This window comes from Dipodomys spectabilis, unplaced genomic scaffold (genome assembly GCF_019054845.1).
Source record: "Dipodomys spectabilis isolate Male_0828 unplaced genomic scaffold, ASM1905484v1 ptg000257l, whole genome shotgun sequence".
Taxonomy (NCBI): Eukaryota; Metazoa; Chordata; class Mammalia; order Rodentia; family Heteromyidae; genus Dipodomys; species Dipodomys spectabilis.
Window position 1 is genome coordinate 1672501 of NW_024870934.1, and position 115980 is coordinate 1788480.

At 53.7% G+C, this 115980-nt stretch overlaps 4 protein-coding genes across 10 annotated transcripts in view; 2 read left to right on the forward strand and 2 right to left on the reverse strand.

Moving 5' to 3' along the window:
• Col9a3 (collagen type IX alpha 3 chain) overlaps nt 1-10263 on the forward strand; it is an 18764-nt gene extending 8501 nt beyond the window's left edge. The window contains exons 13-31 of the mRNA XM_042699553.1: nt 215-268; nt 453-506; nt 1489-1542; nt 1859-1912; nt 2315-2368; nt 2992-3045; nt 3410-3454; nt 3531-3584; nt 3659-3712; nt 4121-4174; nt 4301-4372; nt 5757-5792; nt 6201-6245; nt 7074-7106; nt 7263-7409; nt 7513-7567; nt 7821-8003; nt 9347-9424; nt 9993-10263. Coding sequence (XP_042555487.1) covers nt 215-268; nt 453-506; nt 1489-1542; nt 1859-1912; nt 2315-2368; nt 2992-3045; nt 3410-3454; nt 3531-3584; nt 3659-3712; nt 4121-4174; nt 4301-4372; nt 5757-5792; nt 6201-6245; nt 7074-7106; nt 7263-7409; nt 7513-7567; nt 7821-8003; nt 9347-9424; nt 9993-10183 — 1371 coding nt within the window. The 3' untranslated portion in view covers nt 10184-10263. The remainder of the gene's footprint in view (nt 1-214; nt 269-452; nt 507-1488; nt 1543-1858; nt 1913-2314; nt 2369-2991; nt 3046-3409; nt 3455-3530; nt 3585-3658; nt 3713-4120; nt 4175-4300; nt 4373-5756; nt 5793-6200; nt 6246-7073; nt 7107-7262; nt 7410-7512; nt 7568-7820; nt 8004-9346; nt 9425-9992) is intronic.
• Nucleotides 10264-10763: 500 nt separating this feature from the next.
• Tcfl5 (transcription factor like 5) lies at nt 10764-29804 on the reverse strand. 2 transcript variants are annotated; one of them, XM_042699534.1, is made up of 6 exons: nt 29105-29804; nt 26991-27174; nt 26369-26531; nt 24676-24919; nt 21571-21712; nt 10764-11527 (listed from the first exon to the last, which is right to left on the reverse strand). In XM_042699534.1, exons 1-6 carry the CDS (start codon nt 29719-29721, stop codon nt 11405-11407), a joined length of 1473 nt encoding a protein of 490 aa, XP_042555468.1. In that variant the 5' UTR covers nt 29722-29804; the 3' UTR covers nt 10764-11404. The 2 variants fall into 2 exon arrangements, with proteins under 2 accessions (XP_042555468.1, XP_042555467.1); XM_042699533.1 differs by having other exon boundaries at nt 24676-24922.
• A 5009-nt stretch (nt 29805-34813) lies between these two features.
• Nucleotides 34814-90899, reverse strand: Dido1 (death inducer-obliterator 1). Of its 6 annotated transcripts, none has more exons than XM_042699517.1 (17): nt 90841-90899; nt 69437-69578; nt 67939-68051; nt 66166-66985; nt 65284-65605; nt 62152-62364; nt 60955-61168; nt 52104-52560; nt 51822-51981; nt 51178-51294; nt 50981-51085; nt 50473-50608; nt 49387-49915; nt 48984-49137; nt 48439-48528; nt 47429-47624; nt 34814-39327 (listed from the first exon to the last, which is right to left on the reverse strand). In XM_042699517.1, exons 4-17 carry the CDS (start codon nt 66981-66983, stop codon nt 36176-36178), a joined length of 6663 nt encoding a protein of 2220 aa, XP_042555451.1. In that variant the 5' UTR covers nt 66984-66985; nt 67939-68051; nt 69437-69578; nt 90841-90899; the 3' UTR covers nt 34814-36175. The 6 variants fall into 6 exon arrangements, with proteins under 6 accessions (XP_042555451.1, XP_042555449.1, XP_042555450.1 ...); XM_042699515.1 differs by having other exon boundaries at nt 90788-90889; XM_042699516.1 differs by lacking the exon at nt 90841-90899 and adding an exon at nt 80781-80856.
• Nucleotides 90900-91137: 238 nt separating this feature from the next.
• Nucleotides 91138-101317, forward strand: Gid8 (GID complex subunit 8 homolog). The gene is made up of 5 exons (XM_042699545.1): nt 91138-91217; nt 96173-96302; nt 98151-98347; nt 98788-98985; nt 100384-101317. The coding sequence occupies exons 2-5, from the start codon at nt 96185-96187 to the stop codon at nt 100555-100557; spliced, it is 687 nt and encodes a 228-aa protein (XP_042555479.1). The 5' UTR covers nt 91138-91217; nt 96173-96184; the 3' UTR covers nt 100558-101317.
• Nucleotides 101318-115980: the final 14663 nt, after the last annotated feature.

Here is a 115980-nt window from a genome sequence, read left to right on the forward strand (position 1 = left end):
CTGCCCGGGCGGGCTGGCGCTCGCTCCTGGCCAGCAGCCAGGACTTGGGATGGAGTCGCCCTGGGTGGATCCCAAGGCAGGCATGCTGCCCCAGGGCCGCGGCTGAGCGCCGGCTCCCCTGGAAAGACACCTGGGTGCAGGGAGCCCGGAGGCAGGCTCCGCGGGGCGTTGGGACAGGCAGACCCTCTCCTGCATCTCCCGCTTCTCCCCACAGGGACCCCGAGGATCGCGAGGACTGCCCGGGCCCCTCGGACCCCCTGGTGACCGGGTGAGTCCTGCAGCCCCTGGGCGGTGTGGCCGGGTGAGATGGGCCCAGGCAGTAGGGCACGGGCTCATTTCCACCCCAGGCTTCACATGGGCTCAGCAACGGGCTGCCTCCTCCGGACTCTTCCCATAGCTTCCCTCGCTCTCTCTCTCTGAGAAGGGCCTCAAATGCCTTCTCTCCTTTGCAGGGTCCCATTGGTTTCCGAGGGCCCCCCGGGGTCCCAGGAGCACCTGGGAAAGTGGTACGTGTGTGTGCAGTGCGGAGGGTGGGCCGGGGCAGCCCTCGCCCCATCCCGCACGGCGTCACAGTGATGACTGCCCAGCCTCATGAGATGGCAGCTGCCTGCCGCGAGCGGGCTGCCCAGCACAGGGCTCAGGGCACGGGGGGGGGGGCCTGTGGGACGTGGGGTGGCCCGGGCTCCCGTGGCATGCTGGGGGGGCGTGCGGTGGTCACAGGAGAGCCGCCTCCCAGCCCGCTGGACGGGAGCAGCAGTGCCTGCCCCTTGGGCCTGGGTGAGCACCACTGCAGCAGCGTGGCTGACCACCGGAGGCTGCGTGGGGCTCTGCCCCGTCTGTTAGAGGCTGCTTCAGGCCTCTGCCCCCCTGTTAGAGGCTGTGTCGGGCCTTTACTCTGTCTGTTAGAGGCTGCGTCGGGCCTCTACTCTGTCTATTAGAGGCTGCATCGGGCCTCTGCCCCCCTGTTAGAGGCTGTGTCGGACCTCTGCCCGTCTGTTAGAGACTGCGTCGGGCCTCTGCCCGTCTGTTAGAGGCTGTGTCCGGCCTCTACTCTGTCTATTAGAGGCTGCATCAGGCCTCTACTCTGTCTGTTAGAGGCTGTGTCCGGCCTCGACTCTGTCTATTAGAGGCTGCATCGGGCCTCTGCCCCCCTGTTAGAGGCTGTGTCAGGACTCTACTCTGTCTATTAGAGGCTGCATCAGGCCTCTACTCTGTCTGTTAGAGGCTGTGTCGGGCCTCTACTCTGTCTGTTAGAGGCTGTGTCGGGCCTCTACTCTGTCTGTTAGAGGCTGTGTCCGGCCTCTACTCTATTAGAGGCTGCATCGGGCCTCTGCCCCCCTGTTAGAGGCTGTGTCAGGCCTCTACTCTGTCTATTAGAGGCTGTGTCAGGCCTCTACTCTGTCTGTTAGAGGCTGCTTCGGGCCTCTGCTCTGTTTGTCTGACATCCTCTGTGTCAACACTGTGGCTCTCTCCCCCTTGTAATCACAGGGTGACAGAGGTGAGCGAGGCCCAGAAGGTTTCCGTGGCCCCAAGGGTGACCTTGTAAGTGAGAAGTCATCTTGTGGGGTCCCTCTGGGGTAGGGAGTGGGGAACATGAGGGGGCTGCCAAGGAACTTTGGGGCTGCTGATGGGAGATACTGTCCTTGGGGTGCACGGGGGTGAGCTGTCAGATGCATGAAGGCCTGGAGAGGCCCCCAGTCCCCTCCTCCCCCCGCCTTCTTCACATAGCCACGTGGGGGCCCTCAGCTCCTGCAGCGTGGCCGCAGAGGCCGGGTCAGGGCTCAGGCCGCGGCTGGGCAGGTTGGAGAGCAAGGCAGACGCAAGGTCCCAGCTGCTGCTTCGCTCGTGTGTCCCTTAGGGCAGACCTGGTCCCAAAGGACTTCCCGGCGTGGCCGGGCCGGGCGGAGAGCCGGTGAGTACTTGGGCACCATCTGGGTGCCCCCGCCCCCGTCCGCAGCCACCCGCCATAGAATGCTTCCCCCACCACGGCCACGGGCGTGTGGCCACAGCTGGACGGAGGCCCTCACACGGGTCGTCCGCACCGAGTGGGTTGCTTTTTGATACATCCGCTGTAGAGCGGCTCCCTCAAGCGGCTTGTGGTGCAGCAGCCGCAGACGAGGCAGCCTGGGGTTAGACTTCTACACACTGTGCGTACCTGAGAATGGAGGGGGCGAGGGGCACCGTGGGTATCCTCACCAGCCCGCGGTGCCTGCTCCCCTTCCCCGTGTGGTCTATGCCAACCTTGAGCGGGGGAGAAGCCCGGCTTGGGTTGTGAGGCAAAGGCTAAAGGTCCAGTGCTGTCCCTTGTCCCCAGGGCATGCCAGGCAAGGATGGCCGGGACGGCGTGCCAGGACTGGACGGCGGGAAGGTTGGTGCCCGGCGGGCCTGGGGCGGGGTGAGCTGCCCAGCCTCCGCGGGCTCAGCATGGGGCGAGGCTGCGCCCAGCCTCCGCGGGCTCAGCATGGGGCGAGGCCGCTCAGCCTCCGCGGGCTCAGCATGGGGCGAGGCTGCGCCCAGCCTCCGCGGGCTCAGCATGGGGCGAGGCTGCGCCCAGCCTCCGCGGGCTCAGCATGGGGCGAGGCTGCGCCCAGCCTCCGCGGGCTCAGCATGGGGCGAGGCTGCGCCCAGCCTCCTTGGGCTCAGCATGGGGCGAGGCCGCTCAGCCTCCGTGGGCTCAGCATGGGGCGAGGCCGCTCAGCCTCCGCGGGCTCAGCATGGGGCGAGGCCGCTCAGCCTCCGCGGGCTCAGCATGGGGCGAGGCTGCGCCCAGCCTCCGCGGGCTCAGCATGGGGCGAGGCCGCTCAGCCTCCGTGGGCTCAGCATGGGGCGAGGCTGCGCCCAGCCTCCGCGGGCTCAGCATGGGGCGAGCCGCCCAGCCTCCGCGGGCTCAGCATGGGGCGAGGCTGCGCCCAGCCTCCGCGGGCTCAGCATGGGGCGAGGCCGCTCAGCCTCCACGGGCTCAGCCCGCGTGTTCTCTCTCACTGTCCTCAGGGAGAGGCCGGGCGCAACGGTGCCCCGGGAGAGAAGGGTCCCAACGGGTTGCCGGTGAGTGCCCAGACAAGCGGGGCAGTGCGCAGGGCAGGGGCTGGCCGCTTCAGGACCAGCTGGTCCTGGGAACGGTGCCCCCGGGCCCCGCCCGGCGCTGCCCGGATGCCCAGCGGGTGCCTGTGGGCGGGCCTCTGGTGCTCACGCCTGTGCGCTCGGGTCCATTGTGGGTGCGCAGCGTGGTCTCTCGCGGGGCTGCCCGGGGCTTTCCCAGCTGCGCTGCCTCTCAGGCAAGGAAGCTGGGGCGCTCTCCCGGGGGAAGCCCGCTCCATGGGGGGCGCCGGCCAGGCCCACCGCCGGGCGCACACCCTGTGGCGTGCTGTGCAGATTTGGCAGCGGTGGCCCCGACTCTGCCTCCCCACAGGGCCTTCCTGGACGAGCAGGCTCCAAAGGGGAGAAGGGCGAGCTGGTGAGTGGTGGCTTTCTCCCCAGCCCGGTCCTCCACAGCGGGGACCCCGCGCTCAGGGCTCTCCCCATTTCCGCAGGGCAGAGCCGGAGAGCTGGGTGAAGCTGGCCCTTCCGGAGAGCCAGGCATCCCCGTGAGTGCCCACAGCCCCCCACCCCACCCCTGTCTGCGCGAGAACCCTGCCCAATGCCCTTTCCCTCCCCACAGGGGGACATGGGCGTGCCCGGGCAGCGAGGCGAGGCTGGCCACAGGGGCTCCGCGGTGAGTAGATGGCCAGCGGGCGGCGGGCTCTGGGAGGCGTGTCAGAGCGTCAGTGGGCTGAACCCCTCCCCCAGGACAGGGGGCAGCCTGGGCCCCCTTGGGGTCTCAGACCACGGGGCCCACGGGCCAGCATGCCCGGGGAGGGGATGGGCAGCGACTCCAGGGCCTGGTGCCGAGCCGGCCTGACTGAGGCATGAGCACGCGTGGGCCCAGAGCCTCTCTGCCACCCCCAGGCCCCACAGCCCAGGAGCTCCCTGGCCTCGGTCCCCAGCAGCTCAGCCAGAGGGCTCAGGACCACCCTCCCCACGCCCCTGTGGAAGCAACACGGGTCTCCCCGGGCTGCAGACGCCGGAAGGCGCCAGGCCCCCCTCGAGCCCAGGCCCATCCGGTCACACCCCTTTCTTTCAGGGGGTCCTTGGCCCACAAGGCCCTCCGGGAGCCCCTGGCGTCCGCGGCTTCCAGGTGGGTAAAGTTGGGCCTGGGGTCGTGGTCACCTCGCCCAGCCGGGGCAGTGAGCCCCTGGGGGGTTCAAGAGGAAAGGGGTCCCGGCGGGGTTCCTGCGGGCACTGACCAGGACTGTGTCCACAGGGCCGCAAGGGCAGTGTGGGCGATCCCGGCCTTCCTGGCCCCCAGGGCCTCCGTGGTGATGTGGGTGACCGGGTAAGTGGCCGTCATGGCACAGGGGCCTCTGCTCTGTGCCCAACCCCGCCCTCCCCACCCGGCCGTCCAGTCCCACCCCAGCTCGCTCCTGCCAGCCCCGCCACCCCTCGCTCACGCTACCTGCCATCCCTGTGGACCAGAAGCGCTGGCGTCCGCTCGGCTCCGCTTCTAGACCCTGGCGGGGGCCTCCAGAGCCAACACCAGCCCTCTGACCAGTTCGGAGGAAGGGCATGACCCGCTGTGCGTGAGCTGGGCTTGATTGGGCAGAGGGTCTCATGGCTGTAAGGCAAGCGGGGACACCCAGTGCCGGAAACCAGCGCTCTTCCCTGCCATCTTACGACCACCAATCACGTCGGCTCTGTGCCAGGGGCTGGTGACTCTCAATGCCACTCCTGGCCACTCAAGAGGCTGAGAGCTGAGGACTGAGGCTCAAAGCCAGAGTGGTAGATACATGTGAGAGACTCATCCCCAATTAACCAGCAAAAAGCTGGACGTGGAGGTGTGGTTCAAGTGGTAGAGCACCAGCCTTGAGTGGAAAAGCTAAGGGAGAGTGTGAGGCTCTGACTTCAGCAGAGGGAAAAACTAGTCAGCTTTCTGGGGGCCTGGGGCCCAGGGCCCAGGGGTTATGTGGCTGTCGGGGAGCCGTCCCTGGGAGAGGCCGGAGGCCTGGTCTGACCCTAGGCCACGTGCCCGGGAGGCTCCAGGCTTCCTGCAGATGGGGGCGGGCGCAGTGGACAGCGGGCCCTTTATTAGCCTCCAGACAGGAAATTCCAGACTGGGGGACATACCAATAACCGCGGGCCTCCCGCCAGCGGAGGCCCAGGGGCGGCAGGAGGTGGTGAGCGCGGCGCTGGCTCCTCTGCCAGGGACATCCTGGCTTTTCCCCCTAAGGTCTGAGCGAAGTCTCACTTGAAAAGTAGACATTTTCATGCTTCTTTTTCTTTGTGGGACTGGGGATCGAGCCCAGGGCCTGGCCATGTTACGCAAGTGTTCCGCCACTCAACTACATCCAGCCTCAGACAGACGGCTTTTAGGATTTAACAGTTCCCAGCTAGGTCCCCACGTGGGTCCCATGGGATGAGCCACTGGGTGAAACCGTTCGGGGCCTGTGTGTCAGGGAAACCCACGGCGCTCACACGCACACCTCCGTGAGGACGTCGGTGTGCACACAGGGACTGAGGATTGTTTTGGGGAAAACTGACACACGGGACCAGGGCGCAGAGCAGGCGGGGGCAGGGGGCCTGTCCTCTGTGAGTGTAGGCTTGGCTTCTGGGCCCTCTCCTGCAGTTTGGTGCCATGTCTGGTCTGGTCCGAGTGGTCTTCCTGCCTCCACCACAAGGTGGCAGCCGTGGAAATTCCTCTAACCCCCAGCCTTCTCTGCCAGGGCCCCGGAGGAGCCTCAGGTGCTAAAGGAGACCAGGTGAGGGGCCAGCAGCAGGGGTGGTGTCGTGTGTGTCTGGGTCTCTGCCACCTGCCCAGCTTTCTCGAGGCTGCTGGGCCATCTGCTGGGGGTCTGCTTTCAGAGCTCTTGCCCCCGCCACTCAACACCAGCCGCAGAGCAGAGTAGGGACAGAAGCGGCTGGAAACCTCCCGCCATCCTGTTTGTGCTGTGTAATGGGGTGGATGGCCTGAGCAGATGGGAGGGTCGGGGGGAGGGCTGCACCCCTCCCACCCCATCCAATCCCACATCCCATCCCATGCAGCCACACGGAAGGCCCGCGTGGCAGGGAGCGGGCTCCGGCCTGGGTCTCAGGCATGAATGTCACTGAGCTGAGGCCGGCAGCTTGTGGCAGGCCCCAGCGCGTTAATGCTGACCGGTTGTTTCCAGGGCTTCGCAGGTGCTGACGGGCTCCCTGGGGACAAAGGAGAGCTGGTGAGTGTGGCTGAGCACCAGCAGGTCCCTTTGGATGGGTCTGGTCCCCTCCAGCAAGTGCGCCACGCCAGAAACCACGTGCGGGCCAGGGCGGCTCCCGCTGAGCGCGAGCACTCTGCCTGCCAGTGGACGTCCCCTGGGGTGATGCGGGTCTGATGGAGACGCATCTTCAGAGGGCTAAGAAAACACCAGCTCTGTGAGTGACGCGCACACCCCCACCTTCCCAGAGCTGGTGAAAATGGAGCGGTTTCTCCTGAGGTTCGAGGAGAGAAAAGCTCTTTCTGGCTTTCAGGGGCCAGAGATTTTTATTTACTTTTTATTATCTTGTACAAAAGGGTTGTGCAAGGCGGTTTCAACATGTCAGTTTAGGAGTCCAAAGCACCTTGGTGATATCATCTCTTCTGGATTTTATTTCTATCACCAGCTCTTCCCTTTGTGTCTGTGAAACACAGCCAGGCAGGTCCCAGAGATCCTGGCGACACACCTTTTGGCCTGTGAACGTCTTGTGCCTCTAGCCAGAATAATCTCAGAGCCTGTGAACTTCCTCAGCAGGCTTGACGGGGACGGGGAGGGGCGCAGCGGCCGTGGGAGGCGCTGGCCCGATCCTGCTGCCCACGGTGAGCTGGGCACCCGCCTCCTGCCCTGTCCAGTTTCGAGGCGGGCCGCTGGCTCGTGGTGTGAACCAGAGACTGGAGCCCAGCCGGTCGGTCATCTTGCATGGGTCTGTGTTTGGGTGTGGCCAGTGGCTGGCGTACCTAGCGTACGGGAGCCGCTCCCGCCCCGGCTCTTGTGGAGACCTAAGTCACAAACGCGCCTTTCCTCCCGCAGGGTCCCAGTGGCCCCATGGGACAGAAAGGAGAGGTGAGTGCCCGCAGAGGCTCTGCCTAGTCCAGGACCCCAGGGCTTTCCAACCGAGCCTGTGGGGCACTGCCAGACCCAAGACCTCCGGAGAGCGCCCCGAGGGGTGGCCCTGGCCCTGGGCCAGGCCCCCTGACCCCCCTTCCTGTCTCTCTGCAGTCTGGCATTCGGGGGGAGCTGGGCCCCAAAGGCCTTCAAGGACCCAATGGCACTGGTGGCGTGCAGGGAGTCCCCGGCCCCCCGGGGCCCCTGGGTTTGCAGGGCCTGCAGGGCGTCCCCGGCCCCACCGGGAAAGCCGGCGTTCCGGTAGGTGGCTCATGCCCCGCGGGGCTGGCACTGAACACTCGGCGGCTTGGGGGTGGAGGTCCTGGGCTCGGCTTCCCCGCGCTGACCAGCCCGGGGATTGCAGGGCAAGGAGGCCAGTGAGCAGCGGGTCCGGGAGCTGTGCGGAGGCATGATCAGCGGTGAGTGCTGCCCTCCCCCCCCCACGCCCGCCCATCGCGCCTGCGCCTCTGTCTGGCCCGTGCTTGGTGGGCATGCGCGCCGTGCTCCGCGTGTCTTGGCGTGTCTGAGAACAGCAGTTCCCACGGCAGCCCGTCATGGCCCCCGGGCTTGGAGGAAGGGCACCAGGCACGGGGTGCCCTTTGCCCTCTGCCCCCACGCCATCAGTCACCACGGTCATCCTCTGAGCAAGGCCCTCTCCCTGTTTCCCCAAAGAGCAAATCGCGCAGCTGGCTGCACACCTGAGGAAGCCGTTAGCACCCGGCGCCATCGGCCGGCCCGGCCCCGCCGGCCCCCCCGGCCCCCAGGGCCCCCCGGGCTCCACCGGCCACCCTGGCGCTCGGGGGCCCCCTGGGTATCGTGGTCCCACCGGGGAGCTGGGAGACCCTGGACCCAGAGGTGAGAGGCTGGCCCCAGGTGGGACCTCGGTCCTGGGGAAACCCGCCCTGCCCCCCACACTGAGCGCCCTGGGGGGGGAGGGGCGGGGCTGGGAGCAGCCACAAAGGCATCAGCACATCCGCGCTGACACGCTGACACCGGCGTGGGCTGCGCGGCGCCCAGCCCCATGCTGCCCCCGCGGGCCCTGCCTCCTCTAGCGGCCTCCCGAGGCTGAGCCTCAGAGCTTTGGCCCCACACAGTTCCCTCATCACCGGTCTGTGAGGACGGCAGCATTCTGACTTTAACAGTCCTGCCTAGGAGGGTTTGAACCGAATCCTCAGATCTCGGCTTCTGAACAGCTAGCTGTGAGTTAGCGGCCCAACTACAGCCATCTTTCGATGTGATTTTTCCTCCAAATACCACCAAAATGCAATTTGGAGGGGAGGGAGTGATAAAAAGACAAGGGATGAGCCATGTGCCGGCGGTCACACCTGTAATGCCAGTTCCTCAGGAGGCTGAGGTCAAAAGCAGCCCAGACAGGAACGTCCATGAGACGCTTACCTCCAATTAGCCATCGGACAAAGAAATGGAGCTGTGGCTTAAGTGGTAGAGAGCTAGCCTTCAGGAAAAGAAAAAGGAGCTCAGGGACAGGCCCATGCCCCGAGTTTATACCCCAGGAGCTTCCCCCTCCCCCCACCCCCCACCCCTAAACACACACAAAGGGCAAGGAATGAATAACAGGAGCCGAACCTGCTGACGCTCAGTGCAAACACCTAAACCAACAGAGCCGCATCTCCAGCAGCAGAGCTGGCACCAGGTGCCAGAGGTGATGGTTGGAATAGAAATGAGGCCTCCCACGCAGGCCTCTGTCACTGCTGGGAAGGCTGACTGGACCTCTAGCCGGGGCACCAGGGGCACCACAGCCAGCAGCGGATCCCAGCGACTAGCGAGCGGGGGAAGGGGAAGGCCCCGGGGTAGGCCGTCCCCACACAGCTGGCCAACTGCAGCCTCGGCTGACAAAGGCAAATAGTCCTCAATCCCTGACACACACCAACGTGTCAGCAAGCCTCAGAACCCCAAAGCCAGCATAAGAATGCCTTCCGACCGCAGCCCTGCAAGACCAAGACATAGACCCAAGGTGGCAAAAGGCAGCTGGGGGACATTTTTACTGCCCCGCAGGCACAGCCGCCCGCCAGCCCTGAGCCACACCCACGGGGTCTGCTGGGGTCAGGGAGGCGGCTGCAGGCCGCAGGTGGCGCAGGGCTCACCCTGTGGGACTGGGTCGGCCCGGCCGCGCGGCGAGCGCGTGCGCAGGGAGGCGGGCCTGCAGCGGCCGCTCTGCCCACCCTGTGCTCTCGCTGCAGGAAGCCGAGGCGACCGAGGAGACAAGGGCACGGCCGGCGCGGGGCAGGACGGACCCGCGGGGGACCAGGGGCTCCAAGGTGGGCAGCCGCCGGCGCTGGTGGCGTGTGTGGGGAGGGGGCTGGGTCTGAGCACCGTCAGGAACAGGAAGCGGCTGCTTAAGCACCAACACCTAAAAGTAGTCAGTTCACATTGTGCTCCCCCTCTTTTGGGGTGCCAGGCCTCGGCAGGCAGACACCCACATCCTCTGAGGTGTCCCCTCCATCTGGGTGGTCCTAGCTGCCCCTCTGTGGCCCTTCCAGTAGGCGGCGGCCGGCCCATGCCAGTGAATGGCCCTCGGCTTCCACTTGGGAGCTGACCGCCCCCTGCCCACCCCCAGCCCACCCCATTCCTCACAGCTCCCTCCCGACCCCGGCTGCCTGCTTCCCCTTCCCCACACAAATCCACTCTTTGCCCACCAAATGCTTCTGAAACCAGAGAGCAGGGCACCCTCGAAACCATCGAGCCTGCTCTGTGGCCTCCAGGGCCTCGCCTGCCCTGCCTCTGCCTCCGCCCTGCGGCCCTGGCCTCCTCCAGAGCTCACAAACTAGCCAGGGAAAGGAGGGGTAGCTGCTTCGTGGCCTCTGACCTCACCTTCCCGGTCTGCAGGGCCCCCAGGTGTGCCAGGCACCAGCAAAGATGGCAGAGACGGCGCTCCGGGGGAGCCGGGGCTTCCTGGGGACTCTGGCCTTCCGGGCGCTGTCGGGGCTCAAGGCACGCCAGGAATCTGCGACACTTCCGCTTGCCAAGGCGCCGTCCTGGGAGGGGGCGGGGAGAAGTCCGGTCCTCGGAGCTCCTGAAGGACGGCTGTCAGGAAGCGGGAAGCCAGCGTGGACGTCGGGGGCAGCGCACAGCAGCCCTGCCCAGGGGGCCGCTCGCAGCCCGGCGTAGTCAATCCGGAGGCTTACCGGGCCGCCTGCCACGGCCCCCAGCTGGTGGCTTGTGGCACACTGCCCGCGCCGCTCGTGGCCAGCCTGCAACGCCTATGCCGTCCATCCACTCATCCAGGACCCTGTGCCTCAGACACAGGCCCAGAGAAGGACACTGGGAGCCCAGCATCCGCGAGGGACGAGGGTGCAGCTAGAGAATCTTGTACAATTCCATAAACACACTCAGTGACTTGTTTACATAGCATCTGCGTAAAGTCTGTGACACATCCCAATAAAATGATACATTCAAGTTCCAGATTAGTAACTGACTATAGTGTAACACAAAAAATGGAGTGCACTGTGCCCCTCCGACACAGCAGTCTAGTCTGCTTCACCTGCTTTGCGTGCACACACAGAGCGTCCCTACCAGACAGTAGTTATTGACGGCAGCTCCTGCACGGTGTGCTGAAGTACCTGTTGTAATAAATAAAGCCACTCACTGGGAAACTCAGTTCCAAACACAGTTTATTTCACATAAAGTAATGAATCACAATATGAAAATATGAGCATGTAAGCATCTATTGAGAAAATATTTATGGACAAAAGTACCTTTAAAGAAGTATCTGGAAAATTTTTTGCAAAATGTTTCAGAAGAGTGCTGTACTTTTTAGTACCATGAGACGGGGAGCGTTACCGCGGGAAGGGATACAACACATGAAATAAAATCTCCAAACTACTAGTTAACAATTTACATTTCCAATCGCTAAAGGGGCATATTTAAAATATAAATAAAATAAGTAAAAAGAAATGTTTTCTCTAGTCTTGTTAAGACTAAAAAAAAATGGCAAAGGATGTTAATTTCTTAAGCTATCATGTTAAGAACACATGATGGAAATCAGACAGATAATTGAAAAATTACTTACAAATTATCAAGATGTCTTTATCCTCAAATGGTCATTAGGACATTCATGGGTACGTATTTTGCTTTAGATACATACTTTCACAAAATGTGCTCTCAACGTCCCTGCTGGAGTCCCATCGCCCGAGCATGTCCCTTTTCGAGGTGGGCCGTCAGAGAGGGGCTCCAGGAACGAAGAACATGGGCGCGGTCCCGCAGGAGTGCCGTTCACCCCGCGTCCCGGTTCAGTCCAGTCACTTGAGCTCCATCGCGGGGCTGCTCTGCAGACTCCCCTGGGCCGGGCAGGTCACCAAGGAGTCCGGTCTGGTCAGCTTTAGCCTTCTGCCAGTTTTACCGCAAAACACGCTCTCAAATTCCTAAAGTCAAGAAGTGATCATTAATGTACTGAATTCAGAGATGTGGAATGCTGATTTCTTCAGAAGCACCAAAGGTTGAGGTGGGCATGGCGGCTCATACCTGTGATCTCAGAGGTCAGGAGGACTGTGGTTCGAAGCCAACCCTGGTAAAATGTTAATGAAACCCCACATCAACCAATAAGTCAGGCATGGTGGTGCACAGGTAGGAAGATCTCCGTAGATGCTTCTAAAGGTGTCACAACTGAAGTCATGCAAGGAGGTGTATACGATGAAAACAATAGGAATGTGCCCAGTAGCAGTTGCATTGTGCGTGCGTGTGTGTGTGTGTGTGTGTGTGTGTGTGTGTGTGTGTGTGTGCGCGCGCGTGCAGCTTTTCCGGTACATTGTCAGTGTCTGAGCATGTTGTCATAGAAGGCAGATGACTATTGTGGCAAAAGTTACATAACAAATATGCTACTTCTGCCGCTCGTATGTGTCTGGATTGGAGGCTGCCCCCCACCAACACTGGGGGGGCCTGGGGGGGTCTTTTGTTCAGGCAGCTGTGGGCTCCTGTTCTTGTTACTCTACCCCTCTCCTTTTTTTTTTTTCTGGCCATGGGGCCTGAACTCTGGGCCTGGGCGCTGTCCCTGAGCTCTTTAGCTCAAGGCGAGTGCTCTACCACTTGAGCCACAGCGCCACTTCCATCCCTCTACTTTTTAGAAGGCCTTAGTTCTGGGGCCAGGTCAGCTCTGATGACCACCTGAAGCATGAGATGCAGGACAGAGCATGGAGGTGAGAGCCACAAGGAGGACCAAAGTTCCGGCTTGCTACCACCTGGTGGCCTTGAGAACAGGGTGTGCAAAGACGAGTCAGACTCAGCAGCAGAGTTGTGAAAAAGGTTTGGAAGAAGCTAGTGGTGATGGTTGCACACTGCTGCCAGAGAACTCAACGCCAAGCACATTTACAAATGGTTAAATGGCAACTGTTGTTGTTGCTGCTGCTGCTGCTGGTCGTGGGGCTTGAACTCTGGGCCTGGGCGCTGTCCCTCAGCTCTTCAGCTCAAGGCAAAGCACTCTACTGCTTGAGCCACAGCGCCACTTCCGGTTTTCTAGTGGTTTATTAGAGATAAGAGTCTCACAGACTTTCCTGCCCGGGCTGGCTTTGAACCGTGATCCTCAGTCTCAGCCTCCTGAGTAGCTAGGATGATAGGTGTGAGCCACAAGCGCCTGGCTTCTAAATGGCAAATTTTATGTGTTTTACTAGAATAAAATCATATAAACCTAGATTGGCTTGTATAGAATGGCATATTTTTAAAACAGCTAACAGAAGGGGCTGGGAAGGAGGCTCAGTGGTAGAGCGCTTGCCTTGCATGCATGAGGCCCTGGGTTCGATTCCTCAGCACCACATAAACAGAAAAAAGCCAGAAGTGGCTCTGTGGCTCAAGTGGTAGAGCGCTAGCCTTGAGCTGAAGAGCTGAGGGACAGCGCCCAGGCCCAGAGTTCAGGCCCCATGACCGGACCCTAAAAAAACAAAAACAAAACAAAAAAGCTAACAGAAATGTCTAAAGATGTTAAAAAATAACAGAGAGAATGAACTCTATGTCTCTGCACTCGGCCTCCCCTTTCTCCTCTGGGTTATCTTAAAGCAGCTCCTGATGTCTCGGCTGTTTGAAGACCGCACTGCAGCGCAGTTACGGTGGGGCTTGGCTACTCCTGTAGCAGCTCCCCGACCCCCATGTACAAACGGCTTATGTGAGCTGGCATCCAAACGTTGCCTTAGGCACTTAAATATCTTTCAATCTATCATAGGTCTCCTTTCTTTTCTTTTTTTTTTTGTCGGTCATGGGGCTTGAACTCTGGGCCTGGGCACTGTCCCTGCGCTCTTCAGCTCAAAGCAAGCGCTCTACCACTTGAGCCACAGACCCACTTCCGGTGGGGGAGGGTGTTAACTGGTGATAAGAGTCTCACCAGTGTTCCTGCCTCGCCTGGCTTTGAATAGCACTGAGATCCTCAGATCCCAGCTTTCTGAGCAGCTAGGATTACAGGCGTGAGCCACCAGCCACTGGCTTCCCTTTTGCTTTTTCCTGTGTCTTTTTTTCCCTTTTTTGCTGGTTGTGGGACTTGAACTCTGGGCCTGGGCACTGTCCCTGAGCTGCTTTTTGTTCAAGGCTAGCACTCCACTACTTGAGCCACAGTGCCACTTCCAGCTTTTTTGAATAGTTTATTGGAGATAAGTCTCACAGAGTTTCCTGCCTGGGCTGATTTCAAACCGTGATCCTCAGATCTCAGCCTCCTGAGTAGCTAGGATGACAGGTGTGAGCCACCAGCGCACGGCTCCTGTGGCATTGATTTATTGAAGAAATGGAATCGTTTGTCCACATTGAGGTTCACATATCCATGGCAGTGTTTAACGTTTTGTTCCCTGAAGTTCCTAGCAGCCGTGACTTCGGGCGAGTTCTGGCAGGCAGTGTGTCTACCTGTTGACACCACCTTTCAACCAGTGTGACCAATGCTTCTGTGCGTATTCAGAGTGGCTCCCTGTTTCTTTTGGGTTTACACCCAGAAATGGAGCCGCTGGGTCTATAGCAATTCCGTTTAACATTGTAAAATGCTGCCACACTCCTCCACGGAGCTGCCAACACGGCACCGGGCTCAGACCGCGCTTCCAACATGGGCTATTTTCAGACTTCTCTTCAAGAGTCATCCCCGGATAGACAATTTGCTCCAGGAAAGTTAGAATGTGTTAGTGTCTTTAACTGAGCATCACTATCCCACAATAATGTGAATTTGGGAAATTATGTAACCACTTAATCACAATAAAAAATTTGAAAAAAAAAAAAAAGTCATCCCCGGAGGATGCTCGCTGCTTCATGACTAACGCTGCGTCCGAGTCTCCTTTCAGGTTCTTACTGACATTCACAGACGTCTCTGGAGAAATGGCTATTCTTGCTCTCCCCCGCCCCCACTGCCTTTCTTTCCAGGTAGTATTTATTTATTTGTGCTGGTCCTGGGACGTTCAGGTCAGGGACTTAAGCTCTTGCTCGCTTGTTCACAGCAGGTGCTCCACCACCTGAGCCACGCCCCCCAGTTTCATCTTTTGGCCATTTTTCAATTTTGTTTTGTTATTTGTCACTGAGTAAAAGCTTTGATTCAATTCAGGAAGGGAAAGAGAAAGATACGTACTTGGACTGTTGATTTAAATTCTGTATCATCTGCACTGACTGTAATAGTCTACCTATCCATATCAAAATTATGTTCAACCAAAGCCATCTGCCACTTCCAACTGCTACCGACACCCAGAGCTCTATCTGCATCCTATAGCCTCTGTGTATTGATGCAGTCTGAGCATGATGGTACATGCCCATGATCCCAGAAGTAGAGGTAGGAGGACTCAAGTCTGAGTCCTGCCCAGGAAAAAGCACAAGGCCCTATCTGAAAAACAAACTCAAACTGGGGCATGGCTCAGTGACAGGGCATGGCCGGAAGGCCCTGATTTCAGGCCCCAGTAGCAAAGGAATGCTGGTTTAGGATGCAATATAAAACAAAGCATTTAAAGTTTTTTTATACAGCTGGGCACTGGTGGCTCACACCCGTAATCCTAGCTACTCAGGAGGCTGAGATCTGAGGATCACTGCTCAAAGCCAGCCCCAGCAGGAAAGTCCCCTTGAGATTCTTACCTTCAATTAGCCAACCAGAAATGGTGCTGTGGCTCAAGTGGTAGAGTGCTTGCCTTGAACTGAAGAGCTCAGGGACAGCGCCCAGGCCCAGAATTTAAGCCCCACAACAACAACAACAACAAAATAAATAAATAAAAATAAAGATTATTTTATATAACATATGGTTATAGTTTGGTGTTAATGCTTCAGCAATGGCTGCACCATGCTGGCCGACTCCGGTCTGCACGTGTGCACAGACCCTCCCCTTCACAACTTCTACTTCAGGTCAACGTGGTTTTTCACTTCCACCTATGCGAGAACATGGCGTATTTGATTGTTCCATGCATTTTGCTGCAGATGACGAGATCTGTCCTGCATTCCTTCTGTTCCCCTGGGCACCTAGGCAGACTCCCACTTTCGGCCATTGTGAACAGGGCCATGAGGGCCGTGAGCATGCTGCCTCTCTGGAGGCTGGTTTCACTGCTTTCGCTCGTACCCTGAAGCAGTGGTAGATCCGTCTTTAGTTCGGTACTGTTCTGTTTTCACCTGCTATGATGAGGCTCGTTTTCCCCCACATCCAGCCTTCTTTTAAAAACAGCCATTCTAACTGGGCAGAGATGGTATTTCATTGTAGTTCTGGTTTGCATTTCCCTAGCAGCTCATGAAATTGTATTTCCTTTTTCCAGAAGGGTCTATTTAGATAATTTGCTCACTCTTAAACTGACTCACTTTTTTTTTTTTTTAGCTCCTCATAATATCTGGAAATTAATCCTCTCAGATGGGTATCTTTTCCCATTCTGTAGAATCCCTCTACTTCGGTGTATAGCCGTTTAGCTCAATATAATCCCAGTTTCCATTTCTTTGCCTTTCCCCTGTGTTTTGGGAGTCCTTTGGAAGTATTTCTTGTTCTCAGGTCTTTCCGTTTCTGTGGAGCTGGGGTCTGCAGCCTGACATTTGTGCTGTTCGTCACTTGGAGCTGATGTCTGTCCAGTGAGAGCTCAATGTCCTGAGCCCCATGTGGGGCTCTCTTTTCCCAGCAGCATGTGGCGGAGGCCACCCTTCCTCCACTATAAGGTCTTGGAACCTTTGTCCAGGATCCCTTGGCTCTGAAGCCTCTGATCGGTGCTGTTGGCCTGAGTCTGTCTCTGTGCCTGACCAATGCTGCTTTGGTGACTGTCACTATGTAGTATGTCTTGAAATCAGGCTTCCAATGTACCACACTGTGATACGGAAAAAAATCGCCTATATTTGACAAGGTAGAATTTATCTTTTAGGATAACAAAAGTCAAAAAGGAGAAAATGTCTCAGACATACGCAAGCACCTTGTTTCCTTACCTATCTTCACACATGACCAGGCCAGTCCGGGCACCTGTCTCGGTGAGGGGCAGGCCGGGGTTGCCCAGCTCAGCCCAGAGAACGGGGTGGGGAACGCCTGTGTAACCTCTAAGGTACTACCATCGCGCTTTCACTTAGCACCTATTTTCAACAAAACATGAGAAACAGGTGCTTGTTGTTGCTGTTGTTTAAGGAGGTATTTTTGCTTCGCTAGGCTGGTGTACCGCCGCTCAAGCCATGCCGCCAGCCCTTTTAGGCACTGCATAATTTTAAGGCAGGGCCTCGCTTTACACTCCAACTGGCCTGGGGCGGGGGGGGGGGGGGGGGAGGGAAGGGGCGGGGGGGGGGGAGGGAAGGGGCGGGGGGGGGGGGAGAACGCCACTGTGCCCAGCCATCAAGCGAGTTCGAGTCTTGTGAGCTTCTTTGTTCCTCTGGCCTCAAATGGCAATTCCTGATTTCAGATCTCTGCCTCCCAAGAATTCAGATCACAGACTGCAGAATTCTTACAAGTAATCAAAACATTTCAAGATGGCATTTGACCAAAGTAATTGTTTTATTAGGTTTATAACTATGACAATCATTTCAATAATAAGGCTATATTTTTTTTCTTTTTCTTTTCTTTTTTGCCAGTCTTTGGGCTTGAACTCAGGGTCTGGGTTCTGTCCCTGAGCCTCTCTGTGCTCAAAACTAGCACTCTACCACTTCTGGCCTGTTCTGTATATGTGGTACTGAGGAACTGAACCCAGGGCTTCATGCATGCTAGGCAAGCACTCAACCACTGAGCCACCTTCCCAGCCCAAGGCTATACTTCTTAGAAGAGAAACAAAGATGGCTCTACTTATATTCAGAAAACATGTCAGGAAGTCGTGAGGAAGAAAACTGTGTAATATTTCCAGGGTTAAAGGCGAAGTTAGGAGAAACAAGGAAAGAAACTTCAAACTGACTAAAGAAAGCATTCAGAGGGTATCAGACAGGTGGGCAACAGTACGTAGCTAACGAAGGTGCCAAGTATGTAAAACAAACACTCAGAACACCAAGATCTAACCAGAGCACAGATCCACACAGGCCTGACGGAGGAAAGGGAAGGGGTGGTTCGAATCTCAACAATCTCAGCCTAATCAATGCAGACTCTCTACACGAAGGAGGCACATTATTTCCAAATATTCATGAACTTCCTTAGTTGACCACATGAAAGGTCAGAGTGCCAAGACTCCAGAAATTGTTTAAACTTTATTACACAGAGCATCTTCATTGACCACAGTGTAACAAAACAATAAGGAACAGGTAAGTAGCTTTTTCTAGAATGATAAAAACTTGGGACTGGAGGCGCAGTTTAGCAGTGGCGCATTTGCCTAGCATGTGCAAGGCCCTGGGCTGATTCCCAGCATTGAACAAGACACAGAAACATACACAGAGAATCCCCCTGCTGAAGAAGTAAGACAAAACTTGCTCAGAGTAAGTGAAAGCATTATATTTCATCCTGCAGGATATTTTTGAGACAGTAGCAAGACAGAAATTTGCTTTAAGTGCATTCACTAGGAAGCAAGATGAAAAACTAACAGGCAACTCCCACGCTCCCTCCCCCTCACAAAAAACCCTTATACAAGGGAAGTAACAAATATGAGTGTGTGTGTGTTGGTCCTGGGGCTTGAGGGCTTTGGTGCTGTCCCTGAGCTTTTTTGCTAAAGGCTAGCACTCTACCACTTGAGCCACAGCTTCACCACTTCAGTTAAATGAAACTAAGAGTCTCACAGACATTCCTGCCAAGGCTGGCTTTGAACCATGATCCTCAGATCTCGGCCTCCGCATATCTGGGATGACAGCTGTGAGCCACTGGTACCTGGCAAATGTAAGATCTTATGCATTCAAAGTAAAAGGGGATGATGAAAGACTACTCCTGCCGGGCTGGTGGCAGGGCAGGGCTGTGGGTAGGGGCGGGGCTGGCCTCCAGAATACCCAAAGCCGGCCCTCCCTCGACCAGAAGGCCAGGACCTCGACAAGGAGGTGCCGGGCAGCAGCTCAGGACGATGAGGGCCAGGCAGCCCAGACCTGGGGGGACGGAGGACGCAGGGGCCTCTTCCCACGCGCGTCTCTGGGGAGGACCCAGCACTGCGGCACACGCTGCGGGAGCTGGGGGCACGCTTCATGCACGTGCCCACACGAGTAAAACTCCATGGGACACAAGCACCACAGCCATCTCCACATGAGCCCCGGGGCCACCTCCTGGCATCTACACTGTTGTATCTGTGTCAGTCGTATCCCGTCAGCGGCATTCCCAGACTGTGTAATGAAACCAAGAGGGCCACCCCCGAGCCCTGCTCCGCACGTGCCAACGGCCGCAGACACACGCAGCAGCAGCTGGGCTGAAACACCACTGCTGGTCACTTTGGCCACCTTCCCTCCAGCACAGAGCCGCGGTGGGGCGCCCTTCCGGGCTCGCCGCGGGGCTCCGCGCCGGCCTCTGGGTCTGTGGAAGGCAGCAGTCGCAGTGGCACCTTCAGCGGCTGCCCCACACAGGCGGCTGCCACGCAGTGCTCAGCGCTCCACCGGCACGGAGCCTCGCACGCTAGTGACACCACTTACCTGGCCTGAGTCCCTACTGCAGTCGGGGCTTTACTTGTGCAAGACCGTGAAGAACGCAATTAAACGAGCAGATTCCATCACCCTAACACGCAGGCTTTCCATGCAGATGACACTCAAGGCACCAAGGGCTCGCATGCTCACGGACCAGAGTGACACCGCAGTGCCGCCGGCGGCAAGGGCAGCGGCAGCTGCCAGCGCGGCAGGGGCAGACCCTCCTGGGCTTGGGGTGAGGGCAGGAGGGTCTGCAGGGGCAAGATGGTGCTCCACCCTGCAAAGAGGGTCTCCCCACCCTCGCCCACGCCAGGCCAGTGACTCGTGCTTCCTGCGTGGTGCAGGGACAGAGGCGGACGAGGAAGAAGAGACTGTGGAGGGGCGGGGCAGAGGCGGCCTCAGCTCCTCGAGCTTCACTGAAGCTGGGTCCCGGTGGCTCACATCTGTCATCCTAGCTCCTCTGGAGACTGAGATCTGAAGATCTCTGAAGCCAACACAGACAGACAAATCTTTTGAACTCTTAATTCCAATTTACTGGTAAAATGCCAGAAATGGAATTGTGACCCATGCAACAGACTTGAGTAAAAAAGTCAAGAGCCAGCATGAGGTCCCGAGTTCAAGCCCCAGTACCAGCGCACACGCGCACACGCACACACACAAATTATCACAAAAATCCAGATCTTGAAGCAGGAATTCTACAGACAACTGCTGTGCCGCCACTGGGACCGAGCGCCAGAGTCAGATGCAGAACACAACCTATGGCCACGTGTCAGGGAGAAGTCAGTCCCGCTGTGGAGGTCGTTTTAGGAGCGCTGTGGATGCACGCGATGGGGTGGCGCCAGGGGGCGCTGGCGCCGGCTCTGTGGGTGGGGGTGGCGCAGGGTCACGTGGGTGGAGCACCTGCAGAAATACTTTGAGATGAAGGCTCATGTCTGTGGTCATCGCTGAAGTGTGTGCATGAAGGGAGCGTGCAGGAACGGTAGAGGTCAAGTGCTGGGCACACAGGCACACACAGCACTGCATATGCTCAGCAGAACACTAACTGAAGCCAGTTGTGGTAGCAAACAACCGTAACGCCAGCTGTGTGGGAGACACGGGGAGGAGGACTGCAGTCCAAAGCCAGTTCTGGGCCAAACACAAGGCCTGTCTGAAAATGCAGCCCAAGAAGGGCTGGTGGCGTGGCTCAAGTGTAGCGCCCTTGCCTTGCGAGTTCAAACCCCTGTGCTATCTCCTCCAAAAGAGAACAAAAGCATGCACGCAATGACTATACGATTCACCACGCACAAGAAGGACAAGTGTGTTCAGGCCAACAACATGCCACGCCCCAGATTTCTAGCCAGCTTTACTTCCTGATGGGTCTGATAAGCCGACCCAGAAACCATCTACAAGATCAATATAATAAAATTTCAGAACCATCCAAGAAATAGTCTAGAGTATTATGTCCAGAGTTTTAAGTCTATTTAATCATCTTGGAGTATAGTTGACAAACACTTCAAAACCTACAACTCTCATTGTATTTAATTGAAGCATATCAATAGTTTACTACAAATAGATACACAAATCCAAACTTAAGCCTTTTAACAAATAGTAAAGCTTTATTTTATTAAAACAAACCAACAGTCTACCATTAACAAATGATATTCAAGGACAACGTTATAAGTAACTACAATAGAATAAACTCAACATAATACGGCTTTGACCTGTGATTCACTGGAGAATGGAGGTAAGAGAGCAGGCCACAGGATGAGACCGGCCTGTGGACAGGCCCTGGAGAGTGGCCAGCTGGGGCCCCTCTGAGTCCCCAGGGAGCTGTGCCATCTGAGCCCATCCTGCAGGCGGAGTGCTGGCCTCCACACTGCCAGCAGCTCGGGCACAACACAAAATCAGGACCCAACGGGCCTGCTCTATCCGCGAAGGCACCATCACGCCCGGAGGGACAAAGCTGCATGCCCTGACTCGGAGCCAGCTGGGCACTGAAGCCCCAATCACAGCGCACAACCCTCCACTGCCAGGGCCAAGTCAACCCCCACGCAGCCCAGGCCTGGCTGGAGCAGAACTGGGCGGCTTCACAGCCCCGCCCACAGAAATGTGGCTTGTTTGCCTTCTGAACACACCTGAGAACCCAGACTACCTACTGGGCACCTGTCTACCTTTTTCCTCTATTTGCTTTCTTCATTTTCAGTTTTCCGGAGGGCAAAACTCATGTCCTCCGCATTCTGCAGGCCCCAGTACACTACACTGTACACAGTAAGTTGTCCAGTTTGTTACCTGACAATTCAGATTCGACTGCCACTTACATAGTGCACTTTCATAAGCAAGTATGGGCTGTGACTTTGACTTGAACAAGTGACAGCATTAATGGGCGAGTGTCCGTCACACCTTCCCTAGCATTTGGTGTTAAGATTCCTGGAAACCCAGGGCAGCCTGAGTGACACTTAGCAAAGAAGCGCATAAAGAACACTGATGAACCAGCGCCTGCCTGGCCTACTTACATACTGACCTTTTTAAGAGAATCCCCGTGTCTTTCCTGAATATACTTCAGGAAGGCCGTGGTCCACTGAAGGGTTGTTGCCTTATCTGTCTCTGCGTTGCAGAACGGAACTAAAAGATTCAGCTCGTCACAGCAAATTCGGATTCTGCGCCTGCAGTCAAAACCCAGAGTAATCACACAGGGCAGCTGGTGAAGAAAAGAGCAACAGGAGGTTCACTATTTTACTCAAAGGAAACAGAGCTCCTGGAGCTGACCGCGTGCTCGCTTGGGAAACACCCTCCCGGGAAGCTCTGACCCACGAGCACTTCACTACTGCGCTCCCACTGGTCTGGAGACCAGTAATGAAACTCAGGTCAAAATTCTGCGTGTACTTTTTCTGGGAAGTCCCTCCCCACCTGCAACCTCTTTATGATGCAGGGGATGAAACCCAGGGCCTTGCCCACCTGGAAAAGCAGTTGACCACTGAGTGCCCATAGCCCCATTCTTCCAGGGTAGCCCACACACAATCAGACAAGCTTGGGAACAGCCTGCTGGGGACGCTTCAGGAATCCTGACTCAGTGAGGACCAAACCGACCTCCAACCACCACCAACCACAGCTCTGCCTAATCCTGAGACCTGGCTTCCTAACTCAGTCCAAGCACCCTGGCTTTTACCATTAGCACTGAAAACAAAACAGAGCTCTAAAGAGAAGTGACATTACAACCTAAGTCTTGCATTTGGCAAAGCAATACAAAAACGTCTACAATGTGGCTCTTGTGATGCATCTGTACATTTACACATAAAAAAATGGAATCAGGCAGGGTGCCAGTGGCTCACACCTGTAATCCTAGCTACTCAGGAGGCTGAGATCTGGGGATCGCAGTTCAAAGCCAGCCCAGGGCAGGAAAATCTGGGCGACTCATCTCCAATTAGCCACCAGAAAACCAGAAGTAGTGCTGTGGCTCAAGTGGTAGAGCGCTCGCCTTGAGCTGAAGAGGTCAGGGACAGCGCCCAGGCCTAGAGTTCAAGCCCTATGACTGACCAAAAAAAAAAAAAAAGAAGAAGAAAATCCAACGTTGGCATGGTGGCAACAAGATGCACCCTAGCTTCTAGACACCCTGCCCAAACTCTACCTATTAGCTCATTTAGTTCTGAGCTTCGCAAATTAAGTCTATGCAGTAGATAATATTGCTATTTTATAGATGAGAAAAGCTTGACATAAGATGCAAAGATGTTAGGGTAAAAATTTACACTTCCAAACATCGACATGTGGTATGAGATGACTCACAGAGCAGGTATTTAATACATCAATTGGCAGAATGACCTCTGCTATCCAGTGAGTTCAGAGAAGTCCCTCAGAAGGTATGAACAAGTATTGTAAGAAAGGCAAGAGCCGGGCGCTGGTGGCTCACACCTGTAATCCTAGCTACTCAGGAGGCTGAGATCTGAGGATCGCGGTTCAAAGCCAGCCCAGGCAGGAGAGACCGTGAGACTCCTATCTCCAATGAACCACCAGAAAACCGGAAGTGGCGCTGTAGCTCAAGTGGTAGAGCGCTCGCCTTGAGCTGAAGAGCTGAGGGACAGCGCCCAGGCCCAGAGTTCAAGCCCCACAACCGACAAAAAGAAAAAAAAAAAAAGAAAGGCAAGAGCTGGGCACTGGTGGCTCACACCTGTAATCCTAGCTACTCAGAAGGCTGAGATCTGAGTTAGAGGTTCAAAGCAAAGTCTGTGAGACTCTTATCTCCAATTAACCAGCAAAAATAATGGAAGTAGAGGTGTGGCCCAAGCGGTAGAGCGCCAGTCTCGAGTGAAAAAGCCAAGCAAGAGCATGAGGCCCTGAGTCCAAGTTCCACAAGAAGGAAGGAAGGAGGGAGGGAAGGAAGGAAGGAGGGAAGGGAGAGAGGGAGGAAAGGGAGGAAAGGGAGGAACGGAGGGAAGGAAAGAAGGAAGGAGGGAGGGAGGGAAGGAAGGAGGGAAGGAAGAGAGGGAAGGGAGGAACGGAGGGAAGGAAAGAAGGAAGGAGGGAGGGAGGGAAGGAAGGAGGGAAGGAAGAGAGGGAGGAAAGGGAGGAAAGGGAGGAACGGAGGGAAGGAAAGAAGGAAGGAGGGAGGGAGGGAAGGAAGGAGGGAAGGAAGAGAGGGAGGAAAGGGAGGAAAGGGAGGGAAGGAAAGAAGGAAGGAGGGAGGGAGGGAAGGAGGGAAGGGAGAGAAGAGAAGAAGAAAGAAAAGGGAGGGAGGGAAGGACAGACGGAGGGAGGGAGGGAGAGAAAGATCTAGTTCGCTTTAACATAGCCTTTTAAAAAGAACAAATTGTCCGGCTCAATATTCAATATTGGAATTTCAAAGGTATTTGTTTCACTCAGTGCTACTTATTCCCTGAGCTGAAAACAAACCGACACATAATACTCAGTAAATGACTAAGTGAATTACCAGGAAAACTATGTAAAAACCCAACTGTAACAACAACAACAAAAAATTAGGCACCTTTGCTTTTATACAGAAAAGGACAAATAAAATTCCCAGGTAAGACCTGTAGGTTCTAATCTCCTCTTCTCCAGCATTCTTAAAGAACTGGGCGGGGACCTTGCCCACTGTGCAGGACTAACCTGCCAGCCTGAGGCTCCTCAGCTGAGAGCCTGCATCAGGCTGGCCAGCCTCAGTGTGGGGGAGAGTTACAAGTGGCCCAAAGAGCTACTCTGCCAAGGACAGAGCACCCTCTTTCATCTGGCCACGAGGCAGTCAGGTACTGACAGGATGGACTGTGACCTAATCTGAAGGTGATGAGCACTCCTGCATGCAGTCCCTCCCCGCCGTGTGGCCAGGGTGGCCTGTGTGCTACCGGAAGAGGAATCCTGGCAGTAAGTGTGTGTGTGTGTGTGTGTGTGTGTGTGTGTGTGTGTGTGTGTGTGTGTGTCTGCCCTGGACTCCCCCGCTGGACCTCTGCTGATTAGTCGCAGAACTAAGTCATAGCTTAGAGTCCACCAGTGACTGCTGAACTTGGGTGGTCTTGTGGACTCCTGGCCCAATGAGCAGAGCAAAGTGGAGGTTATTCTTTCCTCCCATGTCTCAACCATGTGGCCCACTGTACAAATCTGTGCATCTAAGATAACTGCACAAACCCATCACATGCATTACCTTCTATCTCTTTCCATTCGGTTATGCCTCTCCCGACGCTGAGACCTTCCTCCCTGGGGGCCGCTCTGCGTCGGCTCCCCCAGGGTAGACTGGGAGGATTCTGAGCACTGCCAGGCACCCTGTGCCGCCGTGGAGCCTTCACCCACATTCTGGATCTCTCCCAGGGCTCTCCGTTCTATACTTGTGTCCAGCTGACGGATCCTACTCCGATTCCTCTTATTTATGGCTTGTTTACATAGCGCTTCTTCTTTGCAAAAGAAGGAAAAAGAGGTCATTTAATTTTTTATTCTTATTTAATAAGTTAATATTAACTTGCTGGTGTTGATTTTTTTTTTTTGGCATTTTCAATCCAAGATACAGACGGTGCTGGGTGTGCCGGAAAGCGACCAAAGTGAGGAGCTGCGATGCCAGTGCGGGCACTGCAAACCCAGCCGGGACTGGGCCCAAATTCACATGCAGCGCTGAGCCAGCACGGCTGCCTTGTCAAAGTCCTTCTCGCTAGTCAACATGCATTATTACCCACGACACAGAACCAAGGCGGTTTCTTTTTCTGCAATTCAGAATGAAAAACGCTCAAACTATTTTCTCCAAAAAGGTTTCTTTAGATCCAATTATTCTAATGTGCAATGGATATTTTAACTGTGGTGCTCACAAGAAGGCAAATTTTAAGTGCCTGATACGCAACACCTGCTTGCCTCACAGTGGGAGCTACAAAGAGCACACAGCACTCCCGCCCCGCTGCGTGCTGCGGCACAGCGCGCCGCGCTGCTGGGCATAGGATGTACATCTGCACCCAGGCGCCACAAAAGCCAGCACTCCCTAACATCAGCTTCAGAAAGTTCTGGTGTTTTATTCCTTAGCTGGGGGCCACACACTGAAGCTCATCTGCACTCCTCACAAATGGTGCCAAACACTTCACCTAAAATGTCAGGGGGAGGAGAAGAGAGAGGAAAGGGCTGGGGGCAGGGATAAACTATACCCCATGCAGTTTATCAGCTCCCAAAACCTTGGCTTAACAGTCTTACAGTGTCGCTTAAAAACCATCTTTTCACGGGGCACTGGTGGCTTCTGCCTGTCATCTTAGTTACTCAGGAGGCTGAGAGCTGAGGATTGCAGTTCAAAACCAGCCCAGGCAGGAAAGTCTATGAGATTCCTATCTCCAATTAATCACCCCAAAAAGCCAGAAGTGGAGCTGTGGCTCAAGTGGTAGAGCACCAGCCTTTCTGTGAAAAGCGCTCATGGACAATGCCTAGACCCGAGTTTAAGCCCCAGAATGGCACAAAAAGAAAACAACAACAAATTTTTTTTGCCAGGGAAAACAGTGAGAACTTTCACCATCAGCAAAGTTCTCCACAGCAGCTTCTCTGATTCCCACACTTCTAATTACTGTATGGCCTCTGCTCCTGCTCCCTGCCCTCCACCTGCAGGGTCTTACCCCTTTGCCACATACCCTAGCTTCCATAAGAGTCCAGACTGCCACTTCACTCAGAGAGTAGGGAAAAAAAACCAACAAACTAATAGCACTAAAGCACTTCCAGTAACTATGATCGCTGAACACTGAGTCTGTCATTTTGTTGTTAAAAAGCATCAGGGCCCTGAGACATTCTTCTATGTCTAAACCACCTCCAGCCCCATATGCTCCCAAAGGGTCAGCCAGTCAGTCAGAGGAGGCCCTGCCGCTTCCATCGCTTACCTCCCACTTTAATCCAAACCTGCTCGGGCAAAGCTTTGTTCCTGCTACCTAAAGTCTGTTTAGAGGACTCAATCTCTTGCTGGTAACAGAACGAAAATGCTCTAGGCAGTCCAATATCCTGATGCTTGGCAGCTTCCAGTATAGAACATGAATTACTAGAACTCTGGAAAAAAATGAAGCAACAGGAGTTTTTATCAATATGTGACTTAATTTGTTCTGTTTTGTCTTTAAGAAGCAGGGTTCCACTGTGTAGCCTGGCTTGGAACGGGGGCTGGCTTGGAACTGACTATGTCTTCCAGGCTGCCCGTGAGCTCATGGTCCTCCTGCCTCAGTCTCCAGAGTGCTGGGGTTACAGACTGCTGGGACTACAGGTACCAACTACCATGCCTAGCTCCTCCATCTGCTCTTCACTGCACAAATAAAATGCACTTAGCACATGAATCATTGAACCTATCGATCAACCAACTTGAAAAACTTTCCCTTCACTATTTCTAAATAGCCCTGCACAACATAAACGTTCCCACTTTTTAAGAAGTTGCCTATTCATGAAAGAAAAAAGTCCTTGGGATCTAACTACAGTAAGTTACAATCTAGCAACACAATACCGAGGAGCAAGCTTCACCTGTGTCTGGGCAAGGCTGGAGTTCCCGCCGGTGGAGCACGCGCTTGTGAACAGTGGATAGGTGAACTGCAAAGCAGTAGTGGCAGCAGCAGTTTTGTTTTTCACTAACGTTGTACATTTGTTTTGTTGCTGATGAAGCGGAACATTCATTAATTCTGATGGATGCCGAATAAGAGTCACCAAACTGCCAAGACAAAAGAAAACCCAGAAACCTCAGAAATACGTGGCAGACCCCAAACCAGCGCCCAGCTGCTGCCCCACTAGCAGGCCTCGTCAGCCTGGGCCAGAGCTCATTTTGTCCACAGCTGCCCTGGGTGTGGCCGCATAGGGACGGGGAGTGCCCTCTCCTCCAGGGGTGTGGGGGGGGAGGGGCTCCTTCCTACCCTGAGCATACCCCAACACCCATCTCTTTTGTCATCCTCCAAACTCTGGAGAGGATGGATAAGCCTTGGACACCCATGGCCCAGGCATGAATGGAAAACCCAAGGTGTCGGTGTCCCCCAAAGCCACACTGGAGGCCACTATGTGGGAGGAGGCTGTGCTGGCTGCGGCTCTGTCTGACAGCTCCAACCTCTAAAGATAGGGTCCTTCCTATGCTTGCACTGCCTTGGGTCAGCTGGGGGGCAACAGGGAGACGACAAAAGCAGCTTTTCCCACCCTCGCGGCAAAGAATGAAAGCGTCCTCCAGCACAGCGGAGCCCTGCCCCGTCAGACAAGGCTCGGTGCACATTCCTCTTGGGGCTGTGGGCCACTGTGTGCAGTGTGCTGTCCAAGCCACCGGTCCTGGTCAGCTCCCTGTGCTACCCAGGGTCTGACCAGTGCCTCCTTGAGCCCATGGGACCTAGCCAGAGACCCAGCCGACTCCCTCATCTCTTATCCTGCCTGCCAGTGCTGAGGCAAAGCCTCTCCTGTATCCAGATCCTGCAGAAGCCTTGCCAACCCTGGGACCCTGGCTGACCCTGCAGGAGGCCTGACTGACCCCAGTCCTCCCTTGCACCCACGCCCCACAGGAGGCCCTGTGACCTCTCAGGAGGCCTGGCTGACCCCCAGCCCTCCGTCCCACTCAGACACCACCCTCCCCCCCCCCCACCAGGCCCAGCTGCCTCTGGCCCTCCCAGACACTGCAGGAGGCCCTGCTAATCTCTCAGGAGGCCTGGCTGGCCCCTGACCCTCCCTTCGGCTCAGACCCCACAGGAGGCCTTGCTGACCTCTCAGGAGGCCCAGCGGCCCCTGACTGACCCCAGCCCTCCCTTCTGCCCAGACCCTGTAGGAGGCCCTGCTGACCTCTCGGGAGGCCCATCTGATCCTGGCTGACCCCAGCCCTCCCTTCTGCCTCGACCCCACAGGAGGCCCTGCTGACCTCTCAAAGCCTTACACCCAGACCCCGCAGGAGGCCCCGCTGACCTCTCGGGAGGCCCTGCTGACCCCCGGTCCTCCCTTGCACCCACGCCCCGCAGGAGACCCTGCTGACCTCTCGGGAGGCCCCGCTGACCCCCGGCCCTCCCTTGCACCTCTCGGGAGGCCCCGCTGACCCCCGGCCCTCCCTTGCACCCACGCCCTGCTGACCTCTCGAAGCCTTGCACCCAGACCCCGCAGGAGGCCCTGCTGACCCCCGGTCCTCCCTTGCACCCACGCCCCGCAGGAGGCCCAGCTGACCTCTCGGGAGGCCCCGCTGACCCCCGGTCCTCCCTTGCACCCACGCCCCGCAGGAGGCCCCGCTGACCTCTCGGGAGGCCCCGCTGACCTCTCGGGAGGCCCCGCTGACCCCCGGGCCTCCCTTGCACCTCTCGGGAGACCCCGCTGACCCCCGGTCCTCCCTTGCACCCACGCCCCGCAGGAGGCCCCGCTGACCTCTCGGGAGGCCCCGCTGACCCCCGGGCCTCCCTTGCACCTCTCGGGAGGCCCTGCTGACCCCTGGTCCTCCCTTGCACCCACGCCCCGCAGGAGGCCCCGCTGACCTCTCGGGAGGCCCGCTGACCCCCGGTCCTCCCTTGCACCCACGCCCCGCAGGAGGCCCCGCTGACCTCTCGGGAGGCCCGGCGGGCCCCGGCTGCGCCCCCCCCCCCCCGCCGCCCCAGGCTCCCGCCCCGCCGCCCCAGGCCCCTTGCACGCACTTGTTGAGCGCCACGCCGGGCTCGGGGGGCTCGGGGCCGCGCGGCGCCGGCGGGGGCTCGGCCGGGATGCTGTTGAAGCGGTCCTCCAGGCGGACGCGCACGGCGGGCTTGGCCCGGGCCTCGGGCGCGCCCTCAGGCCCCGCGGCGCCCGCGCCCTCCTTGGCCGCGCCGTCGGCCCGCGCCCGCGCCGCGTCCGTCCCGCCCGGGGTCTTCTCGGCCGCGCCCGCCTCGCCCAGCAGCATCATGCGCAGCTCCTGGAAGTCGACGTGGCCCAGGCAGGGCGCGTCGGCCGCCAGCGGCGGGCACAGCACCGGGTAGACCGGCGGCGCCGGGGCCAGCGCGCCCGCCGCGCCCGCGCCCGCGCCGGGCCCGGCCAGCAGCGCGGAGCCGAGGCGCGCCTCGAGCTCGCCGTCCGCCGCCTCCATGTGCGAGTAGAGGATGTGCTGCAGCTGCGTGTACTCCACCTCCGTCATCTCCACCAGGCTCAGGTCCGTGGTCGTGAAGCTCAGCCCCGGCTCGCCCAGCGCCGCGTCCCCGCCGCCCGCGCCCTCGGGGCCCGCCTCGCCGCCCGCCGCGCCCGCCTCAGGCGGCGGCTCCCGCGGCCCGGGGCCCGACATGCCGGCGCGGCGCGGCCCAACGGCGGGGCGCGGGCGCGGACGGGCGGCGAGGCGGGGACGCGGCCCGAGCAGGACCCAGCGCCGGCCACCGCGGACGCGCCGTTGGGGGGGAGGGGGCGGAACAGCTGAGGCCGCGGCCGCGGTGCGCCTGCGCCGCCCCGCCCCGCCCGGCAACGGTAACCCCACCTCCCGTGCGGCCCCGCCCCTCCGTTACCTGCCGCTCCGCCCCCGCCCCCGGCCAACCGCCCGCCCGCTGCCACCCCGCCGCGGTCCCGCCTCCCGACGGCCGGCCGCTGCGCGCGCACCTCTCCCCTGCCTGGTCTCGACGGCCGGCCGCTGCGCGCGCACCGCCCACCATTCGCGCGGCGCACGAGGTACCACGGTGGCCCCGCCCCGTGCCCGGCCCCGCCCCCGCGTCTGGCCCCTCCTCGGTGTCTGGCCACCCTTTCCCCCACCCCCACCTCTGTATTTGGCCCCGGGTCGTCTGGCCCCGCCCCAGTGCCTGGCTCCACCCTTGTGTTCTGGCCCCGCCCCAGGGCTGGCTCCGCCCATGCGGCATGGCTCCCTCTCATGTGGTCTGGCTCCGCCCCCACGTCCTGCCTCCGCCCATGTGGTCTGGGGCCGCCCCCTGCCTGGGCTCCGTCAAGGGGTGTGGCTCCGCCCCCTGTCCTGGCTCCGCCTATGTAGTCTGGCCCCGCCCTGAGCCTGGCCCCGCCCCCGTGTCCTGCCTCCGCACGTCCCTCCCGACTCGGTCCTGTCCCTACTCGGTCCTGTCCCGCCTGCCTCCCTCCCCCTCCGGGATCCATCCCTTTCCTGATCGGCCCCGCATAGCCCGGCCTGTCGGAGGCCGGACCAAGGCCCGGTATCAGATCACACCCTCTTGGCCCTGCCGTGTGTCATACCCGGCCCCACCCCGCAGTTCCTTTTTTCTTTTTATACTGGTCCTGGACTTGAACTCAGGGCCTGAACGCTGTCCCATAAGCTTTTTTGCGCAAGTCTGGCACTTTACCACTTGAGCCACAGCGCCACTTCCGGTTTTCTAGTGGTTTATTGGAGATAAGAGTCTCACACTTTCCTGCCCGGGCTGGCTTTGAACCGCGATCCTCAGATCTCAGCCTCCTGAGTAGCTAGGATGACAGGTGTGAGCCACCGGCGCCCGGCCTTTTTGGTATTTACTGGAGATAAATGTCTCACGGACTTTCTTCCCTGGGCTGGCATCAAACCTCGATCCTCAGATCTCAGTTTCCTGAGTAGCTTTTGACTAGCAGACCCCTGTCTGGTACCCAGCCACACACCCCATGGCTGATCCAAGGCCAGGTCACTCCTTTGACTCAGGACCACAGCCTGCACTGGCACAAAAGGGGGACCAGCCCCTTGAGGGTCACTCACTCTGAAGACTCATTTTTGCAAGCTCAAAACAATCACTCCCTGTCTCACATTGGGAGCTCATGCATGGAAGTCTTTTTTCCATTTAGAAGGGAGGGCATTTAAAGGCCTTGAATTTAGGCATAGTTTTCCTTTGGGTACCATTTATCTTTGGAGTGCACTCTTACTTTTCTGCAGTCTCTTTTTTCAATAAATAGTAATATTATACCAGAGTCTTATATGTTTTTCTTTTTCCATCTAACAATAACATCCTCAGTGGGTAAAGATGGCTTTTGACAGAGGATATCAAGACCGCTGAGTACTCATTTTGAAAAAATATTAGCGCACTTATTTTACACAATACGAAAGGTTTCAGATGATTGCAATGGTCAAAATTTAAAAATCAAAATTATAAAGCCACTAACTATATAATCATTAAGTTTATAGCATGCTGTAGACCCTGAGTGAGAAGACCCTAAACGTGACACTGGCACAGGTTATAACATGACTCACTCAAGTCACGACAGATCTAGAACATCCGATGCTGGCCAGCTGCAAGCAAAGCTGTTTTCAAGGAAGCCCAGGAGCAGAGGGGCCTGCTCTCAGGGGTTCCCTCAGGCCACAAGTAAGTCAAGTTGTTCTCAAGAAATTTAATTACAGTTGGCTGGAGCAAGTACACCTTGTTAAAAAAAAAAAAGTAGGGGTACTTACAAAAAGCACAATATAAATTTGCTATAATACAGAAATATAGTGAACACACTAGGAAAGATTTAATTTTCTGTTGGTTTCTGTTTTATGCTGAATTATAAAAATTCCAAAACCTCTATAAAGGAGAACTACGTTGGAGCCATCATGATGACAGGTATCATCCCAAGGTTAGGAGAAGCAAAAGGCAACACATGGCAAGAACAGTGGTGAAGAGGCACTGATAAGATGGGAAATCCCGCAAGTGGGCCGGCCCTGAACTTGAGCCTGATGCACGCAAAGCCCAAAGCAGGATCACCAGTGCTGTCCACACTGAGTCAGCCAGTGACAAGACAGCTAACATGACAGCTTGAACGTGGACCTCTTGGCTTGTAGGCCTTGTTAGCCAGTTAATGAGATATTTACCACTTATAAAAATGTCTGGTAAAACCAACCGCCAGCAGGGCAGCCCGCGGTGACAGGAAGCTGTGTCCCCATAGGGGTGGGGGCTGTCTGAATGCACACACAGAGTTATGAAAAATAACCTAGATCTGCACACATGCATCCAGCTGTCAGTTTCCAGTTCTGAGGGGATACTATTGCTATATTAAAAAGTCTAATCGTTGAGGGAAACTGGGTAAGAGGGAGACTGACTTCTCTGTGTTCTTTTTACATATCCTTTAATAGTAATTCCAAAGTAAAAACTTAAAAACTTGTTTGGCATGTGTATGTGTGTGAGAGCATCAGCGCTGGAGCTTAAATTCAAGGCGCTATGCTCTTGCTTAGCCTTTTTACTCAAAATTGGGCTGTACTATGTAAGCCACAGCTCTACTTCAGGCTTTTCTCTGGTTAATTGGCCTTGAACCATGATCCTCAGATTGCGTGATCCTGAGTAGTTTAGGATCACAGGCTGAGCAGCACCAGGGCACGCAGAGGTCTCTGGTGTGGTTATCCATGTCACACTAGCCGGGCTGGGTCACGGCCCCCCTCAGAAGATTTTGGCACTTCACAGTCCTGCGTGCTGCTCCGAGTGTCTGGCTGAGCCTTCTGCGCGAGGAGTGGAGGGCCAAGGAAGAGCAGTGGCTGCAGAGCCGCTGCCACGGGTGGCAGAGCGGGTACCCGCCCGGCTGTGGCCCCTGCACCCGGCTCACCTGACAGCACACCAGCAACAGTAGCCAAGCGGGCAAGCCCTGCCCCTCCCTGACCTGCTCAGCTTTCTGGGTGGGTGTGCGTGTACACTTGCTTGCATGTACATGTGTGTGGCCAGCTGCTGGGCACGCTCCAGCTAGCCCCTCGGCCAGGCAGTGTCCCATGTGGATGTGTGGTGTCCGCCTGGCAGTGTCCTGTGTGGGCAGCTGTGTGGCCACGTCACCTTCCTCTCCCAAAGCTTCCTGTCTGTGGAGGGGCCTCATCACCCTTCCCCCATGCCCCCAGCCACACAGCAGCTCACGGCAGACCAGGGACCAGACGGTGGCTGGGCCAGGGAGGGATGGCTTGACTCAGCAAGACAAGGCAGTGGGTGCCCCCCAAGCCGGGTCCCATCAATCTGGTGCCGACCAGCACAAGGCATCTGGCGTCCACCGCAGGCCCATCCGCGTGACACAGGAGCCCCGTGTGCACGGCTGTGGCTTGGATCCCCTGCGCTCCCTGGGGACAGAGTGCTCGTGAGACCACAGGCGACCGCGCCGCACCGGCTAGGAGTTCCAGATGCAGCAGAGGGGCCACGGCGGCTTTTCTGCAATGCTGGAGTGCGGGGAAGCTTTCCTGCAATTCCAGTAACTGGAGGCCCTGCCATGGGCACAGCCTGGCCCAGGGTGCCAAGTGAAGTCTGGGAATGACTCAAATGTGACAGTGAAAAGAAAAACCCAAACCCAAGATCCTATAAAACCTCAATTTTGTAAGAGAATCCGAGGGAAAAAGAGGAAGGGAAACAGATCCAACACTTCTGGGCCCCCACCAGTACCACCCGCGTCGCCTCCAAGGGTGCACTCTCTCCCGGCAGGTGTGGAGCGGGGTAGACTCAGCGTCTTCTGCTGCTTCCTGGCGCTTGCCGTGCCCCCTGAGCGCACAGTGAGCTTTTCCTGGCAGACACCTGTCTTTTGCCTCAGCCGTGCTGGTCACCTCTTCCCAGAGCTCGGCCAAAGCTGTGCCCACTGCTGTTCCTCTCACTGACAGACACCCTTGCCAGGGTGAGGGCCTCCACAGACCGGACAGGGCTGGAGTCATGCCCACACGGCCCCACAAAGGGTTCCCATAGGCTTGGGATGGACGACGACATATCCCCTCCGGTGCAACCCCAGGCCCAGACATCTGCGGGGTCTGCCCATCCTGTGGGTGGCGCTGTGTGGAGCACATCTTGGCAGCAGCACCTGGCCTTTACCATTGTGGAGCTCAAGTGTCTTCCTGGGGTGGGTGTCCTTGTGCTGCTTAGGGCAGAACAAGCATTTCCAAGGTGGCAGGGCCAGCACAAAGGTGGCCTGGGTGGCCACGGGATGCCAGTGGGCTGCGTAGCCCCCAGACGCCTCAGAGGACCTGAGGACCAGCCGAGGGGATGGTGGTCAGAGATGCCACAGGTGCCACAACACTCTGCTCTGCAAGCTCTGGCTCACAAGACCCCCACAGGGTCTCTGCTCTTGGCTGGCCAGGTGGTCTCAGCGGGCAGTGTCACCAGGAGACAGCACCCTGGTCTACCAACTCAGCCCAACCAGCAGCTTAACCACCCAGACACCCCCTTAAAGGTGAACCAGTGGGTGGCAAAGGGCCAGGCTTTGGGGGACACTCCATCAAAGAATGCTGGCTCACGCCTCTTGCAACCACAGGTCGCCATCAGCAATTAAACCTCCGGCGGTGGCCTCCGCCCCGCAGGCAGGGGCTCTCTGGGCCAGTCACCAGCCATCTCCAGCTGGTTATAACTGCCCATCACAAACACAGGGAGAGGCCCTCAGTACCCCAAGACAGGCTCCGGGAGGCCCTGCCTGCCGAGGTACTGCGGCAGCCCTGGCTGCACCCCTGCAGCAGGGGTCAGGCTGAGTGAAGATTGAGACAAGAACTCTGTGGATATTTATTCTACTTCAAGTAACAAAACCTACGAAGTCCTGTGTTGTAATGTACAGTGATATAACACTCTGCAATACAAAATACAATGTACAGAAATTTCTATCAAGTAAACCTAAAGAAACACACTTGATTTTTACACTTGGGTATTTAAATTAGAAAAATTTGCTTTATACGTAAAAAAATCTGTGCATCATATTAGATGTTGCAACTTTCACTCACTTCAGTGTTATTTAGCTTCTGACACTTGGCGTGTATCACCAGATAGTCCAAAGCGCTGCCAATGTTTTCTCAACTGAAAATTTGTGCTATAAAGTGAAAAATCTGTAGTGATGTACAATGGAATAAAAGACCTCAAAGAACAAATGAAATTTTCTAATTTTGTATCTGCAAAAGAAAGTTTATGAAAATATAAAAAGAATTATCAAAGTGTATTTGTACAGGCAAATAAGTTAGCAAGGCTTTCTCTATTCACACTTCCCACGGGAACACCCTTGGCCTCGCCTATCCTTGAAATACCACCACCTTCTCCTTCAGTCTTTGTACAAATATTGCTCCGTTCCAGTGACAAACCTTCAAATGATCGCCTTGCACACGGCAGCCGGCTCCGGCACCCAGCCCAGGACCTGGGGAGCTGCTTGGAGGGCAGAATTTCACAACTCATTCCTGATTGTACACATCCAAGGGAGACACCCACCCACCCTCTTAAAATATTCTTAATTGCTTTACTTTTTCATTAGGCTGACAAACTGAACATTTTTCAGTAACCTGTTATTAAAATGCAACAATTTCTACTAGGTCTGATGTTGCTTTAAATCGGTTTTGGAAAAAATTTCTAAGACAATACATTCCAGGTAAGCTACCAAGACTGCAAGGGGAGCCACAGCCCCCGCCGGGCCGCGGGCCAGCCTTCCACAGCAGCTTCGGGAACACGAAGCAGACAAGACGCCAGAAAAGCTACGGCTCTAGAAGTCTACTGAAATTCCCTTAATATCTACACCAGTCAAGTTATTGGAAAAGATAACTTTATAAGATGAAAAAGCAATATGCTTTTATAGGCATTTTCCCATTTCTCTAATCTTAAATGGAAACACTGAGGTTTTGGGTTTTTAAAAAGAAAAGAGTTGAAGAGATGGGAAAAGTTTAAGAAACCATTACACACCACATTACAGTAATTCTTAAAAAGTCCAGAAGATTCTATCCTGCATTTAAGTTCATAGCTGTTTCAAAAACTCTTTGCTCAACACATTTTATGAACTTGGCATTTTAAGAGGATCCTTCACAGGTGAGCCTTTGTCCCGGAGGACACCCCTCGGGCCCGCACGCGCGTCTGGCAGGGCCCCACAGGCCTCTAGGCCTGCGAGGCGGCAGCGCCCCCCTCGGGGGTCCTGGCCGCCTCGGGCTTCGGGTCGCGGCCGCCCTCCCGGCCCCGGCCGTGCTCCTTGCTGTCCTTGGCCTCGCGGCCGCGCTCCCGTGACTCCCGCTCCCTGTCCCGAGCCCTCTCCCGGTCGCGGTCACGCTCTCTGCTGCGGGACCTGTCTCGGTCCCGCCGCCTGTCCCGGTCACGATTCCTGCTCCTCTCCCGGCCCCGGTCCCTGCTGGCGTTCCTCTCCCGGCCCCGGTCCCAGTCCCGGCCGCAGTCTTTCTCCCGGTGTCGCTCCCACTCCCGGCTTCTCTCCCAGTCTCTCTCCCGACTCCAGTTCCTGCCACGCTCCCGATCTCGCCTCCGAGTGTCTTCAAACCCCCGGCCTTGCCTGCTGTCTGGCCCTTCAAGCTCGTCCAGTGGCTTTTCTTTGGGGCCAGCTTCAAACCGCTCCCGCTGCCTCCCTTCAAAGGCCGGGTTCCTATACTCGTGGCCTTTGCCTTCTCGGAAATCCGACACTGCCCACTGCCCATCGGCCTCCGGGCCTTGTCCGGGTGCTGCGCCCGAGGGCAGGGCTGGGCCTGCGTCATCCCACCTGTCCTTCCGGTGCTGTGCAGGGTGGCTGGGGAGCTCCAGCAGGGGCCTGGGCGGAGGCTTGCCCACTTGGGAGGACGAGCCTTGAAAGTGAAATCGAGCTGTCTGCTCGCTCTTTTCGGAGAAGGGTGCAGAGCCCCTCGGCCCCCCAAACGGCAGGGGTGCCGTGGGCCTCTGCCCTGCAAATCTGGGGGGTGAGTTCACCCTCTGTTCCTCAAATTGTTGCGGCTGAACACCACGGGGGCCAGGCATGAAGCCGGGTGCTTGGCCTCGGGGCCCTTCAAACTGACCGGGATGGGGCCCCCGAGGACCCACAAAATGACCTGGGGGCGGGCCCCTCTGGCCTCCAAACTGAGAGGGTGGGGGACCTCCACGAGATCCTTTCATCTGAGTCAGAAGAGGCCGCCTCTGGCCTCCGAACTGGAAAGGCGCGGGGCCCCTGCTCCCCATGAATGGAGCCTGCTCCGGTCCATCACACGGGGCGGAGGGTCCGGGCATCTCGCCCAACGGGGCGTCCTGCGATTCCCGCTGGTCTGCATGAAGATCCTTGTGTTCTTCGAACTGGCCGGGGGCGCCGCCTCTGGGCCCAAGGTAAGAGGCCGAGGGGCCCCTGCCGTCCCCGAAAGGCGGAGGCCCGCGCTGCCCCGAGAATAAGGACGGAATGGGCCCCTTCTGGGCCCCAAACCTGACAGGCGGAGGGCCTCTCGGCCCCTCACTGTTAGGAACCATACTCTCTTCTGGAAATGGAGGGACAGCTCCCCTTGGACCTGGGAAGTTGGGGCCATGGAGTCCTGGCACCCCAAAAGTGCGAGGTGTGAGTTCGCGCTGGCCGGGAAACTGGGGGGGAGGGGGCCCTCCCCTTTGCCCCGGAGAGAGGAAAGGAGCCGTGCCCTCCAAAGGCCTGGGATGTGGCTCCCTGCCACCCTCTGTGTCCACGGCCAGGCTGTCGCTCTTCCCGGCAGCCGGAATGTTCCTTAGGTCCTCATACTGGGATGGGACCAGAGGCTTTTCCTGAGGTGCAAACACTGGACTGGAGAAAGGCTCCCGAGCCCCGGGAGCGCCGAAGCTTTGCGCGTCGTTCTGCAGGGGGAAGCCGGGCTGGAAGGCGGGGCCCGGGGGGGTGGGCAGCAGCACTCTTCGGGCAGGCCTGGCTGCGTTCTCCCCTGTACCTGGGGGGTGGATGTTCTCCAAGGGCAGCGGCACGGGGTTTCCAGGGTGTTCACACCGCTGGCTTTCTTGCTCAGGCATGGGCATAGCCTTTTCGGCCGGAGCCCAGGGGGCAATCCCCGGCTCCCTTGCTTCCTGGCCTAGCGTGGGCCCCTGGCCGGCTGTGACCCCAGCAGGCGTCTCCCGCCCAGGCAGGGGGCTCTGTAGGCCCAGCGCGCTGCCCACTTGGACCCTGGGGGGTGGCTCACTATCGATGCTCTCGGCCGCCAGCCGCCTGGCTTGCCGTGGGTCTCTGTTCTGCCTGGCGTCCGGGCCGTGGCTTGCCAGTGCTCCCTGACTGAGGTCTGAGGCCTGCGGCTCCTGCGCGAATGGCTCTGCCTTGGCCAACGACGACTTGGGGGGTGGCGACATCAGGGCGTCCGATACAGAGAAGTGTGCCATGGAGACCCCGACGGCCGCCCGCTGCTGCCGCAGAGCTTCCTCCTGCTCCTCCAGCTGCCGCTTCTGCTCTTCAATCTGCTTATTCAGTTCTTCTAGCATTTTCTGTTGCTCAACCAGAGAGGGCGTGGAGACACCGGCCATGTACGCCACAGGCCTCTCGGAGGAGCTGCTGCTCATGTCTGTGCACATCCTGTTGGGTAGGTCATCCACGGTCACCTTGGCTTCTTCTAGGATGGTCTCATCCTCGGGGTCATAGGCCACCTCCTCCCTCTCGGCTGTCTCAGGAGCCATCTCCACATCACCGAGCTTTCCTCGCTCGGCAGGAGGGGCCTCAAAGGCCTTTTCAGGATCATACTCTTCTTCGGGGTCATAGGGGCGGTCGTCTTCCTCCTCCTCTAAAGCCTTGTCTTTTGAGAACTGACCAAACTGCTGGACGATTGGGTCTAGCAAAGGAGCCGCTGCAGGGCCACTGTCGTCGCCCTGGGCTTTGGAATCGGGATGGGGAGCCAGAAGAGGTCCTGCAGACTCTTTAGTAGGGGGCTCAAATGATTTTTTCTTCCCAAACAGAGTCTGCAGGATGTGCTCCAGGGGTGAAGCGGTCTTGGCGGCTGACGTGGCAGGCGCTGTGGCCGTGCCGGTGGGCCCTGGCTTAAGGGACGGCAGTATTTTCGTCCCGGGAGGTTCGGGGAGAGGGGGTGGAGGTGGAGGAGAGCCGGGGGGCGTGGTGCTGACAGCCATGTCCGCAGGGTACAGCGGGCACCTGCTAGGCTGCTTCTCAGACTGCAGGGCTGACGTTGCTTTGGGATAGACTGGAACATCCGCTTCTTCTTGCGGAAGCCGGGCCCGTTTCTCATCTCCCTCTCCGGCATTGGAAGAGCGTTTTACTTTCTGACAGATCACCAACCCGAGGATTATATTTGGACGTGGTGACTCAAGGCCTGGAAAACAAAATAATTGTAGATTTTAGACTCTAAATCCCGTTTTCATCTGGATGATGGTCTTTTCAGGAGCAATGTTTAATAAGTGAAGGGAGACCTCTGTGAGAAAGGATTTTTGTTTTGTTTTTTTTTTTTTTTCTTTTGCAAAAGACCAGGTGGTCCCAAGTCCTGAATGTATCAGTGTCTAACTGGTCCTAGTAGCAGCTGTCTAAAAATTAACCAAGGGCTCAAGTCTTAAGAAAATGAATCCCACCATCATGTTTTTAAGCTATGTCTAACGCTAAGGCAGCAGTGCGCAGGGAGAGGGTAGGGAAAAGCTATGTATCGACAGCTTACATGGGCTGTGGGGAAAGCACCTGTGTACGAACATTGTGGACAGCATCTCAGCTGTGCTTTTGTGGGGAGAGGGGTGGTATGGAGGTTTGAACTCAGGACCTCATGCTTGCTGGGCAAAGGCTGCTTGATCCAGCCACACCCCAGGCCTTTGGCGAGGCTTTCTCCTGCGCCTTGCTACACGTCAGGAAGGGCATAGCCCTTTTCAGATTTATGACTTGCCACACGTAAGTTAGGCTAAACATATGAACGGCAATTGTTTTGATTAGGGACTAACCCACTCAAGTTTGAAGTACATATAGTAAGACTAAGTCTCACAACAACACGGGGCTGGAGACATGGCTCAGTTGGTAGAGCAAAAGTGACAGGTACCAAGTTCAAGTCTTGGTCTTGGACCTAAAAAAAAAAAGGGAAAAAGCCAAAAAACAAAAATCCAAAAAGCGCACTTGTAGTTCACACCTGTAACCCTAACTATTCAAGAGGCTGAGATCTGAGGATTGTGGTTCAAAGCCAACCTATGGAGGAAAGTCTGTGAGACTCTTATCTCTAATGAACCACCAGAAGTGGCACTATGGCTCCAAGTGGTAGAGTGCTAGACTTGAGCAAAAGAGCCCAGCGACTACACCCAGGCCTACGTTCAAGCCCCACAATATAAAACTAAACAACCCCCCTCCCAACCCCAACTCCTAATATCTAACTAATAACTATGTAAATAATATCTGTCTGTCTAATACTCAAGACTTCCTAAGAACAAGGCATTCAATACCGTGGAGGTAAAAAGCCCACCATAGGAAGGAAAGTTTTAGTACACACTGCTTTTAAAGATAATTATTTCTTTAAAAAAGGTTATTCTTTTTTTTTTTTGGCGGTTGTGGGGCTTGAACTCTGGGCCTGGGCTCTGTCCCTCAGCTCTTCAGCTCAAGGCGAGCGCTCTACCACTTGAGCTACAGCACCACTTCCCGTTTTCTAGTGGTTTACTGGAGATAGGAGTCTCACGGTCTCTCCTGCCCAGGCTGGCTTTGAACCGCGATCCTCAGATCTCAGCCTCCTGAGTAGCTAGGATTACAGGCGGGAGCCACCGGTGCCCGGCTTAAAAAAAGGTTATTCTAAAGTCAGGTGCTGCCAGTCCAGAAGGCAAGTCTGTAAGACTCTTAGCTCCAATAAACTACTCAGAAAAAGCCAAAGAGTCACTGTGGCTCAAGTGGCACAGCCCTAGCCTTGAGCACAAGGTGGCTCATGGACAGAGCCCAAGCTCTTTAAGTCTCAGGACCAGCAAAAATTAAAAAAAAAAAAAAAAAAAAAGGGTTATTCCAAGATCAAGAGTGTTAATGAACATTTATTTCAGTACCGGTGCCACAGCTACTACTCAAATAAAGCGAGGACGCCAAGGAGAAAAGTCAGGGTAATAAAATAGTAACTTAGAAGAACATGACCAAGGACAGTGTTTCAGTATCACCGACAGACTAAAATTAAATCATGCATGTAATTTACAGGTAATTTAACATTATTGTGACACTTCAAAAGTACTTTATCCACATGATTTTCTTATTCTTAGTGATTTTAAAGATTAACATAAATTACATGTAGTTGTTTTAGCCACTGTTATGTAGTTCTAAGTATGTGTCATCTTTGCCTCCTGGTAGGAACCTAGCTATTGGCAAGTGGAGCACGAGGGGTCACCCCCTCCCACGATTCAGGGGAGGCCAGGCCGACCACTGTGAGCTGGCAACCCAGCCTCTGTGCACAGCTGCTGCTCCGAGGCATCCCGAGGTCTACTGCCCGGAGGGGTGGCGGTTCCAAGAGCTGAGACTGAGCTGTAACTGTGATGGACCCCAACCCCCACTGACAAAGGCATGGGTACAAGAGCCAGCAGAGGGGCAAGAACGGCAAAGCCAGGCTAGGCTGGCTCCCTGAATGCATCTGAATTCCCCCCGAACAAATCTGTAGGCCCATGTGGCACGAATTAGGGGCATTTTAAAATTAAAGGCAGCAATATTTTCACTGTGGTAGCTATTTACTAAGTGCTTTATGGTTTACTCAAAGCCCAGTGCTATGTATGATCAACTGTTAAACCAGCTTTCCCGGCCTTTCTAGATAGGTGTCTGCTGAAACTAGTCCCAGAGCCGACAGAGCAGGTTTGAACAGGGAATTGTTGAACAAGCCGAAGTCTACAGAGCAGCTCTGCAAGTGAGGCTCTTGTTCAGATCTGACACCCAGAGAAGGACGCACGGGCCTGGCTGGCTGTGGTTAGTTAGAGCAGCGCGATGACTAGGGCCGGGTGCCTTGGTGTGGGGAAGCAGGGGGGCAGCTCAGTGTCAACCACTTGTCCTGGAAAGGGGCTCTGCCACCTGAATCCAGGAGACCCACAGGTTGGAGCTGGAGCTTGTGCACACCACTGCTAAATCCCTAGCTACTCAGGAGGCTGAGATCTGAGGATATGGCTAGAAGCCAGCCCAGGAAGGAAAGTCTGTGAGACTCTTTATTTTCAATGAACTATTCAGAAAAAAGTTGGAAGTGTCACTGTGGCCCAAGTGGTAGAGCGTAGGCCCTAAGTTCAAGTTCCAGGACTGGCCAAAAAAGAAAAAAAAAAAAATCAGGCATGTTAACATTTCAGTAATGGTGTCCCAGCCCTCCCCTTGTGCAGTGCTCGGCCTAAGAATGAACGAGCATATCCCAGCTAGGCAAGACCCTACAGATGACCTGTCGAAGCCCTCCCAAGGCTCCCATCACTTATATTCACACTGGCTTTAAGCACCGCAGGCCGCCTGAAGACTGACATCTGACCAGCAGTAGTTTTTAAGCACCTCTGCTAACTCCTGTCCCATGTGCACGCAATAGGGGCTCAGCTTCACAGACGGGCCCCACACATCCTCTCCAAGTGGCTAAACTCAAGATGGCCACCCCGGAATGCATATTCCCTCACAGCAAATTTATGTGCTGATGCTGCCACAGGTATATTACTATCTAAGATTGTAGCTAGTACCTTGAAAGCATCTTCTATTGTTATCTACCCTGGGCCTGAGGACTCTCACTGAAGGACAGTGTCATTCTAAACTTGCTGTGTGAGGTGACTGGGAGGAAAACGTGAAGTGAGGCTAAAAGGTCCCAGCCGTGCTCTACAGCACCAGAGGTCTGGTTCTACAGGTTCCAGTTTCCAGGTTGACCCTACCAATTTAGGCAGCGTGAGGGCTGCTGTGCAGACTTCCAGGGTGGCTGGGAGCCAGTGCTGGGCCCAGTGGGCTCACTGCTCCTCCCTCTCCAGGCAGTGGCTTCCAGCAGGTGGTGGCACACTCTAACAGAAGCACGAAGGATGGGGGCGCTGACATGCTTTCCTTTTCCCTTGGAGTGATATCCCATGTACGAAAACAAGCCCTTGAAGCTCCTGTCTGCCTGCCCTCCTTAAAATTCTCATGGTGCAAAGATCCAGCCTCAGTCTCAGTGGTATTAGACTACATACACAGGGACCGAGAATCCAAGGACCAAGAGGCACACTGAAAAACACATGTGCCAACCTCCCAGGACATGACCAACATGGGGACTGGTGTCCAGGTGTCAGCCAATAGGGAGTTTGGAGAGGCGGCTCGAGAAGTGCTCACTAGTGACTTCACGCACGTTATCAAGGCTGCTGTGTTGAAGATGGCACTTTCCTCTGTTAAAGAGACCATCTGAATCTAACTCCTGACTCTACAGCTATCAGAAATGAGGCCCCCACGTCCCAAATCTACCTGGCGAACCCTCTTGTGGTCTGAATCTGCCAAAACAAAATTGTACCTGCTGGAACAGAAACTGTGTGGCGTTAGTAGGCAACAGTTCTCAAGCATGACTGGGATAGAGATTTGGCAAATGAAGAGGGAGATACTACACGTCCCAACCCCCACACACACTCACGCACTCACAGATCCCTCCTTCTTCAGTTCTGAGTCCCTATGACCCGCACAGAGCTACTGGGCACAGTGCATGTTTCAGGAACAGGGAGGGGGCTTTGTGTGTCTTCTCCCAGGTGTCTGAGTGCCAGCCCACACTCTGATGTGCAGGGTGTGGAGGGTCCCTAGGAGCTGCCACCTGCAGCTCAGGCCGGTCATGATGGCTTACAAGAAGCGCAGTGGTCAAAAGCTACCATGTAGTTCTCCAAGTCAGACAAACAGTGACCAGTTTCCATGACATATTTTTATTGATTTAGAATGTGAAAGTATTTACATTCCATTCAGTGCTATATTTGACTTTGATTACAGTTTCTGTGCAAAGCTGATGTATACACACATGAAAACTGAAGAGCTGCTTACCTGCCAGTATTCAAGGCACAGAACCTTCCAACTAAGAGAGCAGTTAAGCCTGACAGTCCTCTCGGAATGTTGGCTGCATGGGGTCAGGGAGGGGCTCGAGGAGGGCGGTCTGGGGAGACTCCCTGTGTTCAGAGGGGACCTGAGCCACGCTAGGCGTCTGCAGGGTCAAGCGCCCCATGCTGGCCCCAGCCTGGCTGCTGCTGTGTGGCATCTAAGCTTCTGGGGCCATGACACAGAGGAGGTGAATGTCCCCTTGATTGGTCTCGTTCTGACCAAGGTCCCAGGCGCCCTGGGGGCACTCCTCAGGCACTGATGGTGACTCAAGTCCAGTTAAGTTAGGGTCTGAGGAGAGGTGGACTGCTTGGCTAGAAGAATCTAGGCTTTTCTCACTCTCCATTTACATAAGGATTCTGGATCACTAAAAACGCCACTGGCAGAACAAGAACACCCCACTTCTGTAAGGACAAGAGTTTTCTAGCGACACCAGCAGCTCTGGATGTGTGCTAAGGTGATGAGCGCTCCACGTGCGTGCTGAGGAGTCCGCGGGAGCAGTTCCCGTGGCTCTGTTCACTACGGCACGACTGGAGTAAGGAGCAGGCCACCTGAGGTTCCATGAGATGGCGCCAGTGTCCCCCACCCCCGCCTTGGTCTGCTTCCCAGGTGTGAGCATCCCGGCCTGGGAGGGGGCCCCTGTGACTGTGCAGGGCAGCCCGGCGCTCACGCGCGAAGCTCTTCTGTTCCTGCTGGTCCTTGCCTCGACTAGTGGCTCAAGGCTGGAGTGTTTCCATAGGGTTTTACACAGCTTTGTGTTCAGGCTGAGTGAAGAGTTGGAGCCTTAGCACTAAGAGAAGGGCTTTAGGGTCCAGGGGTCCAGGCAGGTGCCAATCGCACCACTTCTTAGATGTGTAGATTGGGGCAGTGCAGGAACCCTAGCATGCTGTGAAGCAGGTCCTTAGGCTGGGCTGTGAGGACGGGGCTCTGTGCAGACAGGTTGCAAGATTGTCTTACACACCCACACGCACGCACGCACGCACGCACTACAGAACGGGACACACACGTACACCTGTACCTGGGAAATGCCAAGCCAACCTATCAGTGTGTGAGGCAGGTGCGGCCCCCAGCCTGGTCTGGGCCTAGGCTGCTGTGCCCCCGTGTGCAAACGTCACGCCCAATCACTCTAGCCAGTGGAGCAGGCAGATGAAAACAGAGAATGAAGTCCTTACGAAAGTCGACGGGCAGTACTTCATTAGCTACTCTCCTACAGCTCTCCTTCCCACCTGAGCAAAGCGTATTCGTTCTCGTGCTGGATCCGCCTGTCTTTTCAGTGTCCCCGTCGAGGCGTGTGAGGGCCTCCGTGCATGCTGTGGTAAGCAGTGTTGTCCGCTTGGCTGGACACCGAGCAGGAACTGTGGCCAGCACCCATTATACTTGGGGGGCAAAGGTGAGCTCCTCCCCAGCTCCCACCCTGCTGTGCTGTCTAGAAGCAAGGCGTGGCCCTGTCCTGTCCCTGCTGTAACTGTGAATGCTGGCCACGGGCTCCTGTGGAGCTTTCTCGTCACACTGTGTGTGACGGGCCACGTGGCTCACATGGAGGCTCTGCTCCCTCGACCCTTCCCGTTCTCCCAGCTATTGCTGCCGCCACCCATTCCCACGCTTGGCAGGGACAGACCACAGGGGTCCTTCTACACCTCCCACACCCCCTCACAGGGACCACAGAGGGTCCCGTCACGTCCCCCAGGCCTACTCGCACTCTCAGCGTGCTTGTTACCTGACTCCCCTCAACTGGCAATGCTGGACTGGAGATAGGGCAGGGACAGGGAGAGGATGGAACTGCTTTAATTGTTTAGTAAGACTTGGGACCCGCCTCTCTAATGGAAAGGCTCTTTGTGAACCCAAGATTGGATGGTGCTTATGGTGTCACATTCCCCTACCACAGAAGCCCAGGTGTACTGACCACTTCCCACAAGCTTACACACTTGTGACCCGCCACTCTTCACAGGTGCTGAGGGTCAGCTTGCGGATCTTCGCCTCCAGGAGAGCAGCACACCTCCTCCCCTGGGTCCTGAGCACTCCGGCCAGTGCTCTTCACACAGCTGTCACCAAGTACCTCCCGGGCACCTTCTGCCACACCACAGGTGGCATTTCTTTACCCCAAATAGGACTTGATAAGACCTTCTACAGCACTTGGCTTTTGAAATGTGCTTGGCATTAAAATAACAATGCATCGTGCCAATTAATATTTAACCTTGGAATTACTGACACCAACTAATACTTTTATGAGCACACAATTCCAAAAGGCTGAGCAATGCCAAGTGCCAAGAACAGGTTCCAAGTGGGCAGAGGTCGCGCTTGGGATGATGGACTTGGGCCCTTGGATTCCATTTACCTTAGGTGAACCTGCCCAGGCTAGCGATGGACCAAGGGTATGGTGGTACGGGTCTGGGTAGCACCTGGAGCAGCCCTCCAAAGCACATTCAGTATGTGCCAGACAAAAACTAGGTCAGCCCTCTGGTGACAGTACAGTCAAGAAGACACTCAGTTCAGGTATCCAGTGCCAATTCCTTAACTGAAGCTATGTCAACTTTTCAAAGGGTCTAAGAAAGAACTGGAACCCTTGGACCAAGTCTCCTTGAGAATCAACTCAACCAAGGACGAATTGGGAGTACTTGTTAGGTTATTTTGTAAATAATCCTTTAAATAGTACTTCTAAGGAATGACAAAACACAAAAACGGTTTGCCAAAGGTGAAAGGAACATATTAAAACTCGGGCAGTGGGCTGGGTGCTGGTGGCTCACACCTGTAATCCTACTACTCAGGAAGGAGCCTGAGATCTGAGGATCGCGGTTTGAAGCCAGCCTAGGCAGGGGAGTCATGAGACTTATATTTCCAATTAAACACCAAAAAGTGGGGTCATGGGCTTAAGTAGTAGAGTGCTAATCTTGAGCAACAAAGTTCAGGGACAGTGCTCAGGCCCTGAGTTCAAGCCCAGGACCCACAAAAAAAAAAGAAAAAAAAGAAAAAAAAAGAAAACCTTGAGCAGTGGACTTATAAGTAATCATCCTGAGAAACGCTTTTGTTACTGTTTCTCCTGCCCCTGGGAATCCAGCCTGTGGGAGAGACACCCTCAGAAAGGAGGAGGCCACTCACAGACACCGACTTACTCCAAGCTGAGCCTCCTGCCAGAAGCCTTCCTCTTCTCGAGGACGGTCCTCGAGTCCTGGGCATTCGGCATGGTCCACTCATCTGAGGCTGTGAACGGGCTGGCTGGAAGCATCAGGCCTTTTCCTTGTACCACATCTGGGGTACTTTTTATACTACTAGACAGAATTGCAGGGCCACTCCCCTATGCTTCAGAGAACAGGCTTCTAGGAAGAAGCATGTGGGGCAGACAGATCTACCTGGTGACCACTGGGTAGCACTCCCTGCCAGGGGAGAGAGACGTAGGAACCCAATGTGCCTAATGATCCCCAGAAATGGGCGCTTACCTGGTCCCTCAAAGGGCAAGAGTTTAGATGGCACGGGGTCTTTAGCACTCAGTGGAATCAAGTAGAGGTCCTTCACATGCCTGCTGTTATTAGCTACAACCCCAAAGCGGCCACGGCTGCTAAAGTAGGAGTAGAGAGAAATGTAGGCGACCTCCTCCTCCTCTGTTGCAGGGTGAAAGCGGATCAGACAGAGCTCCTGCAAGGCAAGCAGAGCACAGGGCGAAGCCTTCACCTGTGGCTGCTCTAAAACCAGCACCCCTACAGCCCAAGCCTGAACCTCAGAGGCAGGACCCGGAATGGGTCTGAGCAAATTCTGACTTCCATAGTTCTACTAAGCAGGTGTAAAGATGATACAGGCTCAGCTCCAGAGTGCTGGGCCTGAAACCTTGGTCTCAGCCTGAACCTCGCTCAGCCTCCCCCTCACAGGGCTGTCAGGGAGTGATTCTTGTGTGGCATCAGCTGAGCAGTGTCTGAAACAGAGCAAGTTTTTACATGTGTGATGATGGAGCCCATGACGACAGGCTGTGGGGCCTGCAGGGAAGTCTGGGTGTGTCCACACAGGAGAGCCAACCTCAACAACAGGGTCTAACTCCTTTTGTGACCATAAGGAAAACAGGAGCCCAGCCCCACCAAAGGATACTGCACATATCAGCTACAGCTGAGCTTCAGGGGTTCTGTGGAAGTCAGAGCCAGCTCTCAGGCCCAGGCCCAGTGTCTGAGGCTCCTAAACCCCTCTTGCCCCACCTTCTAGAACCTTCAGTCATGAGAAAGAAGCAAAGCCTGTGTACACTGAATTTTAACTGTATACAATTACAATACGTCGGAAGCAAATTCCTGCTCGTGTATTACTCAAACATACCTTCACATCTACTTAAAATTTCTGTATTTTAATTATCTAGTAAGTTTCCGGCTGCTATTGCAAATATTAACCCGTTACAAGGAAAGGTTAAAAAGATGTGATTACAAACAGCATCTCCCACTGCTGCTGTGATCATACTATGAGCAGATACCTTAGACACGGAAGACTTGAGCTTGCCAACATAATCCCAAACTGTCTTCGGAGCAATCCTCCCACCAACGTGGATCGTGTCGGGCAAGTCCTAAACAAGAGCTTAGAGTCAGTAACGAGGGAACTGCAGTGTTCAGAAACAAGTCAACACAGGAGCCTCAAGGTACCCAACACCCAAAATTCAGGACTGCCACCTAGGACTGAGTTCCTAACCCAAGGGTGGTGTGGTGACCACCGTCTGCTGACCAGGATTACAATCAGAAGATACTGCCCATGTCCTTTCCTAAGAGCACACAGTTGGCTCAACGTCCTTGCAAAGGTTTTGTCCTTGCCTTAGTTTTGAAATGCAAGACCTGGCATGGGAAAGCCCTGACTAAACGTGTAACTGTGATGCATGACTTCTCATCCATGCTTCTACCCCATCCACACAGCTTCACCCCAGTCATTTCTGCTTTACCCTACAGGGTGCCAAAGGTCTGGGCGTCACATGTGTAACTCCCACAAGGTACACCCACACATTCACACACTGTCTTGGTTGGTTCTAACCTCACTGAGGTAATCAAAACACCCAGAGACAGGATACGCTTTAGTGACGAATTTTGCTACACTCTGCATGTTAATAAATCCTTTCCAAATAGTGCCAAGGCGAGACAAGAAGAGAGTCGTGTCTCCTTCTGGGGGTGACCGCGACTCGGAGACGCTGTAAGACAAAAAAGCATTTTAAAAATAGGTAAATCTTTTTGTAAAACAGGAATTCCAAAGTATAGAGACTTTACATTCAGAAGTAGAAATGATCAAGTTTGATAGCTTACTTTTGCCAATTAACTATTTTAATCACAATGATCAAATCGACAAATCAAATCTGACCAAAGAAAGTTAGCTTCTTCTCATCAACGCAAAACAAACACAAATATTCTTTGTTCATTCAGACTCCACCTTAAGAACATACCTGAGATTTGGTGATGATGAAACCGACGGGTATCTTGGGTCAGAGGATGGGGACGGCTTAGCCAGTATGGACTTCGGCACCATTACAGGGGTCAGAGCAGGCTTGAGCATGTCAGATTTGGCTTCTGCTGTGTGGGTGCTGTCTAGGTGGGCTACAGTGGAGGTGGTGACTGTGCACAATCCACTCAGAGCAGTCCTGGGGTCTCGGCCGGACACGGTAACGGTAGTGACCACTCCAGCCCCGCAGGAGGCTGCAGACGGAGGGAGGCCTTCCAGTGGGGAAGGCTCAGGATGACTCTCTCCTGAGGGTCCAGGGAAGTATTTTCTCTCCAGGAGTGGATGAGAAGCACTTCCCAGGTCTGGCTCAGAAGCATTTTCAGGCAAAGTTTCTGTGACCCTTTCATCAGCCAAACCAGGAACTGGATCAGAGGGAGAGCTGTCATACTTGGACTTCAAGTCGTCTTTCTTCACAGAAGTGGACAGTTTTTGTTTTTTAGGAGCTGGTTCATCTTCTGATGATGGAACCTGACCTAGAGAATTGATAAGAAAACTGAATGAGAAATCACTCAGTGCTTCTTGTGAGTAGGTGATGATGTCTGTCCAAGTACCAAAAGCAGCCAGGTGCTGGCGGCTCATGCCTATAACCACAGCTACTGAGGAGAGATCTGAAGATCTAGTCTATCTGAAGCTAGCCTATGCAGGAAAAAGCCTGACATCTCCAATTAACCACCAAAAGGCACAGTTGAAGTTGTGGTTCAAGTGGCAGAGTGCCAACCTTGAGCAAAAAACACTCAGGGACAGGGCCCAAGCCCTGAGTTTCAAGCCCCAGGACCAGCACACAAAAACACCAACAAAAGCAACTCTGTAAACATCAGAAAAACACTTTCATCTTTTTTGTTTGCCTAAACTTGGGTGGAATACAATCACTCTTAAGAGGATAGTGGGTAAATGTTTTGTTTTTTGGCAGTGTAAGGTTTGTACTCAGGGCCTTGTGCTTGCTAGGCAGGTGCTCTTCCATTGAGCCGCACCTCCAGCCTTAGAAGGGGAAGTGAATTTCAACTAGATCTTGTCTCCAGATTATGCTTACCTGTACAAATCTTACAGTTTAGATCAAAAAGATGGGCCCGATGCTGACTTGTCGTGTCCTTCAACATGCTGCTGCAGACGTCGAGGAGAGGGGCTGCACTCTTCTCGGGAGCAGCTCGTACTGACTCCTGCTGCTCCTAGACACAAAGGCAACAGACCAACATGAGCAGGCCATTTCTTTTCCAAATCTTTCTACAAATTACCATCAAAGTCTTGTATAACTAAGGACCACGAGGAAACAGGGCCCACTAACGATGACCATGCATACCCATAATGTAGCATTTTGTTCCCTGGAGACAGGACTAAAAGTGTAAAGCAAGCCTGTACTGGGAGGGCCTAGTCTCAAAAATACTAAGAACCACCCCCAAGAAGAGCATACTGAACACAGGTACTTAAGAAAATCCTGTGATTTTATATTCATAGGTGTTTAAGTTCAGTTCCTTGTTCATCAAACAAAACAAGACATCTGGAAGCATTTGGAATGAGTTTTGTCAGCCCTGAATGCTCACTTCTGAATCTGACACTGGTGGGGAATCTTCCATGTCAGGAATGGTTTCTGACTTAACAGTGGTCTTCTTGCTTTCAGGATGCAACTTAGCCCTGGACTCGGCCACCTACAATGAAAAAGGCAGAAGCAAAGGTGGTCAGCCCTGAATTCCAGGGGAAGATAGAGCCAAGCCTCAGGCAGTACTCCATTAGCACTCACAGGTTTTGCCGGCCTCTCTTTCCACACGGAAAGCTCTTTAGACACAAGCTCTTCTGGCTTCATCCTCACCAGTTTTGCCAAGGAAATCTCCTCTCGCAGAACTCGATGGAAAAGTCCCTGTAAACAAACACCTCTCACTCAACGTCTGGGTATTTATATGGAGCAGTATGAAGGCATAAAGCAACACAAGAAATCCGACTCAGAGGGCAGTGGTCACATAAACAGAGCCTAAGCACTCTACTGCTAGAGGCCTCAGTTCAAGGAAGCACAAGGTCTGAGCTTCAGAACCATGTTGCAGCACTATGTTGAAAACCCAGCACCTCCCTCCTCAGGAAAAGACTATGTACACAATTTGGAACACAAAAGGTAAAGTTAGGTTAAAGGCAGGGAGTGATCACTCCTACTAGGCATTGGCTGACCATGGCTACGTTACTTGGTCCAGATACTAAAACACAGGTAAGGGGCTGAGAGGTGAAGGAGAAAACTCCAGAAGTCAGTCCAGGCCACAGGGGCCACAACAGGCAAGGACCCAACACCTCACACTGCCCTGACTGGTGTGCTACTGCGAGACCGCTAATGTGAACCGGAGGGCCCACGTTTTCCTGTGCCAGACATCCCCAGAATTGCAGTGTTGATGCACAGACCTGATTCTTGGGGTCCTTTAGGTTGAACATGATGCTGCGATATTTACTCTTATAGCGATTATCTGTAACTTGGAACAAGTTAAACATTTCCTTTTCGATGTGGAGGGCGACTTTTCCTACTTCGTTTTCTGTCATGATCAAGTCATCACTGTCACTGACTCTGAGCAGAAAAAAAAGGACTCTATCAGCCATTTGCATTTACATGTATTACCGTTTCAACAGTGGGGCAATCTTGGCAATAGAATACCTTCTATTTCAAAGGATAAGTCATGAACAGCCCACCTTTTCCATAGAATCTCTTTCAAGGAGCGCCTTATATTTTGCCGTATTTGTGAGTTTGGCTGTGCTGGGGCCGGGCCGGAGGCCCCGATGCGGCCTGGGGCTGGAGCAGCTGCAGCAGCATTGGCTACCATTGGCTTCCTGATGGCTCCGGTCACAGCTGCAGAGCCAGGGGACTTTTTGGGAGCTGCTGTCACGGCAGTAGACATGGCTCCTGCCTGCCTGGCAGCAGCACCTGAAGGAGCAGCAGCGATCCATGGCCTCTTGGGGATGGTGCCCTTGAAGCCTGAGGGTGACTTTTTAGCGGTGGCCTTGGCTCCTGGCACATTCGCAAAGGGAGAAGGCTTCTTTGGAACCAGACTTCTAGGCGAAGGTTGTCTGCCCACCAAGGATCCAGGAGGAGCTATTTTCTTTGAGGCTACCACAGCTCTGTCCTCTGTCCTCCTATCATCTTTCACGGCTGCAAAGGAATTAAAGGCAGGCTGAGGCAGGAGGAAATGCTCTGCCATCTGTCTCTGAAGCAACCTTACCTCTAAATTAGCAAGCATTCTATGTTAGAGAAAATAGTTCTTAAAATTAAACAAGTTTTACTTATGAGACAGCTCTCAGCAGTATTTGATTACACTTTATTTCAAAAGAAAAATGCCCTATTAAACCTTACTTTTGGCAGTGTGGTGGTTTGAACTCAGGGCCTTGAACTTACCAAGCAGGTGCTTTACCACCTGACCTAAACCTTTTATCGCCAACAACAAACTCTCAAAGGCTCTGTTCACTAGCTAGGCTATAAAACTGGAGTACAGGCCAGGCAGTTTGTGGCTTACACCTGTGGTCCTCACTACTCAGGAGGCTAAAGTCCCAGTGTTGTGGCTCAAAGCCATCCCAGGAAGGAAAAGTCCCTGAGAATCTCATGTTTAATTAACCACCAAAAAGCCAGAAGTAGAGTTGTGGCTCAAAGTCATAGGATTAAGCCTGAAAGTTCAGGGACAATGCCCAGGCCCAGAGTTCAAGCCCAACCCCCCCCCCCCCCCAACCCCATCCCAGACCAAAACAACAAAACCCTGAAGAGCAAATTCCTATTATCAGTAAAAGTTAGAACAGTACTTTAAGAATTCAATTGTAACTTTTTTTTAAAACAAGCGTGAATTGAATCTTTTCAGGGGAAATGAAGAAGATCTTCTTCCATGTATTTCCCACCATGGGGGCTTGGAGGATGGCACTTCTGTCACCTAGGTGGGTGGGTGGGTGTCTCCACGTCACTTTGTCACCCTCTGGACAAGCTAATTGAAGAACAGGAAAAGTGGCAAAGCTGTGATGCACAATCCATCCTAACGCCAGTTGGTCAGATGCTAACAATGCAGTGGAGCCGGCTGCTCACGTCTCCACAACCTGCAGATTCTGTCTGGCCTGCACTGAAGGCTTTCCACGGCAGCTGGAATGAGAACTGTGTGCCACCACCACCATTTTTTCTGTTGAGACTAGGGTCTCAAACTTTTTGCCTATGCTGGCCATGAGCCTGGGCTAGCTGAACTATGAATCCCCCAACCTCTGCCTCCCAAGTAGTAGAATTACAGGTATGATTCACTGGTGCCCAGCTGACAACCTGGTGTTTCTAATTCAAACAAGGATGGTCACCAAAGCTCGAGTCAAAGCTCCTCAACCGCACAAAACCTTCTACAAGTCAGCACAGAACTGATCACATGAAAACACTGAGCCCAGCAGAGTTAGGGGCTCAGTGTTGTAGCCCTGGGGAGACAGTGCTTTGTCTAGTATGTGGTGCACTGGACAAGCACGCAGATGAGGAAGTAGATGCCAGGTACAGGCCCCAGCAAGGGTGCTGGGACTGCCACTGTCCCACCAAGCAAGGGACAGACACCACCACCAAGGCTGCTGTTAGGTGGACTTTCCTCCCACATCCTGCAGTAGTGAATCCCTAAAAGTTACAGCATGTCACCGGATGCGCTAACCACTCCTGTGGTAACAACTAAGGAGCACAAACCCCAGTGACCATTTCTTATATGTGGAGGGTTGGAAAGCTGAGGAAAGAGCCAAGTCAAACTACAAGTAAGGCCTGAGTCCAGATTCCTCTCCAGGTGCCCCACGCCCAGGGCTCCATCGAGGTTGGCCAGACCTGGCCACACTGACAGGGCCCTGGGGTCATCAGAGCTGCTCTACGAGCTGGCACCATCATCATACAGGCACACAATTCAGCACGTGTGGTTTGTAGATGCCAATCTCAAGTTTACAGTCCCCTCCTCCTCCATCTTTCTTGAAGACATGAATGTGTTACAGAGCCTAGGCTAGCCCCACATTTGTGATCCTCTTACCTTTTAGGATTACACTACCACACCTGGATCCCAACTTTAAGGGTTTCTGCATTAGCTAATTACTTTCTAACTTCACACTCCTGGGACCACTTGCCAAAGGAAGATTCTAAGACCTGTACTTGGAGGCTCCCTGTGAACTTGTTCACCATTACAGCACGTGTCTATCCGCAGCTGCATCTCTGCCTTACACCTCAGAATGAAACAGAAAAAACCCAGAGCTGAGCTTTTAAATAGGCCACAAAGCAATAATATTTGAGAAACTGGGGCACAGTATGAAGAAATGTTTAGTCTAGGGCACTGTTATACTATGGCTCAACTTTGTATATGGTGCCAGTCCTGGGGCTTGAACTCAGGGCTTGGGCACTGTCTCAGAGCTTCTTTTGCTGAAGGGCAGCACTCTACCACTTGAGCTACAGCCCCACTTGTCGCTTTTTCTGTGTATGTGGTACTGAGGAACCAAATACAGTCTTCATGCATGCGAGGCAGGCACTTTACCACTCAGCCACCTTCCCAGTTTCATCAGAAGGAAAGCCAACCAATTCAGAGTACAGACCAGGTGTATACGCTCAAGGAGAAACCAGAGCTACTACTGCAATATTTATTCCTTACAACTCTGGTATAGTCATGTGAAATAAAGTGAGTCGACTTTCTGGGAGGGGACTAGGAAGGGGATGAACATTTTGAGCAGTGAGATGAGTGTCAGACAATATCCAAAGCTCTCCTACACTGAGAAGGGTGCCGCAGGCCCACCGCTGGCCAGCAGCTGCATCCAAGCTGCCAGCCAGCCAGCAGTCACGGAAGCACGGAACTGCCTGTGATTAAAACTGAGAATCAGAACCAATCACTTTTACGGAATTGAGTTTTAGAATCACTTTTAGGTAATTTTACAAAACCCTGACATACTTGTGTGGTACAATCTAAACTGAGCATTTTGTTTCTAGTTACAAACACCTGCAGGTCTCAAAAACTTGGCCCCACCTCCCCAAATCTAACTTTAGGGACATCAACCTGTACTGGCCCAACCCCCCTCCCCACTCAGGTAAAGAAGAGGTTACGAATCCTTGCTAAGATCAGTAATGGACAACAAGTAGAGACAGACTGGCCTCCTGCTATGACAGGGGAATGGCCCTCTGACAACAGCTTTCGTGCAACTAGTGGTTTCTGGAACACCAATGACTGGTTACATAGCAAATATCTACTTTGGAGGGTAGTGTGGAAGTGCTGGGCTTGGGTTAACTGGTGCTAGAATATCAGCAACAGAGATTATTCTGTCAGGTGCCAAACCCATGGCCTTTGCACAACTGTGCTGCCAACCCTCATTTTCTTTAAGGGGCAAAGGCAGACACACACAGGCACTGGACCGGGTAGCTTTGAGGCTAACCTCAACTCTGTGACCCTACCACCTCTGCCTTCTGAGTACTAGGGTTAGGTGTGCACTTCCACACTGACTCCTAAACTCACTGAACTGTGCTGTGGCTTCCAAGACATGAGACAGTCACCAGGACTGTTCTGTTTCAGAAACAGCCCAGCCCTCAGGGCTCTAGTCCCGTGTGTTCTGCTGGCCAGGACCTTCCCTGTTGGCTTGCAGAGTGTCCTGCTGCTACTGCACCTACCCCTTTGTGCTTGAGGAACCATTCCATTAGTCCTCTCCGATCACTGGTCCTAAAGCCCGCTCAAGGGGAAAAAATGTGCTCCCTAATGCTAAGTTAGTAGCTCCAGGAATTGTGCCCTTCCCCTGCCCCGCTGCAAGGGAGGCCACGATCCCAGACAAAACTTGCTGCCATGTTTGCACTACAAATGCAGGGTTGACCGGGCATGGGGAAGGTACCGTAAATCCTGGGTCTTGTCAGAGGGCCAATGAGGATGCTATAGGACCACTGGCCACTGGGTGTCACTAGTGAACTTCAATAAATAAGGGGAGAAAATCTGCCCTCCACTGAAGGAATCACTAACGCGATTCGGGACAGTTGAGCAATTGCCCAAATGGGTTACAACAGGGGAACACAATCCCCTATAGAGAAGGTATAAGCCCAATGTTGCCAGGCAGCTGTGTCTGGTGACAATCTCGTCTGCACATAGCTCTATCTCACCCAGTGATGCCAATTCCCTCCAAGCCTTACATCCTACCAGGTGGCAGGGCTGCCGCCATGAGGGCAGGCAGGGTCTCACCGGCAACACCTGGAAACTAGGCCTCAGACAAACCTGCTCCAGGGTGACCAGCTCAGGTTCCCAGGAGCCACAAGATCTTCCCTAGGGTAAAAAGCAGATACTAGCAAGGAAGAAATGGTTTGCATCTACAATATTCAATGTTTTATATGTTCAAATTATCCTTAATCTGGGAATGGTGGCACTTGGGAGCTGGAGCAGGGTATAAGCTTAAGTTGGCACGGACAACAGGACAACCCTGTCCCCATATTAAAATCCTTCAAAAGCCACAGGAAGTTACTGATGTCCTCTCTACGGGGACATGCAGCACAGGCTACTTGTCATCATGCTCTGCAGACAGCCATCAGTACTGCAGTGATTTGGGAATGTAAAAAAAAAAAACCAAAAAAAACAAAAGGTATTTTTTCCTTAGTGAAGTTCTGAATTTGAGTCGCTTCCATTTTAACGGAGGCTAACTCTACATAAACCTAAAAACTGCAACTGTGCATCTCTGATTTAACAATTCCATTTATTGTCTTGAAAAAACAGAACTGTGATTTATGCTAGGTTGGAAGAATTAATCAAATTACACTTCAAAGCGAACCACCTGGGTGGCCGGCCACACGAGTGTGCTGTCTGCCCAGCTACTGCTGTGCTGCCGAATGCCAGGATTTACAAGGATGGGGGCTTCCCAACCACCACCAGGAAAGAAGCAGCCGGTTTAACCGGCTAAGTTGCATACTAAACCTAGTATGACAGGAATACGCTAAAATAGTCCATGTACCCTCCCTGAAGTCCTCCAGACCCCTCCTGACAGCCCATGGAGACTCCGAGCGAAGAGGGCGTGGTTACCTTATGTTCTTCTCGACGACTCTTCCAGGTCTGTGGCAAATAAATGTTGCCTCCAACCTTCATTTAAATGAAGTAGCAAACATTCTGAACTTTCTCTAACTTTTAGAAGCCAAGACTATGTGAATAGTGTTGATGTGCAACAAGACTACTATATTTTACAACTTTATCTAGATATAGTGGAAACTTGTACACTGTGTTGAAGAGTCACAGCATGCATCTTCAGAGGTGACTGCGCGATGACATCGGCAATGCCATCAAAGGATGTTCCTGGAGTGTTTGTCTTTACAGAGTATTTAGGGTGGATCCACTGCTCCAAAAAGGTCACTGGGAGCAGGTGAACTCCACAGAGCTGGATACATCAGCCCTCACCACCTCTCCAGCCTTGGGGGGGGGGAGGGGCAGCAGGGCAGACTGAAGGGCGCTGCTGCTGCAGGATGGTACCAAGTAGGCTCACCTGGTAGGTTCAAGTCAGACATAATTTCTGGAAGTTGTCTATAAAATGCAAACAACTAATATGTCAAAAGAACGTTACTGTTGACAACCAAGATTTCAGGTGGAGTATTAAAAAACAGCTGTCAAATATCAATATTCTGGGTATTTTTCCTCAAGAGGTAGAGATACGGAGTCTGGTGGTCTGGCTCTCCCACTTCGTCTTATTGCCACGCAAGTTCTGGAGGCCTAAAGGGCTCACGCAGCTGGAAACACCCCTCCCAGTTTTAGAGCTCTTTACCCTCCCCCCACACACTTCTGCCCTGGGGATTTGTCTCTCCAGGGCTCCAGCAGCATGCGCGCACTTCTGGAGCCAGTCCCAGGTGCCCTGCCCACCACCAAAGAGCCTGGATGTCTGAGCAGCACATGCATCAAAAGGAAAATGCTTCTTTCTGGAGAAGACAAACAGCCAATCACCAGGATTTGCCTTGGCAGGTTGCTATGGTTTTCCATTTTAGTTTCCACAGTAGATAAAATGTTTTTCTGCCAAAACCTATTCAGATCCTGTGTGTTAGGTCATTTAATAAGCCATTTAGTGAGTCCCAAATCTAGAAAGTATACATGTAATTATTTGCACCAGAATTCCACTTGAGAACTCTAATAAATCAGGAACATTTGTTTGTTTATGCTGACAACAATGGCAGGTGGACTAAAGGTGGAAATAAAAAACAAAAAACAAACAAAAACAGGACATGAAACCAAAAAGCACCACCAGGCTCTTGAAAAGAAAAATTTTAAATGACAATTGTTTCTATAAGCTAAGGAAAATACACAGAAATTCCAGGGAAGTTTTAGAAGGCAACTCAGAGGAACAACTGCACGTGAATTCGTGTCACCTGAGTGTGGGGAGCAAAGCTTCGGGCGATGCAGGGCCGCTGCCTCCACCCCAGGGCGGCGCGGCGCTGGGAGGCCCTGTGGCTGCAGACCTCCGGGAGCAGCTGCAGCGGCTCTTCAGATGCACAGGGTGAGCCAGACATGCATCAATGCACAAGAAAGGCGAACAAGGAAGTGTTCGTAGAATTGGCTTCACTCCAAGGCCCTCCTCCCCCCCCCCCCCGCCCCCCACCCCGTGTGCTTGCCAGCCAGTGGGGATGCAGTGCCACAAACTCTGTGTGGTGAGCCTCCCGCCGGACTGCGGTGGAAGACAATGTGCCTGCTGCTGAAACTGTTTGGGGGAGAGAAGCAGACACTTTACCAACGACCCTACGCTTCTTCCAGTCATTGGGAAGATGACACTTTACCAACGACCCTACGCTTCTTCCAGTCATTGGGAAGATGACACTTTACCAACGACCCTACGCTTCTTCCAGTCATTGGGAAGATGACATTCCTGAGGTAATACAAAAGAGGTCAGAAACAACCACCTGCGGACACAGGGCCCTTATTCATGCTCTACTTTGGATGTCCAGTTTTAATTTTGAGATGTTGAAGTGTTTTGTCCCAACTTTCTGCCCCTGAAGCCTACTGGCTTCACTGAGGAAGTGCTGAGTGGAAGAGGTAGAAGAGTCAAAGAAGAAACTTCAAACTTAGAAACTGGCCTCCTCATTGACTCCCCAAATCCTTACACCTGTGTTCCCCGCTACAAGTAACAAGACTGTTAAGGGTCCAACAATCCCAATCCTCCTCGCCAACTTTCCTCTCCTCAATACCACCTGCGTCCCGAGGGCAGCTGGAGATACTCAACCCCCTGTGCTGTGATATACCGTGGTTTTCTTTCCTTTATTCTCATGTGCCTACAACCAACTTAAAGCATTTTAGCTCAGTGTTCAAGTGGCTGCCTTCCACCCAGATAAGTAGCACTTGTTTTTAAATGAAGTCACTAAGTCTGCGCTAATTCAGTAGCCGTTTGAGAGCAGGGACTTTGCCACGTAACACCATAAGGTCCCTTACAATGCATCGTTCACTTAATTCAATTCACTTGTGATTCTATTTCTTAAGACTTGGGCCTCTTACATTCTCATTTTCTCTCTTTTTCTTTTAAGACCGAGTCTTACTACGTAGCCCAGGCTGACTTTGAACTTTCAGACCTCCTCCCTACCTTAGCCTTCTGGAAGCATTTACAGGATTGTGCCACCATGCCTGGCCTGGCTACATGCCCCCTTTTTTCAGTCACATGAAACCTAGCACCTACCTGCACAGACCCTCTTTGAGGAGACTTGTTGAAAGGCCAACCAAAAAGAAATAAAATACACATCTGTACTCCTGGAATTCAGGGCAATTTTACCTAGTGCCTTCTAAAGGCCACAGCATTATGATGAGAACATAAATAGAAACTAACTTGAATGTACTTCTGTGGAACATGGGGCTGAGAAACAAGAATGAACCCAAGTGCAATGGCCCAATCTGGGGTTTCAGAAGATGTACTGGAAGGAAGCATTTTCATTTCATGGATTTGAAATGAAACAGGGGAGGCTGGGGAGCAGAGTCTTGAAACGTTCACCCTTAGGGCATCAGTTACGCACTATGGGGTCTGCTAAGCAGTGGTAATAGCCTTCAAAATTTGCATGTGTACTTATGGATGTGAACTGGACATGAACATAAGCCTTCCTGTCTAGTTAAAAATGATCTAACTAGTGAAAAATACCGTTTCAGCCATCAGATGTAACACTAAGCTCCAGAGAGGATCACAACATACAGTAGAGCAAGGACTGTTGTATAGAAAGTAGGTGCTGTGGAAAACTGCCCAAGTTCTGTGCAGGGCTGTGATAACACTACTGATGTCTGTACAGTGGAGTCTGGCACGTGGGCAGTCCCAGGGCTGCTGGAGGCTCTGCTCCAATACTTACCAGAGCCCGATCCTGGAATAAAGAATTGCTTCGCCAAGGCGAAACACTCAGGAGTGAGGTTCACGGAGCATTCTAGAAAAACCAGGAGGTCCACAGGCTACTGACAATCACTCCTGGGTCCGAGGCTTTCTAGACTGAGGTGGCCTCTACCATCAGCACTAAGAAACACAGCAGCTGCGCGCATGGTCCCAGATCAGCCACAGGCAGCTACACTGAGCCTGAAAGATGGCCTGGACGTCAGCCCCTGGACATACGTACATTTACACAACAATGTGGGCGCTGCTGCGGCGGGCTTCTCGGGCTTCACTGCGTTGTAGTTGTGGTCACTTGCCCAGGATGGAGTGCTGCTTTCACAAGCTGCCTCCTTCCCTGAGGCTTCACTTCTAGGAGGGGCCACCATCACCTTCTTTGCTGGGTTTTCTTTTTTGTCTGGAGCTGGTCTCTTGTGCACAGAAGAGATTTTAATCCCTACCTGCATAATCAGTGAAACTTCAGTCATTAAGGTCAGAAATGACACTTCTGCTGCATTTCCCTGAGCAAGCAAGGTTGGAATGCTTCTTTGGGGCACCCAAATCCCTCGCCCATTTCAGATTTGCACCCCATTTGCTCAGTGTGTTGTCTACATACTCAGCAACCACATATTTGGGACTGTACTGCTGGGGTCATATAAAGGCCCCCGACATGGAACTGCCGAGGCACTTGAGAGGGCAAGGAGACATGCCAAAAACAAGGTGGAAAAGGCCTGCCTGTGGGTGTGAGAATGCACTCGACACCTGGAGCAGAGGGCAGTGATGTGGAAAGAAGATAACCAACAACTGTGTTCTCAGGGGATTATTTCCCAGTGGTCCACACTGCTGCCCTTCTGCTGCACACAGGAACTGCTTTTCTTAGGGAGTTCTAAGATTCCAAATTACCAGCCCCAAAGACCAAGTCATCTAAAGGCAGGCAAGCATTTGAAAATAACCAAGCAGACGCCTGAGCAGCATCAGTCATGCCTGCCTTCCTGTGTCACAGCAGAATGGGCTGTGAAGGCACATCCAGATGAGCCCCGGCCAGGGCTCTAGGTTTAAGAAAACAGCCTGAGTGCTATATATTTTGCTTCTTGCCAAATCACATGGAATACAAAAACAAGACAATTTCGAGACGTGCCTTATGGCACCTAACCTTGCCTGGAGCCCACGCCACCCTCTCTTAAAGGGCCCTGTGCAGACTTGGCAGGTAAACGCAGATGCCAACTTGAAAAGCTACAGTTTGCATCCTTGGTTTTCCACAGTGCCTAGGCTGCTCATTCCTGCTTTTATGTTAATCTTTCACTAATGAGGGACTCCTCAACTAATGGTAATCTGCATTATGTTGATACCTTGTCCTCTGTACTCCAAAAGACAAGTCTATGGCAAGAACATTTCTGCACATTTTCTCCTTCAATGGCTCAAAAAATGACCTAGGTTGGCTTACCTGAACACTGCACTTGGGAAGACTGAGTTTTTCTGGCTTCATCTTGACCTTTTCTTTAGGTTTTGGTTTTTGTTCTTTACCTGAGCTTAGAAATTTCATAGTAGCTGCTGCATGTTTGAGAATACAATCATTACTGCAGTACACTGAGTCAGGCTGTGCCACACTGGAGCACCCAGGGCCAATGCACCTAGCAGCACCGGGAGCCTCCACAACCTGCAGGGCAAAACACGTGACGTTAGACAACGCGCGGCAACACCTGCAGCCGGAGTGCTCTGTGACAGCACTGCCACAGGACCGCTGCCACCGCTCAACTGAGAGACCAACACCACTTTCTAGATGCATCAAAATCGATCTCTAGTTGAGCAGAGGGGGTGCATGCTTGTAGCCCCAACACAGGAGGCTGAGGCAGAAAGATGTGATTGTCCTTCATATCATACAAGAGCAGCACTCTGATGTAGCTCTTGGCTCATGCAGTTTGTACAGTTCCCTCCCATGGGCATTCACCTCCACGTCCATGGTGAGATTCTATTATAGAGCAAATGTGTGGCCCTAAATGAGATAATTTAGTCAAAAAAGCCACATCAAATTTCTTAAAAGGGGGACTGGGACTTCCCCATAATAGATTTCATGGCTGGCTTGTGATATGAAAGTAGGATTGCTCCCCCCAAACAAACAAAACCCAAAAGACATAGGATATCCAACTAAATCTAAAATTTCAACTCGAGGAAAGGTGGTGCATGCCTATAATTCCAACACTAGGGAGGTTGAGGCAGAAAGACTGAGAGTTCAAGATCGGCTTAGTATACCTACCAACGGTTTGAAACACATCTGAATTTCAGAGAAACCATTAGTTTTGTTTTGTTTAAGTTTAAATATGCTATAAAAATTGCATGGAGGGCTGGGAAGTTAGCTCAGTGGTATAAGTGCTTGCCTTGCATACATGAGGCCCTGGGTTTGATTCCTCAGCACCACATAAGCAGAAAAAAGCCAGAAGTGGCGCTGTGGCTCAAGTGGTAGGCCACTTGAAGAGCTGAAGAGCTAGGGGACAGCGCCCAGGCCCAGAGTTCAGCCCCCACAACCAACCCCCCCCCCCAAAAAAAATCACATGGAGCAGGATGCTAGTGGCTCAGGTCTGTAAACCCTAGCTACTCAGGAGGCTAAGATCTGAGAATCTCGGTTCAAAGCCAGCCCGGGCAGGAAAGGCCGTGGGACTCCCATCTCCAATACACTGCTCAGAAAATGAAGTGGTGCTGTGGCTCAAGTGGTAGAGCACTAACCTTGAGCTGAAGAGCTGAGGGACAGCGCCCAGGCCCAGAGTTCAAGCCGCCCCCTCCCCCCCAAAAAAAGAAAAAAGTTAAAAAATGGCATGGGAGGCACACACCAAACCAAAGGCCCTGAGGACAGGACTCAGCTACACATGCTAGGCTCTGACCACACAAACTAGAACATGGATGCACGTGTTTAAGCTAAGTTTGTGGAGACCTGTTGGCAGAATTAGGACATGAAGAGTCCACCAGAAGCCTACTTGTCTTTACTTTCTTTCTTTCTTTTTTTTGGCCAGTCCTGGGGTTTGAACTTGGGCGCTGTCCCTGAACTTCTTTTGCTCAAGATTAACACTCTACCACTTGAGCCACAGTACCACTTCCGGCTTCTTCTGTGTATGTGGTACTGAGGAATTGAACTCAGGGATCATGCATGCAAGGCAAGCATTCTACCACTAAGTCACTTTCTCAGCCTTGTCTTTACTTTCTTTCTTTTTTTGGTCAGTTGTAGGGTCTGAACTCTGGACCTGGGCGCTGTCCCTCAGCTCTTCAGCTTAAGGCTAGCCTCTACCACTTAAGCCACTATACCACTTCTGGCTTTTTTTTCTGCTTATGTGGTGCTGAGGAATGGAACCCAGGGCCTCAGGCATGCAAGGCAAGCACTCTACCACTGAGCCACCGTCCCCACTTCCGTCTTTACTTTCTAAAGGATGCCTAATGGTGCAGATGAAAAACACACAAGCATGTCCTCTCACATTTCCTACTGCAGCAGCTCATTTCTCAAATTAAAAATTTAACAATTGTTTTTCCTCTATAGAATCTAAGTTTTACCTAGAATAAAATTTAAGCTCATGTCAAATGTATTGTTAATAGAGAACAAGACATTGATGACTGTTCTAAATGCAGTATTAACAGGGCCACATTTTCTACAAAATCCCTCATAGTAGCTCTATTTTCTGCTGGCCCTGGGGCTTGAACTCAAGGCCTGCTGCTGCGCCTCCTTCTGCTCAAGGCTTGCACTTTACCACCTGAGCCACAGTGTCACTTCTGTTTTTTTCTGAGTAGCTAATTGGAGATGAGAGTCGAGAGTCTCATGGACTTTCCTGCCTGAACTGGCTTTGAATCATGATCCACAGATTTCAGCCTCCTGAAAAGCTGGGATTACAGATGTGAGCCACCAGCACTTGACTTCCCTCATATTATCTTTATCACACACCAAGTTAAACAGCCCAGATCTCACTCACAGCTAACACAGTGTGAGTATGGTAAATGTGAAGGCCGAGATGCCTCTAGCATATAAATCTCGGCTTTGTCGGGACCCTGGAATTGCTGGAGGACAGGCTGTGAGGTAGGCCCTATGACTCCCGTGGGAGCTGGAATGGAGATGCATGAGAGGAGGAGACAGCTGTCCTGAGGGGCCGAAGCTGCTGTGGGAACCGTGGAAATTATGGCCCACAAAGGCATCAAGTGGACAGTGGAGATCAACGTCAGACTTCAGAAACCATGCAATGCATGTCAGCATGGGCAGTGCAGGCTGACAGCATATACTTGGCACAGGACAGTGAAAAGGCTCACTTTGCTCAACAATTCTGCCAACACACAATACCAAGAGTATGTAAAGAAAAAGAATACTTAAAAAAAAAAAAAAAGGTCTGGCAGTAACAGAATGGGAGAGAGGGCAGAGGGTGGCACTGGGATGGTGAGCTGGAGACCGAAGTGGAGCAGAAGGCGCTCTCCTAACAGACACATGCCTCCTTTGCAAAGGCCGAGAGTATTTCAAAGGAAGCCCGCTGGCCTTGGGTCTCACCACCGACGGCAAGGCTGCCACCTATCAAGTCCACCCCTTGAGTTTGCCTCGGCAAATACTTACAGGCTGGAATATCTTGAGTTTTTTCTTGCCACTGGGATTTGCAGCTTTCTCGATTCTACCTTTTATGCCCTGGTCCTCACTAGACTTCTGCTCCACTGTCCCTATACTTGTGCACTCTGTACTGTCAGCGCCTTCAGGCCTACATCTGAGCTCCTGCTCCTCTGTGGCCTCTGAGTTTGTCTCATCCTGCACTTGCAGAATGGTGCAGTTTGGGCAGATGTAATCTTCCCCATTCCTTTCCAGGAGCCGCCCTCGGGCCTCGGAAATGCCCACACAGTCACCATGGAACCACTCCTCACATCGGTCGCAGCAGATCATAAACCTGAAACGACACAATGACGATCATCTCTAGCCGACACCACTGTTTTTAACCTGGTGAAATACAAATACACAGAAAAATGGAGAGAACACAACTAGGAATACCCATATGCCCTTTTTTAAGGCTTAATCACAATTCAGCTAAAGCTGCTTCATCCTTTGGCTAGAATATTTATAACACTGAACTAGAGCTGGGATGTATCTTGTTCAGTGGTAAAGCACCTGTCTGGTACATGCAAAGCCCCGGCGTCTTCCGTGTGTTGTCTCCACACAACCAAATGACGCCCACAGCACTCCCCCCCCTCCGCCCCCCCTTACCCCCCCCCAGCAACCAACCCTGGCTTGGAATCTAGTCACCACTCACGCCATGTCGGACACCAACTGGGTGGTTACCTGTGCTGATGCGAGGCACTCCGTACCCACTTTTGTTTCCTTTTTCAATAAGCTGCTCATCGAGCCCAGCTTTGAAGCACTTTGGCATCAAAGCACATGGAAAGTGCTCTCACTAATGTCCCGCCCATGGCTCACGCTAAAAGCAGCAGCGCCTCTCCTCCCTCCACTCACCTGTTGTTGTGAGGCTGGCGGCAGATGCAATACAGAGCATTGGGGTCATAAACTTCACACTCGGGCTTGGGTTTTCCTGTGTCCCCAGGGCCTTCATCTTCCGTTCCTTGAGTTTCTGTTCCCTCGGACAGGTTTTCTCTGTGGCTTTCGGAAGCCTGGGCCCCGGCCCCCTGGCCAGCCTCAGGCTCCCGTTTGCAGGGTGTGGCGACCTCACCCGCGCTGCCCGCCTCCGTGTCCACAGTGTCACCGGGGCGCTCCTTCCGTGGGCGATTCTGAGTGCCTTTCGGGGGCCTCTCTGAGGACCCTTCTTCTCGCTTTCTTCGAAGGCGACTCTGGAGCTCCTTCAGAGTAAGGCCGTCACTGTCACTGTCAGAGGTGTCTTCCTCATCGTCACCCCCTCTGACCTTTTCAGACACAGAGCCTTCCTTCACCCCCGAGAAGCTGGGCACGGGGCCACTTCTGATTTCAGAGCTACTCTCAACGCTCCCTTCGGAGGCAGTCTCCCCGTCTGTGACGGGGCAGGACGCAGGCTCCCCGGAGTCCTCGAGGGAGACAGGTACACTTTTCCTTCCGCGTCTGCGCACTGTGGTAAGGAACTCTTCTACCCGCTCCGTGCGCTTCGGCTGCCTCCCGCTGCGGCGCAGGGAGAGGCTGTGCTGCTGTGGCTGCGGTTCGGCAGGGTCTGCCTCCGCATCTCCCGCACCCTCACGCTTAGCGATTGTGGTTCTCCGAAACCCCCATGTTTTCCTGAACTCTTTGCTGGTGGGCTTGATCGCCTTAGGTGCTTCTTCACTGCTTGGGTCCCCTTTGTCATCCATACCTGATAATAAAAGACAATCACATCACGACAAACCACCAAGCCATCCAAACACACAGCCTTGAATCAAACACCAATTAGAAACAACAGTGAAATGAGACATTTTTCTACTTTCAAAGTGGTGTTGTACATAAACTCTAGTAGTACACAGCAAATACTCGGTTTAAAATCCAGCCAACAACTCCAACATGTAATATCACCATCTAACTACTTAGAACACTTATCTTTACAAAAAGCACAGAAAATTTATGGAGCAGGGCTGGGAAGGTGGCTCAGTGGTAGAGCGCTTGCCTTGCATGCCTGAAGCCCTGGGTTCGATTCCTCAGCACCACATAAGCAAAAAGAAAAAACCCAGAAGCGGCGCTGTGTCTCAAGTGGTAGAGTGCTAGCCTTGAGCTGAGGGACAGCGCCCAGGCCCAGAGTTCAGACCTCCCCCCCGCCAAAAAAAAAAATTTATGGAGCAGTTCAAGGACATGACCAATGAAGTCGACAGACGCTTAGGTGGTGCTGATGTCTACACCAGTCCTGCAGTGCTTTGCATGGAGCTGGCTAGCCAGGAGCAAGAGAGCACTGGATGCTGTGCCTCTTCTGGGTGCTGCCCATGAGAGGGCTGGCCAAGTCAGTCCTGGCTTTTGCTCCTGTCCACTGCCCATCCTTCCTCCCCCCCTCCCCCACTGTCCACCCCCCAGCCTGATCTAAGGACAGTCTTGGGCCTTGCATATTAGCCATGCTCCAACTGAGTACGGAATAACCCTTGCGACTCAAAGTGCAGGAAAGACTGCCCAGATCCCAGATGTGAGGCAGGGCTTAGACCTCACTTGCTCTACTGAGTGCATGGACTCAGGTGACAGTTTCGGGGTCTACTTCTGTTTTCTTTCACTTTCTTTTTAAAGATTAAAGGATATATATAAGCCTTTTATTTCTAAAACAACAAAACTGGAAAAAATTGGTACTACCTTGAGGCTTCTTTTCCTAGCTGTTCCGGTTTTTAGTCACATCTAAAAGCTAATGATGGTCAGTTTTACACCATGCTCCATCCAAGGGAAAGGACTGGTATGAAAGGAAAACCCTAAAAAACGTAAAATATAGAAATTTAAGATTACTAGCATGTAACTTCTTCCCCTTGCTGGTCTATCTGGTCCTTCCTACAGCTGTCACTTGGCTGTGGCAACTGCCTGCCAGTCATCTCCACCAGTCTGTAAACCTTAAGCTGCACACTCCAGGTTACCCAGACTCGGCTGAGAGAGGGAGTATATCACCTCTTTGGTTACTTGAGGGGATCTCAGTTGTTGAAGGACACAGCTCAACTAACAGCAATGCAATCATAGGGCAAACCCCTCCAACTACCTGGGAACTGAGGACCTGCCAGGGGGTGAGTAGATGGGGCTCGGCTTGGTGACAATGAACTGCTTTTACTCAGGGGAAGTACTGGCCTCCAAAAGACAAGACAAGGTGAAATTTGTTTTTTTTTTTTTTTCTTTTTTGCTTATGTGGCGCTGAGGAATTGAACCCAGGGCCTCTGGCATGCAAGGCAAGCGCTCTACCACTGAGCACCTTCCCAGCCCTGGAATTTGTTTCTTAATCAATATATATGGCAAAGTAGTTACCAAACCACATTAGTTACAATTTCTTATTACTGCTAGAATTTTTTGGGGGGATGGTGAATATGGGTCTGCCGTTTAGGTAAATCATCAAAAATTTACAACAACAACAATGGGGCCTGAACTCTGGGCCTGGGCGCTGTCCCTCAGCTCTTCAGCTCAAGGTTAGCGCTCTACCACTTGAGACACAGCACCACTTCCAGCTTTTTTCTTTTTGCTAATGTGGTGCTGAGGAATCAAACCCAGGGCCTGATGCATGCAAGGCAAGCGCTCTACCACTGAGCCACCCTCCCAGCCCCACAAAAATTTTTTTTTAACTAAGCTCAGGCTCTACCACTGAGCCACATTCCTCAACCACACCCTCCATTTCTACTCAAGATAGTTTAAAAAGCAGCTCAGCCCAGACCACCTTTCACCATACTCTGAATAAGAAAACTGCAAAGATGAAGAAACATCATCAATTCTTAATGATAATCAGAAACTAAAAACTCGATTAGAAATTAGAATATGTCAAATAAATACAAATGAGACTTCACATTTATTATAACTAGTGCCATTTAAAAGGGAATATAGGGGCTGGGAAGTTAGCTCAGTGGTAGAGCACTTGCCTTGCATGCCTGAGGCCCTGGGTTCGATTCCTCAGCACCACATAAGCAAAAAGAAAAAAGCCGAAAGTGGTGCTGGGCTCAAGTGGTAGAGCGCTAGCCTTGAGCTGAAGAGCTGAGGGACAGCGCCCAGGCCAAGAGTTCAGGCCCCACGACCGGACCCCCAAAAAATAAATAAATGAAAAAAAAATAAAAGGGAATATAAATGTTATTTTCTTGCCACTGTTGTAATAATACTGATACTTTACCTGGAAAGTCTGGGTGCTGCTGGAAGCTGGGCCCAGGCCGGGTAGATGACCAGGCCTTGTCACACTGCCGCCAGTCACTGCTCTTGAGAAGGTTCAAGCTCCTACAAGCGAGACTCTTGAGATACTGATGGGGAATGAGCACCTGGAGGAAAATGAAACACACGTTATACACTTAAAGTAACTATAAACCACACAACAATAGTTTTATAAAAAGCCAATTTTTCCAAGTAACCTTCTGAATGACCTATATAAAGGCATCAGGAAAAAAATCCTGACCCTTTGTTAAGTAGTACTGATAGACTCTAGCAGAAGAACTAGGATGGCCCAGTGAGGCCCAGCAATGAGTTTTAGACTAGTCCAAGAAAGGCAGGCAGAGGCATCACAGAGGGCTCTGGGATGATGAGCTGACCTAGCTCAAGAGAAACCCAACAGGGCAGTGAAACACAAACAAAAAGCTTTGCACACAAAATTACTGTAGCATATAATCACATATTACATGTAATTACTTTGTCTTATTATTAGCTGTACAATCATTTTAATTTAAAAGCTAAGAACGTTTGAAGACTTTTACATTTACTAAACATCGATGTAGCATGGTTTATGTGCATTAACAAAATTTAAAGTTTAGAAAAACACTTTTTCCTTCTTTCCTCTTTCAAATAATCTTAATATCAACACTCGAGGTGCGTTTGCTTGTAGGCAGTTCCTAACACTACCTTTTTACCACACTGACCCAAAAGCCCCTCTCTCTTACCTCTGCCTCCACTGCTCCAACTGCCTTCCAGCTAACTGTGGTCTCCCCAGCAACCCAAGACAAAGGACAAACACTTGCCCTTCTTTAAAGGGACAGCAGCCATTCAGACTGCCTATCTACTCTCATTAGGCAGGTGGTGGCAGGTACTGGCCTTAAGTCACATGATCTCCATAGCCTCCAAGAGACCTTCTTTGAGGGCTCAGATTACTCAAACTGGGCATTGATGGCTCATACTTACAGTCCTAGCTACTCAGAAAACTAAGGTCTAAGGATCCAGGTCTGAAGCCAGCCTGAAGGACAAATCTATTTTCTCCAACGAACGAGCAAAAAGCCAGAGATGGAGGTGTGACTCAAGTGGTACAGTAACAAGCTTGAATGAAAAAAGTTCAAGCCCCAGTAGCAGGGAAAAAAACAACAAAACTCAAAAGACACTGGAGGGCTGGGAAGGTGGCTCAGTAGTAGAGTACTTGCCTAATATACATGAAGTCCTGGATTCGATTCCTCAGAACCACATACACAGAAAAAGCTGGAGGTGATACAGTGGCTCAAGTGGTAGAGTGCTAGCCTTGAGCAAAAACAGCTCAGGGACAGTGCCCAGGCCCTGAGTTCAAGCCTCAGGACTGGCAAAAAAATAAAAAACTGTAAATAAAATTGTATTTTTATAACACTAAGCATTTATAAAGGGAAAGGAATTACAATGTTCTTAGAAATAAAATCATAAAAAAGCAATTTATATGTGAATTTGAAACATTTCTATCAATTAGAATGATAAAGCTCATTCAGAACAGATCATTTTATATTGCAAATGTTTTTCATGATTTTATCAACAAATACAAATTTTTTGTGTGTGAGATTAAAAACATATATCAAAGCTAAAGTGGGAAGAAATAAAATATATGCATAAAATTGTTAAAGTTTCTTTTACGATTCAGTACTACATAGCACAGACTACATAGCACAATTACAATGGAGAAATGCAACCACATCATATTCATATTTTCTTCCCAGAAAGGAAAAGTGCAAATGGTTATCACTGAGTATACAGAATCTACAATTATGTTTCTACATTTTTAATTTTTTTTTTTTGGGGGGGGGGGGTCAGTCGTGGGGCCTGAACTCTGGGCCTGGCTGCTGTCTCTCAGCTACTCAGCTCAAGGTTACCACTTGAGCCACAGCGCCACTTCCGGCTTATGTGGTGCTGAGGAATGGAACCCAGGGCCTCTGGCATGCAAGGCATGCCCTCTACCACTGAACCACCTTCCCAGCCCCTCTACTTTTTTTTTTTTTTTGGTGGTACTGGTTTGAACTCAAGAGCCTTTATACTTGTTAGGCTGGTATTCTACCACTTGAGCCACACCACCAGCTTTGCTTCTTGCTAGTTACTAAGATTATGGAGATAAGAATCTAGAAAATTTTTTGCGTTGGCTGGCCCCTAGTTGTGATCCTACAAATTTCAGCCTCCTAAGTAGTTAAAAATCTAGATTGAGCCAAGCGCCTGAAATCCCAGCCCTCCAGGAGCTAAGATATGAGGATCTCTTTCAAAGCCAGCCCAGGCAGGAAAGGCCATGAAGCACTTATCTCCAGTAAACCACAGAAACCCAGAAGTGGCACTGTGGCTGAAGAGCTGAGGGACAGCACTTGGCACCAGAGTTCAAGCCCCGTGACCGACAAATAAAATAAATAAAAATAACAATCTAGGTTTCAAGTATCAGTATCTGCTTCATTTTTTTTTAGCACTCTTTTTTCTTTTCCTTTTGTCTTGTTTATCTGTCTTTGGGAGGGCACAGAAATGGTGTGACAAAGGGCGAACAAATGCAGTAGTGATACTTACTAGATACAATGTTGAAAATGAACTATACAACCTGTAGGTGGGGGTGGGAGAGAAAAACTCAGAGTATGAGGGAAGGGCTGATATTGTTAAAAAAGAAATGTACTCTGACATGTGACCATAACTCCTCTGTTCATCACCTTACAGTAACTATGAACACAAAAGTTATACACTTTTCAAAAATTGCAAAAAAAACTTCAAATTACTTAATTCCCATTCCTACTAAATGGAACTAGGGGTAATGCAATGATGTCTTAGTGGTTAAAAAAAAAAAAAGCAATTCAAGTATTTTGGGTCTTAGTGCCTATTCCTACTCTTTAAAGAGGGAAGACCCCAGCTGAGCACTGTGGCTTGCACCTGTAACCCTATCGGATAGCATTGGGAAGATGGTGGTTCAAGGCCGGCCTCTGGGCAAAGAAAGTATGAGACTGAATCTCAACAGAAAAAGGCAAGTGTGATAGCATGCACTTGCATCCCAGTTACTATAAGAAGCAGGCTGGCAAGGCAAAAGCCAGACCATATGTCACAAATAACCAGAGGAGAGAGAGCTGGAAGTATGGCTTAAGCAAATGAGTGCCTGCCAGGCAAGCTCAAAATCCAGTTCAAACCTCAGTACTGAAAAAGAAGTAACATGTATACATATGTGCACACACACACAACACACATATGTACACATATACATGCACAAACACGTTATATACACATACACGGGTATAATGAACTTTCATTTACATGGAGTGTATCTATAGGTACTACCCAAAATTTAAATATTAACTGTTTTGTTAAGTCCATTACACATTAACATTTTATTAATGAGAAAAGGAATGTTATTTCCAGAATCACACAATGGTGCTGTTTCATAACTTTGCAAATCTCTGGTTTAATAAGAGATAGCAGGGAGCCAGGTGCCAGTGGCTCACGCTGTAATCCTAGCTACTCAGGAGGCTGAGATCTGGGGTTCAAAGCCAGGAAAGTCTGTGAAACTATCTCCACTAAATTATCAAACGAATCCTGAGGTGGAGCTGTGGCTCAAATGGTAGAACACTATCCTTGAGCAAAAGCAGCTCAGTCAGTGCCCAGACCCTGAGTTCAAGCCTCAGGACAGCACCAAAACAAACAAACATGACAACCAGAGCTGGGATATGACAACTAGTAGAGTGCAAGCACAAGGACCTGTGTTCAAATCCCAGTACTGCCCAAATAAAACACAGCAGACTCCCTACATTCTACTTACTGATATATATCGTTTGGATAAAATATATGAAGCTTTGCTTTACAAATGTCTGCCATTAGAAAAGAGAGGAGTATTTTAACAATCTCTTCACCCAATTGTGGGTATTCTTTGGTATCAACAAGTACTGGCTGGGTTCTGAAACCACATCAATGATTTTTTCATGTTCTTACGTGAAAATCCATGGGTCTGCCAAAACTTTAGCATCTTTCACCCACATGATGCCAAGGGGTCATTTAGAAAGAGCAGCTTACTGAATTAAGCAGACCATATAAAAAGAAAGCAAATTGTGAATGTGCACAGATTGCCTGAGAACTGCTTAAATTACAGGGAAGCCATCAAGCTCACAATGGCAGACATAAGTTTCCCAAAACTCAAATTTTGGCTCAAAAGCACAATTTTATTTATTTATTTTTTGGTCGGTCGTGGGGCTTGAACTCTGGGCCTGGGCGCTGTCCCTGGCTCTTCAGCTCAAGGTGAGCGCTCTACTACTTGAGCCACAGCGCCACTTCCGGTTTTCTAGTGGTTTATTGGAGAAGAGTCTCACAGACTTTCCTGCCCAGGCTGGCTTTGAACCGCGATCCTCAGATCTCAGCCTCCTGAGTAGCTAGGATGACAGGCGGGAGCCACCGGTGCCCGGCTCAAAAGCACAAATTTTATCTATGGCAAGAAGTAGTTAGTTTTCTTGTGGCTCATTCATTTGGAGAAGCTGCCTGAGAACTGCCCCATGTGTCTCACTTGTGTCCCCAGTGCTGGGGTGGGTGTACCATTCCTTTCAGAGAGGCCAAAGGAAGGCACATGCGAGGGTCAAATCAGCACTGTAGTGGTTCACCAAGGCATTCTTAGGAGCCTCAGCGGGAGCACAGGGTCCTGGTGCTCACTCAGGGAGGCTTACCACTTGGACTATTACTGCAGCAAGTTCCCCTGAGAACACAAGAGAGCTCTGGATATACGTTGTTATTTCTACTGGGTATGTGCCTGGGCAGAGACTTCAACCAAGTGCTCTGCAACGATCCCTAATTGCCTTCAGATTCCCCAACTCAGCAAAACATTACCCGCCACAGTGGATTAACTAAAGAAGTAAAACACAACCTCCAAAATGGTAAATATTACTTAAACCCCTATTAATTACTAATTATTACAGAAAACATTAATACAATATTAAAATATTTTAAATTTGGGTGTCAGTGGCATACACCTGTAATCTTAGCTTACTCAGAAGGATGAGATGGGAGGATTACAGTTCAAGGCCAGCCCAGGAGGAAATCCACGAGGCTCATATCTCCAATTAAGCACTAAAAACCCATAGCGCTAGTCTTAAGCAAAAATGCTCAGGGACAGTGTCGAGGCTCAAGTCCCACAACCAGAGTGCACATACAATATATTTTATTTAAACATTAGAGGTGCATGGCTTTACATACACACACACAATTAAACATAATATCACACACATAATTAAACATAATAATTACAAGAACACGTTAATACTCTAATTCTGTAGAGGTAAATAATATAAACTAGATTTAACACAACCTCCAGGGATCAATCTCTGAGGCACCTTGAAATGTAGTAATTACAGTAAAGTCCCTGTATTCAGCCAGACAACCCAGGACAACAACAAAGACTGCAGACCAAAAAGTTAACTGCCTATTTGGCCCATCTGGGGGCAAAACATCAAGTCCTTTGAACTTCAGTTACCCACCAAACAGTATTTAAAACAATTTTAAACTTGGAGGCAATTCTGCATTTTGACTTCTGACTCATTAAGGGTCTTTTGTCTAGATGACATTTTGTTATGTAGATGAGGGAACACAGAAGATACTAAGGTTTTTTGTGAAAAGTAAAAGATTATCCAAGAAAAAATTTAATTGCTTTGTAAACATTACAAGTAGCAAATCAGAATATGCCTAGAAAATTCAAACAATATCTGGAAAGTGGAAAGCTTCCCTTCCTGCCCTCGGAAACAGCTATTTGCAATCACCTCTGAACCACAGGCTGCTGTGCTCAGTATTCCTGGCATGGAACCCCAAGGTACCCAGTAGCAAAAACCATGCTCATCCATCACACACATTGAGGTTTGGGCCACCAGGACCTACACAGAATCTGACTCAACAGTACAAACTACATATACATCCATGCTGTCAAAAAGGGCCCTCTCGTTTCCAGGAATAGCTGTGAATACAGAGGACAGAGTCTGTGGTTCCAGTAGTTACAGATATTCTGATCCCTCCTCTGACCTACCTGCCATGGCATGACTCGATATCCACTTTTGTCCGTCTCTGTGCTCCAAGTGTACTACACTGGTTGGGGGTTTAACTCAATGGCCCTATCCATCTCTGTCCTTTTTCCTTTTCCCTACTGCAATAGAAGTGCTGCTAGACCCAGAGGGTACGTAAGTTTATCTTCATAAACAAAATCTACTTTCCCAGATGTTGAGGATCCATTACTTTTCAACTCTTCAACAATATTTTTAATTGCTATTGAGAGTAACTATCAAAAGGTGGTTTGATGAAAGCTATCACACAACACAAATAACGCATTATGTGTCCTTTTCACTGTGATTCTCAGGAGTTATACTGAGTTTTCAAAAGCTAAATGACAGTGACAGTATTACTTCAACTAGAGATAGATGTACAGATGTAAGAAACCAGCTGTGGTCAGTTAAGATTTGCAAAACAACACTAAAGGCCAGCTTTCTTTTTAAATTGCTCTGGACTTGGAAAAAAAAAATCTATAAATGGACATATTAGGTTGAAACCCCTTTATTTGAAACAATAAAAAAAGAGGAAAAGGAAAAAAATAAGTTATTGGGGTGGGGGGGGTGGGGGTGGCAGCACTAAGTTCTGCTACAGTGGCTGGTGTGGAGGGAGCAGAGCACAGAGATCCCAGGTGTGACTCAAGGGCTGGATCTACTCTTTCACCCAGTCAGGGTTCCAAGGACAGTGGCTAGCATTGCTGCAGTACTTAATCTCCTCCCTCCAGCCCTTTCTTACGGTGTTTCCAGTGATTACTCAGAGAAGCCTGCTATAAATTTAGAATAAGCCTTCTCTTAGAAGCATTTACTCTATGAGGCAGAGCTGTAGTTATGAGGTTATCAGGATCTCTGGCCACAGCCTAAAGTCTGGGGTATGCGAGTGCATACCTGTATGTGTATTCTGGAACTCAGGATCTGGGCACTGTCCCTGAGCACCTTTGTTCAAGGCTAGTGTTCTCAACCAGTTGTGGAACTTGAACTCTGGGCCTGGGTACTGTCCCTCAGCTATTCAGCTCAAGGTGAACACTCTATCACTTGAGCCACAGTGCCACTTCCGTTTTCTGAGTGGTTTATTGGAGGTAAGAGTCTCACGTTCTTTTCCTGCCTGGTCTGGCTTTGAACCTCGATCCTCAGATCTCTGCCTCCTGAGTAGCTATGATTTCAGGCATGAGCCACAGCTTCACTGGCAGCTGTCTGCTGGTTAATTGGAGATCGTTTCTCTAGCTTTCTTGCCTGGGCAGGCTTCAAACTGTGATCCATAGAACCGTGAGCTCACCCATGAAGGTCAGCCTAAGGGGTCTTGGAAACTCAAGCCAGAAATCAACTTTGCATTTCATCTGGAATGATCTTTCCCTTCCCTGAGACTGGTCAAGGTCAATGTCTACTTTTACTGATTGATGGGTATGGGAGCAGTGAGAACATCCAACGTTTTCAACAAGGAGTGCTGGTGCCAGTAACAGGATTTCTTGTACCAACTTTTGTAAACCTATGCATAGCTGAGTTCCAGTCAAGGCTTCTGAAGAAGTGAAGACGTAACTTTCCAGTAACTTACTCATCAGTGGTACATGGGGACAGACAAGTGGCACAAGTGACAAGACAGGATATGTCACTACTAAAGACATGTTAAAAGAGACAAACACTATTGTTTTCAAGCTACAATCTAACAAATCCAGAGTTCCTGTCTACCAGTTCATCTCGGCTGGGGTGAGGGCCTGAGGGCTTCTGGGAGACAGCTCTCTGGGCACAGATCAGATTCCTTATTCCAGATTCTACTCCCAGCAGCAGACCTCCCCTACTATTCCTTTTCAACCCTAGCCATTTAGGCAGGGCAGGGCAGGGCAGGGCAGGGCAAGTCTTTGGTGAGACACACTCCAAGGGCAGGCAAGTATGAGAGGATAGGCGTTAAAGTTTCTAATCCTGGCTACAACCAGTCTTAGTGAATTAGGCGGCATATGCAAAGTACAAATTACCATTGGTGAAATAGGCCGGGACAATGCCAGTGTGTTTCCTAAAAGGTTTTCCAAAGCACGATTTGGTCAAGTGCCAAATCAGCACCAAACTTAGCAAATATGCAACAAGTCAATATCACTCATCAAAGTGACAGGATCTGTTGGCAGAGTTTGGAGAATCAGGCCCTCTAAAGTGAGTCCCTCTCCTCTCTGGGGCTTCAATTCAGGGTCTGGATGCTGTCCCTGAGCTTGTTTTGCCAAAGGCTAGCAGCAGTTCTAACACTTGAGCCATAATTCCATTTCCAGCTTTTTGGTGGCTAATCGGAGGTTTAGAGTCTTACAGGTTTTCCTGCCTGGACTGGTTTTGAACCACAATTCTCATATCTCAACCTTCAAATTAGCTAGGATTGAAGATATGAACCACCAGCACCTGGCTAAAGTGACTTTCTTTTAACATGTATTTACCACCATTTGCTTAAATGCTAGGTATAGGGGACAGAGTGTCAACCCTGTCTTATGGAGATGTAGGACTGCTTCCCTTTTACTTAAGATTAATTTATGAGGGTGTACACACCAGGCCCCCCCCCCAAAGGTGACAAAATGAACACTAATGTTTGTCATGAGATGACTAGTTTGAAAATCAAGAAACATCCAGAGGATGAAGTTATTTAGGACATAAAGGATGATGGCTGGGTGACAGTGGCTCAGGCTCCAGGCTACTCAAGAGCCTGAGATCTGAGGATGGTGGTTCAAAGCCAGCCTGGGCAGGAAAGTCCATGAGACTCTATCTCCAGTTAACCACCAGAAAACTGGAAGTCCTACTGTGGCTCAAATGGTAGAGTGCTAGCCTTGAGCTGAAGAGCTGAGGGACAGCGCCCAGGCCCAGAGTTCAAGTGCCATCACTGACAAAAAAAAGCCAGAAGTGGTGATGGGGGCTCAAGTGGTAAGAGCACTAACCTTGAGCACAAAGAGGCTCAGGGACCGTGGCCCAGGCCCTCAAGCCCCAGGACCAGCAAAATAAATAAATACATAAAAATAACAAAGGATGATGAATCCCAACATTTTGGTGCCATGCATGGAATTCCCACCACAGGGTGAAAACAGTGGTGACAAGAAGCCTACAGTGAAACATCCCCCCAAATGCACACCTGTTATGAACACAGCAGGGCTCCCCTTCACGTGTGTTTAACAGTTTTCATATGTTACTCAAACTTTATATCTATTACCTTTGTAACCAAAGCACACCAATCATTTTATTGAAGAAAAAATTAATTCACTTTTTTTTTTTTTGTCAGTCATGGGTTTGAACTTGGAGCCTGGGCACTGCCCCAGAGCTCTTTTGCTCAAGGCCAGCACTCTACCACTTTGAGCCACAATGCTACTTCCATAATCCATCTTTTTATAAAGATAAATACAATCATATGAAAAATCAAAACCCAGAACCTAAATCTGACACCTTAAAGGAGGGGTACAAAAAGGTACAAATTACCATTGGTGAAATAAGCAGGAACAATGCCTATTTGTACTTCATCTACATACAGGTTAATCACAATAAATAGCACAAGTACAGCTACAAAATTCTTTAAAAAATGTACAACTAACTACCCATCCAACTTTCCTTATTTCCCACAGTTACCACCCCCCCCCCCCCCAAGCCTGAGGAACACGGCCTTCCTCACAGACAAGTCTGTGTACTTACACAAAATGAACAGAATTCAGACTTTGTGCTCTGACCTCTTTCCCAATGAGCAGGCCACCTTGGCCGGTGAGCACAGACCCGCGTAGTCACGGAACACTAGCCATAAAGAGAGCATTAGGTGCGTACTGTGAGGAGCCCCGCCATTCAGGTCCCAAGTTCGAAAGGGGCTTCCCTTAAGGGAAACTTCTAAGGACGTCAGAGTCCACCAGGCTGGGAGCGGCGCCCAGAGCGCGGCCGGGGGAGGGCCGAGGCGCCGCAATCGCCGCCCCCACGCTCCGCAGAGCCGGTCCTCGGGCCGCTCCGCACGGGGGGCACGCGCGGGTCCTCCTCCTGCGCCGACGACAAACGCCAATCCCACAGGAGGCCGCGGGGCCGCCGCGTGGACGGGCCGCGCACAATGGCCCGGCTGCAGGCGGCCATTGTGACGCCCGCGGCCGCGCGCGCAGGGGGGAGGCGGGGAGGGCCCGGGGCCCGGGGCGCGCGGGGGGGGGGGGGGGGGGAGGCGGGGAGGGCGCGGGGCCCGGGGCGCGCAGGGGGAGGCGGGGAGGGCGCGGGGCCCGGGGCGCGCAGGGGGAGGCGGGGAGGGCGCGGGGCCCGGGGCGCGCGGGGGGGGGGGGGGGGGAGGCGGGGAGGGCGCGGGGCCCGGGGCGCGCGGGGGGAGGCGGGGAGGGCGCGGGGCCCGGGGCGCGCGGGGGGGGGGGGGGAGGCGGGGAGGGCCCGGGGCCCGGGGCGCGCGGGGGGGGGGGGGGGGGAGGCGGGGAGGGCGCGGGGCCCGGGGCGCGCAGGGGGAGGCGGGGAGGGCGCGGGGCCCGGGGCGCGCAGGGGGGAGGCGGGGAGGGCGCGGGGCGCGCAGGGGGGAGGCGGGGAGGGCGCGGGGCCCGGGGCGCGCGGGGGGGAGGCGGGGAGGGCGCGGGGCCCGGGGCGCGCGGGGGGGAGGCGGGGAGGGCGCGGGGCCCGGGGCGCGCGGTGGGGAGGCGGGGAGGGCGCGGGGCCCGGGGCGCGCAGGGGGGGAGGGCGCGGGGCCCGGGGCGCGCGGGGGGGAGGCGGGGAGGGCGCGGGGCCCGGGGCGCGCGGGGGGGAGGCGGGGAGGGCGCGGGGCCCGGGGCGCGCAGGGGGGGAGGGCGCGGGGCCCGGGGCGCGCAGGGGGGAGGCGGGGAGGGCGCGGGGCGCGGGGCCCGGGGCGCGCGGGGGGGAGGCGGGGAGGGCGCGGGGCGCCGGGGGCGGGCGGGCGGCCCGGCGCACCACTTCACCTGGCACTGGCGTCGTCTCCTCGGGACGCGCGGCCGGCCGCTCCCGGCGGCCCAACGCCCACCGCGTCCGCAGGCCGGAAGGGAGCCCCGGGCCGCCGGGGTCGGGCCGCCGCCGGTCCCACCCGAGGGCGCCGACGCGCCCCGCACCACAGCCCGCGGCCCGGCGGGAGCGGGGCCCGGCCGACCCCGCCCTGCGAAGCCCGGGCCCGGCCCGCGAGCCTGACGCCCGAGGCCGCGCCCGGCGGCCCGCGGCCGCCATCTTCCCGGCGGGAGCGGCTCCGCGCGGGCTCGGCTCCCACCGCCGGGCTGGGCACCGGCTCCGCCGCGTCCGAGGGCGGCCCGCTCGGCGCCCGCCTCCCCGCCGAGCCCGAGCACTCACCGTGGCCGCCGGGGCCCGCAGCCACTTCGACGCCGCCGCGGGGCCGGATCGGTGCGGCGCGCGACGGGCGGCGGCCACCGAGACGACGAGGCTAGAGCGGCGCCCGGGCGCCGGAGGAGGGCGGCGGGCGCAGGCGCGCGCGCGGGCGGGGCCGCTCTAGGCCGCCGCGTCGCGGACCGAAGCCCCGGGCGTGCCGACCCCTGGAGCCCGGACGTCACTCCCGGGTGCGGGCTCGCGCCGCCTGCAGACCCGGGCCGCCGCCCCCGCCCCGGGCCGCCGAGGCTCGGCCGCGGCTTCCGGTGAACGGCTCCCAGGGCGGCACGCACTTCGGACTGCCTGGGCTGGGAAGGCTCGGCGGTAGAGCGCCGGCCTCGCATGCACGAGGCCCTGGGTTCGAGTCCTCAGCACCACAGAAGCAGAACAGGCCGGGAGTGCGCTGCGGCTCACGTGGAGGGGCTGGGGGACGGCGCCCAGGCCAGAGTTCAGGCCCAGGACCGACCAAACACCACCACCACCAGACTGGCTCCCGCAGGTGAGGTCGGCCTCGGCGGGACCTGCGGGGGAGGCCCCGCACTCCCTTTCACCGCGCCCCCCATCCGAGGGAGGCTTTGTCTGCAAACAGGGGGTAGGCAGGGAGTTTAGCGCCTGGAAGATGGGCGGGAGGAGGTGGAGCTGGACCCCCCTCAGTCCTCCACCTAGCCTCTTTGGCTGAGACTCTTTAAATGAAGCAAAACCCAGAGCAAGTTTTTTCAGCAAGGTGAGTCTTTAGATTTTTAACTTGGGGGTGCAGTTTCAGACCGGGCCTTCAAAAGAAGCACTGGCAGAATAGAAAGGGGAGACCAGGAACTACAAGCTCAAAGCCCAGGGACCGGGAAGGGAGCGGAAGCAGTATGGTCTCCCTCCCACCCTGTTTGGGCACTCCTCCCTGGTTATTTGCTGTCATTCCTCTCCATAGAGAAAAAGACGAAAATGTAGAGGCATTATTAAATTAAACTCTATTAGCCAAGTGATAACTCCTAAAAACCTATTTTAAAAGTAAAACCCAGCCAGGCACCAGTGGCTCACACCTGTATTCTAGCCACTCAGGTGGCTGAGATCTGAAGATCAGTCAGCCGGGACAGAAAAGTCCATGAGAATCTTATCTCTAGTAAACCACTTAGAAAAAGACAGAAGTGGCACTGTAGCTCAAGTGGTAGTGTGCTAGCCTTGAGCACGAAGAGGCTCAGGGGCAGTGCCCAGGCCCTGAGTTGAAGCTCCCAGCCCCACCAAAAAATAATAAATACATAAAACCCAGAAGACAAATTATCTGGACTTAAAATTCCTTTGGATACCATCCATTTAAAACATAAAGAGAAGGGAAAAACAATTATTTCCTAAGTCCTTCAATGCACCACCAAAACCTCGACACGGCTTGAAAGTGCTCCAGGGGCTGGCCGGCCAGCAGGGCAGACGCTTACTAGATGGACACCCCACTCAGAGCCAGAGAAATTCCAAAGCACAAGGCGGGAGTTCCATAATCCACTCTTTTGCTGTGTGTGTCCTGGGGCTTGAACTCAGGTCCTGGGCACTGTCCCTGAGCTTTTTTTGCTCAAGGCTAACACTCTACCACTTTGAGCCATAGCTCTACTTCTGGTTTTCTGCTGATTAATTGGAAATAAGATTAATTGGAAATAAGAATCTCACAAGCCAGGAGCTGGTGGCTCACACCTGTAACCTTAGCTACTCAGGAGGCTGAGATCTGAGGATCACAGTGCAAAGCCAGCCCTGGCAGGAAAGTCTGTGAAACCCTTATCTCCAGTAAACCACCAGAAAACCACAGAGTGCTCGCCTTGAGCTGAAGAGCTGAGGGTCAGCGCCCAGGCCCAGAGTTCAGGCCCATGATTGACCAAAAAAAAAAAAAAAAAGTCTCACAGGCTATCTTGCCTTGACCCTCAGCTGTCAGCCTCCTGAGTAATTAGGATTACAGGCATGAACCACTGGCGCCTGGCTCCATAATCCTTTTTAAGATGGGTATAGTGGCGGTCACAGGCAGAGACGGGAGGATCTAAAATTCCAGGCTACACAGACTGTCTTAGAAAAAAATTAGAACTAAAAAAAGCCCATGCAGAACAGCCTGTGTGAACACTGTTCCTGGATTGGCCCCGCAAAATGCCCAATCCCAAATGAGAACACTAAGGCAGAAGCAGCCAGCAGTGGCCAAAAAGGGACTCACGCCGCCAGCTTTCGATGAACTCACTTGCGACCACAGACCTGCACCAGGACTCCGGAGGAGGGAAAGAACAAATAGTAGGGAAGGCAGGAGGGGTCATGGAAGAGAGGGGCACAGGCAGGGGAGGACTGGAATCCAGCAGACACCTCAGGCTTCTCAGGCCCTCTGCTTGGGTCTCCCAGTTTGGAGGGACCCAGTAGAAACTGCTCACAACCTGGGGACAGCAATAGCAGGGCCAGTGCTCACAGGGCTTGCCACGCTCTTGTGGCTGACCCCTGCAGAAGCACACGCAGCCAGACCCTTACCAGAGCAGGGGATGTTCTTTCCTCTTTCCAGGGCCCAGCAGCTACGGACCTTGGTACTCAAGAGCCATGTTTTTAACACTTAAGGAATGAAACAGGAGGATGAGCAGATCAATTGCAAGACACCCCCAACCATTCATTAGGAACAGACTACAGATTCCCCAGAGCAGCCCAGTCCTCGTACCCAGAATCCCCAAATCTGAAGAGGTCCAAGTCCTCTATGTAAAGTGGTTTGACTTATCTACATAGAACCTATATGCAACATCTAGAGATAAGTCATCTGGATATTTACCCTTACACCTAACGCAATGTAAATGCTAGATGGATACTATGATATATTGTTTAGGGAACAATTTTTAAAAAGGTCAGTTGTGTTCAATACCACTTCAGTTTTCCTGAGAGACAGAGACACAGAGGGAGTGTGGGGGTAGAGGGGAGACAGTGTCTCAGAGTTTCACTATGGTGGAGCTCAGGCTAGCCTTGATTCTCACTCCTCCTGCCTCAGCTCCTAAGGTGAGACACACACCATCATCACATCTGGCTCTCTGAATATTTCAGACCACAACTAGTTAAGTCTACAGATGTAGAACATGTTCTACTGAAAATTTAGACCGACCAGATAGCTCTGTTCATTTTAAACCCAGGATCTGGACATGCTAAGCAAGTTCTCTGTAAGACCAGCTAGCTTTTCAACAGTTAACTATTTGTTAACTCTAGATGAATCTACGTTCTCGGAACAACCCACTCACAATCAAGTTAGCTCTTTCTTCTCCCAGAGGCAAAGCACAGTACAGCACTATTCTTCCACTCCCCTTTAAAGAACACAGCGGGTGAAAATTCTCAGGCAGATCTTTGACAGTAAGTGCAAATACTGCATTCTAATAGCACCATCAGAAAAGGCAGCTTCAGAAAGTACCCATTGAGGTAAGCTGAATGCTGTTTTGACAACTAACCATCACAGTAGCAGTGTGCACTGGGAGGGATAAGGGACTGGAAAGCTGAAAAAGAGCAAGAAAATAAAACAATTCATAGAAAAACATAGGACTCCAACTTAAACTGCTTCAACTTCAAAGAACTTCAGAAAGTCAGCTGTGATATGTAATGAGCATATATGTTTGGGTAATAACTGAAGCAATTTCTTTAGATAAAAGAATAGAAAATATGGGAGAAGAAATGACTCCCATTAATGGTGTACAGACAATTCAAACACACAGTGTTACTAGAGACCTATGCCATCACTAACTTGTCTTATCTAGAAAGCCAAGAAGAGATGGATCTTGATCTCTTTGGCCTTTGTAGGTTATTCAAGACCTACAGAAATATGTGTGCATATGGATACGCATTGTAAGGGTTCTAAGAGCAGACATAACACACCCACACACAGATTTATGACACTCTATGAAGCAAAAAGGAACTGCATATAAAACAGGGAACTGAATCCAGATGTGTTATCAGTTCTATCATTTTCCAGAGACACAATATAAAGTATTTTCATACTTCCTTATAATAAAACCCATTAAATAAAACACATGAATACAGAACCATTTGCTTTTACCTCTGAGAATGTCTCATGCTAACCTGAGATGTCTTTTTCCTGAATTCAGTGAAAAGTAAATCCAACTTTGGAAGGCAATAAAAAAAAAAAAAAAAGGATTTTTTTTTTTATGTCCGGTTGTTGGGCCTGAGCTCTTGGCCTGGGTGCTGTCCCTCAGCTCTTCAGCTCAAGGCTAGCGCTCTACCACTTGAGTCACAGCGCCACTTCCGGCTTTTTTCTTTTTGCTTATGTGGTGCTGAGGAATCGAACCCAGGGCCTCAGGCATGCAAGGCAAGCCCTCTACCACTGAGCCACCTTCCCAGCCCCCCCCCCCAATCATTTCTTAAATATGTTTTTACCTCCAGTTTTTAAAGGAACATATGAAGAAAGAAAAAAAAGAAAGCCTTTCACAGATTTTGACAGAAAAGCAATTTAAGAGTAAGAAACTCCCCATGTAGAAAACTGAAACTAGATCATTGTCCCTTGTCCGGTACTAAAATCAATTCAGAGTTCTATTTCTTAATATAACTGCTCAAACTCTCAAACCACCATGGGAAAACACTGGAAGAGGCGTGGGCAGCCATGTCCTGAATAGGACTCCAGCCTCAGCAAGTAAGAGCAGAACTGGCAAATGGGACTTCATGAAACTAAAAACCTTGTGCACAGCTAAGGAAACCTTCCATGGCATCAAGACACAGCCTACAGAATGTGAGAAAATCTTTGCTAGCTATATATTTGAAAAGGCATTAATGACCAGAACATACAGGGAGTTCAAAATACCTGACCTCATGTGATGGTCAATTAAGGTGCAGACACATTGAAAATACTTTAGGAAATTACTTCCGGTTAAGCATTAATGTATATATAAAACAGATCAATTTTGTGTTTATACTTGGTTCAACCCAGGATACTCATTATGTATACATATACATACATACATATATATTTTTTTTTTCTGTGTGTGTGTGTGTGGGGGCGCGCACCCGTGCCAGTCCTGGGGCTGTTCTTGAGCTTATTGCTCAAGGCTAGCACTCTACCACTTGAGCCACAGTGCCACTTTTGGCTTTTTCTTCTTATGAAACCCAGGGCTTATGCATGCTAGACAAGCATTCTACCTCTAAGCCACACTCCCAGCCCCTGTATATGCAATATTAAAAAAAAAAAAAAAATCTGAAATACTGCTGGTCCCAAGTACTCTGGAAAAGGGATACTCACCCGTACTATTTAACTTAATTCCTGTTCTGATCTAGCTCAAAAATAAGACGTTAAAAATGCAAGGGAGTGGGGTTGAGAGCATCAGTGCTCACACATTTCCAAAGGAACATCAAAAAAGGTACTTTAGCTTTATTCTGAATTTCAATAAATCAATATGCAGGAATTGCCCTTCCTATATCTTCAAACTAAATCAATAGCTTATAAAATTTAGAAACTGATGTGTAGTAGAGTTCTGGTGGCTCACACCTGTAATCCTAGTGACTCAGGAGGCTGAGATCTGAGGATCCCGGTTCAAAGCCAGCCTGGATAGGAAGGTCCTTGAGCCTCTTATCTCCAATAAACCACTCAGAAAACTGGAAGTGGGGGGCTGGGATGGTGTCTCAGTGGAGTGCTTGCCTTGCATGTATGAATCCCTGAGTTCAATTCCTCAGCATCACATAAGCAGAAAAAGCCGGATGTGGCTCTGTGGCTCAAGTGGTAGAGCACTAGCCCTGACCTCAAGAGTGGAGGGACAGCACCCAGGCCCAGAGTTCAAGCCCCACAACCGATCAAAAGAAAGAAACGTGTCTACAGAAGAGTCCGGTTGTACTAATTTGCCTATGAGGGCGAAGGGCCAATGGTTTAGAGAAAAACTCAGACCATGAGCCATTCAGTTGGAAGCAGGTGACTCATGCTTGTAATCACAGCTACTTAGAGCAGAAGATCTGAAGATCAAGGTTTGAAGGGAAGGAGGGGGGAGGAAAGAGGAGAGGAGGAGAGAAGTGGAGGGGATAAGCTCTTAAGGAGTGAATTTGGGGCAGGGGTATAGTAGTCAAGTGCCTGCCTAGCAAGTGCAGGGGCAGGGGACAGGGGCAAAGGGAAAGCTTTCTTTCTTTTTCTTTGTTAAGGATGGCTAGGTACTGGTGGCTCACACCTGTAATCCTAGCTACTCAGGAGGCTGAGCTGTGAGGATCAAGGTTCAAAGCCAGCCCAGGCAAGAAAGTCTGTGAGATTCTTATCTACAATTAACCACTAGGAAACGGGAAGTGGTGGTGTGGCTCAAAGTGGTAGAGTGCTGGTCTTGAGCAAAAGAGCTCGACAGATCCTAGGCCCAAAGCTCAAGCCACATGACCAACAAAGGAAAAACAAAACAAAACACATGTCTCATCTCTACCCAGGGCTTTCCACGCTTCTTCCCTCCCAGACATTTGATTACAACAGTTGTGCTCATGCATTTAAAAAAAAATCCTGGGCTGGGAAGGTGGCTCAGTAGTAGAGCGCTTGCCTTGCATGCCTGAGGCCCTGGGTTCGATTCCTTAGCACCACATAAGCAAAATGAAAAAAGCCGGAGGTGGCACTGTGGCTCAAGAAGTAGAGCGCTAGCCTTGAGCTGAAGAGCTGAGGGACAGCGCCCAGGTGCAGAGTTCAGGCCCCATGACCGGACCCCTCCCCCCCCAAAAATCCTTAAAATGTATACAAATACAGCCATATACATGTGTACGTGAATAGGTTTAATTAAAAAATTTTAAATAAGTGAACTTCCAATCCATAAGTAGTGTGTCATGAAATCCTGACCAGCTACTAAACACACAAAGCTGTGCTAAGTGGGTGAACCAAGCAACTGCTACCCCAATGGTGTGTTTGGACACCCTACTGGTCTGTAGGATGGCTTTGCTTTCCCATTTGTTTCCAACAACAAAATGCTGGATCCAGTTCATATCCCAACTTCAGAAGAAGTCAAAAGTTTAAAAAGAAATCAGAAAAGACAAATATTAACCTAACAGAACTTATAACCAGTGCCTAAGTGTGAGGGAAAGGCAACCAGATCAAACAATCCACACTGAAGACTCTGTGGAGTCTTGGTGTGTAACTCACACATAGTATCAGAGTACATGCAGCAGTACCTAGTGGTGCATACCTGTAATCCCAACCACTAGGGAGATGGAGGCAAGAGGAACTGGAGCTTGAGGCCAGCCTCCAAATTAACAAGACCTCAAAAACAAAACAAAAACAAATGCCAAGGGCTGGGAAGGTGGCTCAGAGGTAGAGTGCTTGCCTGGCATGCATGAAGCCCTGGGTTCGATTCCTCAGTACCACATAAACAGAAAATGCCAGAAGTGGTGTGTGGCTCAAGTGGTAGAGCGCTAGCTTTGAGCCAAAGAATCTCAGGACAATACCCAGGCCCTGAGCTCAAGACCTAGGATTGGCAAACAAAACAAAACAAAAAACGAAGGCAAAACCACTTTGAATTCAATCCCCAATCATTCACACACGCACGTGCAAGTGAATAAAGGAGTTCTTAATCCTCGTAACATATTTGCTAAAAAAAAGCTAAGTTTCTGAAGATTTGGATGGAGGTGTTCACTAACCTGGTGTGCTAATGATCTGAGCAACAACACATGTCTTTTGGCCACTTTTCATGTCTGCTGCCTGTCCTTCCTTCACGTCTGACCACCATAATCAAGCATTTCTCATTCCCACCATGTCACTCAAATGTCTTCCAATCACCCGCAACTTAAATGTCAGTTTAAACTGGGTGCCGGTGGCTCATGCCTGTCATCCTAGCTACTAAGGAGGCTGAAAGCTGAGGATCACAGTTCAAAGTCAGCCCAGGCAGGAAAGTTCATGTGAGGCTCTTATCTCCAATAAAACCGCCAGAAAACTGCAAGCGGCGAGTGGTAGAGCGCTCATCTTGAACTGAAGAGTTCAGAGACAGCACCAGGCCCAGAGTTCAAGTCCCGCAACCGACCAAAAACAAAACAAATCAAATGGCAGTCTAGTGACTGTCCTCTGCTCCTTTCTGCTACTGTAGACAAAGCTAATCACAGCTTCTGGAAACTCTGTGCCTGAGCTCTTTGGCCTTTCCCGCTGCCTCCACAGGACCACTCTTCTTTAGTGACACGCTGCAGTTCTCTATTCATCATTGTCTCTCTGAATTCATCAACTCTCAGTCTCACCACTTAACTTCCCTAGATATCTGGGTGCACCCTTCAGGCACCTTACATTCAACCTGGCCCACACACATTCATCGCCTCTCCCCACACACCTCTGCGGCTGAGGCTAGCACCCAGTGCCTAGAGCTCACTAGGTAAGCGCTCTATCGTGGAGCTACAACCCCAGCCTTCCACCTTCTTCATAAAGACCTCAGCAGGTGCCGCCCCTTGGCTGGCCAGGATACACATCTCATCACTGTGGACTACTCTTCCTTAGTCCCAAAACCTGTCCATCAACAGGGCTGCCCATTACCTTCCTAAGGGAAGTTCTTGTTTCCACTTCCGCCACTGCTGGTTTTGGCTCAGGTCCTTAGTGCCGTTCACTCATTTACTCCTTGAGCTACTTACATACTATTACCAGATATGTCCTACCCTGGTGAACCTTACACTTTTTTTGGGGGGGGGGGGGTTGGGATCGCCACATCGGATCAGACATCGGAGACATGGATGGAATGCTAAGAGCTGTGAAGGGTCCAGCTTTGTTTTGGGAAGATTTCCCAAGGAAGCCCCAGCTCTGCTGCTCAACAGAGGGAAGCATTTTACATAGTGGGCTCAGTTAGGCTCCGTTAGTCAGAGACAAGAGTGGTCAGTGTAATGGGGGGGGAGGAGGAGGGAGAGTGAGCACTGGAGCTTGAACTCAGGGCCTGAACTCTGTCCCTTAGATTTTTTGCTCAAGGCTAGTACTCTACCACTTGACCTACAGCTCTACTGCTGGCCTTTTGGTGGTTAATTGAAGCGTCTCATCGACTTTCCTGCCGGGGATAGCTATGAACTGAGATCCTCAGATCTAAGCCTCTTGAGTAGCTAGGATTGATTATAGGGGTGAGCCACGGGGGCTCGGGATGGCTGGAGTAGAGAGCGGGAAGGCTGGGATTTTTGGCCGCACTCACTTTAGGTAAGCCACCACCGAGTGCTTGAAAGGTATGAAAACAAGAGACAGGGAGGTTTGGAGAAGCCACTCCATCTGCTGTGGCTTTCGGAGGTGAGCAGGCAGGGCTTCTGGGAGGGACACACGGCGCAATCCACCGAAGATGGTCTCGGGTTGAGCGCCAGGGCTTCCAGGCAGGCTGGGGGAGGCCCCGGGCCCCGGCATTGGCTGGCTGCTGGGGGCAGGGCCCACCGAGGGCACCGCTGGAGCCTTCTTTGGCCCCCGGGCTGTGGGCCTCCAGCTGACCCCCGGGCGCCGCCGCTACTGCAAACTCTAGAGTGGACGTCTGACCACTCGGCGTCGGCGTTTTAAGCCGATGCGGATCAGAACTTGGGGCGTGCAGACTCGGCGCGTCCTTGTGGGAACCGTCTGCTGGCTCGCCATCACCCAGTCTAGTGGCCGGAGCGGGCGTACTTTCGGGGCGGTAGGTCCGCCGCGCTTTCCAGCGACCCAGGTCACGCCACACCGCACGCCACCCGCCAAACACTGCGCCTCTTAAAGCTACCCCGGCCCCTGAGGTGCTTCTGCCCCGGAACTCCGCGAACCCCGGAGCCCGCCCGGCGCGGCGCGGCGCCCAGGCCCCGCCCCGGCTCCCCGCGGCGCCCGCGGCGGGTCTTCCCGGGCCTCCGGGCGGGGACACGCTCGGCCTCGTCCTTGGGGTTAACCCGGGGAGCCGGCTTCCACCCGCACGAGCGGAGCTGCGGCGCCGCGGCCCGGCGGCCGCCCGGAGCCGGAGCCGGAGCCCGCAGGCCGCCGGCCGCAGCGCCCCTTCGGCGCTCGGGCCCTCCGGCCTGCCCACCGCCCCGGCCTCCCGGCCCCACACAAACGACGGGACAGGCGCTGGGACCTTAGCTCCGGGCTCAGTCTACAGGTGGCCGTCCCGGCGCCTGAACCCCGCACCTGGACGCGTCCGCAGCAGCCATCGTCCTCCGATGCGACCGCTACCTTTTGACTCTGGCGCCAATCCGTAGAGCCGGGGAGCCGCGGCGGGGTAGCGCGCAGGAGCGGAAGTTGCGTCTAACTTCCGCAGCCGCGCGTCCCGCCCCCTCGTGGGGGCGCCCCATTGGCTGCGGGCCCACGGTCTCGCGAGAGGCGTCTGAGGCCGGCCGCCGGCGTCCGTCCCGCTCCGGCTCCCGCCCCGCCCCGCCTCCGCCGCGGCCTCGGCGCTCGCCCCGGCTCCCGCGCCGCCGCCCCGCCGCCGCCGCCCTCCCCCGTCCCGGGAGCGGCCGCCCCCGCCGCCGCCTCGGCCGTGTCGCGCGGGAGGCGGGACTCGCACGGTAAGATGGCCGCGGCGGGCCTGGTGGAGGGCCGAGCGTCTCCTCGGGGCTGGGCGGACGGGCCGGGCCGGGAGTCGGGGCCCGAGGCCGGGGCGGCCGCCCTCAGCGCTGCACCGCCGCCGGTGCCCCGGCCGCCGGGCCGGGGATGGCCGCCGCGCTGCGGGCCGGCAGCGCCCCGCCGGCCAGGCCGGGGTCGCCGCGCGGACAGCCGCCGCGGGCCGGGGAGCGGGGAGCGGGGGGTCGGGGAGCGGGGAGCGGGGGGTCGGGGAGCGGGGGTCGGGGAGCGGGGGGTCGGGGCCGGGGGTCGGGGAGCGGGGGGTCGGGGCCGGGGGTCGGGGAGCGGGGGGTCGGGGAGCGGGGGGCCGGGGCCGGGGGTCGGGGAGCGGGGGGTCGGGGAGCGGGGGGTCGGGGAGCGGGGGGTCGGGGCCGGGGGGTCGGGGAGCGGGGGGTCGGGGAGCGGGGGGCCGGGGCCGGGGGTCGGGGAGCGGGGGGTCGGGGAGCGGGGGGTCGGGGAGCGGGGGGTCGGGGCCGGGGGTCGGGGAGCGGGGGGTCGGGGAGCGGGGGGCCGGGGGTCGGGGAGCGGGGGGTCGGGGCCGGGGGTCGGGGAGCGGGGGGTCGGGGAGCGGGGGCCGGGGCCCGGGGGTCGGGGAGCGGGGGGTCGGGGAGCCGGGGCCGGGGGTCGGGGAGCGGGGGTCGGGGAGCGGGGGTCGGGGAGCGGGGGGTCGGGGTCCGGGGCCGGGGATCGAGGGGTCGGGGAGCGGGGGTCCGGGGCCGGGGAGCCGGGGCCGGGGGTCGGGGAGCCGGGGGGCCGGGGAGCGGGGGGGTCGGGGTCCGGGGCCGGGGGTCGGGGAGCGGGGGGCCGGGGAGCGGGGGCCGGGGAGCCGGGGCCGGGGGGTCGGGGCCGGGGAGCCGGGGCCGGGGAGCCGGGGCCGGGGGGTCGGGGCCGGGGAGCCGGGGAGCCGGGGGGCCGGGGAGCCGGGGGGCCGGGGAGCGGGGGTCGGGGAGCGGGGGGCCGGGGGTCGGGGAGCGGGGGCCGGGGAGCGGGGGCCGGAGAGCCGGGGCCGGGGGGTCGGGGCTGGGGAGCCGGGGCCGGGGGGTCGGGGCCGGGGAGCCGGGGGGCCGGGGAGCCGGGGGGGCCGGGGAGCCGGGGGGTCGGGGAGCGGGGGCCGGGGAGCGGGGGTCGGGGAGCGGGGGGTCGGGGAGCCGGGGCCGGGGGTCGGGGAGCGGGGGTCGGGGAGCGGGGGTCCGGGGCCAGGGGTCGGGGAGCCGGGGGGTCGGGGAGCGGGGGGTCGGGGTCCGGGGCCGGGGGTCGGGGAGCGGGGGGCCGGGGAGCGGGGGCCGGGGAGCCGGGGCCGGGGAGCCGGGGTCGGGGAGCCGGGGAGCCGGGGGGTCGGGGCCGGGGGGCCGGGGAGCCGGGGGGCCGGGGCCGGGGGGCCGGGGAGCCGGGGCCGGGGGGTCGGGGTCGGGGAGCCGGGGCCGGGGGGTCGGGGCCGGGGAGCCGGGGAGCCGGGGGGTCGGGGCCGGGGAGCCGGGGGGCTGGGGAGCCGGGGTCGGGGCCGGGGAGCCGGGGTCGGGGCCGGGGAGCCGGGGGGTCGGGGCCGGGGAGCCGGAGCCGGGGGGCCGGGGAGCCGGGGTCGGGGAGCCGGGGGGCCGGGGAGCCGGGGCCGGGGAGCCGGGGCCGGGGGGCAGGGGGCCGGGGGGCCGGGGAGCCGGGGCCGGGGGGCAGGGGGCCGGGGCCGGGGAGCCGGGGGGGGTCGGGGCCGGGGGGTCGGGGAGCCGGGGTCGGGGAGCCGGGGGGCCGGGGAGCCGGGGTCGGGGAGCCGGGGCCGGGGGGCAGGGGGCCGGGGCCGGGGGGCCGGGGCCGCTGCGGGAGCCTGGTCGGGGGAGGGCGGCTGCCGAAGAGCTGTCCGCCGCGCCGCCGGCCCCTGCAGGTCCGCCTTACCGCCCAGGGCCGGGCTCGCTCCCCGCGAACGGGCCCGGACCCCGACCGGCCTGCGGCCCCTCCCTAGGTGGTCTTGGTCGCGCGTGCACCTTACGGACGACATGGGTTAGGTGTGTCAGTGTACACACGATATGTTATGCGTGTCAGTGTACACATATGATATGTTATGCATGTCTATGTACACACGATATGTTAGGTGTGTCAGTGTACACATACGATATGTTATGCATGTATGTGTACACACGATGTTAGGTGTGTCACTGTACACATACGATATGTTAGGTGTGTCTGTGTACACACACATACGATATGTGTTATGCGTGTCTGTACACACGATATGTGTTAGGTGTGTTTTCATAATTAGCGTGTGTGAGCCCAGGATCTGTCATCTAGATGCCGGTCTGGTAGCCACACAGGCCGCCCTGCTGCTCAAACCTGTTCCTCCTCCCAGCCCTCCTCCTGTTTGTGGCCTTACACTTCAAACCTCTGGTCTATGATTGTCCTCCAGTTTCTTCTACTTATTTTTGGTCAGCTTCCTTTTTCTAAATTAGCAAATATTAGTTGTACAAAAGGGGTTTCATTGTGATCATGCATGCGTGTTTACAGTATATTCTGAGCACATGCACCTCTCCCAGTTTCACCAGGTCTCCTTGTTCTCATGCATATAGAGTATTTTGACCCTATCCATCCTCATTTGCCGGGCTTCACTTCCTGCCTTGCATTTGTCTCACAAGTTCAGTCCAGCAAGCAGCTGCCCTTGGCTCTCAGGCCAAAGCTTCCTGACCCAGGCTGGTTTCTGATGCTCTGTCTTCTCTGACTGGAGTGTCTCCTGTTAACCGTGCTGCTCAGCTCTCTTCACACATTCATCCATTGTGAGCCCAGAAACCAGAGCCACTTTTTAACTAAATTACCTAATACTCTCCTGTCTGCAAAGTGGTATCAGTGACAAAGTATGAAAACACAGTATGCAATGTTACCTCACCACTCACCTTAAGAGACTAGTTGGTGCTCCCAAAACTGGCACAGCTGCCCTGTGGCTCTGCCCTACACTCTCCTTCACAGGTTCCACCACCTGAGTGCTAGCTTTCATGCTTGCACTTAAATATGCAAAACAAAGCCAGGTGCTGGTGGCTTATGCCTGTGTTCTAGCTACCCAGGTGGCTGAGAGCTGAGGATTACAGTTCAAAGCCATCCAGGGCAAGAAAGTCCATGAGACTCATCTCCAATTAATCACCAGAAAACAGGAAATGGAGATGTGGCTCAAAGTGGTAGACCAGTAGCTTTGAGCAAAAGAGCTCAGGGACAGTGCCCAGGCCCTGAGTTCAAGCCCCACAACTGACCAAAAAAAGCAAAGAAAAAAATCCCCAAATAAAAAGGCCACATATTGCTAGAGCACATGTAGTTTATATTGCCTTTTTTTTTCCAAAAAATTCATGTCACTCTTGTGACTCTAACTTGGTTTTTCATTTGTTGATTTTTTTGGTTGCCATTAACATAGTTTCATGACAATTTTCTATGTGATTGTCTGTGGCTTCATTTAACTGCTTAAGTTTTGTGTGTAATACATGACTATAGCCCTTCTCAAATCCAGGCATCTCTGAAACCAAAAGTAGTTTTCAACCTATTTGGTGGCAAAATCTGACTTGATAAAGTTTAATGGCCTTCCTTGCACTTAATGTGAATACACACGGTTCATTGAAGAAACAACCTGGCTGTGGGGTGCTTCTCAGAATGCTGTGTAAGGTATCATAAACTAGAAGTAAGCTGTACCATGTCGTCTGTGCTAATCTGTGATGTTCTAAATTCCAGAATGCACCTGCCTGAGGGTTTTTGGACATGGGTTATACCCCAGTTCCTTTGTACATGGTCCTGTTGGATGAACATTGGTTGGGTAGATTTCACATTTGTCATTTTGAACAGTGCTTCTGTGAACAGTTGTCTTTGATGTATGATGTTTTTCTGTATGATTTAGATATAGCAGGAATAGATTTGCCAGTTGTAAGGGACACCATTGGCAGTTTTATAAGGAATGTGCAATTATTTACACCATTATTGGTCTGTTGACACTAGAGTAAAAATTTTCAAGAGAACTCCATGCTTTGGTTAACTCTTGGCCTTGTCACTTTCAATTTTTTCTCAGACTATTGGTATGAGATTGTAGTCTACTGTGTGTGTGTGTGTGTGTGTGTGTGTGTGTGCGTGTGCGCGTGTGCGCCTGCGAACACACATCAGTATTGGGGCTTGAACTCAGGGCCTGGATGCTTGAGCTTTTTTGCTCAAGGCTACTGTTCTACCACTTGAACCACAACTCCACTTCCAGCAGCCTATTTAGGCTGGCATTGAACCACAATCCTCAGATCTCAGTCTCCTGAGTAGCCAGGATTACAGGCATGAGCTCTGGCGCCCAGCATTGTAGTCTCCTTTTTAGTACATATATTATAGCACATAATTTTTTAGTGTCTTAACTCTGCAGTGGCTGTCCTTTGTACTTTGTGGGAAATCTAACCAAATCCCTCAACTCTTAAGGCCTTTATGGATCTGATGACAAGACCTCTTAATTCTGAGAGAGTTGTTGCATTCATGCTAGTTGTTTCTAAATGTATCATTCATTTTTCTTGCTGTTTCCCAAACATTCATTTGGGTCTTACACTGTTATCAAGATTGAATGTATCTCCTGTCAGGGTGCTGGTGGCTCACACCTATAAACCTAGCTACTCAGGAGACTGAGACCTGAGAATCTCAGTTCAAAGCCTACCCAGACTGGAGAGTCCATGAGACTAATTAACCACCAAAAAGCCAAATTGGAACTAGGGCTCAAAGTGGTAGAACTCTAGCCATGAGCACACACAAAAAAAATCTCAGGGCCCTGAGTTCAAGCCCCACAACCAACCAATAAAAAAAGGGGGGGGGTGTGTCTTACTGTTCTTTACTCCTTAATACGTTGCTTTGTATTTTCTGAAATAATCACAATGGGCATAGACTTTACCTATTATTCAAGTATTTTTTCCTGTAGAAATAAATCAGAATGAGTTATGCAGAAAAACCCGATGAAATAACGAAAGATGAATGGATGGAAAAGCTCAATAACTTACATGTTCAACGCGCAGACATGAATCGTCTCATCATGAACTACCTGGTCACAGGTAATGACTGGCTCTGAGAACATGACCAGTTGAATATAGTTCTCCCTTTTTGTTCAAGTAAAGTTTGAGCCACGAAGCTCAATGGTAAAGTTATGTTGTATTCAGACATTATAAAACCACAGTGAGCCAGGCACATCACAGGTGTGTGAGCCACACCTGTAATCCTAGTTACTTAGGAGGTTGAGATATGATGGCTGAGATATCATGGTTCAAAGCCAGCCTGGGCAGAAAAGTCTGTGAGACTCTTATCTCCAGTAAACCACCAGAAAACCAGAAGTGGCGCTGTGGTAGATGTTAGCCTTGAGCTGAAGAGCTGAAGCGCCCCAGCCCAGAGTTCAAGCCCCACAACCAACAACAAAAGAGCTAGGGTATAGACTGAGGGAAAGTATTTGTATCTAGAATATTATATATTATAATATTACTAGTGTTGAATGGCCATCTGTAAAAATTGCGTTATATGGAGATAGGATCATTATTCTAGGCCTGGACCTAAGGGGGGAAAAACCTGTTTTTTTGGCCTTTAATGGGTTTTGTTGTTTTGTCTTGGTAGTACTAGGAATAGAATCCAGTGCTTTGTGCCTGCTGTGTAAGCACTCTACAATATTTTCTGACTTGGAGAGGATATTTTTGAGTCTGAGGCTAACCGGGGCTGTTAGCCAGACTCTTGTCTCAAAAAACAAATGTTTGTTTTAAAAACATTCTGAAGTAGATTTAAATTGATGTCCTTGGCCATCTGGTGAAGTGTACTGGCCTGTTTCTAGAAGTCCTGTTCCCAACTTAAAAGAGCAAAGGGAGATGGGGGGGCGTGTACACTTGGCTCCTCCTGTTGGGAAGAAGACCCCGGCTAGCTGGGGAGAGGACATCCCTAGTGAAACAGAGTGAGAAGTTGTCTTCCTGTTCATCTGTAGTGCCCCTCCCTCCCAAATTAATCTCTCCTAACATTTCTTAGAAAGTTGACAAGATCTAGGCCTATGGTTTGCTTTCATGTTGGAGAGAATTGCAGGCTCTTGCTAAGAGAGGGAGCCAGTGTGGAAGTTCAGCAGTCCCACGGAGGCACCGCACTGCCTGCCTCACCTGGAGCCAACATCCTGACCTAATCCCAGCCTTTAAGGCGCCAGCCACACAGTGGGTGCTCCAGTACTCAGTCTAAGCTCTGGGCTGGTAGGTTTGGGCTTTGGAAATGGGGCAAAAGGAATGAACTATTGTCCTGTCATTTCTGTGTTTCTAGAGCTTAACCTATAAATACTAAGAATTATTTAGTTGAGTTTTTTTGTGTGCTTGTAAAGATAGAAAGCAGATGGGCGCTGGTGGCTCACCCTGTCATCCTAGCTACTCAGGAGGCTGAGCTCTGAGGATCACGGTTCAAAGCCAGCCGGGGCAAGGAAAGTCTATGGGACTTTTTTGTTTTGTTTTCTGTTTTTGTTGTTGATCGTGGGGCTTGAGCTCTAGGCCTGGGCGCTGTCTCTCTGCTCTTCAGCTCTAGGCTAGCACTTTACCACTTGAGCTGTAGCGCCACTTCCAGCTTTTTCCTGCTTATGTGGTGTTGAGGAATCAAACCCAGGGCCTCATGCATGCAAGGCAAGCACTCTACCACTTGAGCCACCTTCCCAGCTCCTCTGTGAGACTCTTATCTCCAATTAAGCACTAGAAAACTGGAAGTGGTGCTGTGGCTCAAGTGGTAAAGCACTTGCCTTGAGCTGAAGAGTTCAGGAACAACACCCAGGCCCAGAGTTCAAGCCCTACAACCAACAAAAATACATACATCATATATACATACATACATACATAGAGAAAGCCTTTGATAATCCCTGCTGTGTTTCCTAGTGGTGAAGATGGCTTTCTTTTCAGAGGGTTTCAAGGAAGCAGCAGAGAAGTTTCGAATGGAATCTGGGATTGAACCAAGTGTGGATTTAGAAACCCTTGATGAACGAATTAAGATTCGGGAGATGATTCTGAAGGGTCAGATTCAGGAGGCCATCGCCCTGATCAACAGCCTTCACCCAGAGCTCTTGGACACAAACCGGTATCTTTATTTTCATCTTCAGGTGCGTTGTAGGGTGCCCAGCAAGCTCAGATTGCTTAGGATGACTCAAATAAGTGGGCTGTTTCTCTGACTTAATTGATAAAATGTTGGTTTGGTTTATATGGAAATGAGGTTTGAATTAGCTGCTATTTTGTGTATTTCAGAAGCTATATTTTGCTTTTAAGATGAAAATTTAATAACTCAAGTGCTACAAGATAGTATCTCCTTTGATTCCTTTGATCTCTCTGTCTCTGTGATACAGGGGATCGAACCCCAGGCTTTGCATGCTTGCTCTTAATATCAAGCAAGAATTCTACTACTAAGCTGTATTCCTAGACCCATTACTTTTGTTGTTCTTCTAGGTGTATACCAGCCAACCAGTCAGTCTTTATCATTAACCATGACAAGTGTTACTTGCCAAGAGTGTGTTGGCTAAACTTGCCTGTCTTTTCCAATAACCAGCAACAGCATCTGATTGAGCTGATCCGCCAGCGTGAGACTGAAGCAGCGCTGGAGTTCGCCCAGACGCAGCTGGCAGAGCAGGGTGAGGAAAGCAGAGAGTGCCTCACAGAGATGGAGCGCACGCTGGCCCTGCTGGCCTTTGATAGCCCTGAGGAGTCGCCCTTTGGAGACCTCCTTCACATGATGCAGAGGCAAAAGGTAGGGGCTAATGACGTGTGTGCCACATCCGTGGTGTGGGAAGAGACAGATGACCCTGGACTTACGGACTCCAGTTTAAAGTTTGACTTTCTTCTTCTTTCTTTCTTTCTTTCTTTCTTTCTTTCTTTCTTTCTTTCCTTCTTTCTTTCTTTCTTTCTTTCTTTCTTTCCTTCTTTCTTCTTTCTTTCTTTCTTTCTTTCTTTCTTTCTTTCTTTCTTTCTTTCTTTCTTTCTTTCTTTCTTTCTTTCTTTCTTTTCTCAGCATCTTGTGTTGCTAGGAGTGCAAGCATAAATCACCCATGCCCAGCCTAAGATACGATTTTTCAATTGCTGCAATACATTTTTGTACATGTATTTAAAAAAAATAGCTGTTTAGTTTAAAATCTTCATTTAGAAGATTTAATGTCTGGGCTTATTCGTGACAGTTTTTATTAGTTGGTGTGTAATATATATGAGCCATACTCTATTTGTCACTATATATGTGAACTTTCCTATTTTTGTGTGCCAATACTAGGGCTTAAATTCAGGACCTGGGTGCTGTCCCTTAGTTTTTTTTGCCTAAGACTAGTGTGCTACCACTTGAGCCACAAATCCACTTCTAGCTTTTTTAGTGGTTAATTGGAAATAAGAGTCTCAGACTTTCCTGCTTAGGCTGGCCCAAACCCCTTTGCAAGCTTTTCTTAGCTTTCTTCCTGTTTTTATTTAGAAACTCTTTTGTGTCTTAGAAACAGTGTCCTAAATTTTTAATTTAAAATCCATACTTCCAAAGCTGGGTGCCAGTGGCTCATGCCACTGTATCCTAGCTACTCAGGAGACTGAGGTCCCTATTCAAAGCCAGCCGAGGCAGACAAATCCAAGGCACTCTTATCTCCAGTTAACTAGCAAGAAGCCAGAAGTGAATGTATGGCTCAAGCAGTACAGTGCTAGCCTTGAGTGGAACAGAGTTCAAGCCTCAGTACTGCCACACAATAAAAGAAAAATACATTTCTTCAACTTGGCTCTTCTAATCGCCGCCTCCCCTCCTCCTGGAGCTCTGTCCTCCCAACACTACATTTGGAAGCCCACCGGTCCTCGGAAGTCGCTGAGATGTTCCCATCTGGTTTGTTTGGGGGAAGCTCACATTGCCCACTGCACTGCTCCTTATTCTCGTGGCTCCTGCAGTGCTGCGTTCAGGGCTCCCCAGGAGGATGGGAGGGCCCGGCCAGACTGGAAGCTGCTGTGAGCAAGAACTGTTGATTGTCTTCAGAGTGGTTAGTGACAGACGTCAGTGCGCATTTAAGGGAGCAGCAGGCTTTCTCATGTAAAAAGGGCATCCAAGTACACACACTGCAACTTACTGAGACAGTTTGCTGGTAGGTGACCTGTATGGTTGTCTTTATGAGATGTATTTGTTTTCCAGGTATGGAGCGAAGTGAACCAAGCTGTTCTAGATTATGAAAACCGTGAGTCCACACCTAAGCTGGCAAAATTACTGAAACTGCTGCTTTGGGCTCAGAATGAGTTGGACCAGAAGAAAGTAAAATATCCCAAAATGACAGACCTCAGCAAAGGTGTGATTGAGGAACCCAAGTAGAGCCTGTGCATGGACCCCAGCAGTCTCCGGCACCGGATCCGCCTCCTGGGGCCACACCTGACAGATGCTCACTGCAGTAGAGAACCTCTCTCCCCTTGTGCTTCATTTTGTTTTTGACCCAGCATCTTTTAGAAGGGGGAAGCAGCCCTTTTAAATGCTGGCAAAACCGACGGCGAAGGACACTGGCTCTTTGGAAGTGTGATGCCGTCGGTGCACTGACACACCCTGAGGAGTTCCACACGCTGCCCTTACTGTTGTAGTGTGCCTGGTGTTTCTGGTGTTTCTACTCACTTACTATGGAATGCTGCACTGTTCGGGAACATCAGTTAGACTTAAGGCCTCCCACCCAAAGCATATGAAAAGCACTGATCATTTTGCTTTCTATTAGCTTGTAGACAGACTGTTTTCTTAAATTTCTCTAAGACATGTCAAGCATTTATCTTGAAGTTTTCCTTACCCTCTTTTTTTTTGTGTCCTCCCCCCCCCCCCCCTTTTTTTCCTATAGGAAAGAATATAAATTTGTAAATCCTAATTCAAAGACAACTTGTGTGTGCAGGTATTGAGTTGGTTTGTTCGTGCCTTTTGGTTTTGGATTGTATGGCTTTGGGGGCAATGTGTGTATGAGGGGCAGGCTGTGTGGTTTTGTTTTTTAAATACATATTTTGGTGCTGTCTGTGATGAGAATATTCATAGCAGACCAGTGGGCCATCTCTTACAGGTAATTTTATTGAAAATAAAGGTTTCTCTTTGATTCTAAGAACGTCCTGTGAACAGTTCTCATCATCTCAAGCAGCCTTTGTTTTCGGTGGGCTTTCCTGTGCTGACCAGTGATTTCAGCTGCAGGGTGACTTAGGCCAGTCTGCGTGCGAGGGGGCGCTCTGCATGGCCGCAGAGCAACCCCGGGTGCTGGGGGACGGACTGAGGCAGTCTCGCGCAAGGCCTGTTCAGCCTTTCTGCCCTGCACGTGAGCTTGGCAGGGGCAGTTTCCCATCTCTCTTGTTGTCGGCGATGCTGCAGATGTCCTGCTCTTTTCTGTTGTTACTTGCCGGGTGGGAGGAAAGCAGTCCTGAGGTGTGGCTTGGCAGCAGGTCACTGCCTGAGCGATGGGCATGTGCACACAAAGGTCAGGGCGTCAGGGCGGAGGTGTGTGTGGAGACCAGGCTGGAGCAGGGCCCTCCAGTGAGTCTGGTGGGGCCGTGAACAGTGCAGATGCCATCCTCCGTGGGAGCACCCACCCGCCTCCCTGCTTTGGCCTGCCTCCCGGACAGGAATGAGGCGTTCTGGCATGGCATTAGCAGCTGACCTGGGTGACCGCTTGCCTTGTTGGGTAGCTGACTAGCTAGGTCACAGTGGAGTTTGACTGTTCACTAGCTAATACCTGAACTGCTTAGTTGACAGCTAATTGGCTTCCTGTCACGCTCCTTCCTCGTGTCTGCTTTCTGTGTCGAGGCACTACTGGGGTTAGAACTCAGGGCCTTGTGCTAGCTAGGCAAGGGCTTGAGCCATGCCTCCAGCCTTGATGCTTTTTGGTGCCGGTATTGAGGCTTGGACTCAGGACTTGGGCGCTGTTCCTTAGCTTTATTGTTCAAGGCTGCACTCTGCTACTTGAGCCACAGCTCCACTTGCAGCTTTTTGGTGGTTAAATTGGAGATTACAGGCTTTCCTGCCTGGACTGGTTTTGAACTGCGAACCTCAGATCTCAGACTCCTGAGTAGCCAGAATTAGAGGTGAGCCAGAGACATTCAGCTGTCCATTCATGCTTTTGTCATCTTTTGAATAATATTTCATGTGTGTGCCATGCCAGCCTGCCCTCAGTCCTCCTGTTTACCCTTTCTACATAGCTAGGGTGATAGACACATGTCACACTCAGTTTTGTATTGGTTATGGGGGCGGGGGTGGGGGGGGGCTGGGGGTGTCTCGCTTTTTGCCTGGTTTGGTCTCGGTCCATGATCAAGTCTCTGCTCCCCAGGGACTAGGATTCCAGGTGAGTCACTGGACCCAGTGTGTTCCCGCCATCTTGCTCCTTCAGCCTCTTACCTGCTCTTCTCCCACAGGACTTATTTCCGCGCCCCTTGGCGCCCAGTGAGGCATCCTCAGCTCTGGCTTTAGTCAGGAGGCGCCTTGGCAGTGTTCACGCTTACCTAGAGTTAGTAAGAGATGCAAAGATGTCACGGGCATCAGGTAGCCACTCCGGCCCTCAGAGTGACGCTTCGCTACCCTTGCCATCCACAAGGATGGCGTTGGTAGTCACCCCTTACCTCTGGGCAGAGTAGGTTTCTGCAGCCATCTTCAGCTGTGGTCTTTTTTTTCGGGGTGGGGGGTGTCTTTCCTTCCTTAGATTTGAAGATAAAACTAAGATAGGCAATAAGGGAGTTTTACTCTTCAAGTAGTTAATAATTTACATGTAGCAGAAGTTGGGAAGAGTTAAAGATAAACTACAATTTTTTGAAAAGCACCAGATAATGCATATTATCTTATTAGTGTATATAAGATTATTTGCATAGGTACTAGTGTATAATCCATTTGACATGTTCTCACCACTAAAGGTGTGAGAGACAGTACCGGGAAGTCCTGTCTACAAGGATTATCCACAGACAGACGGGATATGAATGGGGCTCCTACGCATGCAGTGTTAAGTGGTTATACGACAGTGTTGCGATTTCATTTACAATTCAATCAGTGGAGCTAACTCAGCCAATTGCTGCGATCCATAAAGATCAGCAAGACTGCAGGTTTCAGATCCTGGTCTCTTCCCGTGATCCGCTGGCGGACGAGACATGGGTCCCCTTCTGGAGGTGCTCTGCGTGTTCTTCCCGTGCTGTCTTCACTGGGGCCAGCAAACCAAGTTAGTAAGCTTCCCGGGGGTGGCGGGCTTCAGCACGACTTCCTACTTTGCCTCCTTTGGGTCTCACTCTGGTGATTATTGAAATGTGGTTGTATTGTACAGATTAGCTTTTTCTTTTTTCATTTTTATGCCTTCTGGTGGAAAGTGCCTTGAAATAAATGAAACTTGAGAATATTCTGTACTCTGTTTCATATCATGAAATTGTATGAGGAATAAACCCCCAGTTTGGAACTTTGTGAAGCATGAGGATTATAAGGGGACCTGATTTGTTTGCCACTTGAATTAAGATTTGTAGGTTCTAGCAAAGGCAGGTGTTGACTGGGACTAATGTTTGAGACCAAAGTCTGTGTTGGTACGTAGCTGAACGCCAGTGACCCCGTGTGCACAGAAATAGCAACGGGTGTCATTGCTGTAGGGGAATGGAGACGGTCTTTGTAAGGCAATGTGATGTCTTTATTGTCTTTCTTCTTCCTGTGTGCTGGTAGTTTGGAGAGTGAAAGAGCCAGTGTTCCAGAAGGATCTTTACACATTTGATGACGCACCACACTGGCATCCCGGAGATAAGGAAGCAGGCGTCCCTAGTTTTAGTGTGAACAGAAGACCAAATTGAGAGCATCTGCGGTGTTCTGCAGATGTGTCCCTGCCATTGTAGATGAGGAATGGTGTGCGTGGGAACTGCTGTGTGGGTGCTGGCTCTGGCCACAGCCTTCACTCCCTGCCACCTGGGTGACCCCAGAGTGTGCACCGTTTCTTACCACGAGTATATTTGGTTCAGAAACATGTATTGCTTTGTCAGATGTATAAGTTGTATTGTTAGCAGTAGTCATATAAATTCCTGTATAAATTCATAGCCTACTAGAGTACTGTTGTACACATTTGACTCTGTAATTCTTTATTCTGGGGAGAGATTTGTGCTTCCTGACCCTCATCTATCTTTTGAGAAATGCAGAATAGGTTGCTTTTGCCTGTTCTTAATTTGATAGTAAAAGTTTTCACATTTTCCCAGAATGGTCATCTGAAAGTTCATTTTCTTTTCATAAAGATAAGTTGACAAGAACAAGGAAATACTATGCAAACATGTTTCTGTTTAATTGGAAGGATAGAAACTTGCGTTTCACTTAACTACACTTGGTTTTGATCAGCTTCCATTCCAACAGTACTTGATCTTTTAACGGGAAAATTTCAACTATATCATAAAAATAGAAGCAAGTCAGACACCAGTGGTTCATATCTGTTCTGAGATCAGAGGATCATGGCTCAAAGCCAGCCCAAGCAAGGAAGTTGTGAATTCTTACCTCCAATTAGTAACCAAAAAATTAAATTTAAAAAATTTTTTTAAATGCTGGAAGTGGTGCTGAGGCTCAAGTGGTAGAATGCCAGCCTTGAGCAGCAAAGCTCAGAACAGTGCTCAGGCTCTGGCTTTAAGCCCCAGTACTGGCATACATAATAAAAAGAAACAACAAAACAAAACGAACACCTTTTTTAAGGAATAGAGGCGATGCTGTCCCACACTGACAGCTCGGCACTTCTGGGCTCCTGGCTGCGAAAGAGGCAAGCTCCCCATGCTGGTGGCTCCTGTGATTTTGGCCCTTGTGGCTTCTGTTGACACCTCTCCAGGCTGAGAGAGCAGCATGGAGAAGAATATGCCAGAGGCCCTGAGCAGTGCGCACTGCTGTGACGTCCTGTGCTTGCATTTTCGGTGTGAGAGGGCAGCCTTTCCAGCACCATTCCTATGTGGCAGTGACACTGTGGTGGTCTTGATGGCGGAGGCCCTGCAGCTCAGGTTTGCCTCACAGTCACACAACAGTACTTGTCACGAGGTGCTTGAGGCCAGGTGCTGCTTGTGCCACGTGTGACTGCCTGTATCCTGAGAGTAAATGTTCACATTAGCAACCAGGGAGCCATGTCGGCCACCAGTGGCTCACACCTGTGATCCCAGCTACTCAGGAGGCTGAGAGCTGAGGATCACGGTTCAAAGCCAGCCCAGGCAGGAAAGTCCAGAGACTCTTATCTCCAGTGAACCACCAGAAAACAAAGTGGCACTGTGGCTCAAGTGGTAAGAGTGCTAGCCTTGAGCTGAAGAGCTGAGGGACAGTACCCAGGCCCAAGTTCAAGCCCTACAGCTAACCAATAAAAAGAAAAAACCGTAAGACCCCAGGGAGCAAGGTTGGGTGCTGGTGGCTCACATCTGTGATCCTAGCTATTCAAGAGGCTGAGATGTGAGGATTGCGGTTTGAAGCCAGCCGAGGCAGGAAAGTCTATGTGACATACCTCCAGTTAGCCACCAGAAAACCAGAAGTGATGCTGTGGCTGGCTCAAAGTGTTAGAGCACTATCCTTGAGCAAAAGAGCTCAGGAACAGCACCCAGGCCGCAAATTCAAGCCCCACAACCAACAACAACAGAACCAGGGAGCTGGGCACAGGTGGCTCATGCCTGTAATCCTAGCTTCTCAGGAGGCTGAGATCTGAAGATTGTGGCTCAAAGCCAGTCCAGACAGCAAAGTCCGTGGATTTTTCTCCAATAAACCACCAGAAAACCCCAAGTGGCGCTGTGGCTCAAGTGGTAGAGCACTCGCCTTGAGCTAAAGAGCTGAGGGACAGCGCCCCCAGCCCAGAGTTAGGGCCCCACAACTGGGGGGAAAAATTAAACAGGGAGCAGTGCCCAGCAAATGTCTGCATGGCTCTGACCTCTCTTGGAACTTGGGTTGACAGGCTGCTCACCCCTGGGGATCAGGCTTCTGACATTGGTGATCTGGTCCAGCTGGCTTTTGTGGGTCAGGCGAGCTTACCTGTTAGCCAAGATTGAAAGGTGGGGGGAGCCAGAGGCATTAGAAAACCCTGCAAACACCCCAGCCTTAAGACCGAGTGGGATGGAGCGCAGCCTTCTGCCCACAGGCAGGCGTTCTACCCCTGAGCCAGGGCCTCTGCCCTCCGTTCTTCTGGCTTGCCTTTGCCCAGGTTATCTCAGGGGCAGTCCCGGCTCTCTGCTGCCACGCGGCTCCGCTTGCATCTATGCACCCCCACACCCCAGCTGGGGTTCTTGACCACTGGTGAGGTTTGGCTGCAAGTGCTGTGAAGAATCCTGAGTGGAATCATGAGACATCTGCCCTCAGCACAGGGCTCCTGTCTGGCTGCTGCTGAGTCTGACTCAGCCCCTTTCCCCTTATGCACATAGTCAGCATGCAGCTCAGAAAGTGTATGGAAATCATATTCAGTGCTCCTGTCTGGCTGCTGCTGAGTCTGACTCAGCCCCTTTCCCCTTATGCACATAGTCAGCATGCAGCTCAGAAAGTGTATGGAAATCATATTCAGTGCTGAATTTTTTCCCCCTGATTGTGGGGCTTGAACTCAGGGCCTGAGCGCTGTCCCTGAGCTCTTATGCTGAAGGCTAGCACTTTACCACTTGGAGGCCACAGCACCACTTCCAGTTTTCTGGTGGTTAATTTTAGCTAAGATCTCATGGACTTTCTTGCCCTGGCTGGCTTTGAACCATGATCCTTAGATCTCAGCCTCCTGAGTAGCTAGGATGACAGGCATGAGCCACCGGCACCTGGCTCTCCATTTCTTTTAAGAAATAATCTGTTTACATAGCCTGGAACTTCCTGGCTCTGCCAACCCACACCTTCAGATTTTATTTGTATAGTTGTTTGTCAAAAACAGTGGAGAAAAATGTCACTTTTTCAGTCCCATTTATTTGGACTTGTCATCTTAGACTCAGGCAGGGTTAAGGAACATGGGTGGTGTCAGTGCCAGCCTCCATGAAGTGCTGAAGCCCAGGTCCTTGCTTCTCTCACCCCACACAGTCCCGGGGCTTCTTCCGTCACCTCAGGCAGACCTCGGGCATCCTGTGGCTGCTCCCACTAAGCTCTGCTGAGTGACAGCCCTTCTCCCTCCACCCACTGCAGAACACTAGCCCAAGAGGTGGTAGATGTCCACCACGGTGGAGCTCTGGGTCTCTGCATGAGATTGCCACGCACCTTGTGCAGATGAGGACAGTGCTAGGAGCCCAGAGTCCTTGACAGCTGTGAGTTGAACAGTTTCAGACTCCTGTGCCAAGGCTACAGCTTCCGGGAGAATCAGCATCACCATCTTTGTGTCTCCCAAACATCTGCTGCGGATGGAGTCATGACCTTGCTTTTAGTTCCTTTCTTCCCCCCAATACTTGGAGCCCGGGACATCCCATGTGGTAAGCATGAACTCCTCAAATCCACAGCCAAGCCGCACCCGCAGCCTAGGTCCCAGGACTTTGTGATCTCCATTCAGTGCGTGCAAATGGAGCACATAAAGGTCCTGGGTGTGCTGGTCTGTAGAAGGTAGGAGAGTAGGGATGGGGGGAAGGGGGCTTCCATGGTATGATGAACTTCCTTGGCCTCTGGCTGCTGTATGAGGAAGGATTAGGTGGGCTAGAGTGCACCTGGGGTGAGAGGAGGTGGACGGAGCCTCTGCAGCCTCCTGGTGAGGCGAGGCTGGGTGTGTTCTCCATGTGCATGTTTGCCAGGATAGATAACGTGGGACACAGAGGGCTTCTGTAGTTGGCCCTGAGCCCAGAGCCTGGCCACAATCAGTTCTCAGACACCTTGCTCATGACTAACGGGCCGTGGGCACCTTCACGCCCCCTAGCAATCATCTGTTGCTGGACAGCACCTAAGTTACCCGCTCTCATTTGTCGATTTAGGGTAGGAGCTGTGACAACCCTGCCCCTGAATTGGCCGTCCTGGAATGTTCCTGTCTTGCTTGTTTCTCATCCTCACTGGACTTCCATAGTCTGTGGTCACTGCACCACCCCCGCTTGTAGCCAGCACAGAAGCTGCCAGCGCCACTCCCTTTTCTGCCCAGGGTGGTGCCCCCACCCCCATCCCGGCCCGGCCTCCCCCGACGTCCGTGGGGCGGCCCCAGTTCCAGGGGCGACAAGTCCCATCCCGTCCCACCAGACAGAGGCCCAGGGACGGACAGGGCAGCCAGGGCGGCGCTGCCCTGTGGGCTGGCCAGGGCCGGGGGTGGGAGCCGGTGCCCACGTGGTCCCAGCGCCTGGGCCCACGCAGCCGTTCCTGGAAGAGGCTCTCAGATCCCCAGGGGATGACACCCAAAGGTCCAGGTAACTGGAAGCGGGGGAGGGGAGAGGAAGGGCAGCGTCCTTGGGGTGGGCACACGGCAGGGCTTAGGGAGGGACCGGAAAGCACCAGCAGGGCCCTAGTACAGGGGGAGCACTGCCCTTCGACCCCGGCTCCTCCTCGGCGGCCACTTTCCCTCTTCCTGGGCAGCCCTAGCCCCCAGGGGCTGGGAGACATGGTTGCTGGCTCCAGTGAGGAGACCCTCCTCCCCCTGGCCAGTCCCAGAACGTGGCCGGCAGCTTCTGCACCCTCCCGGCCCTGGTTTGGGGAACCGCCAAGGCCTTGCGGACGGTCAGGGCTACAGAGCACGGTCGCTCGCAGGGCTGGCCCTGCGGTAGGGTCTCAGGCCGGGACATGTGCACGGGAGGAGGCAGACAGGCCACCCGCCCCCATTCATGCGCTGTCACTTCCATGGACCCCCAAGCGGCTGACCCCACAGACACCAGAAGTGAGGTGGGCACAGCTGCAGAGAGCCTAAATGGGAACCCAAGAAAAACCTCCACCCGCCCTGGATCTGTGGGCCGAAGCCCTTAGGCCAGGACACTGGAACCCAGGACCCGAAAGACCCTAAGGGCTCCAGAGCCAACCCCACCTCTGGCGCCTCCCTACCCTACCACCCCCCAACTGCTGGAGGGGACTGCGGAGAATCCTGGCGCCACCACGGACCTGGGCCAGACGAAGGCACAGCAGGCACCAGAAGAAGCCCTTCAAAGCCACCATCACAGCCTGCCAGTGCCGGCTCCGGGAGCCCACGCCTCCCCTCCGAGTGTCCCAGCCTCTGCCCGCGTGGCCGGCTCTGGAGTGAGCACCTGCAGAATGTTCTGCAAACTTTGCTGCAGGTGATGATTTCTTGGCTCTGCCTGGCCCCCAGCGATGGCTTTTCTCTGCGTTGCTCGTGGGCAGGGGCGGCTGCCAGGCGATCAGGTCTTGTAGCATCAAGGCCATCCAGGACCTCGTGTGGATGGCAGTGGTTGCTCTGTTGGCCCAGCCCCTCATTCCTCCAGCCTTCTCTGCTGGGAGGCGGGTCTCCTGAGCAAACCACAGGAGTTGCAGGGCGCCGTGGGCCGAGTTGGTGGGTCTCAGTGCCCGTGGGGTTCTCCATGGCTTAGCCAAGGATGTCTTGTGCAGGCCTTCGGCTGCAGGAGACCACAGGAAGCATGGCCTCCTCCAGCTAGACTTCCTGCAGATAGCTGCTACTGCCCCCCTGTCTGTGGACAGGCCCCCGACTGCCTCACCCCCCCACCCCGCAGGCTCAGCAGGGCACCTGGCTTCCTGGGAGCCGGAGGCAAAGGAGGCTGCAAGCAGCGCCGCTGCGCTGTGGCTCTTTGCGGGGTGGAGGGTCTCAGGAGGCTTGGCTGTATCCAACTGCTCCCCCTCAGACGGCAATGGAACGGTGTCACAGGAGCACCTAGGGATGGGGCCCCGGCCCGGACTCTCCCAGAAGCGGCGACCTTTTTCTGCTTTGACCACCTAAAGGAATAGCGCTCCCTTAAAAAATTACTGTTGTTATAAAAGGGATGTGCAGAGCATGTGCAGAGAGCGAGTGTGAAGGCGGAAGGGTGGGGCTCACATCTACCTCCAGGACACGGCTTGGGCACATCTGTAATGGAGGCCGGAGGAGGGCAGTTGGAAGTTAGGAAGTAGCTGGTGGTCAGCAGTAATCAAACCCATCCCCTTCCCACCCCAGCCTATGTGTCTGGAAGGTGCCATCTCCCTTTCTTAAATCAGCCCCTTCTAGAGTCAACGTGAGTCAGCTGAGAGCAGGTGAGGCCAGTCAGCTCTGCAGGGCTGGGTGGTCTCCCGTGTTCCGCGTCTCCCAAGCCCCTGGCCCACAGCCTGCCCTGGCCCTCAGCACAAAGCCCAGACCCAAACTACAATGCACGTTTGGGCGATGAGAAGGCATCCTGCTTTTGAGTTCCACGCTGGAAGCCTGTGCCTGGCCTCACAAACAAATGGTCAGTACACCTAACCACACGCACACACACTCGCGCGCGCACACACACACGCACGCACGCACACGCACATACACACACACGTACACACTTCTTGGCTGACGTCTCTCCCGGTGCCCTGCAGATTTCCTTCCGAGGGGCTAGCCCCTCCACCTCACGTTCTCCCTGCCACTCCCAGCCTACCCAAGACCCCTCTCTGGCATCTGACTTGGTAAGGCCCAACCTGAGCCCCCGGAGCCCCATTCTAGCTGTCACCCTCACGGCACAGACCCATTCCAGTCTCACGGGGGCCCCCGAGCCGCCCCTCACCATGGGTCCCATGAGCACACCAGGGTGGAGTGAACCTGACAGGGGTGAGGTGGGGGTGGGGACCGCATGGGGCCCTCCTCCCCTGGGACACCGCTGCCCCCAGCCAGGGCGCCAGTCCCACTGCCTGAGTCTGGGTGCTGCCGGCCGCCTGGTGGCCCCTGCCCCACTCCACGCGCAGCGAGAAGGCCGGGGAGCCGCAGGGCAGGCCTGCTGTGTGTGACTGGTTTTCTACGAGGCACTTCAGGCTAGCAGGGCCGAGGCTGGCCCTGCTCTGGGGGGCATCTGCAGGGCAGCTCTTGCCCCACCAGCTGCCCTTGGCAGTGTTAGAGGCAGGGGGAGAGGGCTGGAGGGTGCAGGGGGGCGGGGGAGCTGGGCTGGGAGAGACTCCTCCCGGACGGACCCTGAGCCGCTGGAGGCCGGCAGGGCTGGGTGCTCGTTAGCTCCGGTGCTCCTCGTTACCTGGTTACTGCTTAGCCAGGAGCAGGAGGCAAGCGTTTAAGGGCTGGGACTACAGGGCACACCCAGGCCGGCTCCAGGCAGAGCAGGTGCCGGGAGGTGTCCGCAGCTCTGAGGGGCCCTGGCCTCAAGGGGGCTGGCTGCTGCTTGTGTCCCCTCTCAGGCCAGGGCCTGTTCTCCAGGGAGGAGCTGGCCAGGAGCAGGGACAGGTGGCTGCCTGTCACCCTCCTTGGTCTTTATCACAAAGCCCAGTGTGCACCAGGACCCTCAGGATCTTGGCAGGTTGGGGTCTGGCGAGGGGCCGGGGCTGGGGTCCTCCAGCCCCACCCCGCCCGCGAGGGCCTCCCCCCCCTCCCGTGGACGGCAGCCCACCCTGCCCATGTGAGGCCTCTCCCCCCTCCCCTCCCGTGGACGGCAGCCCACCCTGCCCATGTGAGGCCTCCCTCCCCCCCCGTGGACGGCAGCCCACCCTGCCCATGTGAGGCCTCTCCCCTCCCCCCCCGTGGACGGCAGCCCACCCTGCCCATGTGAGGCCTCTCCCCCCCCCGTGGACGGCAGCCCACCCTGCCCATGTGAGGCCTCTCCCCTCCCCCCCCCCGTGGACGGCAGCCCACCCTGCCCATGTGAGGCCTCTCCCCCCCCCCCCGTGGACGGCAGCCCACCCTGCCCATGTGAGGCCTCTCCCCTCCCCCCCCCGTGGACGGCAGCCCACCCTGCCCATGTGAGGCCTCTCCCCTCCCCCCGCCGTGGACGGCAGCCCACCCTGCCCATGTGAGGCCTCTCCCCTCCCCCCCCCGTGGACGGCAGCCCACCCTGCCCATGTGAGGCCTCTCCCCCCCCGTGGACGGCAGCCCACCCTGCCCATGTGAGGCCTCTCCCCTCCCCCCCCGTGGACGGCAGCCCACCCTGCCCATGTGAGGCCTCTCCCCTCCCCCCGCCGTGGACGGCAGCCCACCCCTGCCCATGTGAGGCCTCTCCCCTCCCCCCCGTGGACGGCAGCCCACCCTGCCCATGTGAGGCCTCTCCCCTCCCCCCCCCGTGGACGGCAGCCCACCCTGCCCATGTGAGGCCTCTCCCCTCCCCCCCCATGGACGGCAGCCCACCCTGCCCATGTGAGGCCTCTCCCCTCCCCCCCCGTGGACGGCAGCCCACCCTGCCCATGTGGGGCCTCTCCCCTCCCCCCCCCTCTGTGGATGGCAGCCCACCCTGCCCATGTGAGGCCTCTCCCCCCCCGTGGACGGCAGCCCACCCTGCCCATGTGAGGCCTCTCCCCTCCCCCCGCCGTGGACGGCAGCCCACCCTGCCCATGTGAGGCCTCTCCCCCCCCCCCGTGGACGGCAGCCCACCCTGCCCATGTGAGGCCTCTCCCCTCCCCCCCCCGTGGACGGCAGCCCACCCTGCCCATGTGAGGCCTCTCCCCTCCCCCCCGCCGTGGACGGCAGCCCACCCTGCCCATGTGAGGCCTCTCCCCTCCCCCCCCGTGGACGGCAGCCCACCCTGCCCATGTGAGGCCTCTCCCCCCCCCGTGGACGGCAGCCCACCCTGCCCATGTGAGGCCTCTCCCCTCCCCCCCCCGTGGACGGCAGCCCACCCTGCCCATGTGAGGCCTCTCCCCTCCCCCCGCCGTGGACGGCAGCCCACCCTGCCCATGTGAGGCCTCTCCCCTCCCCCCCGTGGACGGCAGCCCACCCTGCCCATGTGAGGCCTCTCCCCTCCCCCCCCGTGGACGGCAGCCCACCCTGCCCATGTGAGGCCTCTCCCCTCCCCCCCCATGGACGGCAGCCCACCCTGCCCATGTGAGGCCTCTCCCCTCCCCCCCCGTGGACGGCAGCCCACCCTGCCCATGTGGGGCCTCTCCCCTCCCCCCCCTCTGTGGATGGCAGCCCACCCTGCCCATGTGAGGCCTCTCCCCCCTCCCGTGGACGGCAGCCCACCCTGCCCATGTGAGGCCTCCCTCCCCCCCCCGTGGACGGCAGCCCACCCTGCCCATGTGAGGCCTCTCCCCCCCCCCGTGGACGGCAGCCCACCCTGCCCATGTGAGGCCTCTCCCCTCCCCCCCCCCGTGGACGGCAGCCCACCCTGCCCATGTGAGGCCTCTCCCCCCCCCCCGTGGACGGCAGCCCACCCTGCCCATGTGAGGCCTCTCCCCTCCCCCCCCCTCTGTGGATGGCAGCCCACCCTGCCCATGTGAGGCCTCTCCCCCCCCCCCGCCGTGGACAGCAGCCCACCCTGCCCATGTGAGGCCTCTCCCCCCCTCCCCCCCCCGTGGACGGCAGCCCACCCTGCCCATGTGAGGCCTCTCCCCTCCCCCCCCCGTGGACGGCAGCCCACCCTGCCCATGTGAGGCCTCTCCCCCCCCCGTGGACGGCAGCCCACCCTGCCCATGTGAGGCCTCTCCCCTCCCCCCCCCGTGGACGGCAGCCCCACCCTGCCCATGTGAGGCCTCTCCCCTCCCCCCTCCCGTGGACGGCAGCCCACCCTGCCCATGTGAGGCCTCTCCCCTCCCCTCCCCGTGGACGGCAGCCCACCCTGCCCATGTGAGGCCTCTCCCCCCCCCCGTGGACGGCAGCCCACCCTGCCCATGTGAGGCCTCTCCCCTCCCCCCCCCGCTGTGGACGGCAGCCCACCCTGCCCATGTGAGGCCTCTCCCCTCCCCCCGCCGTGGACGGCAGCCCACCCTGCCCATGTGGGGCCTCTCCCCTCCCCCGTGGACGGCAGCCCCACCCTGCCCATGTGGGGCCTCTCCCCTCCCCGCCCGTGGACGGCAGCCCACCCTGCCCATGTGAGGCCTCTCCCCTCCCCCCCGTGGACGGCAGCCCACCCTGCCCATGTGAGGCCTCTCCCCTCCCCCCCCGCCGTGGACGGCAGCCCACCCTGCCCATGTGAGGCCTCTCCCCCCCCGTGGACGGCAGCCCACCCTGCCCATGTGAGGCCTCTCCCCTCCCCCGTGGACGGCAGCCCACCCTGCCCATGTGAGGCCTCTCCCCTCCCCCCCCCGTGGACGGCAGCCCACCCTGCCCATGTGAGGCCTCTCCCCTCCCCCCCCGTGGACGGCAGCCCACCCTGCCCATGTGAGGCCTCTCCCCCCCCCCCGTGGACGGCAGCCCACCCTGCCCATGTGAGGCCTCTCCCCCCTCCCCCCCCCCGTGGACGGCAGCCCACCCTGCCCATGTGAGGCCTCTCCCCCCCCGTGGACGGCAGCCCACCCTGCCCATGTGAGGCCTCTCCCCCCCCCGCCGTGGACGGCAGCCCACCCTGCCCATGTGAGGCCTCTCCCCCCCCCCCCCGTGGACGGCAGCCCACCCTGCCCATGTGAGGCCTCTCCCCCCCCCCGTGGATGGCAGCCCACCCTGCCCATGTGAGGCCTCTCCCCCCCCCCCCCGTGGACGGCAGCCCACCCTGCCCATGTGAGGCCTCTCCCCCCCCGTGGACGGCAGCCCACCCCTGCCCATGTGAGGCCTCTCCCCCCCCCGCCGTGGACGGCAGCCCACCCTGCCCATGTGAGGCCTCTCCCCCCCCGCCGTGGACGGCAGCCCACCCTGCCCATGTGAGGCCTCTCCCCCCCCCACCGTGGACGGCAGCCCACCCTGCCCATGTGAGGACCCCCGGCTGCAAGGAGGCAGAGGGACCGGCCCAGCCACCGCCGGGACTTGGGCCTGGCCTGGATGACTGTCCACTCTCCTAACGCCTTCCTGGACCCCCAGCACACTTGAGCAGCTGTATCCCAATACACAGCCTCCCAAACCCAGCCGGGGCTCACCAAGGCCGGCGAGGCCCACTCTGCTGGGAACCCATCATCAGAGCCCGGAGCATGGAGGATGTGACAGACAACGCCGCTGTCTTCCCTCGGCCTCCCAGATGCACAGGCTTAGGGCAGGAGTCAGCTTCTCCGGGCCTGCCCGAACCCCATGGCTCCTGACACCCTGCCTGCTCCCTGTCCTCTCCTGGGCAGGCCAAGCAACTTTCCCGTGGTGCTCTTGGGGCATTACCATACCGTGCCCTGACCCTCCTGCCCCCCTCGAGCTCCCTGGCAAGCACATCGCCCCTGGAGGGCTGACAGCCGCAGCTGGCAGCCGGCACCTGGCCGCCTTGCTGAGCCCCGAGGTCTACAGGAGCCAAGCCTCTGGTCCTCAACCCGCTCCTGATGGCCAGCAGCACCAAGTGAGGGGTCAGGAACCACGGGTGTCACCTGCTTCACCGCCCCTTGAGAGGGCTTGAGAGCCATTTCCAGCCTCTTCTGTGACCCGTGTGGCACCTGCCAAGTTCCAGGAGTCAGGTGGGTCTGGATGTTTACAAGCCGCCAAGATTACCAACGAGAGGGTTTTCCTGGGCGTGAGTGTGTCTCTGGCCCCGGGAAGGGTCTGCACCGTAAGGGCATTGCAGGCCGCTCAAGGTCCCGCTCTCCTCTCTCTGGCAGGCCCGAGTGCCAGGCATGGATGGACATGCTTCTGCTGGGCACCTCCCTGCTATACTGCGTACGCGTCTCTGCCCGTCTGTGCGGTCGCACGAGCCAGGACTTCAGCTGAAACAAGAGGGAGGTCGGCATTGTGCTCTGCAGCTTCTTCTGGGGCTCCTGCCTGACGCAGGTGGTGGGCGGCCACCTGGGGGACCGGTAACCTCCCTGGGGACCCCACGCCAGGCTGGAGGGGGGCTGGCACAGGAGGAGGAGGGACCCTTCGGGAAGGAACTCAGCAGATCTTTGGGGAGATGCCCTTCTCAGAGGAAGACGCATGCTGTCAGTGGGGAAACC

What these genes read in the sequence shown, in the direction of transcription:
- Tcfl5 (XM_042699533.1), bottom strand. Translation starts at nt 29,721, where the DNA reads ATGTCGGGCCCCGGGCCGCGGGAGCCGCCGCCTGAGGCGGGCGCGGCG. An exon ending in CCCGGCGTGGCGCTCAACAA is followed by an intron (nt 27,175 to 29,104) that starts GTGCGTGCAAGG and finishes TTGTCTTGGCAG; the next exon opens with TTTGGTGACTCTTATTCGGC. An exon ending in GGTTTGGATTAAAGTGGGAG is followed by an intron (nt 24,923 to 26,368) that starts GTAAGCGATGGA and finishes TCTTTTGCAAAG; the next exon opens with AAGAAGCGCTATGTAAACAA.
- Dido1 (XM_042699517.1), bottom strand. Translation starts at nt 66,983, where the DNA reads ATGGATGACAAAGGGGACCCAAGCAGTGAAGAAGCACCTAAGGCGATC. An exon ending in AAGAGAGGCCGGCAAAACCT is followed by an intron (nt 51,086 to 51,177) that starts GTGAGTGCTAAT and finishes TTTTCATTGTAG; the next exon opens with GTGGCCGAGTCCAGGGCTAA. An exon ending in GTTTTGATTACCTCAGTGAG is followed by an intron (nt 48,529 to 48,983) that starts GTTAGAACCAAC and finishes GCTCTTGTTTAG; the next exon opens with GACTTGCCCGACACGATCCA.
- Gid8 (XM_042699545.1), top strand. Translation starts at nt 96,185, where the DNA reads ATGAGTTATGCAGAAAAACCCGATGAAATAACGAAAGATGAATGGATG. An exon ending in ATCTTTATTTTCATCTTCAG is followed by an intron (nt 98,348 to 98,787) that starts GTGCGTTGTAGG and finishes TCCAATAACCAG; the next exon opens with CAACAGCATCTGATTGAGCT. An exon ending in ACATGATGCAGAGGCAAAAG is followed by an intron (nt 98,986 to 100,383) that starts GTAGGGGCTAAT and finishes TTTGTTTTCCAG; the next exon opens with GTATGGAGCGAAGTGAACCA.